This window comes from Protomyctophum parallelum, assembly GCF_964188405.1.
Source record: "Protomyctophum parallelum genome assembly, chromosome: 14".
NCBI classification, from domain to species: domain Eukaryota; kingdom Metazoa; phylum Chordata; class Actinopteri; order Myctophiformes; family Myctophidae; genus Protomyctophum; species Protomyctophum parallelum.
Window position 1 is genome coordinate 23,744,117 of NC_139709.1, and position 125,802 is coordinate 23,869,918.

At 42.4% G+C, this 125,802-nt stretch overlaps 5 protein-coding genes across 8 annotated transcripts; 1 reads left to right on the forward strand and 4 right to left on the reverse strand.

Moving 5' to 3' along the window:
* Positions 1 to 19,836: 19,836 nt before the first annotated feature.
* On the reverse strand, positions 19,837 to 37,716 carry LOC310871415 (polypyrimidine tract-binding protein 2-like). The gene is made up of 16 exons (XM_083782913.1): positions 37,623 to 37,716; positions 36,791 to 36,812; positions 36,334 to 36,382; positions 35,797 to 35,960; positions 34,927 to 34,998; positions 34,764 to 34,835; positions 34,354 to 34,512; positions 33,740 to 33,850; positions 33,160 to 33,331; positions 30,764 to 30,876; positions 26,885 to 26,918; positions 26,064 to 26,156; positions 25,653 to 25,769; positions 24,076 to 24,175; positions 23,905 to 23,982; positions 19,837 to 23,019 (listed from the first exon to the last, which is right to left on the reverse strand). Exons 1-16 carry the CDS (start codon positions 37,628 to 37,630, stop codon positions 22,890 to 22,892), a joined length of 1,494 nt encoding a protein of 497 aa, XP_083639039.1. The 5' UTR covers positions 37,631 to 37,716; the 3' UTR covers positions 19,837 to 22,889.
* A 6,037-nt stretch (positions 37,717 to 43,753) lies between these two features.
* On the forward strand, positions 43,754 to 46,579 carry sumf1 (sulfatase modifying factor 1). The gene is made up of 2 exons (XM_083781776.1): positions 43,754 to 43,948; positions 44,131 to 46,579. The coding sequence occupies exons 1-2, from the start codon at positions 43,808 to 43,810 to the stop codon at positions 45,178 to 45,180; spliced, it is 1,191 nt and encodes a 396-aa protein (XP_083637902.1). The 5' UTR covers positions 43,754 to 43,807; the 3' UTR covers positions 45,181 to 46,579.
* Positions 46,580 to 47,672: 1,093 nt separating this feature from the next.
* dpydb (dihydropyrimidine dehydrogenase b) lies at positions 47,673 to 73,290 on the reverse strand (the record flags this gene model as incomplete). Its single annotated transcript, XM_083781685.1, has 25 exons — positions 73,104 to 73,290; positions 67,346 to 67,456; positions 67,037 to 67,119; positions 66,114 to 66,201; positions 65,696 to 65,857; positions 59,389 to 59,585; positions 58,031 to 58,112; positions 57,770 to 57,857; positions 57,528 to 57,635; positions 57,177 to 57,346; positions 56,562 to 56,772; positions 54,832 to 55,016; positions 53,583 to 53,798; positions 53,236 to 53,400; positions 52,822 to 52,890; positions 52,443 to 52,526; positions 52,093 to 52,213; positions 51,902 to 52,021; positions 51,457 to 51,599; positions 50,766 to 50,820; positions 50,104 to 50,228; positions 49,790 to 49,939; positions 49,444 to 49,506; positions 48,897 to 48,974; positions 47,673 to 47,837 (listed from the first exon to the last, which is right to left on the reverse strand). Exons 1-25 carry the CDS (start codon positions 73,131 to 73,133, stop codon positions 47,673 to 47,675), a joined length of 3,069 nt encoding a protein of 1,022 aa, XP_083637811.1. The 5' UTR covers positions 73,134 to 73,290.
* Positions 73,291 to 74,124: 834 nt separating this feature from the next.
* rwdd3 (RWD domain containing 3) lies at positions 74,125 to 86,286 on the reverse strand. Of its 3 annotated transcripts, none has more exons than XM_083782392.1 (5): positions 86,123 to 86,286; positions 80,923 to 81,158; positions 76,630 to 76,848; positions 75,790 to 75,908; positions 74,125 to 75,616 (listed from the first exon to the last, which is right to left on the reverse strand). In XM_083782392.1, exons 1-5 carry the CDS (start codon positions 86,205 to 86,207, stop codon positions 75,478 to 75,480), a joined length of 798 nt encoding a protein of 265 aa, XP_083638518.1. In that variant the 5' UTR covers positions 86,208 to 86,286; the 3' UTR covers positions 74,125 to 75,477. The 3 variants fall into 3 exon arrangements, with proteins under 3 accessions (XP_083638518.1, XP_083638519.1, XP_083638517.1); XM_083782393.1 differs by having other exon boundaries at positions 74,125 to 75,608; positions 76,630 to 76,851; XM_083782391.1 differs by having other exon boundaries at positions 76,630 to 76,851.
* A 25,276-nt stretch (positions 86,287 to 111,562) lies between these two features.
* On the reverse strand, positions 111,563 to 123,796 carry LOC310870798 (holocytochrome c-type synthase-like). 2 transcript variants are annotated; one of them, XM_083782115.1, is made up of 9 exons: positions 123,692 to 123,796; positions 123,372 to 123,446; positions 120,640 to 120,738; positions 119,508 to 119,587; positions 118,882 to 118,992; positions 118,201 to 118,349; positions 116,723 to 116,842; positions 113,810 to 113,896; positions 111,563 to 113,159 (listed from the first exon to the last, which is right to left on the reverse strand). In XM_083782115.1, exons 3-9 carry the CDS (start codon positions 120,731 to 120,733, stop codon positions 112,958 to 112,960), a joined length of 843 nt encoding a protein of 280 aa, XP_083638241.1. In that variant the 5' UTR covers positions 120,734 to 120,738; positions 123,372 to 123,446; positions 123,692 to 123,796; the 3' UTR covers positions 111,563 to 112,957. The 2 variants fall into 2 exon arrangements, with proteins under 2 accessions (XP_083638241.1, XP_083638242.1); XM_083782116.1 differs by lacking the exon at positions 123,692 to 123,796 and having other exon boundaries at positions 120,640 to 120,734; positions 123,372 to 123,523.
* Between the last annotated feature and the right edge of the window lie 2,006 nt (positions 123,797 to 125,802).

Genomic DNA, 125,802 nt, shown 5'->3' on the forward strand with positions numbered 1-125,802 from the left:
TTTTCATTTGAAAAAAATGAAAAAATAAAAAAACGATGGGTTATAGCCCATCGTTTTTTTTTTTTTTTTTTCTTCTTTTTTTTTTTTTTTCAAATCCTCAAAAATGATGAAAAACGGCTTGCTATAGTATGCCGTACAGTATGGGCTATAGCCCATGGTCAAAAATGGGATAAAAAACGTCTAAAAATAGACGTCTAAAACACGTCTATTTTTAGATGTGTTTTAGACGTCTATTTTTAGACATTTTTATCCCATTTTTAGACGCTCGTCTAATAGCCCATACTGTACGGCATACTATAGCACGCCGTTTTTCATCATTTTTGAGGATTTGAAAAAAATGGAAAAAAAAAAAAACGATGGGTTATAGCCCATCGTTTTGTTTTCTTTTTTTTTTTTTTTATCCTCAAAAATGATGAAAAACGGCTTGCTATAGTATGCCGTACAGTATGGGCTATAGCCCATGGTCAAAAATGGGATAAAAAAACGTCTAAAAAGAGACGTCTAAAACACGTCTATTTTTAGACGTGTTTTAGACGTCTATTTTTAGACATTTTTATCCCATTTTTAGACGCTCGTCTAATAGCCCATACTGTACGGCATACTATAGCACGCCGTTTTTCTTTTTTTTTTCATTTGAAAAAAATGAAAAAATAAAAAAACGATGGGTTATAGCCCATCGTTTTTTTTTTTTTTTTTTCTTCTTTTTTTTTTTTTTTCAAATCCTCAAAAATGATGAAAAACGGCTTGCTATAGTATGCCGTACAGTATGGGCTATAGCCCATGGTCAAAAATGGGATAAAAAACGTCTAAAAATAGACGTCTAAAACACGTCTATTTTTAGATGTGTTTTAGACGTCTATTTTTAGACATTTTTATCCCATTTTTAGACGCTCGTCTAATAGCCCATACTGTACGGCATACTATAGCACGCCGTTTTTCATCATTTTTGAGGATTTGAAAAAAATGAAAAAAAAAAAACGATGGGTTATAGCCCATCGTTTTTTTTTTTTTTTTTTTTTTTTAAATCCTCAAAAATGATGAAAAACGGCTTGCTATAGCATGCCGTACAGTATGGGCTATAGCCCATGGTCAAAAATGGGATAAAAAACGTCTAAAAATAGACGTCTAAAACACGTCTATTTTTAGACGTGTTTTAGACGTCTATTTTTAGACATTTTTATCCCATTTTTAGACGCTCGTCTAATAGCCCATACTGTACGGCATACTATAGCACGCCGTTTTTCTTTTTTTTTTCATTTGAAAAAAATGAAAAAATAAAAAAACGATGGGTTATAGCCCATCGTTTTTTTTTTTTTTTTTTCTTCTTTTTTTTTTTTACAAATCCTCAAAAATGATGAAAAACGGCTTGCTATAGTATGCCGTACAGTATGGGCTATAGCCCATGGTCAAAAATGGGATAAAAACGTCTAAAAATAGATGTCTAAAACACGTCTATTTTTAGACGTGTTTTAGACGTCTATTTTTAGACATTTTTATCCCATTTTTAGACGCTCGTCTAATAGCCCATACTGTACGGCATACTATAGCACGCCGTTTTTCATCATTTTTGAGGATTTGAAAAAAATGAAAAAAAAAAAAACGATGGGTTATAGCCCATCGTTTTTTTTTTTTTTTTTTTTTTTTTTAATCCTTAAAAATGATGAAAAACGGCTTGTTATAGCATGCCGTACAGTATGGGCTATAGCCCATGGTCAAAAATGGGATAAAAAACGTCTAAAAATAGACGTCTAAAACACGTCTATTTTTAGACGTGTTTTAGACGTCTATTTTTTGACATTTTTATCCCATTTTTAGACGCTCGTCTAATAGCCCATACTGTACGGCATACTATAGCACGCCGTTTTTCTACATTTTTGAGGATTTGAAAAAAATGAAAAGAAAAAAAAAACGATGGGTTATAGCCCATCGTTTTTTTTTTTTTTTTTTTTTTTTTTAATCCTCAAAAATGATGAAAAACGGCTTGCTATATAGTATGCCGTACAGTATGGGCTATAGCCCATGGTCAAAAATGGGATAAAAAACGTCTAAAAAGAGACGTCTAAAACACGTCTATTTTTAGACGTGTTTTAGACGTCTATTTTTTGACATTTTTATCCCATTTTTAGACGCTCGTCTAATAGCCCATACTGTACGGCATACTATAGCACGCCGTTTTTCTACATTTTTGAGGATTTGAAAAAAATGAAAAGAAAAAAAAAACGATGGGTTATAGCCCATCGTTTTTTTTTTTTTTTTTTTTTTTTTTAATCCTCAAAAATGATGAAAAACGGCTTGCTATATAGTATGCCGTACAGTATGGGCTATAGCCCATGGTCAAAAATGGGATAAAAAACGTCTAAAAAGAGACGTCTAAAACACGTCTATTTTTAGACGTGTTTTAGACGTCTATTTTTAGACATTGTTATCCCATTTTTAGACGCTCGTCTAATAGCCCATACTGTACGGCATACTATAGCATGCCGTTTTTCTTTTTTTTTTCATTTGAAAAAAATGAAAAAATAAAAAAAACGATGGGTTATAGCCCATCGTTTTTTTTTTTTTTTTTTTTTTTTTTAAATCCTCAAACATGATGAAAAACGGCTTGCTATAGCATGCCGTACAGTATGGGCTATAGCCCATGGTCAAAAATGGGATAAAAAACGTCTAAAAATAGACGTCTAAAACACGTCTATTTTTAGACGTGTTTTAGACGTCTATTTTTAGACATTTTTATCCCATTTTTAGACGCTCGTCTAATAGCCCATACTGTACGGCATACTATAGCACGCCGTTTTTCATCATTTTTGAGGATTTGAAAAAAATGAAAAAAAAAAAAAACGATGGGTTATAGCCCATCGTTTTTTTTTTTTTTTTTTTTTTTAATCCTCAAAAATGATGAAAAACGGCTTGCTATAGTATGCCGTACAGTATGGGCTATAGCCCATGGTCAAAAATGGGATAAAAAACGTCTAAAAAGAGACGTCTAAAACACGTCTATTTTTAGACGTGTTTTAGACGTCTATTTTTAGACATTTTTATCCCATTTTTAGACGCTCGTCTAATAGCCCATACTGTACGGCATACTATAGCACGCCGTTTTTCTTTTTTTTTTCATTTGAAAAAAATGAAAAAATAAAAAAACGATGGGTTATAGCCCATCGTTTTTTTCTTTTTTTTTTTTCAAATCCTCAAAAATGATGAAAAACGGCTTGCTATAGTATGCCGTACAGTATGGGCTATAGCCCATGGTCAAAAATGGGATAAAAAACGTCTAAAAATAGACGTCTAAAACACGTCTATTTTTAGACGTGTTTTAGACGTCTATTTTTAGACATTTTTATCCCATTTTTAGACGCTCGTCTAATAGCCCATACTGTACGGCATACTATAGCACGCCGTTTTTCTTTTTTTTTTCATTTGAAAAAAATGAAAAAATAAAAAAACGATGGGTTATAGCCCATCGTTTTTTTCTTTTTTTTTTTTCAAATCCTCAAAAATGATGAAAAACGGCTTGCTATAGTATGCCGTACAGTATGGGCTATAGCCCATGGTCAAAAATGGGATAAAAAACGTCTAAAAATAGACGTCTAAAACACGTCTATTTTTAGACGTGTTTTAGACGTCTATTTTTAGACATTTTTATCCCATTTTTAGACGCTCGTCTAATAGCCCATACTGTACGGCATACTATAGCACGCCGTTTTTCATCATTTTTTTTTCTTCTTTTTTTTTTTTTTTAAATCCTCAAAAATGATGAAAAACGGCTTGCTATAGTATGCCGTACAGTATGGGCTATAGCCCATGGTCAAAAATGGGATAAAAAACGTCTAAAAATAGACGTCTAAAACACGTCTATTTTTAGACGTGTTTTAGACGTCTATTTTTAGACATTTTTATCCCATTTTTAGACGCTCGTCTAATAGCCCATACTGTACGGCATACTATAGCAGGCCGTTTTTCATCATTTTTGAGGATTTGAAAAAAATGAAAAAAAAAAAAAACGATGGGTTATAGCCCATCGTTTTTATTTTTATTTTTTATTTTTTTAATCCTCAAAAATGATGAAAAACGGCTTGTTATAGCATGCCGTACAGTATGGGCTATAGCCCATGGTCAAAAATGGGATAAAAAACGTCTAAAAATAGACGTCTAAAACACGTCTATTTTTAGACGTGTTTTAGACGTCTATTTTTTGACATTTTTATCCCATTTTTAGACGCTCGTCTAATAGCCCATACTGTACGGCATACTATAGCACGCCGTTTTTCTTTTTTTTTTCATTTGAAAAAAATGAAAAAATAAAAAAACGATGGGTTATAGCCCATCGTTTTTTTTTTTTTTTTTTTTTTTTTTTTTTTTCAAATCCTCAAAAATGATGAAAAACGGCTTGCTATAGTATGCCGTACAGTATGGGCTATAGCCCATGGTCAAAAATGGGATAAAAAACGTCTAAAAATAGACGTCTAAAACACGTCTATTTTTAGACGTGTTTTAGACGTCTATTTTTAGACATTTTTATCCCATTTTTAGACGCTCGTCTAATAGCCCATACTGTACGGCATACTATAGCACGCCGTTTTTCTTTTTTTTTTCATTTGAAAAAAATGAAAAAATAAAAAAACGATGGGTTATAGCCCATCGTTTTTTTTTTTTTTTTTCTTCTTTTTTTTTTTTTTCAAATCCTCAAAAATGATGAAAAACGGCTTGCTATAGTATGCCGTACAGTATGGGCTATAGCCCATGGTCAAAAATGGGATAAAAAACGTCTAAAAATAGACGTCTAAAACACGTCTATTTTTAGACGTGTTTTAGACGTCTATTTTTAGACATTTTTATCCCATTTTTAGACGCTCGTCTAATAGCCCATACTGTACGGCATACTATAGCACGCCGTTTTTCATCATTTTTGAGGATTTGAAAAAAAAGAAAAAAAAAAAAACGATGGGTTATAGCCCATCGTTTTTTTTTTTTTTTTTCGTTTTTTTTTAATCCTCAAAAATGATGAAAAACGGCTTGCTATAGCATGCCGTACAGTATGGGCTATAGCCCATGGTCAAAAATGGGATAAAAAACGTCTAAAAATAGACGTCTAAAACACGTCTAAAAATAGACGTGTTTTAGACGTCTATTTTTAGACATTTTTATCCCATTTTTAGACGCTCGTCTAATAGCCCATACTGTACGGCATACTATAGCACGCCGTTTTTCTTTTTTTTTTCATGTGAAAAAAATGAAAAAATAAAAAAACGATGGGTTATAGCCCATCGTTTTTTTTTTTTTTTTTCTTCTTTTATTTTTTTTATAAATCCTCAAAAATGATGAAAAACGGCTTGCTATAGTATGCCGTACAGTATGGGCTATAGCCCATGGTCAAAAATGGGATAAAAAACGTCTAAAAATAGACGTCTAAAACACGTCTATTTTTAGACGTGTTTTAGACATCTATTTTTAGACATTTTTAGACGCTCGTCTAATAGCCCATACTGTACGGCATACTATAGCACGCCGTTTTTCATCATTTTTGAGGATTTGAAAAAAATGGAAAAAAAAAAAAACGATGGGTTATAGCCCATCGTTTTTTTTTCTTTTTTTCTTCTTTTTTTTTTTTTTCAAATCCTCAAAAATGATGAAAAACGGCTTGCTATAGTATGCCGTACAGTATGGGCTATAGCCCATGGTCAAAAATGGGATAAAAAACGTCTAAAAATAGACGTCTAAAACACGTCTATTTTTAGACGTGTTTTAGACGTCTATTTTTAGACATTTTTATCCCATTTTTAGACGCTCGTCTAATAGCCCATACTGTACGGCATACTATAGCACGCCGTTTTTCTTTTTTTTTTCATGAGAAAAAAATGAAAAAATAAAAAAACGATGGGTTATAGCCCATCGTTTTTTTTTTTTTTTTTTTCTTCTTTTATTTTTTTTATAAATCCTCAAAAATGATGAAAAACGGCTTGCTATAGTATGCCGTACAGTATGGGCTATAGCCCATGGTAAAAAATGGGATAAAAAACGTCTAAAAATAGACGTCTAAAACACGTCTATTTTTAGACGTGTTTTAGACATCTATTTTTAGACATTTTTAGACGCTCGTCTAATAGCCCATACTGTACGGCATACTATAGCACGCCGTTTTTCATCATTTTTGAGGATTTGAAAAAAATGGAAAAAAAAAAAAACGATGGGTTATAGCCCATCGTTTTTTTTTTCTTTTTTTTTTTTTAAATCCTCAAAAATGATGAAAAACGGCTTGCTATAGTATGCCGTACAGTATGGGCTATAGCCCATGGTCAAAAATGGGATAAAAAACGTCTAAAAAGAGACGTCTAAAACACGTCTATTTTTAGACGTGTTTTAGACGTCTATTTTTAGACATTTTTATCCCATTTTTAGACGCTCGTCTAATAGCCCATACTGTACGGCATACTATAGCATGCCGTTTTTCTTTTTTTTTTCATTTGAAAAAAATGAAAAAATAAAAAAACGATGGGTTATAGCCCATCGTTTTTTTTTTTTTTTTTTTTCTTCTTTTTTTTTTTTTTTTAAATCCTCAAAAATGATGAAAAACGGCTTGCTATAGTATGCCGTACAGTATGGGCTATAGCCCATGGTCAAAAATGGGATAAAAAACGTCTAAAAATAGACGTGTTTTAGACGTCTATTTTTAGACATTTTTATCCCATTTTTAGACGCTCGTCTAATAGCCCATACTGTACGGCATACTATAGCACGCCGTTTTTCATCATTTTTGAGGATTTGAAAAAAATGAAAAAAAAAAAAACGATGGGTTATAGCCCATCGTTTTTTTTTTTTTTTGTTTTTTTTTTAATCCTCAAAAATGATGAAAAACGGCTTGTTATAGCATGCCGTACAGTATGGGCTATAGCCCATGGTCAAAAATGGGATAAAAAACGTCTAAAAATAGACGTCTAAAACACGTCTATTTTTAGACGTGTTTTAGACGTCTATTTTTTGACATTTTTATCCCATTTTTAGACGCTCGTCTAATAGCCCATACTGTACGGCATACTATAGCATGCCGTTTTTCTTTTTTTTTTCATTTAAAAAAAATGAAAAAATAAAAAAACGATGGGTTATAGCCCATCGTTTTTTTTTTTTGTTTTTTTTTTAAATCCTCAAACATGATGAAAAACGGCTTGCTATAGCATGCCGTACAGTATGGGCTATAGCCCATGGTCAAAAATGGGATAAAAAACGTCTAAAAATAGACGTCTAAAACACGTCTATTTTTAGACGTGTTTTAGACGTCTATTTTTAGACATTTTTATCCCATTTTTAGACGCTCGTCTAATAGCCCATACTGTACGGCATACTATAGCACGCCGTTTTTCATCATTTTTGAGGATTTGAAAATAATAAAAAAAAAAAAAAACGATGGGTTATAGCCCATCGTTTTTTTTTTTTTTTTTTTTTTTTAATCCTCAAAAATGATGAAAAACGGCTTGCTATAGTATGCCGTACAGTATGGGCTATAGCCCATGGTCAAAAATGGGATAAAAAACGTCTAAAAATAGACGTCTAAAACACGTCTATTTTTAGACGTGTTTTAGACGTCTATTTTTAGAAATTTTTATCCCATTTTTAGACGCTCGTCTAATAGCCCATACTGTACGGCATACTATAGCACGCCGTTTTTCATCATTTTTGAGGATTTGAAAAAAATGAAAAAAAAAAAAACGATGGGTTATAGCCCATCGTTTTTTTTTTTTTTTTTTTTTTTTTTAATCCTCAAAAATGATGAAAAACGGCTTGCTATAGTATGCCGTACAGTATGGGCTATAGCCCATGGTCAAAAATGGGATAAAAAACGTCTAAAAAGAGACGTCTAAAACACGTCTATTTTTAGACGTGTTTTAGACGTCTATTTTTAGACATTTTTATCCCATTTTTAGACGCTCGTCTAATAGCCCATACTGTACGGCATACTATAGCATGCCGTTTTTCTTTTTTTTTTCATTTGAAAAAAATGAAAAAATAAAAAAACGATGGGTTATAGCCCATCGTTTTTTTTTTTTTTTTTTTTTTTTAAATCCTCAAACATGATGAAAAACGGCTTGCTATAGCATGCCGTACAGTATGGGCTATAGCCCATGGTCAAAAATGGGATAAAAAACGTCTAAAAATAGACGTCTAAAACACGTCTATTTTTAGACGTGTTTTAGACGTCTATTTTTAGACATTTTTATCCCACGCCGTTTTTCATCATTTTTGAGGATTTGAAAAAAATGGAAAAAAAAAAAAACGATGGGTTATAGCCCATCGTTTTGTTTTCTTGTTTTTTTTTTTTATCCTCAAAAATGATGAAAAACGGCTTGCTATAGTATGCCGTACAGTATGGGCTATAGCCCATGGTCAAAAATGGGATAAAAAACGTCTAAAAAGAGACGTCTAAAACACGTCTATTTTTAGACGTGTTTTAGACGTCTATTTTTAGACATTTGTATCCCATTTTTAGACGCTCGTCTAATAGCCCATACTGTACGGCATACTATAGCACGCCGTTTTTCTTTTTTTTTTCATTTGAAAAAAATTAAAAAATAAAAAAACGATGGGTTATAGCCCATCGTTTTATTTTATTTTTTTTCTTCTTTTTTTTTTTTTTTCAAATCCTCAAAAATGATGAAAAACGGCTTGCTATAGTATGCCGTACAGTATGGGCTATAGCCCATGGTCAAAAATGGGATAAAAAACGTCTAAAAATAGACGTCTAAAACACGTCTATTTTTAGACGTGTTTTAGACGTCTATTTTTAGACATTTTTATCCCATTTTTAGACGCTCGTCTAATAGCCCATACTGTACGGCATACTATAGCACGCCGTTTTTCATCATTTTTGAGGATTTGAAAAAAATGAAAAAAAAAAAAAACGATGGGTTATCGTTTTTTTTTTCTTTTTTTTTTTTTAAATCCTCAAAAATGATGAAAAACGGCTTGCTATAGTATGCCGTACAGTATGGGCTATAGCCCATGGTCAAAAATGGGATAAAAAACGTCTAAAAAGAGACGTCTAAAACACGTCTATTTTTAGACGTGTTTTAGACGTCTATTTTTAGACATTTTTATCCCATTTTTAGACGCTCGTCTAATAGCCCATACTGTACGGCATACTATAGCATGCCGTTTTTCTTTTTTTTTTCATTTGAAAAAAATGAAAAAATAAAAAAACGATGGGTTATAGCCCATCGTTTTCTTTTTTTTTTTTTTCTTCTTTTTTTTTTTTTTTTAAATCCTCAAAAATGATGAAAAACGGCTTGCTATAGTATGCCGTACAGTATGGGCTATAGCCCATGGTCAAAAATGGGATAAAAAACGTCTAAAAATAGACGTGTTTTAGACGTCTATTTTTAGACATTTTTATCCCATTTTTAGACGCTCGTCTAATAGCCCATACTGTACGGCATACTATAGCACGCCGTTTTTCATCATTTTTGAGGATTTGAAAAAAATGAAAAAAAAACAAACGATGGGTTATAGCCCATCGTTTTTTTTTTTTTTTTTTTTTTTTTTAATCCTCAAAAATGATGAAAAACGGCTTGTTATAGCATGCCGTACAGTATGGGCTATAGCCCATGGTCAAAAATGGGATAAAAAACGTCTAAAAAGAGACGTCTAAAACACGTCTATTTTTAGACGTGTTTTAGACGTCTATTTTTAGACATTTTTATCCCATTTTTAGACGCTCGTCTAATAGCCCATACTGTACGGCATACTATAGCATGCCGTTTTTCTTTTTTTTTTCATTTGAAAAAAATGAAAAAATAAAAAAACGATGGGTTATAGCCCATCGTTTTCTTTTTTTTTTTTTTCTTCTTTTTTTTTTTTTTTTAAATCCTCAAAAATGATGAAAAACGGCTTGCTATAGTATGCCGTACAGTATGGGCTATAGCCCATGGTCAAAAATGGGATAAAAAACGTCTAAAAATAGACGTGTTTTAGACGTCTATTTTTAGACATTTTTATCCCATTTTTAGACGCTCGTCTAATAGCCCATACTGTACGGCATACTATAGCACGCCGTTTTTCATCATTTTTGAGGATTTGAAAAAAATGAAAAAAAAACAAACGATGGGTTATAGCCCATCGTTTTTTTTTTTTTTTTTTTTTTTTTTAATCCTCAAAAATGATGAAAAACGGCTTGTTATAGCATGCCGTACAGTATGGGCTATAGCCCATGGTCAAAAATGGGATAAAAAACGTCTAAAAATAGACGTCTAAAACACGTCTATTTTTAGACGTGTTTTAGACGTCTATTTTTAGACATTTTTATCCCATTTTTAGACGCTCGTCTAATAGCCCATACTGTACGGCATACTATAGCACGCCGTTTTTCATCATTTTTGAGGATTTGAAAAAAATGAAAAAAAAAAAAAAACGATGGGTTATAGCCCATCGTTTTTTTTTTCTTTTTTTTTAAAAAAATCCTCAAAAATGATGAAAAACGGCTTGCTATAGTATGCCGTACAGTATGGGCTATAGCCCATGGTCAAAAATGGGATAAAAAACGTCTAAAAAGAGACGTCTAAAACACGTCTATTTTTAGACGTGTTTTAGACGTCTATTTTTAGACATTTTTATCCCATTTTTAGACGCTCGTCTAATAGCCCATACTGTACGGCATACTATAGCATGCCGTTTTTCTTTTTCTTTTCATTTGAAAAAAATGAAAAAATAAAAAAACGATGGGTTATAGCCCATCGTTTTTTTTTTTTTTTTTTCTTCTTTTTTTTTTTTTTTTAAATCCTCAAAAATGATGAAAAACGGCTTGCTATAGTATGCCGTACAGTATGGGCTATAGCCCATGGTCAAAAATGGGATAAAAAACGTCTAAAAATAGACGTGTTTTAGACGTCTATTTTTAGACATTTTTATCCCATTTTTAGACGCTCGTCTAATAGCCCATACTGTACGGCATACTATAGCACGCCGTTTTTCATCATTTTTGAGGATTTGAAAAAAATGAAAAAAAAACAAACGATGGGTTATAGCCCATCGTTTTTTTTTTTTTTTTTTTTTTTTTTAATCCTCAAAAATGATGAAAAACGGCTTGTTATAGCATGCCGTACAGTATGGGCTATAGCCCATGGTCAAAAATGGGATAAAAAACGTCTAAAAATAGACGTCTAAAACACGTCTATTTTTAGACGTGTTTTAGACGTCTATTTTTAGACATTTTTATCCCATTTTTAGACGCTCGTCTAATAGCCCATACTGTACGGCATACTATAGCACGCCGTTTTTCTTTTTTTTTTCATTTGAAAAAAATGAAAAAATAAAAAAACGATGGGTTATAGCCCATCGTTTTTTTTTTTTTTTTTTTCTTCTTTTTTTTTTTTTTTAAATCCTCAAAAATGATGAAAAACGGCTTGCTATAGTATGCCGTACAGTATGGGCTATAGCCCATGGTCAAAAATGGGATAAAAAACGTCTAAAAATAGACGTCTAAAACACGTCTATTTTTAGACGTGTTTTAGACGTCTATTTTTAGACATTTTTATCCCATTTTTAGACGCTCGTCTAATAGCCCATACTGTACGGCATACTATAGCACGCCGTTTTTCATCATTTTTGAGGATTTGAAAAAAATGAAAAAAAAAAAAACGATGGGTTATAGCCCATCGTTTTTTTTTTTTTTTTTTTTTTTTTTAATCCTCAAAAATGATGAAAAACGGCTTGTTATAGCATGCCGTACAGTATGGGCTATAGCCCATGGTCAAAAATGGGATAAAAAACGTCTAAAAATAGACGTCTAAAACACGTCTATTTTTAGACGTGTTTTAGACGTCTATTTTTTGACATTTTTATCCCATTTTTAGACGCTCGTCTAATAGCCCATACTGTACGGCATACTATAGCATGCCGTTTTTCTTTTTTTTTTCATTTGAAAAAAATGAAAAAATAAAAAAACGATGGGTTATAGCCCATCGTTTTTTTTTTTTTTGTTTTTTTTTTAAATCCTCAAACATGATGAAAAACGGCTTGCTATAGCATGCCGTACAGTATGGGCTATAGCCCATGGTCAAAAATGGGATAAAAAACGTCTAAAAATAGACGTCTAAAACACGTCTATTTTTAGACGTGTTTTAGACGTCTATTTTTAGACATTTTTATCCCATTTTTAGACGCTCGTCTAATAGCCCATACTGTACGGCATACTATAGCACGCCGTTTTTCATCATTTTTGAGGATTTGAAAATAATAATAAAAAAAAAAAACGATGGGTTATAGCCCATCGTTTTTTTTTTTTTTTTTTTTTTTTTAATCCTCAAAAATGATGAAAAACGGCTTGCTATAGTATGCCGTACAGTATGGGCTATAGCCCATGGTCAAAAATGGGATAAAAAACGTCTAAAAATAGACGTCTAAAACACGTCTATTTTTAGACGTGTTTTAGACGTCTATTTTTAGACATTTTTATCCCATTTTTAGACGCTCGTCTAATAGCCCATACTGTACGGCATACTATAGCACGCCGTTTTTCATCATTTTTGAGGATTTGAAAAAAATGAAAAAAAAAAAAAACGATGGGTTATCGTTTTTTTTTTCTTTTTTTTTTTTTAAATCCTCAAAAATGATGAAAAACGGCTTGCTATAGTATGCCGTACAGTATGGGCTATAGCCCATGGTCAAAAATGGGATAAAAAACGTCTAAAAAGAGACGTCTAAAACACGTCTATTTTTAGACGTGTTTTAGACGTCTATTTTTAGACATTTTTATCCCATTTTTAGACGCTCGTCTAATAGCCCATACTGTACGGCATACTATAGCATGCCGTTTTTCTTTTTTTTTTCATTTGAAAAAAATGAAAAAATAAAAAAACGATGGGTTATAGCCCATCGTTTTCTTTTTTTTTTTTTTCTTCTTTTTTTTTTTTTTTTAAATCCTCAAAAATGATGAAAAACGGCTTGCTATAGTATGCCGTACAGTATGGGCTATAGCCCATGGTCAAAAATGGGATAAAAAACGTCTAAAAATAGACGTGTTTTAGACGTCTATTTTTAGACATTTTTATCCCATTTTTAGACGCTCGTCTAATAGCCCATACTGTACGGCATACTATAGCACGCCGTTTTTCATCATTTTTGAGGATTTGAAAAAAATGAAAAAAAAACAAACGATGGGTTATAGCCCATCGTTTTTTTTTTTTTTTTTAATCCTCAAAAATGATGAAAAACGGCTTGTTATAGCATGCCGTACAGTATGGGCTATAGCCCATGGTCAAAAATGGGATAAAAAACGTCTAAAAATAGACGTCTAAAACACGTCTATTTTTAGACGTGTTTTAGACGTCTATTTTTAGACATTTTTATCCCATTTTTAGACGCTCGTCTAATAGCCCATACTGTACGGCATACTATAGCACGCCGTTTTTCTTTTTTTTTTCATTTGAAAAAAATGAAAAAATAAAAAAACGATGGGTTATAGCCCATCGTTTTTTTTTTTTTTTTTTTTCTTTTTTTTTTTTTTTAAAATCCTCAAAAATGATGAAAAACGGCTTGCTATAGTATGCCGTACAGTATGGGCTATAGCCCATGGTCAAAAATGGGATAAAAAACGTCTAAAAAGAGACGTCTAAAACACGTCTATTTTTAGACGTGTTTTAGACGTCTATTTTTAGACATTTTTATCCCATTTTTAGACGCTCGTCTAATAGCCCATACTGTACGGCATACTATAGCATGCCGTTTTTCTTTTTTTTTTCATTTGAAAAAAATGAAAAAATAAAAAAACGATGGGTTATAGCCCATCGTTTTTTTTTTTTTTTTTTTTTTTTAATTCTCAAACATGATGAAAAACGGCTTGCTATAGCATGCCGTACAGTATGGGCTATAGCCCATGGTCAAAAATGGGATAAAAAACGTCTAAAAATAGACGTCTAAAAATAGACGTCTAAAACACGTCTATTTTTAGACGTGTTTTAGACGTCTATTTTTAGACATTTTTATCCCACGCCGTTTTTCATCATTTTTGAGGATTTGAAAAAAATGGAAAAAAAAAAAAACGATGGGTTATAGCCCATCGTTTTGTTTTCTTTTTTTTTTTTTTTATCCTCAAAAATGATGAAAAACGGCTTGCTATAGTATGCCGTACAGTATGGGCTATAGCCCATGGTCAAAAATGGGATAAAAAACGTCTAAAAAGAGACGTCTAAAACACGTCTATTTTTAGACGTGTTTTAGACGTCTATTTTTAGACATTTTTATCCCATTTTTAGACGCTCGTCTAATAGCCCATACTGTACGGCATACTATAGCACGCCGTTTTTCTTTTTTTTTTCATTTGAAAAAAATGAAAAAATAAAAAAACGATGGGTTATAGCCCATCGTTTTTTTTTTTTTTTTTTTTTTTTTTTTTTTCAAATCCTCAAAAATGATGAAAAACGGCTTGCTATAGTATGCCGTACAGTATGGGCTATAGCCCATGGTCAAAAATGGGATAAAAAACGTCTAAAAATAGACGTCTAAAACACGTCTATTTTTAGACGTGTTTTAGACGTCTATTTTTAGACATTTTTATCCCATTTTTAGACGCTCGTCTAATAGCCCATACTGTACGGCATACTATAGCACGCCGTTTTTCATCATTTTTGAGGATTTGAAAAAAATGAAAAAAAAAAAAAACGATGGGTTATAGCCCATCGTTTTTTTTTTTTTTTTTTTTTTTTTTTAATCCTCAAAAATGATGAAAAACGGCTTGCTATAGCATGCCGTACAGTATGGGCTATAGCCCATGGTCAAAAATGGGATAAAAAACGTCTAAAAATAGACGTCTAAAACACGTCTATTTTTAGACGTGTTTTAGACGTCTATTTTTAGACATTTTTATCCCATTTTTAGACGCTCGTCTAATAGCCCATACTGTACGGCATACTATAGCACGCCGTTTTTTTTTTTTTTTTCATTTGAAAAAAATGAAAAAATAAAAAAACGATGGGTTATAGCCCATCGTTTTTTTTTTTTTCTTTTTTTTTTTTAAATCCTCAAAAATGATGAAAAACGGCTTGCTATAGCATGCCGTACAGTATGGGCTATAGCCCATGGTCAAAAATGGGATAAAAAACGTCTAAAAATAGACGTCTAAAACACGTCTATTTTTAGACGTGTTTTAGACGTCTATTTTTAGACATTTTTATCCATTTTTAGACGCTCGTCTAATAGCCCATACTGTACGGCATACTATAGCACGCCGTTTTTCATCATTTTTGAGGATTTGAAAAAAATGAAAAAAAAAAAAACGATGGGTTATAGCCCATCGTTATTTTTTTTTTTTTTCAAATCCTCAAAAAGGATGAAAAACGGCTTGCTATAGCATGCCGTACAGTATGGGCTATAGCCCATGGTTAAAAATGGGATAAAAAACGTATAAAAATAAACGTCTAAAACACGTCTATTTTTAGACATTTGTATCCCATTTTTAGACGCTCGTCTAATAGCCCATACTGTACGGCATACTATAGCACGCCGTTTTTTTTTTTTTTTTCATTTGAAAAAAATGAAAAAATGAAAAAAACGATGGGTTATAGCCCATCGTTTTTTTTTGTTTTTTTTTTTTGTTCAAATCCTCAAAAATGATGAAAAACGGCTTGCTATAGTATGCCGTACAGTATGGGCTATAGCCCATGGTCAAAAATGGGATAAAAAACGTCTAAAAATAGACGTCTAAAACACGTCTATTTTTAGACGTGTTTTAGACGTCTATTTTTAGACATTTTTATCCCATTTTTAGACGCTCGTCTAATAGCCCATACTGTACGGCATACTATAGCACGCCGTTTTTCATCATTTTTGAGGATTTGAAAAAAATGGAAAAAAAAAAACGATGGGTTATAGCCCATCGTTTTTTTTTTTTCTTTTTTTTTTTTTCAAATCCTCAAAAATGATGAAAAACGGCTTTCTATAGTATGCCGTACAGTATGGGCTATAGCCCATGGTCAAAAATGGGATAAAAAACGTCTAAAAATAGACGTCTAAAACACGTCTATTTTTAGACGTGTTTTAGACGTCTATTTTTAGACATTTTTATCCCATTTTTAGACGCTCGTCTAATAGCCCATACTGTACGACATACTATAGCACGCCGTTTTTCATCATTTTTGAGGATTTGAAAAAAATGAAAAAAACAAAAAACGATGGGTTATAGCCCATCGTTATTTTTATTTTTTTTCAAATCCTCAAAAATGATGATAAACGGCTTGCTATAGCATGCCGTACAGTATGGGCTATAGCCCATGGTCAAAAATGGGATAAAAAACGTCTAAAACACGTCTATTTTTAGACGTGTTTTAGACGTCTATTTTTAGACATTTTTATCCCATTTTTAGACCCTCGTCTAATAGCCCATACTGTACGGCATACTATAGCACGCCGTTTTTTTGTTTTTTTTTTCATTTGAAAAAAATGAAAAAACGAAAAAAACTATGGGTTATAGCCCATCGTTTTTTTTTCGTTTTTTTTTTTCAAATCCTCAAAAATGATGAAAAACGGCTTGCTATAGTATGCCGTACAGTATGGGCTATAGCCCATGGTCAAAAATGGGATAAAAAACGTCTAAAAATAGACGTCTAAAACACGTCTATTTTTAGACGTGTTTTAGACGTCTATTTTTAGACATTTTTATCCCATTTTTAGACGCTCGTCTAATAGCTCATACTGTACGGCATACTATAGCACGCCGTTTTTCATCATTTTTGAGGATTTGAAAAAAATGAAAAAAAAAACAAAACGATGGGTTATAGCCCATCGTTATTTTAATTTTTTTTCAAATCCTCAAAAATGATGATAAACGGCTTGCTATAGCATGCCGTACAGTATGGGCTATAGCCCATGGTCAAAAATGGGATAAAAAACGTCTAAAACACGTCTATTTTTAGACGTGTTTTAGACGTCTATTTTTAGAAATTTTTATCCCATTTTTAGACGCTCGTCTAATAGCCCATACTGTACGGCAGGGTTCCCCAATTAATTTTCCTCAAGGGCCATATTTTGACTAGCGTACCAGGCTGGGGGCCGAGTCTGCACGCGCGAGGTCGAGATCTTGCCCTGAAAATTCATTTTCAGGGCAAGACCCCATTTGAAAAGGATGCCCAGTTTGACATGCATAGGCTACTGACCCCCATTTAATGCCATTTATATCTGGGACACTTTAAAAAAAAAAGAAAAAAAAAAAACATTTTTTTTTTTTTTTTGAAATTCTTTCATGGGCCACAAGGGGGCGCTCTGTGGGCCGCAAATGGCCCGCGGGCCGCCTATTGGGGAACCGTGCTGTACGGCATACTATAGCACGCCGTTTTTTTGTTATTTTTTTCATTTGAAAAAAATGAAAAAACGAAAAAAACTATGGGCTATAGCCCATCGTTTTTTTTTTTTTTTTTTTTTTTCAAATCCTCAAAAATGATGAAAAACTGCTTGCTATAGTATGCCGTACAGTATGGGCTATAGCCCATGGTCAAAAATGGGATAAAAAACGTCTAAAACACGTCTATTTTTAGACGTGTAGTTAGTTGTTGTAGTTAGTAGTTAGTTAGTGTATTTAGACGTCTATTTTTAGACGTTTTTTATCCCATTTTTGACCATGGGCTATAGCCCATACTGTACGGCATGCTATAGCAAGCCGTTTTTCATCATTTTTGAGGATTTGAAAAAATATAGCACGCCGTTTTTCATAATCTTTGAAGATTTGAAAAAAAAAACATGGGTTATAGCCCATCGTTTTTTGAATTTTTGAAGAAAAAAAATTACATCATTTTTGATGATCTTCACCAGTATAAATGACCTTGACCAGTATGCGGTCCGTGACGATGGCCTTTTGCTTCTCCTTGATTTTCACCTTATTTTAAAATCCTCAACAATGATGAAGAATGGCGCACTATAGCGCGTCGCTCAAATACAACACATTGAGCAGGGCACTGCAGGGAGTTGAACCCCGTTCCGGTAAACCAGAAGTCCGACACCAGTGCCTTAGTTTTTGTGTTGTTGTTCATTTACAGGTCCAGGTGTGCATACGCATGTGCGCCTGTGCGTGTGTAGGTGTGTGCATGTGTGTGTGCACGCTTCAATGACCACTGTTGGACCTCATGGGGACCAAGGACCTCAGGGAGCCACCCATAATTCACAACGGTCACAGTGAACTCTGTTGCATCACAACTGGTGGCCAACAGTCGTAACCAACACCGCCGCCGACCCACAGGAGAATACCATCGCACAGTGGTATCAGACCAACCACAATCAGCCAGCCCTCAAACCAAACCCTTCGACCCAGAAGAACTCGAAACTGCAATGGGAAAGTTGAAACCCGGAAAAGCAGCAGGGATTTATGACATACTGGCAGAAATGATACAGCACCTGGAACCTAACGCAAAGACCTGGCTCGTGGGGATGCTGAATACATGCATGGCACAGAAAACCATCCCTTCTGTCTGGAGAAAGGCCAAAGTGGTTGCAATCCCCAAACCTGGCAAAGACCCATCATCCGAGATGAAAAAGCGATGAAAAAGCGATGAAAAAGTGATGAAAAAAGCGAGATGAAAAAGCGATGAAAAAGCGAGACGAGAAAGCGAGACGAGAAAGCGAGACGAGAAAGCGAGACGAAAAAGCGAGATGAAAAAGCGATGAAAAAGCGATGAAAAAGCGAGATGAAAAAGCGAGATGAAAAAGCGAGATGAAAAAGCGAGATGAAAAAGCGATGAAAAAGCGATGAAAAAGCGATGAAAAAGCGAGATGAAAAAGCGATGAAAAAGCGATGAAAAAGCGATGAAAAAAGCGTTGAAAAAGCGAGATGAAAAAGCGATGAAAAAGCGATGAAAAAAGCGAGATGAAAAAGCGATGAAAAAGCGATGGAAAAGCGAGATGAAAAAGCGAGACGAAAAAGCGAGACGAAAAAGCGATGAAAAAGCGATGATAAAGCGAGACGAAAAAGCAATGAAACAGGTGGATTTTTGAAAATGACTTAAATCATGAAGATTTTAGGCTTTTTGTTATCAGCAACAGCCAAGAACACAAGTTTAGCATGCATGGACGGACGTAATGGGTCATTTCCCCACAAAACAATTGAAGACATTTGGCTCATGCACTTTACTGAACTATCCGGGTACTTGTCCTTGTTTCTAAGCATGCAGCGCCATCTAGTGGCCATGGTTACAAATACTATGTATACTGCAGCATCCGATGTCCGTCATAATTGTTTTTTACTTTCTGGCTTTTACAACTTTTTTTCCCCTTCAGCATCTTAGTTCTCTCTGGATGATCTGCAGCGCGATCGAGTCACGGGACTAGCACTTTAATTTGCCCCATTTCTGCATAATAACTTTATCCTCCACATCCAACCCAAAAGATGAGACATGACTTTGTTCAAGTGAAGTCCCAACGATGGGACCGTGTTTAGGTGAACCTGGTGAAGGCAGCAAATCTCTTTTCTACCCAGTATTCCAAGTTAGGAAATATAGAGGATCGGTTTCTTTTTGGCATCCTCTAAAATGAGATTGAAGTAGCCCAAGTATGTTTGCAGCTTGTCAATCTGTGAAAGTTCTTATTCCTTACATTATACATTTTTAACATGGGTCCACTCATTTGACAGAATTCATCCACTTTTTTCTTTAGACATTTAAACCTTTGATGCGATCCCCAACTGCCCCAAGACCTGTTGCATAGAAAAAGTGTTCATGTATATACACAAGGACTGAAAGAAAGAGTACAGAATATTAGAGATGCTGAGGGAAAGAAAGGAGCGAGAGCAGAGAAACAGGAGTGAGTAGAGAGATAGGTTTATTGAAAGACAGAGCAGAGCAGGTCTTAACACACATGAACCATCAAACTTGGGACTTGTCGGTAGAAAAGGTTTTAATTTGTGCCATTGTTTTCCTTCACATTGGACTCAGAGACTGAAAACAGGTAGAAAATATACAACGAGAGAACATAAATGTGGAACCACCAGAAGACCACCAAAAATCATTTTTTCAGATTAACAGGAGGATTAGAGTGAAGAGGCACCCCTAATTGAAAACCATTATATCGTCAAAAACCATGAAAGACAACATAGTATGTCATCTAAAACCATAGACCGTATGTCATTGAAAAGCATGATTCGAATCTTTTTTCTTTCCTTAACACAAAAGTTTACCGGTATATGATGTTCAAACACTGTTAACATAGGAAGACACACTTTAACCGCAACAACCATACTACAGACTAAAGGCACATGTACTTGGTCCCAACAGGTCACATTTCAAAGCCAATCAGACAGACACCAAGACCATAACAAGTAAGACGCGCAAACGCGGGAAGCGAACGCAGCTCGTGTGTGTGTGGTTGTGTGTGTGTGTGTGTGTGCTACAGCTGCGCCCTGTGTGTGTGTGTGTGTGTGTGTGTGTGTGTGTGTGTGTGTGCTACAGCTGCGCCCTCTGGTGGCGGGCGGGTGGTGTCACAGCGGGACAGACACACATACACAGACATGAGCAGCAGGGTCTCATAGTAAGTGGCTCACTGCGTTCGCAATCACATGTTCAAAACTTGTCCAATAGGATGACACTAGAATGCAATTCTAAGCGAGGGGGTGTGTGAGAGCGATAGAGATATGGGCTTGTACAGCATTATTCTACCACAATTCCTCCTTGGTAGGGACTCAAAGGCGGGTCAAAAATGTGAGTGACCCCCTTAGGTTATTCAGGAATTAGAATGAATGCCATTTAAAAAATATGTGTCTGCATAATTTCAATACGACAACCGCTCCTCTACAAAGTGATAAATAGGTGGAGAAAATGAGAAGTTGCACAATGTGCAACTGGGTATAATGTGGTTTGGCAAACAAAAAGCTGATCATACTTGGTTACTAGACATTTTCCTTTAGACAAAAATGATGTATTTGTTACGGCTGACCCAATCACTTTGATGCAGGCCAATCTGAGCTTCAAGACTTCCAAATCTTCATTACTGGGATGTTTAAAAAATATATATTTAAACATTAAACAAATTAATTTTGTGCGAGCAATGGCTCTTAAACATGCAGGAAAAGCGTAAGAATTCCTGATTTATACTGAACTGTCTCTTCTAAATTGTAAAGTCAGTCGGTAGAGCACTCGTCTTTCGATGACAAGGTCATGGGTTTGATCGCCGACAACTCGGTGTACGAGTGGCACGGCTAGGGTTGGAGAAGTCGCGAAATAAGTACTGGAAGCTGGTAGGTGTTGCGATCCACCTTAGCAGTTCATCTCCCAGGGGTCTAGTGCATTGAGAAATGAGGATAGACTCTGCCTGATACCGACAATAAGCATCTTACGTACAGTGTAAATACTCTTCTTTCTAGATCTAGAAGGGGAGGTGAAGACCCTGCTCTGCTTCTGAGTTTTCTTGAATGCACTGTTGCTTTAAAGACAACATTTAAGTGAGCTCCAAAGACAACATTTAAGTGAGCTCCAAAGACATTTAAGAGTTAAAACCTAAAAAGTGTATCAACCCAGTGACCACTCAGTGAAAATCTAGACATAGAAAAATGATCGTTGTGTGCCTGTCCAAAGGCTGACAGGAATGACTGTCAACTAGGGAAAGGGGGGGGGGGGGGTTAAATGCTATAGCATTAGTCTCACTAATAATATTCTTCTTCGTACACAATTAACGAAGGATGATGATTACTACCTTTAAACAGAGTTGATGTGCTTCCAAAACATAATGCAGACGTAGAATACGCACATGGACAGGCTGGGTGCTGGACTAAATAAACTTCAGTAGGTATTGGATGAAGCCCGCACACGATCTATTTGATCTTCATCAGGTCATGTCCTGACGAAGATCAAATAGATCGAAACGTTGTCAGTATTTCAATAAAGAACGTCTTTCTTATACCTGTGGTGTGCGGGCTCCACCCAATACCTACTTCCAAAACATAATGCCTTGTAATATCAACGTTTCATAAAACCAAAATAAGTCAATGCTTTCATTGTCATTCTCATTTGGTCTTTGACTAAAAAGATAGCCTTGAGCGCTTATCATTCACAGACTCCGCTATTCCACTGCGAAGTACCAGCCTAAGTCTACTTTGTTTTTGAGTGGTGCTACTTTGTTTTTGAGTGGTGCTATGTGACTGTGTGTGTGTATGTCTGTGTGGTGTGTGTCTGTCTGTGAGCACGAAAGTACCATGGCAATACCGCTGTAGGGCGCGCACACACAGACAGCACCACTCAGTTCAGACGGGTCTGATTCTTCAGTACCTGGTAGCTATGTTGAGGTTCCAAACAAGCCGGGGATACCAAATTATCGACTCCCCATGTAAGTTTGTAAGCCGTTTTTGTATTGTTCTGCATTTAGATTTTATGGTCTGTTTTTTGCAAATATGTCTCCTGTATGTCATTAACTGGTGTTAGAAATCCAGGAGTTTGTTTACTATAGGTAATTTTGCAGTGAGATAACACTGGCAAGTTTTTCTATTAGCCTTATCCACCTGCTACTGATTTTCCACAATGTCTAGTGACTATAATCCATTGCACTTGTAAATATAGTATGTAGCAGTACGGGTGAATTGCTCTGTTTCTTTAGGGAGTTAAGTCTGGCGAATGTTTTCGTTTTCTAGGAGGAATTATTGTGTTTATCAAAGAGGTAGCTTGGATTTTTATCATTTTGGCTTTGGTCAACCCTGATGTCAAGTTTCACTGTTCTTTTTAAAAACAAAACGTCCCAGTGTGTTGCCGGTTCTATGCAATGGAAAAGTGAACGCCTTCACGCAAAAGCCAAAAATTATGTTACAAATATGCTAATTTGGAAAGCCAAGACACTGATTTACAGTTGAGATTATGGAGAATTGAAGATTAATGAATGTAATTTGACAAAAGGTGATGGGATTCTCCAACGTCACAGTTGTGAGGAGTAGGAGTACTGGGACGTTAGATTGTCGACTTGGAAAAGGAAACTTTAAGGTGGTGATTCGCTCCCATGTCGTAGTTGTGAATCTCAAGCAGCCCCTGGATAGCCTCCTCTACCGCAGACATCTGGATCAACGCCATTTTATGGTCCCTGACAGAGGGAAGGAGAGGGAGAGAAACTTTGTTAAGACTCAGTAATAATCAGGGATGAGACGAAGAGACATTTTGGCCGATATGGATATCCGATATAATTAATTGCTGTCATGGCCGATAACCGATGTCGATATGATCTCATTCTGTATTGAAAAATTATAATACTTTTGTCCATTCTGAAAAATCCATGTAACAGGGTGTCTGCACTGCAGGCTTAGGCAAGTCAGATATAACTTTAGATCTGTTTAAGCTGTTACTTTGGGCTTGTTTTAATTAATCGGTCTGATTGATTAATCGAAGCCGATTAATCTAAAAACAACTCAAATCGGCCGATACCGATGTGTTTGCCGATTAATCTCCCATCACTAGTAATAGATAAATGTACTATTCCACAAACATCTTTATTTGTTTCATTGCTTCCCTTAACCAAGGTAATGTTATACATTTTAACAGTAAACATTAATTACAGAATTGTTGAATAAGTTCCGTCTCTTTCAAAAGTGTGTCCTTTGAATTGCGAATTCCATTGGAAGAAATTAAAATGGTAATAAACAATTGTTTAATACTTTCAGTCGTAAATGAACACAAAGTGAATCCATCATGGACTTTTCATAAATGCTTATTTGTCATAATTATTTAGTCTTTACACAGGTTCTCACATGCTGCTCCACACTCGCTGTCTTTACTCATTCAAACATGCACTACATTTGATGAAACATTGAATCTGTGCTTTTCCTTGTCGAATAATTGTTTGTTTTTTAAACTGAGAACATATGAACTATCTATCTAGGACTTGATTAAATAGAGTTTGGTTATGAAACCGGGATATGGTTTCTTGCACAAAACAAATTAGTTGCCTGTCAAACAGATAAATGTTTCTTACTGGAAGAATTTGAAGGCCTTGACTGATGCTCCAGCATTGGAAAACAGCAAGCGCAGGTCATCCTCAGATACACCCTCCCTGAACACAAAATATGCATCTTAAAAATCCTTGTCTTAGAAATCAAACCAGTCCTTATTCAAAGAGGATTTATTTGTGTCCAGTGTGTCTTACGGTATATTGGAGAGATGTAGCGTTGCTGAGGGAGGAAATATGTTCTGAAAGTTCTTGGATCCAGGCTTCTTAAAGCGATGGAGTGGAGAGCCAGAGAAATCTGCACAATATAGAAGAGACAAAGACAAATTAATTGAGGTTGTAGATCAGGGCTCGACAGTGCGAGCAGGTACTCGCATTGGCTAATTAAAAACATAGTACAGTGCGAATTGTGAAATGCAATTTGTAGCACCCGTGTGACTACAGAATTTGACTAGCCACTAGATGCCTGCGGCACCTGGTGCCATGGTTACATTTTTATACTGAGTGAGTGTGAGAGAGAAGTTAGAACGGACAAAAGGATTTATGTAACTCATGTTGGCTGTTAATGTTCCATTTCCACCATGCTATTGCTAATGGAATCATGGGTGAGTAAACATATCTGAATCTGAAGTAGCGGCTCCCTTTCCTCTGAAGTGACGCAGTTATGTTCAATATTGTCCCCGTTCGCAAATTATGTAACGCTTTCATCATTCACCATTGTGCAGAGTTTGACAATTTGGCTATAATCTAGTAGGCTACTGTAAGATTACATAGATCATTGCCAATGACTCTCAAACCCAGATACATACAGTAGCATGCGTAATGTGCGTCACAGACAGTAACCAAAATAACATATTACAAGCCCATTAATGCACTGCTCATGGCCTGTCGACAGCTTACAGACTTGGTTTTTTTGGGCATATAACAAATGAGGCGCGTCGCATGACAGCTACTAAACCAAATAGCCGGTACAGTGGACTGTAACATTGCATGGTCATCATGTGACGTTGATTAGTTATAATTCACGAGACATTTTCAAACCGAGCTATATCGTGCGATGATCTTGTAAAACATTTCCCTGGCCAGCCGGGGCGCCTGATGGAGGGGAAAGGAACTGGTTGGAATAACGTGTTCCTTCCACGCTCTACGTCCAACTGAAGTTATGTAGCTCATTTGGTGCGCCGCAAACAAGAGGCCAGCCAGCGTACGGTAGCAAGTTAGCAACAACAACAACAACCACCACCACCAGAGCATTTTTGCTTATAAATGCCTCCTCATTGACCTTATATCACTTTAAAGAAAAATCACACCCCTGTGAACTGAGTGTTGCAACTCCCCTCTCCCCCTTTTTTCCAAGTAGCATATGTGCTACTTGGAAAAATCCTTAGCGTCGAGCCCTGGCTGTTATCTCATTCACTATTATGTTAACCCTAACCCCTATTATGTCACATGTAACGTACATTTCACCTACCATAATAGGATAATGCAAAAAAAAAAAAGGAAGCTTACAGTTTGGTCCCATTGCTGTATAAGGGGTGTATGATAGTAGTGTGGTGCTGGCGAGTGCATGAAATGTATAGTTTCATGCTTGATGTTAAGAGTTCATAAATTATGTGCTAATGTGTCCCTGACCCTGGTCACATATGAAGAAGTCTCTGAGTGGATGCGATCACACAAGAACACACTGAACACGCAAAATAGCCGCCGTGTGAATATGATTAATGGTGTTGACTGTAGCTAAACAAGATGCTTTGAACAGATCAGTCCCGTCTTACCTTTAGTGAGAAGCTGATCATCCAGTCCCTCTCTGGGCAGAGCAACAGTTTGGTGCTTTGACAGTGTAACTCTCATCACTTTACCAAACATCTTCTGGCCATTCAGATGACTCATAGCTATAGAGGGAGAGGACATGTTGTGATCATCAGGAGGAATTTAGAAGTAGAACTATATAGCATTCATGGTTTTCTGGCTCATGACTGTGGGTAAAGAAAAGTGTTAAATTAAATATACAGAAGAAAAATCAAAGACACATTTTTCAGTGTAAGTGAAAATAAAATAAGTTAATATTCCCCTTTGACCCGTGTTATTCACAAGTCAAGGAAGAATTGTGCCATTAAGGCAGCCTACAGAAAAACATTAAAATGCTTGGGGTGCCTAGCACTGAGTCAGATGAAACTGTCACTCACCTAGTTGAGCCTGGTTGGCATCTGATAACTGGATCAGAGCACTGTCTTTCTTGTTATAGAGGATCTTCACACGCTGCACATCACCGTATACACCTGGAGACAGATGGAGTGAGGGAGAGTACAACAGAGAGAGCAGGGTAGGAGGAGGAGATACAAGGTTGATAGGATAGACAGAGCAGGAGAGATGGAGCCGACGGAGGTTCGAGAAAGAGGAGGACGTGAAGGATGGAAGGAACAAAGTTAGTGTCGGAAGGACAAACTGAAAAGGAGAGGTGGAGCCTTCCCGTGTGATGACAGCTAACTGATTGTGCTCTCCGTGGCCGTCTGTGGGATTGCTAACCAGTTGGTCAATGTGAGGAATACGCTCTCTTCAACAAACTCCTCAAGCTCACTTGACCGCTTTACTGATGACAACACAAAGAGAACTCTAATAAGGTGGCTTTTCGCTGCGTCTCTCTGGCTGATAAACTGACCAATATATTACCTAGTTGACTGACTGAAAAATGTCTGGTTGGTTGACAGGTTGATAAGACATTCTGGCTGGCTGGCTGATCCAAGTGGCGGACTGGAAACTGACCCAAACTGTAGATGCTATATGCCATCTTGAATAATCTTAAATATGAAGATTAATGGGTAAACTACGACTGCACTGAATATCGACAAGACTTGACATGGAGAGACCGAGAGAGCCGATAGAGATTAAACAGTACATAGAGAGAAAGCTAGAGGTGTAGAGGTCGACTGTACCCAAGGGATTGACAGTATAGATGCACAGACAGATAGTAGAGGTGAATAGATTGAATATTAGACGTTAAACATACCGAAGAGGGTAAAGAGACTTTGAGGCGTGACCATCTTTAGAGAGAGAGACCGCAGAGCAGAGGACAGGAGAAGAGGAGCAGAGGAGGAAGAGGAGAGACGGAGGTAGAGAACCATGGACGGACAGAGCAGACCGCCAGCAACGGAGGAGGAGAGAAGAGGTGGTGGTTTCCACGACGATGGAGGGGAGTGGAGCAAAAAGATGGAAGGCATGGGGAGGTCAAATGGCAAAAGCAGTCAGGTTAGACCAGTCAGTATACAGTGGCAGGCAACAGAGGGCAGTGGCAGGCAACACAAAAGGGAGGGTCGAGGGGAGGAGGATAGAGGTGAGGACAGGAGGATGAAAAACAAGAAGAGAACAGAATGCCGACATTACATGATGCCGTAGGGAGAGAAAAAAGGTTGGAGTGGGAGGAATAAAGTAACGGACAGCGAAATAGAGGGAAAAGGGGATAAGTGGTGGTAGGGAAGGAGATAAGTGGTGGTAGGGAAGGGAGGACAAAAATCAAAGCATAGGTCAGTAAACAGCATCAGTGGAACATTAACAGAATCTGAATGATCGCTGGTTTGAATCCCAAACAACTACACCCCCCCCCCCCCCCAACACACACACACACACAGCCAACTCCTATATATTTTTTGTCGTCGTCGTCCCCACCACACACAATTATTAATGATGGGTGAGCTAATTGGGGGGAACTGAGGAGTAAATTGAAGTAAAAAAAAAAACAAGTTGCTAAGTAAGGGAGTAAACAATGAGGAACGGGGGGGGGGGGGGGGGGGGGGGGAGGCATGCGGTGGCTAGCCAGTCATGTCAGATGTAGAGTCAAGCTGATGGCAGTAGCCAATGGGTTAGAGACAGTTTATGGGGGGGGGGGGGGGAGATTGCAGCCAAATGCCACTCAGAGCACTAGAGGAAAGACAACCCTGTTTTTAGTATAAAGGCAGTTGTGTAGAACAAGTAAAGTAGACCGATTATAGCTCATGAGTTACTATGTGCACCTCTGTTGTCAACTTTGAGGAATTGCTTTGACTCACAGAACCTTGCATGAGGATGGGTTGGGTGTGGCATCTTTCAGGACCTTTCACTGCTTCATCTCAACCATTGCTCTATACAGTAGCTCTGGTCTCAGACACCGCTGTGTATTTTTTGACATTCCGTTTCTCTCCAAAGTTGAATGTTGCCACTACTGTTAACTACACAGGTTCATCCCGATGTTCTGGGCATCTTTGTATAGTTAGTGTTAGTAAAAAGCAGGTAAAAGAGTAACGTTTGAGCAGACTAACATCAGTCACTCTACCATTCAATGTAAGAGCTGGCCGTTTACACCGCAGATACGTCGTCTCTGCCTACAGGAAATACGTTTGCTGCGACCATGAGACCCGTTTCTGAATTAGTCTATATGGAGTATACGGGGGTCTATGAACATGTTCGTAGTTGGCACTTGCCGTACCCTAGTCTAGGGGTCTGAATATGTTTGTAGATGGCAGAAAAGGAATTAATATAGCAAATACTTTTTGTATCGGCCAAAAAGAAAAATCACTGTTGTTGGGGATACTACCATTACGGTACTTTCCAGCATAGAGGAATGTTTGGTGCCCCTAAGAGGTTTGAGTGTGTGCCAAAACCAAAATTATAAACAAAAACTTACACGGAAAATTGTTTCACTTGCAAACGTGTTTGTGACAATGACCGTGGACGTTGAAGCCGATAAGATTTGTGAATGAAAATGTTCAGGGGATCACAATAGTACAATAGGAAGACAACAGAAACAAGTCCCCACAACCTTTTTGTTATCCTTTTATTTTAGCCTTAATGTCTTACTGTACTACCTGCCGTTCATATTTCGGACTAATAAATCAATCAATATTCTATGCTATGCGATGCAAGAATGCAGTCTAGCAAACACCAATTCAGGACTCCTGAATCGCTGCCTTCCACACTCTGCTATCCAACGTTGGGGTCTTGAGCTCTACAGTGTCGCTAGCTAAGCTGTCGCGCCGCAGTGGGTCTACGTAGGTGGTGCCGTGCGCTTCTTTCCTTTCCTGGCTTTGCATCACAGAGAGAGGGGAAAGTAAGGCCTACATAGTATGAACGTCAAAGTGCCGTAGAACCATCAATAGCTTCGGAGTCTTTTTGTCATTATGTGGGGGTCAGAGATCAGCTTTAGTAGCATGACAGACGTCAAAACCACCACTAGAATAAACAATGGAAGCCACCTTCAAGAGACCGCTATAGAGAAAGGAAAATAGAGAAAAGGACTACAACAATATAGTAGATAGAGATTTACAGAAACCAAAGTCTTGAACAGAAGTTACAAACTGAGAAATCCTGCACACATTCGATGACGACAAATATGAGTGGACAGAACAAAATACAAGATAATAGACCAGGAAATCTGGATCTGGAAATCTAAATTGTAAAGAAATATTGTAGATTGTAGAGAAAATAACACTCTGTAACCAAAGATTGTCGTTGAAATTGATTCGAAACCTCCACGGTTAATCTGGCTTGGCCCAACAAACTCGATTGACCGTGTTCGAGGGTAGGAAGAGAGGTGAGAGGGTGATCCGTTGCTTCACTAGCGACTCCTACATGTTGGTGAGCGTCTGTTGTGCAGTGGGGTGCTGAACTAGGAAGAACAGAGTGCACCTCTACACACGTTTTGTCCTCCCCATGAAACGCCTCACTGTCCGGTCACAGGTATAAAGAAGTGGACTGGCATGTGTAATGGAAGAGACCCCTGCTGACCTACATCCTTTTTAAGACCAACCAGTAAGGGTCAGCAGTTACAAGAGACTACAGTACAAGGGGACTTGGGAATCGACAGAATGACTAAATCGGGAGAAAGGTGGGGCGGAAGTTCGGAACAAAAGGTATTGGGCAGAACATTTTTAAAGGAGAAAAGATTCTAGATACAACAACAGAGAGAGGGGAAAGTAAGCCTACATAGTCTGTGGAAAGCCTGTTACACACACACCCCCCTCCCAATCAAACATACAATAAAAACATTCACTTACGATATAGCATTCATCATTCTCCCATAATAGTTTCTCCCATTTTTTGAAAAAAAGCCAATGGTACACAGTCTGTGTCTCTCTCTCTGACGTGCACGTACACACACCCATCTCAAATGAGGTACACAGTCTGTTTCTCTCTCTGACGTGCATGTACACACTCCCATCTCAAATGAGGTACACAGTCTGTTTCTCTCTCTGACGTGCACGTACACACATCCATCTCAAATGAGGTACACAGTCTGTGTCTCTGACGTGCACGTACACACATCCATCTCAAATGAGGTACAGTCTGTTTCTCTCTCTGACGTGCACGTACACACATCCATCTCAAATGAGGTACAGTCTGTGTCTCTCTCTCTGACGTGCATGTACACACACCCATCTCAAATGAGGTACAGTCTGTTTCTCTCTCTGACGTGCACGTACACACATCCATCTCAAATGAGGTACACAGTCTGTTTCTCTCTCTGACGTGCACGTACACACTCCCATCTCAAATGAGGTACACAGTCTGTTTCTCTCTCTGACGTGCACGTACACACATCCATCTCAAATGAGGTACACAGTCTGTTTCTCTCTCTGACGTGCACGTACACACTCCCATCTCAAATGAGGTACACAGTCTGTTTCTCTCTCTGACGTGCACGTACACACACCCATCTCAAATGAGGTACACAGTCTGTGTCTCTCTGACGTGCACGTACACACATCCATCTCAAATGAGCTACAGTTTCAACCAATGTATTACAATTCAAAATTAACCTCAGTCTCACCTTTTCACAGACATACTGTACATGACACAGGTATACAGTGCACACAGTACACAGAGCCCACACACACACACGTTTGGTGTAGCGTACCTCGTCATTCAGGTTGGACGCCAACAGCACTCCTGAAACGCCGGACCCAGACAGAGCGACCCGTCCAGCATGCGCTGCCGCAGCGGCAGCGGCACTCAACGGATTGATGGCTCCTACGAGGACAGCAATGACACGACACAATGAACACAACAACACCATAGAGCACAACACTGTTAGTTAGATCACAGCAGCAGCAGCACGCGGCAGGACCTGTGGCTCCTGTAAGGAGAAAGGGTCAACAAATTCAAATGCGTTGATGGTATAAATAACACCATCTTGAATAATCTTAAAGCATCTACGTTTTCCATACATTTCAGTCAGTTACAATTCTACAGCCAGAAAGACAAAAATAATAAAGGCTAATTCAATATCATCCTCTACACATCAAACTTTACGATCAAAGTGCTGATGCAATTGGTGTTGGGTGTGGGGGCCAGGAAGGATGATTTAGGTATGGTCCAATTGCCTCCCCCAAACACTTTTTGGTTATACCTCATCCACAAGCGTTAACTAATAACAGACAGATAACAGACAGAATAAAATGCGACCATTGACACTTTATGGCAATAATCCACCATTAAACACTCGCACAGAGTGGACACTGGTTAGGATTCAATGTAATGTGAGGGGAAGGATTAGAGTCTTTACATGCCATGCCCACACAAACAAAACACTGCAATCTATGCATACATTACATCCCATTACCATTCACTTCACATACAGTGTAGCTCTGCTTTCAGTCCTTCCAGAGGATTTGAGAATTTGCAAAGAACAGAATAAATGCCCTGCTATTGAACTTTGAGAGCAAAACATTTGAAAAGTACACAATGCATTCGTTTTTTTTAACTAGAATATCACCACACAATAAAAGTATCCATTTGCAGAAGCAGCACATTTCAAGTTTAGTTACCGTAACTAAATTTACATAATTTACTGCACTTTCAACAACATTTAAATGTCTTGGGAATTTATTTATTTTTCATTGGTTAACAAAGCAGTGTGCAAAATGTAATAAGAGCAAATTCCCAAGGACAGCTTGGATGGACTGTGTGCTGAGGACACACCAGGGTGAGGAAATATCAAACAAACAAACACTGGGGACATACTTACCAATGGCTTTATCTACAATAAAGGGATAATTAAAGGAATGTAGACACTTCTATTGTGGCCAATGACCCAGTAGAAGTAATTTCCCTGCCCTGGTGTTTCCAGGCAGAAGCTCTAGCACAAGTATTAAAAGACAGAGTATAGCAGCAGGAGGACAGGGAGAGAGACAGAGAAAGAGAGGGGGGGGGAAGAAAAGTAGAAAAAGGAAAGGATAGGTACCTCCACCCTGCGAGAGGGAGAGAGAAGACGAGTAACCTCCTCCACTAGAGTAGGAAGCTAGCGCTCCAGATGGGGTACCTATAAGACAATATGACAACTACGTTTATACCACACAAAGCTAACCCACGCCAATTCACTTTCACATGTAGTGGTGTAATGTTAGCTAGGACTGCTGAACGGTGTACCTACAGTACGCGACCTAGAACAAGTCCACATCTCTAAACTATGCTAAGAGTCTAGACAAGGACAATATCCAACTGCATTACTTGCCGCAATAGCTGAATTAGCGCAGCAACCTTGGAGGTAGATGCTTGAGATAACCTGCATAACTAGCTACAGCCGGACTGAAATCAAACGTCAATATGTTTCCACAGTGATGGAATTTCTATTGACTTTCTGAGCATCGGTTTCGTCCAACTTCTCAAAATAAGATATCCTTATTATGGAATGCAGAGATAAGCATGTCACAACTATGCCCCATCCCCACAAGGGAATTTACAAGAGGGAGCGATAGAAATCACTGAGGGGGAAAAGAGAGGAGAAGGGAGTTGACCCAAAAGGTCTACATTGTCGAAAATGTTGTACAAACTCATAATGCATCTTTCAACTCAAGGCGTTGTAGATCTGCTATTTTAGCCTATGACATGCCCAAATAGGGATGCCACAGTTCAAGTTTATGAGGGTGACCAATCCCTGTTGACCCTGCCTTCCCATCTCCAGCTGACCGCTGTGTGCCTGACAAATCTTTCTTCATCATTGTGGACGATGCAATTCCATTAGAGTGCCCGTATACTACAGTCTACACTACGAACTTAGAGTTTACCTGAATGCTCACTGACCCAGTGGAGGAAGAAGAGAAGAGAGGGGATAGAGAGGAGGGAGAGAAGGAGGGATGAAACAGACAGCATATTTACCCAGAACGACAGCCATCGCCGTGTGTCTCCGTACCCGAGCATGGCTGGACATAATCTCTGCTGCACTTTACTTTTTTAATAACTCTCGGCTGAAATATGTGACCGACTTACTGCTCACTAGCAAAACAAGGGACGGAGCAGCGGGTGTTATCTTACCCAGTAAAGATGAGTGGTCCTTGTTACCGGACCCCTCGTCTCCAGTGGGCAGGTCAGGTCGTGTGTAGTCTCGGCTCTTGTCGTTGTTGTATTTGACGTTGAGGCTCACCAGCTTGCTGAAGTCTATCCTTAGTGTACAGCACGAGTTGTAGATGTTCTGTCCATCCAAAGACTGGAGGGAGGGAGAAAGAGTGTATGGATAAAATAGAGGGAAGATGGGAGTTAAGCACTAAGGCTTGGGAATACCGTTTCATAACAAAACATGCTTATATCTGATAATATTTACATCATCATTACATACACCAAGGGGAGGGATTTATATATACTCTGTGTGTGTGTGTGTGTGTGTGTGTATATATATATATATATATATATATATACACACACACACACACACACACACACACAATTGCTTTTTTTTTAATTCATTTGCATGAATATCAGTCAATAGCGGTGAAATATCTGTCAATACAGGTGGAATATCTGAATTATCGCCATCGGTTTGATGGTGATATTGCATTATTCATGACATATCAATAATATTGTGCATCACTATTTAATTTGTTGGATGTCAACCTACCAGTTTAGCTTGCTGGGCGTTGACTGGATCACTGAACTGCAGCAGAGCTTGAAACTGGTTGTTCTTGGTGAAGGTTATGATTTTCATCACCGTGCCAAACTTACTAAAGATCTGGAGGGAAGAAAAAAACGTTAGTTCACCAACACAAACTTACAATAAACATTTACATTGGCCGGTGGTGGTATAATTAAGTAGCAGGGAAACCAATGGTTCCCGAGGCCGAGCCATATGGTCCATAGGTCAGAAACCTACCTCCTGTTTCTGTAATGTGAGGCGGCTTGATGTACTACATCTCCATGGACATGACGCAAGCATGTCGCAGGGACTTACTATACGCCCAATGCAATACTTGATGTCGAGTGTAAAGCAAGGAGGCATTGGGTACCATTTGTATAGCCTTTGGTATGGCTCGGCCAATGATTGACCAACAAGCCCACTGTGCTGGTAGGTGGCGATAAATAAGGTAGCTTATAAAGATGAATGAAATTCCTAACTCCTAATCGTAACTAATAAACACAGAATTTGAATATTCTTGAATAATCTGAATATTGGAAATAAATAAATACCTGTTGGAATATTCTTGAAAAATCTGAATATTGTCAATGAATAAATACCTGTTGGAGAACATCCAGTGTCACAGGGTAGAACATGTTGTCAATTATGATGCGCAGAACAGGGCTGGGGGGTGGGGCCAAGTCCAGAACTCCAGGCTCAGAGGACGGAGAGCTTCCATCCTGAACAGCTGACACCGCCTGCAGCACCGCCTGAGCTCTCTGAGGTCAAGAAACAAACGCATCATCGACAATATTAAATGTGCCATCTCATATCGCCCTGAATAAAAACAAAACATTGTGGGCCAGCAGCACCACTAGGGAGGACAAAAAACAAACACACCAGCTGGATCAGGGAGAAAGTGCATAAGTCTTGAGAATTAATGGTGCGTTAAGACTTGCTGACTGAAAGTGCATATTCTATGTCTGTAGTGTGTGTATACCACAAATATTACATGTGCCGGTTTGTGTACCTGATTCAGAGCAGAGTCAGTCTTCAGTTCCTTGTGGTTAGAGTACTGGATGAAGACTGGTGTGTTTCTGACCTGTGTGACAAACAATATATTTTCTATCAGACACATATTCAAGTGTAAAACTAGGTAACAGGTCATCTATGAGAACAGGAGTGTTTCAAACCTGGGGGGTGACAGCTGTGTAGTAGTTCACCATAGTGATAGCCGCTTCCTCTGTCCCCAATTCCAGAAATGCCTACAATATAGTGATATTTAAATCAGTATTGCCATATGAGGTTCACATGAGGAAATGTTTAACCGATTTGGTTTTGAGACAACCCGTAGAAAATAATTTGAAGGAAGGATAAACAACATCATAGATAGCTCTTTAATAGGCAAGGCTGCTCTTGAATTACAACAATAAGTATGGCATTGATTATGACATTTATTATACATGCAGCAGTTCACAATATTAATATCACAGTGATTGTCTGAAGGCTGTTAAAGAAAACTGTGAAATAGCTTGGCACATAATTAAGGTCGTTTTTCTGTGGAACAAATTTTCCCTCAAGGGGTCAATACTAGTGTAGATCATTTCAGCTGCAACCAAAAGAAGGCTTCACATCTCAAGTGTCAGTATTTGAATTCACAGACTATGTGATCCTAGACTCTAGGCTCACATAGTGGGTGTATTCCTAGACCTAGAGCAGGGGTTCTCAACCCGTGGTTGCATTTTCAAAAAGAAAATGCAACTGAATGGCTGGAAAATGGAAATGAAGAGTTTACATATAGTACACATAGTGCATGCATGCACCTTCCCTAATGATTATATCTAGTTTCAGTATTTATTTATGGTGTATTGTCTATTATTACGATTATTGTTTGCAGCCAATTTATATTGGGGGTCGGGAGGGGGCGGGGCAGGGGTCCTGAGACATTGCCAAAGCATTTCTGGGGGTCCCCGGCCAAAAACGTTGAGAACCCCTGACCTAGAGGACTTCCTGGTTGTTGCAGTCGATGCAGCGGTCAAAACGTTATTACATTTATTATTTACCTGGTTCTTTCCCTTTAGCATCAGGATGTTGGTGACCTTTCCAAAAGGCAGTCCCAGAGCGATGACTTCAGTCTCTGAGACCTCGTTGGGAAGCTTCCGGATGTGAAGAACTCTGGAGGGAGGAGATTCATCCAGTCGCTGCTTCTTGTTGTCACTCCCGTTGGCTGCAACAAAAAAAAAGAAGTTAAACCTACAATCACAACCTGACTTTCCCATTTATAACACCCTGTCTTTTCAACAGCTCTGAGTTATTTAATATTGATCTTTACATTTTTTTTTCATAAACATATTTTAATCTTAACACCTGGTAAACACGTTATGCTGCGTTCACAATAGCAGCGATTAAAGCGACAAACTACATAAAGCCATTTTTAACAGGGACAGGAACATTTTTCTTCATCTTCACTCCCACACACAGACGCAAGCATGATGATTTAACAGCGATAAGTTGGCCTACCACACTTTTTGCAGCTTTTGTCTCTGCTAGAGTGAACGCAGCATGAGACTATCATTAGGTGTGAACTCAGTCCGACTCACCAGTCATAGGAGGGCTGCTACCGTACATGTTGAGCTCATCTGAGCCTCTCTGAAAGAAGACATTCAAAGTTTAAATAACTGGAAGACTAGACAAACATTTCCACAATGCACATTTTCACAATTTCCCTAGCATTTCAAATTACATCTTCATTCATTAGCAATAATATGAACCACTCCTCCAACCATGTAAAACTCATTTGAGCTGGGGGAAAAAATGTAGTTAATATGAATCAATTAACACCAATATTGTCCATCAGCTGTTGCATATTATATTATATATCTGGGTTATGGTGAGTTTTATTTTAAAATACATATAGGCTACATGCACATTATATGCACAAAATAAAGGATAAGCCTGAGTTTTTCATTTCCATTGTGACGCTGTGTGTGTGTGTGTGTGTGTGTGTGTGTGTGTGTGTGTGTGTGTGTGTGTGTGTGTGTGTGGGGCACTCTTTACCTTCAGTCCAACCGCAACATCACTGGTAGGGATGGAGAAAACCAAAAGGGGGAAAAGTGGAGTAACAGCAGTATTTTAATGGTTTATGACATTTAACGGCATGCATGAGTTTTACATTATGCAGCAATGCAGATGAAATGACCATCTTAGCCTTGGATCAAGACCACCCGAGATGTATGTGATCGATTTTGAAATTTGCATATTTATATCCAAATCAGAATCGATCAAAAACACCGATAGTCTTGATCCAAGGCTATGCATGTCAAACTGTTACTGTAAGGAAATATAGGATGTATAGTACCGCGACCTTACAACAATGACGCGATCACAGTCATGTAATTTTAATTAAAGGCCCTGCACTATAGTCACACAATAATCCACCTGCCAGGACAGTGCAATAAGTGCATCCTGGTTAGCATGTTTAGGCCTCTACAGTTAGCATTAAGCTGCAGACAAAAGAAAAGCCTGCGGTTCATAACAAAGGAGGGACTGACACATTAGCGCTATGCTAGGCTAACCCGGCCAGCTAAAGAAAAGGCCCATTAAATAAATGAATGACATTGATGACATTATATTTCCAATTGCATTTAAAAAATAAAAAGTTGTAAAAAAAAGCACCAAGTGTTGTTTTGTTTTTTTAGGTACCAAAATACAACATTGATTGTGACCGTTTCTATCTACGCTAATAACCAACGACATGTAATTTCGCAAACAACGAGTGCAGAAGTTCAGGTCCGGGGGCCACGTCTGTGCAAGTGTATTATCATTTTATTTTTGCAGCAAATGTATAAATGTCAATTAAATGCTCAGAAATAGAAGGTGTTTTATTTACCCGTCCATTGCAAGGTCCTGCTGGCTCTTATTTCAACAGCTCGAGCTCCTTCTAAATAATACTGCTGTCAGCAGCTGCAAAATGGATACAGCTCTTCTTCTTCTTCTTCTTCTCTGAGTTTTATGGCGGATCGCAACCATCATAAAGGTGCATACCGCCACCTACTGTACAAGAGTATGTAACATCATGTCAATTTCCTATTGCTATTTATATCCTACTACTCAGGTTTGTAGTATATAAAAATGTAAACAGTGCCTTCCTCACCATAGCTACACCCTTTCCCTCTGTTCCAAGGATCCCTGACAAATCCCATTCCCGTCCTGCATCATTTACTTTGTCCTTCAGTTGTGCTCTTTCCTCTATATATCTATCACAGTTCATTAAAACATGCTCAACATTCTCTGTTTCCCCACAACTTCCACATTTATTGCTTTCTGCCTTACCCATGGTAAAAAAGGGTGCTGTTTAACCCTGTGTGGCCCACCCTTAGCCTTGTAATGAATTTCTCTTCAATTCTATTCTTTTCATTATACTCCTTAGTGGTTACTGTTTTTTGTACCTTGTAATACCCTCGTCCTTTCGGGTCTTCGTCCCACCTTCTCTGCCAGATTTCCATCCCTTTCTTTTTGACCATTGCTTTCCTTTCACCCTTTCCTAATAGCACTCGTAGTGCTACCTCCTGCTGGGTTGCCCTTTTGGCAAGCTTGTCCGCCCTCTCGTTCCCTGCCAGCCCCTTATGTGCTGGCACCCAACAAAACTGGATATCCAGGCCACCTCTGTGTAGTCCTAGTAAGTACTGGTTAATCTCAATGACTAGGTCCTCTCTCACTGACTTTTCAGACTGTAGGCTCTTCAGCACTGCTAGTGAGTATGTGCACACCACCACCCGCTCTGGTCTAACCTCCTCCACCCATTGTAACCCAGTGATGATTGCCACCGCCTCTGCGGTGTACACTGATAAGTGGTCTGTCTGGTATCCTTTTTGCTATCTTGACATTAAACTCCGGTATAAACACTCCTATTCCCACCCTGTGCTGCTCGTTCTTAGACCCGTCTGTGTATATATGCAAGTAGTTGCTGTAGGTACATGTTGGATTGTGCTCCTATGTCCTCTGCTTGCCAGTTATTTTTATTTTCAATAATGGTCAGGTCCACTTTAACCTCTGGGAATAACCATGGTGGGATATCACTCACTGGGGAGGTCGTAGTGAATTCTGCCATCTCCAGTTCATATGCCCTAGCTCTCTCTTTCCACATCCATCCAAACCCCCTGCCCTGGAAGCTGGCATACTCCCAGCAATCTGTCAGTGCCCTCTTAGCTGGGTTTCCTTCTCCACTACCTTTGATTCGGATCCAGTATGCCAGTGCAAGCTTCTCTCTCCTCAACTCCAGTGGCATTTCTCCTGCCTCTATTAATACTGCGTTGATTGGGGTTGATCTAATGGCTCCAGTACAGATCCGTAGTGCTTTGTACTGGGCTCTATCTACTCTTTGCAGTGCTGTTTTAGCCGCTGCTCCGTACACTATACATCCATAGTCTATTGTTGACCTCATGATTGCCCTATAAATCCCCATTAATGACTGTTTATCCGCCCCCCCCCAGTCACATCCGGCCACTGCTCGTAGTAAGTTGATTCCTTTCTTGCACTTGCTCATGTGCACTTTCCAGGTATATTTGCTATCTAGCCACAGTCCCAGATACTTAAACTCATTCACTCTCTCCATTGGCTGACCATATAATGTCAACTTCTCCTGAATGTTACGTTTGTTCGTGAACACCATGTAACAGGATTTACTTGCCGACATTTTAAACCCCCACTCATATGACCACTTCTCCACCATCTCAATTGCTTTCCTTATTTTCTTAAACACATGCGGCACATTCTTCCCCCTGATCCAGATTAGATAGCCCCATCATCCGCATACAATGCTGCACTAATGTTGTCATCCAACTTGTTAAAGATGTCATTTATCATGACATTAAATAATATAGGACTGATTGCACTCCCTTGTGGTATACCATTCTCTATACCATAATCTTTAGACACTTCTGCTCCAACCTTAACACCAAACTTCCTGCCCGTCAGGAAATCCATGACGTAGTTGTACATCCTGCCCCCAATCCCCATTTTACTTAGCTTGATTAACAGCCCCTCTCTCCACATAGAGTCATAGGCTTTCTCAATGTCAAAGTACACTATTAACATTATTTCTTTAATTTTTAATGCTTTTTCTATATCATTAGTAACTTCTACTAGAGCATCCATTGTGGATCTTCCTCTCCTGAACCCACTTTGGTAGGAGCTAAACAGGTCTCTCTTCTCGATTACATATGAGAGCCTACGTACCACAACTTTCTCCATCCACTTACGTAGGTGTGACGTCAGTGCGATGGGCCTATAGCTCCCAGGGCTGGCTGGGTCCTTCCCTGGCTTGTTAAATGGCAGAATTATTGCCCGTCTCCATCCAGCTGGCATACAGCCTTCGTTCCAAATTTTATTAAACAGCGTCAGTACTAGTTTAATTGATTCCACTGGTAACTGCCGGAACATGGCATAGCATAGCTGGTCCTGCCCTGGGGCTGTGTACCCAGTGCCCTGCAGGGCTAGCTTTAGCTCTCCCATTGAAAAGTCAGTATCCAGAGCTGACATGTCACTCTCCCTCTTCTCCCGCACATTTCCATTCTCTCGGAGGACCTTTTCCTTCTCCTGTCTACTTATCCTCCAGGTGCTTACCACTGTGGACTGCAGCAAAGGCTCTGCCCAATGAATCAGCTTTATCATTGTCTGCCAGAACCAGTCTCTCTCCTTCTATTAGCGCTGGGATTTAACTGTTGTTCTTTTCCCACTCATTCGCTTAAACATAGACCAAACATCCCCCAACTGTACTCCTCTGCCTATACTGGAGCAGAACTCTCTCCACGCTTTCTTTTTTGTGTACTTAATTGTCCTGCGGGCAACAGCTACTTTCCTTTGGTATTCTAGGATGTTCTCCTGACTTAAGTTTTTCCTCAGAGCTCGGAATGCTTTATTTCTATCCTCTACTGCTCTGCTGCAGTCATCATTCCACCACGGCACAGCTTTCCTCTTACCCTGGGTGGTTGTTCTTGGGATACACATATGCGCTGCATTTAGCACGTGTTGTGTGACTTGACTTGTGCATTGCTCTACATCTCCTTCTAGCGTAACTAGGTGCGCAGCCTCTTCACAACACACTTTAAATTTCCCCCAGTCTGCCTTGCTGAAACACCACCTGACTATGCAACTGCCTTCTTGCATATGCACATTTGTGTTGACTCTAGTAAGGATTGGAAAGTGATCACTGCCTATTGTTGTTTTCCCCTTGATGCTCCACTCACAGGCACTTGCCAATCTGTCTGACACCAAAGTAAGATCCAAGCATGAAGTTGACCCCCTGTTCACATCTACTCTTGTACCTTGTCCATCAGACCAGTGACCTTTCGTCCATTACCTCTTCTATTATACTCCCATTATGATCTGTATGATTACTGCCCCACAGGGAGCTATGAGCATTAAAATCCCCACACCAAATCTCCTTCCTAGATGTATCTCCTGCCATTTCCTTAAACATATCTGCGGTTAGATTCTGACATGGGTTATAGAAGTTAATTACCTTTATGTTACATTCTTCCCCTGAGCTGCACACTTCAGTTATAACACATTCTTTGTCATTAGGGGAAGGGGTCCTCCTGTATGCCAGCCCATCTTTAATAAAGGTAGCACAGCCTCCACCGTTGTTATTTCTGTCTTGTCTGATTGCGCTATACCCTGGGATAACAAAGTCTAATTGGGGCTTTAGCCATGTTTCCTGCACACATACTACATCTGGGACAACTTCCATTTCATGCACATACTTTTTAAATTCCTGTCCATTTGCAATGAGGCTTCGTGCATTCCACTGTAGTATGTGAAGAGTCATAATCAGAGCCTTAATCCCCATCATTTTGTGTCAGTGTCTCAGTGCGTGGTTCTGGCCGTAGGCCTAGGGTTTCATACGACTTCTTCACTATTTCCATTATCTGCTCTACTTTGAGGTCTTTCATGTCAAGCATTAGCGCCGCTGCTGTCACAATAGCCTTAATTCTGTCGCTTTTTGTCTTATGCTGTGGTGTAACATTGATAGTGTAGCAGATAAAAGCCACAAGGTTAACTTTATTCACTATGATTGACTCTTTATTTGCATTACAGTCATGGTTCTGCGACCTTATCGGGCCTTGGCTTTGGGGCTGGCTTTCAGGCAACATCACCCTCTCATTCCTGGGGTGGTTTCCTGACACCCTTACCTCCTTCAGTGCTTCTGCATATGACATTTTCTTAACTATCTTGACTTTCTGGACCTCTCTGACTTCTCTCTGTACCACACAACCTCCATATGCCGCACTGTGGTCCCCTCCACAATTACAGCACTTAACTTCCACACCCTCCTCACATTTCCCATACTCATGCTGCCCTCCACACCTGGCACACCTTAGCTTTCCTTTGCACTGCTGGGCTGTATGTCCCATTCTTTGGCATGCATAGCACCGAAGTGGCTTGGGGATGAATTCCCTCACACTAAAGTTCAGGTAACCTATTTGCACTGCCTTGGGGATTGTCTTTTCAAATTGTAGCACCACCGACAATGTCTCCTTATTTGTTCCATCCCTTTTGCTCATGAGTCTTGTAGCCCCTACAATTTTACCTCCTTTAATCTCACTTTTTACCTCTTCCATAATGTCCATAGGGACTCCTGAGATTACCCCCCTTAGCTTGGCTAGTGCTCCAGGGATGTGCGCCTTCATTGCTTGGCCATCAAGGGTATCCAATTTGAGTATTCTTTCTTGCTGCTGTTTGCCGTTTGCATATATCAACACTCTTTTGTTGTTCAACAATTTAGCGGATTTCACTGCGCCAACAGCTTTAGTTATCGCTGTGCTCAGTCTGACCGGGTGGTAGTGCCCCCCTTCCTGGTTCAACTCAATTATCACTTTCCACTCCGTCTCTTGCTCATCTTGTTCTCTTCTCTCTTTCTGGCTATGTTTCTGCTTTTTGGTCAGTTGATCCTTCTCACTATCCCGCTCAGACCGACTTTCATATAACATTCGTCTCTCTCGCCTTCTCTCTCTGCTTCTTTTCTTTCGCGCCCCATCTACAAAACACCCTGCCTCACTCTGATCCATTACAGTTACACCACTCCCACCTGTGCCATCTGAGGAAACCGACATGATATTACACTCAAAGTACAGCTTATGCTGATCCGCCAAACAAATTGAATTATCTCACTGCTTCCGCCTCTGTGTTCACCGATCGCCGCCGTTCACTCTCCACCCGGAACTCCGTTCCGCTCCTACCGCAGCTGACACGTCCTCTCAGCTGTCGGACCGGATCTGGATACAGCTCACTTTTCTCTCTTTTTTTTTTTTAAATATCCAACATCATGGAGCTTTACCGCCCCCTAGTGGCACTGTTCAGTACAACAAAAAGCTCCAGCCCCAGCTCCTCTTGTGTACTGTAAATTCTTATGGTCCCTTCACACTCTAATTGGTTATAATAATCAATATATTTCTTAATGATATCTCATCTGATTGCTATACTTGTTGTATAACTTGTTTTAAGTGTTATTGATTTCACTTCTTATTCTTATTTGACTGATTGATTGAACATTTTATTCACAGTTTGTAGAATGGGTACATTTCAAACGAAAGCACAAGTCAATACAAAACTGCTACGAGGATAAAACCATAATAAAAAAGGACTAAGCCTTGTTTACATCAGGGTCCTTGGCTTTCATCAATTCATCAGAAAAGGGATGTCTGAAGTGGGATTCGAACCCACGCCTCCAGGGGAGACTGCGACCTGAACGCAGCGCCTTAGACCGCTCGGCCATCCAGACTGATAGACTACTGTTTTGCTGCATCTCTTTTCCTTACTCTGAATCTGTAACTTTTGTAATATTAACTGCTGCTTGTACTGCCTCTGGGCCGTGGTGGTATCTATCTATCTACCTGATTAGATACATAGTTATAAATGGTTACATCACACTTTCCAGCTCAGACCAGCTGATTGGTCACGTGATTTTTGCGGAAGTGTCATTCTGTGTGTGTGTGTGTGTGTGTGTGTGTGTGTGTGAGCAGCGCGTACAGATAGAAGTAGTCGAGCATGTAGTTTTAATAACAGCGTTGTGTTATGATGGTCATAATGCTTTTCCGTTGCATTCTAGTGGTAGTTGTAGTAGTCAACTGTCAGTACTCTGTTGTTGACGAGCTTCAGTCAGATCATAATCATATACCTGTTGTTGCAGCGGAAGCTGAGGGGAGCATGATGCAGGTATGTCTTGAAATGTTTTGATAAATTAAAAATGGAGGACCCTAGTGCTTTTTCTGGTTTTATCCTCTTAGCAGATGTTACAATTGACCTGTACTTTCCTTGAACTGTACCCATTCTGCAAACTGTATTCTGTACTGTTTACATTTCTGACAAAGTATTCAACCAATCAATCAATCAATCAGGAGAATCCTGGCCTGAGCCCTGGATCTGAGGAGAGCCCTACGGAGGGCTGTGGCTGTGGTGGCCACAACCTGAACAGACAGAGAGGCCACCTGCATGATGATGAAGATGATGATGGAAACCCAGCTGTGAAATACTCCAAAACAGCTAACGAGGATCAGATTCCATCTGAGAGTGTGCCGGGTGGACATTATGATGAGACATACATGGTTCTGATCCCTGGAGGACAGGTCCTGATGGGCACCAATGACCCCGGCATCCCCCTAGACGGGGAGGGTCCTCAGAGGAGGGTCCACGTGGACCCCTTCTACATGGACGTCCACGAGGTCACCAACGCACAGTTCGAGAACTTCGTCAACTCCACGATCTACGTCACCGAGGCGGAGAGATTCGGAGACTCGTTCGTGTTCGAGGAGATCCTGAGTGAGGCGGTGAAAAGCCAGATCACCCAGGCGGTGGCCGCTGCCCCTTGGTGGCTGCCGGTGAAAGGTGCCCACTGGAAGCAGCCTGAAGGTCCAGAGTCCTCTGTCATGGACAGATCGGACCATCCGGTGGTCCACGTCTCCTGGACGGACGCGGTAGCCTACTGCTCCTGGCTCAACAAGAGACTCCCCACGGAGGCAGAGTGGGAGCACGCGTGCAGGGCCGGGCTGAAGGACAGGCTGTTCCCCTGGGGAAACAAGCTGACCCCCAAAGGTCGTCACTACGCCAACCTCTGGCAGGGAGAGTTTCCCACGCGCAACACCGGAGAGGACGGATTCGCCACAACGTCGCCCGCGATGTCGTTTCCCGCCAACGGTTTTGGCCTGTACGACATGGTGGGGAACGCATGGGAGTGGACCTCCGATTGGTGGACGGTCCACCACGACACGCACCCACTACACAACCCCACTGGACCTCCATCGGGAACGGATCGGGTGAAGAAGGGAGGCTCCTACATGTGTCACAAATCATACTGCTACCGGTACCGCTGTGCAGCTCGCAGCCAGAACACTCCAGACAGCTCGGCATCCAACTTGGGCTTCCGCTGTGTGTCTGAGGAGCAGCGGTGACCACTGAACTCTGACCCTTCTACACCTGTCGCTTTAGGACAGTGGTTTTCAACCCTTATCAAGGCCCATTCGTTATTGGCCACCACGGACCACCATTTGATGAGATTTAGCCTCTCAGACGCAAGACTTGTCTTAGAATATTTTGTTGTTGAATAAGATCTCCACAACTCCATGCTGTATTGATGTTGGTACCATAGGAGAAATTATAGGCAAAAAATCAAAATAACGTTTTTTCTACATTCTCTGTACAGTAGACTTCATGTAAATGAAGTAATGCAGAATGATGTTTAACGATAATTTCACTTCTGAGAGCGTAAACTGAAACCAAATAGTTTTACGCTCCCAAGAGTTAAAGATCTAGTAAGGGTCCATTTGTTTACCAACTCTCCATCATTTAAGTTTAACTGTGGACCACCTGGAACCCCCCCCCCCCCCCCCCCCCCCCCCAAGGACCACTGGTGGTCCTCGGACCACTGGTTAAAAACCACTGTTTTAGGAGGTCAGGTCAGGTCAGTGCCCTAGGGTTCAGCTCCAGGGCCCTGTGTGTGCCAGCTGTGGAACGTCCCATTATGTACTGTCTGTGCCAGCTGTGGAACGTCCCATCATGTACTGTCTGTGCCAGCTGTGGGTGCTGCTTGAGAAGAACAGTGTCCCACCTTGCCAAGCCCCGCCTGCTTGGACTAAATACATTTTCTATTTTTGGACAATACAAAAAAACAATGTACAGTATCAAGTAAAAGTTATACAAAACAAACAAATATATCGTTTAATTGGATCTTCTGCTGGTTCCTGTTTTTACAATAAGTCTTTTCTACGGGAATATATATATATATAATTTATGTATTTGATATACATGGTAATACCATGTGGTGTTCTTGCTTACTGTAAATCACTCTGGATTAACAGCGTCTGCTAAATGCCTAAATTGTATATTGTTTAAAAATGCTGTAATTGAAACGGGATGTTTATTGTTTATATAGTCCCTGCTCAAAATTTAAGTTTAAGTTAATTGTGGCCACATTATATATCCCACTTGTTTTGACAATAGAATAATCCTTAGATGATAATAGATTGCACGGTGAATGTAGTGAACTCGACACATGATCATTGCACACACACACACACACAGCTTCTCCCTCTGGGCATCCATTTATAGAAAGTCCATTCTTTACCAATTTCAGAATGTGGAATTTAATGACTATCAAGGACATAGGTTTGATAGACATACGAACTGTTGACAACTGTTAGTTTGTTTAGAGCTGAATCATGTATTTCCAGTATGATGTGAACTGATGATCTTTATGGCTCCTATAAATATTCGGTGTCCATTGAGGATATTCACTCACTGCCACGTCTGTACGTTGTAATGAGCCGCTGCAGCGAACTTGTAATAAATGAGCTTTCCCTGAGGGATCCTGGTCTCTGAGCGCTTTGCTTCTAAACCACTCAAAATCCACTTTGACAAATGGCTAAAAATAGTCGTCGGGTTGCAATGTGTTGTGAGCTTGTAGATATTGTAGGTAGCCTGGACCAATAGGCCAGCGGGCGCCCCATGATGTGAACATTTTGTAAACTATGGATAGAGGGAACTAAGTACAGAACCAACTCAGGACATGCATCAGTACAAGACTCATTTATGTCATATATATCATATTTAATAACAGAAGTAGAATCTATAATCAGAATCCCAATCAGGTTCAGATATATGCACCAACACACCTAAGAGAATACAGAATACAATTAGGCCTACTGCAATCTGCATCAGTTTTTCCTGCTGCTTACCCTTGGATAAACTTACGCCTGAACAAACTACTCAGCTTCTTTGGTGAGTGTCTCATTCACCGTAAAATCTAAATTCTAATTAAACACCAAAGGAATGGTCCATGATTGTATTTGTACACACTTGGGAGTTAAATTAACACTAGGGGATTTTACTGTTACCAGTCATTTGTACAATGTTTGCCTTTGATTTGCTGCTAATCATTTACTGGTAATCTGTTTATTTTGCAAAGAAAAGTACATCCATATGATTATTAACATTAGTAACACTAATTGTATAATACAATCAAGAGTGCATAGAAAGTTAAAGCAGAGAGAACCCTGGATCCCAAATGATTATATGAATCTCCTTTAGGTTCATAAAGACCCATTGTTAAATTTCAATTCAGAGTATACATAAATATACAGTATTTATAAGCAGTAACACGTCGTTTCTCTATCTTGTGCCTTGTCTTCCCACCTCCAACATATTACTTCAGATTGATATAAGCATGACAGATAAATCAAATGTATGTGCTCAGTATTGGCAAACAGGAAGAACCAAGCAAGGGACCCTTCACCAAAAATGTCCTCGAAGTGTAAAAAGTGACACAACCGTCATAATACATTTTTCCTACATCTGAGTTTTGACTCAATTATGTTTGAATTAAATGGCTCACAAAAATAATAACATTTTGGAGACAGAAAAACTGTTTTCATCCTCTAAACAGCGTCTAGCATACAGGGCTGACGGGCACGCCCCTCTTGGGTACATAAGGCGTTTTTCTGGTTACCATCTTGATGCAGTCTATGATTGGACAGACGCTGAAGCACAGTGTACAGCCAGTGCAGGTGTCCAACACAAAAGGCAGGTGGGTCTCTGGATCAAATGTTATAGCCTTGAGAGTGAGAGAGACATTTGAGTCACATTAGATGCCTGAGAAGTATCTCTGTGTCCAGAGAGAAACGCATAAAGGAGACACAATAGTTGAAACAGAGACGGCAAAATTACTGTTGTGAGGCAGAAAGACCAGTTTGTTTTCTGAATAACATAAGAAAACGTAGCATAGAGGGGACCCATATAGAGAATTCATCCATTAGAATGTGGGTGCACAAACCTCGTCAGCAATGAAACATTGATCAAGAACATTGATGAATGCTTAACTTGTGACCGCACACAAGTTGAGTGCTGACTACGAAGGCATTAAACAAATAATCAAAAGCTACAGAAAAAGTTTGTGCGCTAAAAAGCTAAAGTGATACTGTAGTTGTTTTTTTGTTTAAATAAGGTCTTCAGCAAAAGTCATGTTTTTATCAAGTTTTTTAAGGTACACCAAAGCCTTCCCTTAAAAGTACATACCAGTAAACAAATGCATGTAACCAGGGCCTGATGTGAGCACAGGCATTCTAGACGTGTGCCTAGGAACCGGGCCCCAGACAGAGGGTGAAAAACCATGAACTGTCTACATTACATAATATTTTATATACCGTATTTGAAATGAGTGTAGTTGTAGAACTAACTTGGATCAATTAGTTCAGTTTTTGTGGAAGAGAGAGACAAAGCTGCAAGATGTGAATACAGCTATTGCCATTCTAATAGCTTCTTCCTTAAAAAAAAATAGCTGTAGCCTACACAATCCTGCCCACAAATTCTAAACTTAATCCCCATCTGATCGGATCAGATCAGATTTTTAAATCCTATATTTGGTGATCCAGGATCAGACAATCCAGACAGATTTTGTCCTGGAAGTTCAAAGAAATTCAGCATATCCAGCTTGAACCAGATTCTAATGGTTCAGGATTCTGAATATCAGTGCTCTAATCCTACCTATTGCCACTTAGTGGATATCAATAGAATAAGGGAGCCAGACCATATCGATGAGTCTCCAGAGAGCGAGAGAGACAGTGAGAGAGAGACACAGACACAGACAGACAGACAGACAGACAGACAGACAGACCTGGTATCCAGAGTCGTTACAGGTCATGTAACATTTCCCACAGTTGATGCACATGTCCTCATCTATCAGAGCTTGGACCTGCAAACACAGAGGGTTACATTAATTTATTCATGGAATTGTATCTTAAAGCTGCAATCTTCTTGGATGAGTGGTTGATGAGTAGTTGTCTGCTTTCCCATTCAGGAGATCTGGGTTAAAATCTCGGCTATTACATTTACAATTATCTCTCTCCATCGGAATAGGACATAAAACTGTCGATATCTATGTATCTATTGTATATTTAATGGTAATGGTATCTTAGATGTACTTCTTGCATCTGTATATATATATTTTTTTAATCTGACATCAAATATCCAATATCAACCCTTTCGCACATTCCATTCATGTGGAAGATAGTCAGCTGGTAAGATTGGACATATGTAGGACTGTGAATTAATATTCATTTGGCAGTACGTAGGATTCAAACCCCTTACTATCATAAGACAGACTCTTCTTGAGGCTGCCCTCCCCCAAGAACAATAACGAAAATAATAAAAAACATTTGTACCTGCTCTGTGTTGTCGAGTTCCTGGTACGCACCAATGTGACGTAGTGCTCTGGCTATCACATCCTATCACACACACGCATACAGCATGTTAAATACAAAATTGTATGGTTTTAAGCATTGAAATAGCAAGATCTGTGTGTAATGCGTGTTTATGTACATGTGTTAGTGTGTACATGTGTAATGCATGTGTTTGCATCCATGTATTAGTGTATACATGTGTAATGCATGTATTGTGTCCATGTATACAGTCTGACAGTATGAGTAAGTGTGTGTGTGTGTGTGTGTGTGTGTGTGTGTGTGTGTGTGTGTGTGTGTGTGTGTGTGTGTGTGTGTGCATGAGGCACACCTTGACTGCAGGAACAGGTTTCTTAGGCAGGTTGACACGGGCCACATTGGTTTCAGTGACTTCATTGTCATTGCTGTCTCTCAGTCGTTTCTTGTACTCAGCGATGGCTTCTGTCTTCTCGTGCAGGTACTGACCGAAGCTAGGTAGGCTCTATGCACATCACATGCAAGTAAACACACACTTATTATTATTATTAGTAGTAGTAGTAGAAATATTAGCACTAGTATTATCATTGGTGGTGGTAACAGCAGTAGTACAGTTTACTGTAAATCAGTATTCAGTAGTAGTAGGCCTGGTAGTAGTATAGACTTTACCTTTCCCACCAGCTCTTCCACTCTGGGGACTGGTTTGCCTTTCTGGTGTGCCCGTGTAGGAGGAGACTGTCCATCCCAGTCTCTCAAATCATCCAGACTCTTCAAATACAACAAGGTCTTCAGACCTGGACGGACGGAACGGACACACACACACACACACACACACACACACACACACACACACACGATTATAATTTATTATCATTTATTACACCATTAGTATTACCCATTTCTATCCACAGCAACACTCCCCTGTGTGTTTTAGACATGGTTCCTTAATCCGTCGGGTAGAAATGTAGGTTGATATATAGGTAGGTAAATATGTAGGCAGGGAAGTAGGTCGTTATGTAGTTGGGTAAGTAAGAAAGGAAGGCAGGAAAGAAACGGTAATAAGTAGGTAGGTAGGAAGTTGGGGTAACAGGCTTCACTTGAATGTTTACTTGAAGTAAACCTAAGTTGTGGTTGAACATGCTTGTTTAGGGGAAAATACTGTTCCCTTGAGGGCCTTGGCTTGCACTGGTGTATCCCAACAGATGTCAGACATGACAAGATACTGGATACTAGGGGTAAAAGCATTAATCAATTGACAGACATATGAATCATAATACTAATCAACAAAGACATGCATATTTGTAGTTATGGTACCACAGGCTGATACACACCCGTACAGTAGTCCTCAATCACTGTGAAGTCCTGGTTCTGAACGGCACTACACACCTGGATGGATGGATGGATGGACAGGAGGAATGGGTGAGTTCGTCAGTCAACGCTGAGTCAAACATAAAAGTTCTTCAAGATTGTGATTTTAATATCCAACTAAATAATTCAAACATAATGGCAGTTTTTATTTTTTTTATTTTTCAGTCCAGTGGCTTGTGTTTGTGTGTTGTGGAGCACAGGACTAGTGAAAGGCATAGTAACTGTAACAGTGGTAAGAAAGTGGTTTAAAGCTGCTAATAATATGCCAAATTTTTAATGACCTTTGTTTTGGTATTCAGACAGCCAGCAATGGGTAGAACACTCCCCCAAAAATGTGTCTCTGTGACACATCTAGAGGCCACAATCTGCATTCAAAGATGTTCCTAGAAGCTTTGTCATCGGTCGATTTGCCTGTCTGCTTCCCGATTGGTTAGTCATTGCGGAAAAAAGGGTCAGTAAAGTTTTGACATATTATTGCTTATAGCAGCTTTAAGTATACCTGTAGTACTGAGGACCTATAGTGTGGCAGTATTAGCAGTACAGTAGTACTAGTATCAGTGGTAATAGTACATGTAGTACTAAGGTTACAGTGAGTATTATGCTGTATTATCAGCATAGTAGTAGTAGTAGTAGTAGTAGTAGTAGTTGTAGTACCTGTAGTACTGAGGCTCCAGCATGAAGGAACTGCAGTCCGGAATCTGCCGAGTCGATGCCTCCAGTGGCCAGAATTGGAAAACCAGGCAGCGCTCTGCCAATGGCGGACACTGCTCTCAGAGCTATAGGTCTGATAGCATTACCTGAATGAATGAATGAATGAATGAATACTCTGCTCTCAAAGCTATGGGTCTGATTGATAGCATGACCTGGATGAGTGAACGAATTAATCACCTTAAAAGTTGCCTGACTGGGCTGTGTGTGTGACTGTGTGTGTGTGTGTGTGTGTGTGTGTGTGTGTGTGTGTGTGTGTGTGTGTGTGTGTGTGTGTGTGTGTGTGTGTGTGTGTGTGTGTGTGTGTGTGTGTGAGTAAGTGAGTGAGTGAGTGATTGAGTGAGCGTGCGTGCGTGCGTGCGTGCGTGCGTGCGTGTGTGTGTGCACTGACCAGACACTCCTCCATACGTGGTGCGTTTTCCCTGTCCAATGCCAGGCCAAGGGGAGCCATCCGCCTTCAATCCCATCATGCCAGAGACCGTGTTGGTGGCTGTGACTCCATCGGCACCACCTACAAAGCGAGACAACAAACATTAAATACGTGGAAAGATGATGGGAGAGACGTCGTTGATGACGGTTTACCTTCATGGGCGGCTTTGGCGATGTCAACAATGTTGGTAACATTGGGTGTCAGTTTGGCAAAGAATGGGATGGGAGAGGCAGCACGTACCCAACGACAGATGTTACGCACCAACTCTGTGTCCTAAATGTACACAAACAAGTGCATGCATGCACGCACACATGCATGCGCAAGCAAGCACGCGAGCAACCACACACACGCACACGCACACACACACACACACCAAGTACATAAATAACAGAAACACTGATCTACTTCTCATCATTATTTTTCGACCACGGTCGAGATCATGGATTTCACAATGCCACGCCAGACTTCCTGGTCCTTCATTGATGCATATGTGTGTGTGTACCTGTCCACAGGCCAGTCCCATTCCTTTCTCTCCCATCCCATGAGGACAAGACAGATTGAGCTCCAAAGCATCTGCACCTGATTCCTGCACGCGTACACACACACACACACACACACACACACACACACACACACACACACACACACACACACACACACACACACACACACACACACACACACACACACACACACACACACACACACACACACACACACACACACACACACACACACACACACACACACACACACACACACACACACACACACACTTATTACTATTATATTCAGGTCTATATTCAGGCCTACTCAGGGAAAATAAATATTCTAATTTAATTTAATTCGACTTTGTTAGGATTACAACAATATATTCTCACCACAGCCATCTTTGTCAGAACAGTCCAATCGGATTTGCTGTAACTACACATTATACTTGCAATCACCACCTGAGAGAGAGCGACAGAGAGAGAGAGAGAGAGAGGAATAGAAGCATTATGTTCACTTTATGTCATGCTGCAAATGATACATATTGCCGAGTTAACATTGTCATAAGTTTTGCGGATTCACCGTTTTGCCTGTTTACACGGAGAAGGGATAAAACGGCGTTCTCAAATATTTCCACTCTGGGAGGTGGTTTCACTTTGTTGCATTTTCACCTCCTGAAAACACAGTTCTCGTCTAAAGGGACCACAGCAAAAGATACTTTATTTTGCCGTTTTCTATGAACACCATTCTCGTGTAAAGACCACCTAACAGAGCACAAACAAAGGCAGAACAGAGGAAGGCGTTACGTTTTTAGGGAAGTCTCTCTTCAGTTCAGTCACCCCCTGGCACCAGTAGGCTGCTGTCTTCTCACTGATGAGCTCAATGTTGAGGAAGGCGCCCTGCCCGGGCCCAAACAAATGGCCTGATGTCGTACCACGCACGATACGAGGAGACACGTTGGTCACCAGGTCCTGGAAAACAGGCAGACAGAAAGGCAGATTATACAGTATTGTCTATATCTATAACATGAATCCCACTGCTCCTAATTCCGACGCCCAATAAACGCCCGACAAACGTTTAGGTTAGTCAGTGTGAGGTTTACGGTGTGTGAGGTGTAGAGGTGAATATTTGTGAATATAGTATGAGGGTCTACCTTGTCCAGTCCAAATGTCTTGGTCAGAGCAAAGCCCCAGCCTTGTTCAAACGCCCTCCGGATCATAGCGGTGCTGGTGGTGGGGGGTGCTGAGGCCAGGCCAAAAGGGTTGGGAAACTTTATCCCACACACGTCCACACTGATGTCCACGTCGTCTATGGCACTGTAGAACAAAGGCAGCCTGGGCACTGGGTCTACCGTATGCCCGTACAGGGACTGGAGGGGAGAAGGAGTACAGTATGGATTTGTAAAAATCATTTTTATATGTGGCTATAACATACATACATATTTAACTGCATGTGAATAGAGGGTATGCGTGTGACATCATCATCATACCCGGACGTTATGCAGGAACGCCTACTGAATGGCAAAAAAACTATTGACCTTGACAGCCCATGCATCCAAACAGAAACATCTGATTGCATTAAATTACGTTAAACAACGTTAAACTCACTTTGCCACTCACTTTAATGCATGTGCATACCGTCTATACAAAATATTTACCTATACAGTGTATTTGTGAAACTACTATCAGTGTTTCCTGCAGGAAAAAGCTTTGGCATGGTGCTGGGCGCGGGGGGCCTTCTGAAAATTTTGATTAATTAATTAATTAATTTGATTAATTAATTAATGAATAAGATTAATAAATTAAGATTAATTTGTATTATTGCTCTTGTATTGCTATTGGAGACACTGGGGGACACTGGGCAGGCACTGGGGAGTCACTGGGGAGGCACTCAGGGGAACACTGGGGAGGCACTGGGGAGTGGGGACACACTGGGGAGGCACTGAGGGGACACTGGGGAGGCACTGGGGGGACACTGGGGAGGCACTGGGGAGACACTGGGGAGGCACTCAGGGAGGCACTGGGGAGACACTCAGGGGGACACTGGGATTCACTGGGGAGGCACTGGGGAGACACTGGGGAGGCACTCGGGGGGACACTAGGGAGACACTGGGGAGACACTAGGGAGACACTGGGGAGACACTGGGGTGGCACTCAGGGGGACACTGGGGAGGCACTGGGGAGCCACTGGGCAGACACTGCCCAGTGGGCAGCTTGGCATGGCGCGATTTATTTCAAGCATGGCGCAGCGCCATGCCAACAACATTGTGCAGGAAACCCTGACTATATTTGCTTAAACATGTCTTTTTCTGCCTTTATTGATAGATTCACAGTAGTAAGTTGAGGGGGAGAGATGGGGGGGGGGGGGGTGACACGCAGCAAAGATCGCCGGGATCTATTTACCTGTAGATATCTGTGAATGTGCCAGGAGGCCTGTTTGCCGTCATTGACCGACTCCACGCTGGTGTTGGCAAGACCAGCAATGTCTCCTCCTGCAAATACCCAGGGTTCACTGCTCTGCATGGTGTCTGGGTTCAACTCCGGGGTTCCCCAACGATTCAGCTTTATGGGAGCCATGGCCTGAGACACTAGGGATTTATACACAGGTAAATATAGGTTCATTTAGAGTAGGATGTAGTTATAATTTACAACATAATGTTGCTCTCGGGCAGAAACCTCTTATTTCCATATTCTAACTTTCTTTTTTTTGTTAACGCCTTAATTGATCATACTACAGCGCCACAGAAAAGTATCAAAAGTAGTGGATCTACAAGCTTGAAATGCAACGCGAAGCGATGCGCTTTGACCGTGTCAATCTGTTTTTTTTTATTCAAATCCTGAAAAGTACGACACATGAGGTTTCCAACCGACAGAGACTAACTCAGACGATATAATGAATTTACAATGATCTGACCTATGTGGGACTTGGGTTCAGCTGAGCCACTGGTTCTAAATACAAAGTTGCTTAGGAATTCACTCACTCACTACACAATATATCTATTCCCCCTACAGTACCTAGACTATACTATTGTTGAGTCTGTTGACATAGGATTCACACCCAGATGCAGCGCCACGCCAAGGTGGTGCAACAGGCATATACATTCTATCTACTGTACGTGTATTACAGCCAGCAGGTGGAGCCAGACTCACATGCTGTTACTCTTATACTTATAGCTATTGCCTTTTTCTACTGCATTCTATTTACTCTTTTACTGATGTAGTGTATTTTTATCTATCTATCTATCTATCTATCTATCTATCTATCTATCTATCTATCTATCTATCTATCTATATCTAGATCAGGGGTCTTCAATGTTTGTTTTTTTATTAGCCCGGCCAAGGACCAGCTAGCTGAGAGAGAGATGATGCAGGGACCCCCACTACATATTATATAAAATTGTGTTGCAGATTAAACTTTTTCATAGACTTATTTGACAGCACTATTATGTTGGATTCATATAATTGTGTATTTTCATTTTCAGACATTAAACAACGTAAATACTTCACTCTGGTTTCACTGTGTACTCTGCTCTTTACACCAAACCTCTTGCGAAGTTCTCAACAGGCCCGAAAATTAAGGCCCGGCTCTACCTGGGCCCTCATCAAACCCTGTACACTCAAGAAAATGTTCCCGCTACCACCCTTAGATCTCCATACTGTATGGTTCTGACATTCCATATGTTGATCTCTCTAGACATGCTCCTTATATGGCCAGTACAGAATTCAATCCATGTGGATCTGACCCCCATGCCAAAGCGCCAGCGCTCGCCCACATTCTGCCGTCAACGAGGCGGATGCGTGCACGCAACCTCGTTCTCGCCCTCAGGCATCTTACTGGTAAATGTATGCCCTATTTTAGACTTGCCCTATTTGAGCTCAGCTTGTAAAAGATTGATATTTGCACAATTTTTGAGATGAAGACATTTTAATTCATAGGGATGCCAGATTGGAAGTGCTAAAGTCTGTCTGCTGAGGGTTATTACAAGCATTTAACTAATGAAAAGTATTAACAAGAGCTTGGACTAAATAATAACTTCATTGAATCCGTTGGAATACATGTTATTGCTTCGACTTACAAAGTTTATGCGTGACAGCTACAAAGTCAATAAACTCAAACTCAGTTCAATAGCTACCTTGCGAGTCACTGAGCATGGAGCCAAAGGCGCTGATGATGTAATCAGCCTTCAGCTTGACGATTTGGTCCTCGTCCTCGATCCACTGTCCATCATCTGTCTGCTCCGTGCGGCAGAACTGGAGCCCAGCGACACAGCCGTTCTTCATAGTGACCTCACGTGGAGACAGGAAGGGCAGGAACTCACACTTTTCCTCCTTGGCTAGCTCCATCTGCATGGGAAAGCAGAGGAGAATCAGAATCAGCTTTATTGTCACATCACAGCTTTACAAGTAAAAAAGTGGGTACATGTTTTGTGCATATAGTTCCCATTGTGTTATTTTTCTAAGAAAACAAATAAAGGGAAGACAAGGGCGGGGGTTAAGGAGATCAAGGCAGGAAAGAAGAAAATTTGAGCGCTTTTACCACAAAAAAGTACAAGTAAAGGGTATCATATATTTAGAAGCTTGTTTCACAGCACACTCGTAGGGTCTCTCTTAGCTTATTTACAGGCTGTACAGCGGTAAAAAAAATTCTACAAAGAAAATTACACATAGTACTTAATATAGTGCATGAAGAAGATCCATCTATCTATCCAACTATCCACCCACCCATCCTTGCCTCGGTCCCTCTTTACCTCCTCGGGTACAGCTCTGATGTTGGTGAATCCCTTTCGGAAGCAGACAAACACTCTCTTGGCTCCACATCGAAGGGCGGAGGTGGCACAGTCAAACGCTGTGTCTCCAGCACCTAACACGATGACCACTCCACGAAGCTCTGGCAGGGATGCACGACAGCTACACATCCCTACACACACACACACACACACACGCACACACATTCAATGGATATGTGCTCGTATACACCCAGTTTAGCTCTTTCTAACTTTGACAGGACAGATGTTGGATTTAACCTTGGTCATCAGGTTGCTCTCTAATTGTACCTGCCACTGTGCGTGCATGCGTATGTGCGTGTGTGCATGCGTTACCTGTTTTGCTGGCTGCAGCCACCATGGGCAGAAAGTCTTTGGAGGTGAAGAAGCCTTGCTCCATGGTGAGACCTTGAAAGATCTTTGCTCTGTTGGCCTGAGGAAGACCTACAACACAAATGAATGTAACACTTTGATTTATGTTATATGCCGGCAACTAAGCAACAGCCCTTTCTGTGCACAATATCTCATTACAGGCTTCTGCTTATTTGTACTTATTTTGTTGATGATGAGGTACTGACCAATTCCAATGAAGACAGCTTTGTATCCTTCCTCTTTCAACGATGTCAGAGTCATCCCGTTTACGCCTAACCCCTTCTCACACACCACCTGGATACAAAAATCATGAGTTTCTAATGCTGTCTGGCTGTGTGTGCATGCTTGCCTACCGTATGTGCCATGCATGCGCGTATGTGTGTGTGTGTGTGTGTGTGTGTGTGTGTGTGTGTGTGTGTGTGTGTGTTTGTGTGTGTTTGTGTGTGCCGTGCGTGCGTGCGTGTTACCTTGACGCCCAGGTCTTTCATGAGGTCAATTTCGAACTGGACAACCTCGTAGGGCAAACGGAACTGAGGGATCTCTGCCGTGCTGCAAGGAAACCAAGGAAAGTGCAGAGTTACAAATAGCACCGGGCCCGGCAGTGATGACTGCAGAAGATCCTCTTAATATATCCTCACACATAAGAAATATCTCCTGAACTACAATGTTTGGGCATCAACAATATATTGCAGATTGTAGCTCTTTACATAAAAAGAATGCAGCATTTTTTATATTTTTTATTATATACTAGCCCTTACCCGTTGTGAGATATTTGCCCCCCCCCCCCTTGTGGCCGTGGGGGGTACTGCGTAATTACCCTAATGTAATTGACTAATCAATTCATTAATAATCATTAATGTGTCAAATCGAAAAAAGGGCTTCGTTACGCCCTCCACATTCATATGGTCAATGCCTGTGTGAAAAGTGGGAGTGATTGGTGCAGGCAGTAAGGAGTTACGGCAGTGTTTCTGACAGACACACACACAGACACACACTCAGACATTGTTAGAATTATAGTATGATGATTATAGTATGATGATATGATATGATGATATGATATATGATATATATATATATTTTTTTTGTTTTTATTATGACTATTTGTTAATTTGGGAGGGACAGTGTATATTAATATAAACAATATGGATGCTAATTTTCCTCTGTAGTCCCCATTTGCCTATAGCCTTAAGTATACTATACTTTCTTAGCCTTTTCATCTCAATAAAGACAATAACATAAGAATTGAATCAAAATGTTTGTGTAATTAAATATTATAGAGAGTGAGCAGGAGTGCTTAAGACACTGGCTTCTGGTTTGAGGTCAGTAATGTCATACTGGGCCGATAACTACACAGTGCAGCGAGTTCTGAAATATCTCTTCAAAGTATTGAAGCGTGTGTGTGTGTGTGTGTGTGTGTGTGTGTGTGTGTGTGTGTGTGTGTGTGTGTGTGTGTGTGTGTGTGTGTCAGCAATATTCCACCGACAATGCACAAGTTTAGTAATCGCCTTTATTTTGAGAACTATGATGACTAGATAGTCTAAGTTCATTAAATAAAACGCCATAAAAGCCAGTGTCATCCCTTTTCATTAGGCCCGCCTTTTTAGTCCATTACCAGACATAGTTGATACAGTAGTATCAACTATCAATAGGCCCCAGAATGTTTGACAGTATTCCTTTCCATTGCTTCTGGGATGTAGCTGTAAATGCTACTGCTCTGAAAGTAGTGAGATTCCTTAACTGGCAGACACAGTTGACAGCATTGTTTGAGCCAGAAACATCAAACCAGTTACCCCTCTACAGAGTACAGACACATGACAGATATTACCTCAAGCCTCCAGTGTACTTCTGCTTCTCAAAGACGGTGATGTTATCATATCCAAGGCGGGCCATGAAAGAACCACAGCTGATTGACGCAGGGCCACAGCCAATCAACGCAATGGGGGCATGGTAAGACTCTGGCATCTCATTGACCGGTGGGAGCTCAGGGTTCCTGATCTGAGGGATACCCATTTGACCGAAAACCTGACACGCACGCACACACACACACACACACACACACACACACACACACACACACACACACACACACACACACACACACACACACACACACACACACACACACACACACACACACACACACACACACACACACACACACACACACACACACACACACACACACACACACACACACACACACAGTTGAGGGATGTTGACGGCTTTGGAGGCATACAGTAAATGTATGCTTAGTAGAGTTAGGATTTTCTACACCATCAGTTACATAGCTAACTAGATAAAGTGCCAATCGGCACAGGTCTCCACCAGGATTCTTCCTCAGCCTAGTGGGAATATGCGTGCACAGTTTCATCGCAATGGGACGCTGCGTTGACTCGTGAGGAGTTGTGGCCATTTGCTACTCCTGAAAACTGTAGGAGCCAATCGTGGCCAATCAGGATGGAATATGAGAAATCAAACAAACCTGTGTTGATCACATGACTATGGAGATCATGTGTACGGATTTGCGTGAAATTTGGATAAAATCTGAAGGAGTAATAATAGAAAATGTGTTTTACATATGTGGGTCTCCTGGTGGCGCTATAAAGAGCAGATGTGAATAATTCCAGACAAAGGTTTTTCCTTGGCCTCTAGGGAGTTGGCATACAAAGTGATCCACAGATTCGTGCAGAGGTAAAAACACTTTTCGGCCAGTTATAGCGCCACCTTGAGGCTGAGTTGAAATTGTTCATGTGGCATTTCGTCCTCGGCCTAGTGGGAATGTGGGTGCACAATTTCAAGGAAATCATGCGATGTGTTCATGATTTGCAGCATTTTGTTTGAAACTGAGCACTCCTGTGAACTTTGGAAGCCAATCTTAACCAATCAGGATGGAGTCTGAGAAATCTGAAAGACCCGTTTCGTTGAATGGCTGTAGAGAGACTGTGTACCAATTTGCGTGATGTTTGGACAAAATCTGTAGGTGTACTGTGCAAAAACTTGTTTTGCACAAAGCGGCCTCCTGGTGGCGCTATAACAGGCCGTTCTGGAAAGTTTGGGGCAGAGGTTCATCGTTGGCATCCAGGGAGTGTGTGTGCAAAATTTGGCATCGACCGGGTTAACGGTGGCCGAGATTAGCTGCTAACGGACGGACGGACACACGGACACACGGACGGACACACGGACGGACGGAGTGCAAAACATACTCTCCCCACATGCCTTCGGCCTGGTGGAGACAAAAAGACAAGATGTTTGCCCTATCCTCGATGACCTTAGGCGTATGCAAAGACTCAATTTATGTAATTTAGATAGCATTTCATGCAGACATAGCACTCTATCTATTCTATTATATATTAGAGAACTTGTACCCAACACATGGCAAGAAACCCAAAGCCACAACAGCTACGTCGCTATTGCAACACCCACAACACCATCTTACACAATACACACTACACCCACACACACTCACACGGCAGTGACGTCACACACTTACCTTGATTGATTGATTGATTGAAATATTTATTAACAGTTTGTAGAATTTACAGTACATTTTAAGCACAAACTCAATACAAAGACTGTCAACTGTGAGTGGACGACCCAATTAAGCATTACACTTGTTTACAACAGGGTCCACATTGTTCAATTCATCAAAACATTTAAAGACATACAAACATTTAGAGACATACAAATAGACATTTCTATGTAGCTAAAGAACAGAACAGGAATTCATCATATGGGAAGCAAAAAAGGGAAAAGATACAATATACAGTGAGGGAAAATGGGGGGGAGATTCAGATTTTACAGAGGCCAGTTTCGAATTGCAGCCATCCGTAGGTGCCCTTTGAGAGCGGTTTTGAAGGAGTCAAGGGATTCACATGTCTTAATGACTGTTGGTAGGGCGTTCCACATTTTGGTGGCATAGGAGCTAAAATAATTTAGTCCCTTGTTTGTGCCGAATCTGGGTTGTACATGGTTTGTTGCACTCCCTCTGGTGTTGTGGGTGTGGACTTCGTTTACATTAAGGAAGTATTTAGACAGGTACATGGGTATCTTGGTGGTGTATCGAATCTTGTGGACCAGACCCATTGCAAGATGCTGTACTCTGTCGTCGACCCTAAGCCATCCCAGCCTGTCAAAGTGGGCAGGGGTGAGGTGGGTTCGGGGGGTGAGGCCAAGTAGGAGCCTGACCAGTTTGTTTTGGGAGGTCTGGAGCCTTGTTTTAAGGGCCTTTGAGGTGCTGTGGTACCAAGAGGTGGATGCATAGTCAAAGAAACCTTGTACGAGGGCTCCTGTTAAGGTCTTCAAGGTGTTTTTGCTGACCAGTGAGGAGATCCTGTAAAGGAATCTTGTTCTTTGATTGACTTTTTTGATTACGTTGGTGGCCATTTTATCACCGGAAAGATTGGCCTCCAGGATGGAACCTAGGTAGGTAATTTGATCTTTTCGTGTGATAATATTGTCACCCACTCTAACCAAGAAGCCATCTGCCTTGCTGAGTTTACTATTTGATCCGAAGAGGATGGATTCAGTTTTTCCCAGGTGTAAGGATAGTTTGTTATCAGCGAGCCAGGTGCAGATTCTACCGAGTTCAGAGCTGAGGGTCTTTTCAACCTGCAGTTTGTTCCTGTCCGAGACCAGCAGTGCTGAGTCATCTGCGAACAGGAACAAGTTGCAGTCACAATTTACAATTACAATTTACAATTTAGGCATTTAGCAGACGCTCTTAATCCAGAGCGACTTACATTTAAGCAAGAACAAAGCATGGGAATACATCACATAAAAAGCATTTATCATGAAACATGCGTAAGCTAAGAAAGTAACAGTGGAATATTTATATAGTGAAACTATACATACACTATACATATAAACTATACATCTTTACTACTATGCTATATATGTGTACTATGGCGTGCTATGACTACATCACAAGCTGAAGTCATGTCGTTAACATAAATTAGGAACAGTAAAGGCCCTAGTATGCTTCCTTGTGGGACGCCACAGCTCACTGGGAGGGGAGGGGACAGTGTTCCGTTCACCTCCACCATCTGTTCTCTCCCCTCCAGGTAGGATTGCATCCAGCTCCAGCATTCGCAGTGTGCAGGACCTATCTCCTCCTATCGCGCCCAACGCCAACACTCGACACCACCCGCCAGAAAATGATCATTGCAGTGCCACCAAAGATGCCTCCCGTCCACACTCACGGCGGCAATGCATTTGTTTACTACAAACATTATCGCCCGAAGCACCCACACCCCCGGAACACTGTTGCCCTTTCACCACGCTAAATTCGCCAGGTCTATGCAAGTGAGCACAAATTACATGTGAGAAAATTCATTCACAAGCCCACAAATGCCATTCAAATGCCATTCAACACACACTACGACTCGCTTACAATTCGCAAACCTGGCAACACTGCCCTGTCTTCTAATAGGCCCACACTAGCTCTCAGAATCTCATTCTGATCTCCCGCAGGAGAAGAGAAACGAGGAAGGGGAGAGGAATTGTAGCCTCACGATTTTGCTTATTCCTTCTAAATCTCTGTATTTAAAATATCGCTCTCTCAGCGAATCTCTTAGTTACATCAACATTGTACTTTGTCAGTAGTTTGTTTGTGCCTACATATTACGATTACACGGAACGCTTTGGCTATTTTCGCCTGCCAGCCAACTGCCGAGTACACACGCCTGGCTTGCACACACACACGTCACACACGCACGCCTGGAAGCCACGATCTCTCTCTCTCTCTCTCTCACCACGCCTCTCTCTCTCGCCACGCCCCACACACACACACACTACACAGGCTATACACGCACGGCGGCAGCGAGACAGGACGTTATAATCTTGAGTTTCATTAAATAACTGTCTTTCTCCGCACGCGCACATGCGCACACAACATTATTCAAGTGAAATGCGTAACGGCAATATTGGGCTAATATAGGCTACCAATACAGGACGTTATAATCTTCACTTTCATTAAATAACTGTCTTTCTCCACACGCGCACGTGCGCACACAACATTATTCAAGTGAAATGCATAACGCCAATATTGGGCTAATAGGCTACCAATATGTGGGTAGCCTACAGGGTTTTACCCACGGAATGAAAAGAAAAAAAAAATATATATATATATTCATCTATACCAGGGCTGCCCACACTTTTTTTAAGTGGTGCAACCACTTCTACATCCAGCTTACAATGTCCGTGTGCCTGTTTGTGTGTGTGTGTGTGTGTGTGTGTGTGTGTGTGTGTGTGTGTGTGTGTACCCCTGTGTGAGCATGGAACGAGAGAAGTATGTGACATGGCTGCCACCTGCTGGACGCAAACGATACAGAGAAGAAATTGAAACGATACAGAGAAGAAATTGGAATGATACAAATTGGAACGATACAGAGAACCAATAGATGGGAGCTGCACCACTTGGTTCACACTGGTGTGATTTTTTTACTTCAGAGCTACTTTCAAAACAACCAGCTCATATACCCACCAAATAAAACTATCATCCCATTGCAGAAAATAGTTACAAAATGTAATTGAGGCTACATACAGTGGTGTCCCCTTCGTCTGTACCAGGCTGACTTCTATAGGTTTTGAAAGGTACCTTTCTTTTTTTTTCTTTTCTTTTTTTTTATTTACCCAGGGAAGTAGCTGAGCACAGGTGCTCATTTTCAGCAACGCCCTGCACATCGAAACACACACACACACACACACACACACACACACACACACACACACACACACACACACACACACACACACACACACACACACACACACACACACACACACACACACACACACAAACACACACAAACACACACACACACACACACACACAAAATGTCATGTCAAAGGTACCTCTGGAGCCCAGGCCGTAGCGTAACGGTCTGGGCACCGGACTGGTGATCCAGTCGCGGTGTGCCGCGGGTTCGACTCCCGGACCCGACACGGCCTTTACCGCATGTCATCCCCCCATCTCTCTCCCGTTTCCTGTCAGCCTACTTTCTATCCCTTAAAAAATCAATAAAGGCGTAAGCCGCAAAAAAATATCTTAAAAAAAAAAAAAAAAAGGTACCTCTGGAAGCCACACCTCTGATTGGTCGGGTTTAGTCTTAAGGGGTGTGTTTTTTTCACCCACTGTGTAATACAATGAATGGACGGTAGGTGGCAGTAGTACAGAGGCCAGAGAAACTATAAGACAAACGCACATGGAATGGGAAATAGAGGGGGGAAAATGGAAATGGTAGGGTTTTTATTTTTGGTATTTGACTTTGCTACTGATGATTGTACGCAACAACAACTATTGCATTGTGTGTTTGAGCTGACAGGCCCTTTTTAACGTCAATCAATCAAGTCATCTCAGGTCATCTCAAGCGGCAGATGCAAAAATAGTTTTTTATATTAAAATTATATATATTTTTAGGGCCATGTCATGTGCTCTACCTGCAAAGTCTTTGTGATCTATAACTTTTGGGCACAGCTTAACGTCAGATCAGGGGTTTTGTCGGCCAGCGCCAAAAATGCTCCCCGACAGCATAATCGGAGGCAAATACCGGGCAGTGTGTATGAGCCATAACGTGTTGACTACACTACACTACACTAATAAGGACACATAATAATAACTAATAACCCATCCGTTACTACATGTGGAGTCAACTCCCGCAATTTCCTTCTTCCCATAGTGCGCGGCAACGTAACTCTGGGATGAGCGGCTGCGAAATTCTAGTAGTGTATACTCATAGTTTCATTGGACAGACATTCTGCTGTTGGACGGATGTTAGGTTCTTAGCTTACTTATGATTCTTGATGACTATTGTTTATGTATTTGATGTATTACCATGTGTTGTTCTTGCTTACTGTAAATCTCTCTGGATTAAACCCATTCTGGACGGGAACCCCTTTTGGTGTTTTAAGCATTATGTTATACTTTAGCTATTGAAAAATAGCAGATCTACGAGTGCCGCACTACGAGCTTGTAGATCTGCTATTTTTGAAAAATCATGAAAATGAGGCGCACATCTTCACATCTGAATATATATTCTTTCAGAGCGAATGTTTTTAACTCAAATCTTTGCTTCTGGGGGGGTCCCTGGAACAACATATTTTCAATTTAACTACAGGCAGATAGACAATTGTACCTCTGTGGCAAACTGCTGTAGCCCCCCTATATTGATGGGTCCTTCCTCTGAGGCGAAGAGGTTGCAGCCTCCCACACACAGCTCCGAAGTCGGACAGACCATTCCACATGTTAGACCCAGGGGGTTGTCAGAGAAGATGGCCTTCGCTGCACCATAGTAGTTCTGATACGTACGTACGTACGTACGTACGTACGCACACACACACACACACACACACACACACACACACACACACACACACACACACACACACACACACACACACACACACACACACACACACACATTACACTACAGACTACACAGTAGTATATACAGTACACATAATCCCTGCATCGCACTTTTACTATCATGTCATGTGTGATATAATGTATCGCTCTGCGCGCATGTCTGCAAAGCTTCATACAGCTCATAGTACCTTATTGGAGATGCTTGAGATAAAGGACTTGACGTCCAGGTTGGTGGGACAGCTCTTCTGACAGGGGGCATCTGCACATTTTAGACACCTGGACACATACATTATATATTACATATTCTCATTTAACACAAATGAGAATTGCATCATGACAAAAAATAGCTGAAAAGAATCAAAAAGTCTAGTTGAGTCAACAACAAAACTCAACGCGATTCATAAAATATACACGTGTGTGTGTGTCGTGTGTGGGGCATGTCTGTCTTTGACTGTCTGTCTGTGTATCAAACGGGCAAAGATATAGATTCTGCTCAGGGTAAAGTGAAGGTCGTTACCTCAGTTCTGTCCACATCCTTGTTTGCAGAAGGGATACTGTGTAGTGTGTGGGGTTTGTGTCACTACTACAATATCACTACAAAACATTCAAGGACCAAGATTAAAGCAACGTTATTGGCTCAACCAATGACAGACTGCTCTGTACATTATCTATTCTACAGGTATACCTCTGTGGGGATGTTGAGGTACAAGGTGTGGAACCCATCGAGGTGATGTGGTAGCAGAAAGGAGAAACCAAGAAATGCACAAGGACAAGCACACCTTTTAGCAGCATTAGCACAAAAGGGAAGAAAGATATAAACCTGACAGTGAACAGATGTTAAAAATGCTTTGTTTAATTTCAGGGAGAGTCTTAGCTGGAAATGCCTCAACCTATTGACCACAAACACACCTGAAGTTCCAACTGCACAATGTGTGTGCGCACATGCGTCTGTGTGTACTGTATTAAAAATAAATTTGGATGAACTTGTCTCACCTTATTGAGAAAACCTATGCCATTAAATAGTGGGAATGCACTGGCTAAAGCTTCAGCGTGGTACACATGCAGGAATGGGTCATAAAATACCCATAATGCATCGTGTATTCTCTCTCACCTCATCGCCTCGCGCAGCGCTCCCCGTTCACTCAGTGTTGTATGTTTGATGTCATCAAAGTTGTTCTCCAACTTCACACAGGCCTAAAGGAGAACATCCAGGAGAAGATAACAGGAAAACAGAGAGGTAAATGAGATTTAAAGAAGTGGATTGAGAGAAAGATGGACCAGTGAAAAGATTGTACCCCTGTAAATATTTAGAGCGTTACGAGCATTAGATTCTCTCAGAGTTACAAATAGGTAAATACACTAAGGAATTTAGTATGTGTGTCACGTGTGTGTGTGTGTGTGTGTGTGTGTGTGGTCTCACATCAGAGCACTTCTCAATATTCCTCTTCCAGTGTTTCTTTTCTCTCTGCTTGGTTGTCGTGGAGAAGGCCTGGGCATGAGTCTTCACACGGGGATTCAGAGCCAGAATGCTCTGTGACAAGTGACAACACATGAGAACCCATCAAAATCACATCAGAGCACACAGTAAAATCTAGTATAAAGTTTGACCCTCACACATTTCAGTTTAATTTACACAGAGAGTATTATTCACATTACGTTCATTTAAAACCAACCCTATAGCTGTTCCTTCTGATTTATAACTGTCTTTAAGACGGCTGATAGAATATGTTTTGTCACACTGATGTACCTCTACTACCTCTATTACAGACAGTCTGTGTTTGAATATTTGAGATATATTTAAGAAAGTGAAATTTCAGTTAGTTTTTTATAAAAGACTGCTGGTTCAAGTCACCTTCCAGAGAACATTCCAGAGTTATGTGAATGAGCTTTGATTTCTCAACACTGAACTTGAGCAAGGCAAACCTCAGTTGCTCCTGTGGAGCTAATCAGTGACTGTGGTCACTCTAGCCAGCTCAAACGTGTGTCTGCAATAATGTCAGAGTAATGTCGAGTTTTAAAAGACATCCTCAAAACATTAAACTCGTGAATTTACAAAGAAATACATATTGCTAGTGATTGAGTAACTTGCCTATCTCTTGCCTTATCTCTCTTGATTACACTTTCACACAAATACAGTATACACAGGCACACATGCAGTTCTGCTGGCAAAAGGTGACATAACATTCTAGGAAAAGTGGTCATGTCTTTGGTTAGAGTGGAGATGATAAGATAATGATTTAGCTGACTGACCCCTGACTGAGCCAGGGGTTTATGATTTATTTACAAAGTATTACTAGAGAATTGAGTAACATCTTCCACTTTATTCATTAAAATTGTCTAACACTTCCAAGAAATGCTACTTACTGTAAGATGTTTTATATTAATTATAGTAGGAGCTAATGTAATGGTATTTGATGATCAAGGTTGGGCTCAGTTCAATTTCAACTCAATCCAAATTAGAAGGTTTAGAAGACAAGTTAATTGCATTTTGCACTGACTATAACAAATGTAATTTAAAGTCCTATGTTTTCATCCAACTACTGTGTATACAGAGTTTGTCAAAATTCCTAATTTCATCATATGCCAAAAAGTTGATATAATATAAAGCAAGACATCCTGTGTAGGCTATAGGCAACAGAAATGCAAGTTATACAATTTAGGCATTTAGCAGGTGGAACATGAGGGCTGACCTAGACCGTCAGTTGAAGTTCCCGCAAGAGATCACCAGGTGTGTCAGGCAGAAATGCCCAGCAAGTCTTCTCACTTGTGCTTACATCCATACATTTAGCCTTTGCATATGCCTGGCTGTAAGGTCGCCGAGGCTAGGGAAAGTGCTACGGCCAATGCTACGGGCTAAGATGAAGAGTCTGAAGAGGTGGGTTTTCAGACGATGGCGGAAGATTGGGAGTGAGTCTGCAGTTCTAATTTCAATGGGAAGTGCATTTTATAGTTTTGGAGCCAAAAGGGAGAAGAGTTTGGGACGTGTGGAGCATTGTCCCGACGTTTTTAGTGAAGTTACTTCCAGCTTCCCTGCGTCATGGCTGATCTGAGCACAACGGTAGGGTCCGATCAACCTTGCAAGATATGGTCGTGCCATACCTTTGGTTGCTTTGAAGGCCAGCATCAGAGTTTTGTACTCTGTGCGGGCAGCGACTGGGAGCCTCTGAAAATAAAACCGAACTGAAGTGAACCATGGAGTGCGTAATAGTGCGTAAACAGCTAAACCAACCTATGTCATATAGATAACATGTTTTGGTCATTTGATCTGCAAACACGGACAGACAGTACAGGACATTGTCCATCACCCTGGCCTCCCTCAAAATACATTACACTTGACTTATTAACAAGGTTGATAACAAGCAAACCAAGACGTGGGCTGTCAGAAAAAGGTCCTGGATGAAAAACTACTGGCTGTTATTCATTGCTTTGGAAACTGTCTTTTTGAGGAAGACAAAATGCAGTATACCACTATACCAATAAAGAAAATGCAAGGTAACCCGTTTTGCACTTGTTTTTGACATATATAACTATGATGTTTCTTTTTCATCCTTTTTTTTAAAGATTTTGTTTTGGGGCTATGAAAGCCCCAAAACAAAATCCTTTTAAAAAAGAAAATAAAGGCATGAAGCCTTTATTTATAGGACCTCGGTAGAAAATGGGGAGAGATGGGGAGTGACACGCAGCAAAGGTCATCGGGATCGGGATTCGAACCCGCGACACTCTGTCAGGCCGGACAGCTACGCCTGCGGTCCGGGCCAAAACTATGGTGTTATGAAAACACCACAATAATTGAAGAAAAAAAGTAAACTTTGGCATTTATCAAATACAGTCCACAAGCATCTTGTATTTTTCTAAATTTCAATATTATATATTAATATTTTCCCACACCTGGGCATCAAAGGATAAACTAGAAATGCACTCTGTCAACGTGCCAATTAACGTGTGCATTGAACACAAGTAGGACATACATGGCCTAGCGCGCAAGTACTGCTTCTAACTAATGTCTATTACAACTGCTGTTCTCAATCCTTTAGACCCGTTATTGACCTTATACCAACCTTAAAACGTACCGTACGTGGTTACGTCACCATCAACAGCCAATAAGGGATAACCATCCTTACCCCGACATACAAACATGCATACAGGTACGGTACATACCCAGCCGATCACCAAACGTACCTTAGTTAGCCATCAAGAATGGTGGTCCCTTATTGGCCGGTGGACAACACTGACATACAGTGGACCGTGGACAACACTGACATACATACCCAACCAGTCGCAGTACTTGCGCTCTCTGCTTGCGCAAGAAAACAAATGCAATTTCATATGCCTTTCAAACGCATGTATGATGTACTGGAAACTACCAACATTATGAATCATTTACATTGCATGTCTACAACCAACCCCCAACAGGTCTCCCCATCGGAACGATCATCAGAGCAGCCATCATGCTGGGTGAAGATGAAACTGAATTTCCGCCATGGGATTAACAAAGATCTCACCCTCCCCTCCACAGGGAGGGGATAGTACAATAAACTAAAAAGTGTTGCTTGCCTTAAAAAACCATAGACCAGGAGTATGAAGTAAGTTTGGCTTTGATTGATTGATTGATTGAAAATGTTATTCACAGTATGTAGAATGGGTACATTTCAATTAAAGTACAGGTCAATACAAAAACTGTTACGAGGATAAAACCAGAAAAAGCACCAAGACTTGTTTACATCAGGGTCCTCCATTTTCAATTCATCAGAACATTTAAAAACGTACAATTTGTACAATGTAACTGTCATTCACTCTCAACAAATACAATAATCATTCCTCAGGGTAGATTGTCTATTTTAGCAGACATTTCTGCCTATATGTGGTACTTACATCACGGGTCAGTCAGATCATGTAAATTATTTACAAAATGAATTGCTCTGCCAAATATTATCACAGGGCCACCTTAGTTTTCACCTGTTGCAGTCTTCAATACTGTGCCATACAGTACGTGAAACCTTCAATAATGATTATTTGGGCCTGGGCCGTGGCTCAGCGGTCCAGGCACCTTGGCCAGCAGCCCGAGTCTGGCAGTGTGCCACAGGTTCGACTCCCGATCAGCCTTTACTACATTTCACTCCCTCATCTCTCTCCCCCATTTCCTGTCAGCCTACTGTTTATCCCTCCATAAAAATATAAAATAAAGGTGAAAATAATTATTTCAGACTACATTTTCTGTTAAGAAGGTTCACCATTTATTGACACCTGGTACTTGGTTTTATTTTATTTATTTTTATTAAGATATATTTGGTGGCTTTGTTATGCCTTTATTGATAGGTACACACTACAAAGTAGTTTGACAGGTAATGGGGAGAGAGATAGGGGGTGACATGGAGCAAAGGTCGTCGGGATCGGGACTCGAACCTGCGACACCCGCGTCAGGCTGGGTGCACAGGCGGCAAAACCTGCCTTTAGAGCAGTGGTTCCCAACATTTTTTTAGCCAAAAAGCAAAGCAAAGTTACTATATTTACCCAGGTTAACTGGACTAAGCTGAAGAACTTGTTCACAGCCAGGCCCTGCTCATAGAACATTTCATGGTAGGGGTTCAATGCCTTGCTCAAGGGCACTTCAGCGGTGGTAATTTTAACGTGCCAGTCTGGGGATACGAACTATAGCGACCTTCCAATATCAAGACCGCTCCGCAAACCGTTCGGCCACCACAGCCCGTGACTCAAAACAGAAATTAGACATTTGCCCGGTGTGCAGATCTACAAGCTCACAACGCTACGCTTCATGCCACGTTGTGAGCTTGTAGATAATTAATTATATTTTTTCTTCATGAAATTACTGAAAAATCATTGAATTTTGTTTTTAATTGATAAAAAATGAATGCTTTTTTGGAAATGTTTTGAAATAATTCAAAACAAAATGTAGGACCCATAAAAATGGGCCCGCGACCCACAAATGGGTCCCAACCCAGTGTTTGGGAAACACTACCCTAGAGAAGTGGCTAATAATTCCACTCCAATGGAGCCAGATTGCTGGTTCTAGCTTACATTTTTGAGCCAAATGTGAACAAAAATAAAAGCCTGTGTACCTAAACTAATTCTAGCTGTGTGTAGACTGGGACAAAATGTTGACCCTGCAACACATCATGAATAGTAATTAACTGGTAGAATAGAGAAGTGGAACTAGTGTAGAAAGAGCAGGGGTACAGGTATTGCACATGGTTTTATTTTGTATTCCATGGAACAGTGCACTAAATTATCTGGTGGCTCATCAATATTGTCAGTAGTGGGAAGTCGGACTCGGAGGTCAAGAAATTCCATAGAAAATATAACTTAAAAAGAAAAAGCTCTGGACCACTAGCATATTTCTGATAATGCTTGGGCTGGGCTTGCTATAATTTCTTGCACATAGTATCATGCAATTAATTAAATCAAGTCCTGAAGCTTTTTCTTCCACACCACGCCTATTCATTCAAATACTTACAATTAACAAAATAATGAAATGCATTTGCATTTTAAAACATTATTTTCCATGGACCACCTGCAGGCCTGTTTGGAAGTGAAATATCCCTTTAACATCTCCATCAACTTAAGCAACATGACATGAACATGTCAGAGTAGGCAGATTAAAGCGATGCTGGGCGTTGGTAGAAACTTGGATTCTCTACTTCGTCAAATTAGGTTTACTCATGCAGTCTACATCAACATACACTGTATATTTATCATCTTTATATGTTGGGTCTGTTTGATTAATTATCACTATGTGGAAAAAAATAGACCTGTCGCAAAAATCAGTTAACTTTTTTCCACCATGTTCAATTTAACACGGACCTAAACCCAATGACGGCACTGAGCATACGCATAGTTTATGATGAATTCCTGTTCTGTTCTTTAACAGTGTCTATTTGTATGTCTCTAAATGATTTGATGAATTGAACAATGTGGACCCTGTTGTAAACAAGTGTAATGCTTAATTGGGTCGTCCACTCAGTTAACAGTCTTTGTATTGAGTTTGTGCTTGAAATGTAGGCCTACTGTAATTCTACAAACTGTTAATAAATATTTCAATCAATCAATAAAAAACGCATGGCACATTTAAATGCGCAACAAAGTGTTTGATGTGCACACTTTATTGAACTATATAGACATTTAGGCCTATCATTGTTATTAGAAAATACACACAATTTTACCTCGATGTCAGCAAGGTCTTTACTCAGCATGGTGGTGGTCGGTTCTGATTAAAGTTCCAAAGAAGAACCGTCAACTTCAGTGGCGCAGAAAATTCTGGATTTATAGAGGTCCGAATCACTGTCCGGGACTACTCTGTTACAGGAAGGGCAAAGGACTGGTCCTTATTAACGATGCAAGACTCGAGGATTAGGAAAACTTTCACATGCATCCAGCCAGAGGTCAGACCGAGCTGATAAGAGTGTTAAGGGGTCGAAGTTCCCTTGGTGGTGTGCACAGTCAGTCAGGCACATTCCACCGTCCACGTGTAGTGGCAGAAAACAAGGCAGTGTGGTAATACTCGTATAGCCTGCTGCCTGACAGGTCACAAGTTTTAATCATGGGAATTACAGACAAATTCAGGGGCGTATAGCTCTGGTCCAGACCGTCCAGTCCATACTCCATAGCCCTAAATTCCCCTAATGCCCTTGCTGCCTATTCGGCCTAGGCATGCATTGCAAAGTATCGGACGGTCAGACCAGAAAAACCACAGTCCCTCCCCCTTTTGTCTATTGAGAAAGCAATAAAATGTCAATGTCAATTTTCGACTATAATGAATGTATGTTTTGTATTAGCCTTCACACTGACAACAGGTAGTAGGCCTATAGCTTTTTTTGTACAACATCAGCTGATAATCACATTACATGAACTAAACAATAGATCAATGCAAATTTTCTTCCTGTTCTGAGGAGCATTTGACATTCCTAAACAAACAAAGTTAGGTATTATTTTGTTTGTGAATATTACTGAGGCAGCATTGCAGGCATGGGTGCATGCAAACATGTCCTCCTGCACAATACACCAAATAGATCCACCCAGGAGAGAACTCTGTCACATTCTGACCGAGTGTGGATAGTGCTTGCCAAAAGGCACTGGTTGAATAGGCAAAAAAATTGAATATTACTGAAAATTGCCAGTCCTTGCTGCAGAGATGACGTACGGTTTAACTTTTTTATTCACCTTGTTACAGAGTGCAGTCACTGCAGTGATCAAAATTAAATAAAAGTATTTACAAGACTAACTGGATTTGACGTTGAGTCTCTCCACCTCAACAGTGTTTCATTTACTGCATGGCAGTGGCAGTCTCTCTACTTTTATAGGCTAAGCCCCTCCAACTGGACCATACCAAACCTGAATTGATTTCACAATTATCAATGTCCAGAGACATCATAATTCATAATACACATTTAAAGTCTCACATTTTTCCCAACGAAAATATCCACATAGTAATATAAACATTTTTACATAATTAGAGTACTCAATTCGACACCATACACAAAACCAATGTTGGTATGTTCCCTAATCCCTACACTGGAGCAAACAATCAGTCAATTAGGGAAACTCACGCCCCCGGTGTCAGGTGATCAATAAGAAGGGGATAATAATTGAAAGAATTAAAACAAATAAAAACAATAACAAACAATATGTCTTATAGTGCATAAAAACAAAAACAATCATAACAGAGTCAGACACATCATGTATAACATCAACTCAAGGTCCAGGACCAAATCATAGAAACAACATTGTGCATGTGATACACATTAGCCTGCCCTATGCACATTCCTTTCCTTGGCGCCAAGCCAAACTACAAAGTAGTAGGCTACAACGTCTAATAGAAAAAGGGGGCACAACTCACTGAATTTACTTCATTAACGTAACAACGTTTTGAGTCTTCTTCGTCACATGATCGAACCTTGTTACACCAGGGGCCAAGGGGTTTTTTGGGCCAAAGGAGTTGAGAGATTAAACAATTTCATAGATAGCGTCATGTTTTTCCATTTGTTTACACATTATCTTTGTTAAAGTGTGTATTTTCAGGCACTTAAGCACTAAACCCCTAGCCTGGTAAAACCACTACCCCTGCTGGACAACATTTGCATTATGCCAGCAGGGATAGTCTGGGAACTCTCAGGCAGAGATGATGTACACCGGTCCAATTCTGGCCGGAGCGATATGCGGCTGTATGAGGCCGCTAGAGGCAGGATCAAAGCGAGACTTATGACATATTGAAGCGCTATTGAAGCGCTGCCACAGCGAAAATGTAAACACAACCTAACAAGACTACAACTCGAAATTATTATAGAGATATCAAATATTTGTCCCGCTGCTTCCATCGTTTCTGCTTGAGAGATCCCAGATGCAGGCAGGAGGAGGGAACTGGTGAACTCAATACTGCCGCAATCTGGCGAAGTCAGGTTACTAAAACCCTGCATACGTAGTAAACTTGACTCTTGGATCTGTACCAGGTCTGCTCGTTTGTCCCTCCACCAAATCTCTTCACCGACAATAGCAGATCTACAAGTTCACATGTCACGCCGAGTGTTGTTAAATTTAACATTAAACAACAGTCATGTCAATGTTGTTGTCAGTTAGTGAAGACAGGATCTGTTGCTGGACATCAGGCATGTTGAGTTCCTGGAAGACTGCTTCCAACTCTGACAATGACTGGTAGTCTTTCACTATGAAACCTGATGGACTGACAGAGAGACAGAAAGAGATACATTAAAAACTCCAGTGTTGTTGTACCGTGATTCTGATGTGGATTATATGGCATTTGGAGGTGGCGATTCTCAGTTCTGATTAAAGTGTTTCAGAATATCTAGTATCACAGCCACAGCAGACAAAAAATATATATATAATAATACACACCCATGTCTATAGGGGGAGAAAGAGGGGCTTTCACAGAGAACCTTCATCATCCTCTCCTTACACTTCTTTCCTGAAGAATCTACATCCACCTTCACTGTCTTCAAGAGGTGGCAAAACTCCTACACAGAGACATAGCAGTGAAATTGGGATTAATTCCCATTAATACTAATTTAAAAGTATCACTGCTGCAGTATAATCAACATTCACAACAGCCATGTTTTTAATAATTCAAATTAAAACAAAAGGAAACACTCAAAATGCCACAATGATAGTTTTTTGTTTGTTTTCCCAGTGCATTCAGGACAAACATGTTTTGACCAAAAACTATGGATTCTTCCAGCAAACTAATAATGTTGTATAATGTTTCGAAAGGCACTCCAAAGTCTGCTCTAAAGAGTAGAACAAAACAAATGCATGCCATGTACCAGTAAACAATCAGTATGACACAAATTACTCAATGCAGTATTTTTTCATTAATTGGGTCATGTAATTGCATTGCCATTCTAAAGTTGCTGTACATGATTCTGCAAACCAATATACATATATCCCGTGAAGTATTTTCGGTTTTTGACCACAGTTTGTGCACTACTGGTCAAAGGCACACTAAGCGCCCTATTTTCGCCAGTGCCTTACCCCGGGCCCTTACCCCTAAACGTCTTTGCCTTTAATTACTATTTAAAAAAACATTTTAAAATTGTTCAACTAGCTGTCATTGTGAGCTTGTAGGTCGGCTATTTGAATGTTTTTCAAAATAGTAAAAAAAAGTTAAAGATAAGGGTGTAAGGCTCTGACTAAAATAGGGCCCTATAAATGCCCACCCGGTCTACAGTACCACTGTACCTTGATGTCAGACCTGGTTCCCTGTAGTATGATAAGTATATGTCGTCCGAGCAGCAACCTCCCAGTCAGCTGCAGCTGTTGACTCCAGCGTTCCAGCAGTTTGACGTAGCGTCCTCTAGAGCGCATGTGGTCCAGGGATAATACTGTTGTCCACTCCTCGCCTCCTCTCTCCTTTACACGCTCCTCCTCCTCTACGCATCCCTCGGTCACCTCCCCAGACTGCTGTAAAAGAGTTTAAATGGTGCATTTATATAGCGCCTTTATCCAAGGCGCATAAATTGTGCATTACATTCACCCATTCACACACACATTCATACACCGATGGCAGCGGAAACCATGCAAGGCACCAACCAGCACATCAGGAGCAATTAGGGGTTCATTGTCTTGCTCAAGGACACTTCGACTCATTCATACTCCTATTTTAGAGCCGAATAAAAGTCGGTTCGGCTCTGTAGAGCCTACAATGTGATGTCATTTGAGGTTCGGGGGGGCGGGTACCGTCCTAAAGTCGGTATGAATCGGCCCTAACTCTGGGGGAGCCTGGGTTCGAACTGGCAACCTTGCGATTACCATCCGGCCACTCTACCCCTGAGCCACCGCCGCCCGTTTACACGCAGACCACCTTGTTTAATTATTATTCTAGGCCTCGACTGCTAATCCAGCTTGACAGCGTGTTGCGGGTTCGACTCTCGATCCCGACAACCTTTGCTCACTCCACATCTCTCTCTCCCCATTTCCTGTCAGCTTATTGTACATATCAAATAAAGGCAGAGAAAGCCCCCAAAAAGATGTATTATCCTCAGAGGCTTTCATGCTTTATTGATGAATAGTACAGTAAAGTGACCAGAAAGAGATGGTAAAGATTTGATGTTATACAGATATACACTTGCGTGCATGTGCATTTACTGGTAGAGCCACCAGGGTGCGATGAAAGACTGTTTTTCAATGTTTGTTTTCCCAAGGAAATATTTGACTTGAGTTGTAGTGTTGTCAACCTAATAATAACTAGAACTGCACTCTGTCGAGTGCATACTTGCTTGTTGCACACTAGTAGGTCATAAATGGCCAACTAGTGCGCAAGCAGAGCGCGCAAGTCCTTTCGACCGCTGTAAACTGTCAAATCTCAGTATCTCTGTGAAGGAACGTTTGAAATGATTAATGTTTAGATGTAACTATTTGCTACCTACCTACTTTATGCATATAAACACCTAGTATTATTAAGTATGGTTCAAGTTTCTATCTATATAAGAAATACTGTTTTATCGTTGTAGATATATTCTGGATCCCTTTTTAGTTTTTCAGAGACAAATAAATCATTGATATGTGTTGATATCCCCCAGCTGTTCCGCCATTTGATGTTTATGCAAGAAAACAGCAAATCTGTGCCTGGTTTGCTGGGACCAAATGACCACAAATGACCATATTTCTTACGTCATCATTAAGAGCTAGTCATACATATACACAACACGTACTCTGGTCCCAGCAGATCAGGCACAATTTGCTATTTTATTTTTACTGATTATGTATATAGTATACGTATGACTAGCTCTAAATGATGACGTAAGAAATATATATAGTGCCCAGGCCGTAGCGTAACGGTCTGGGCACCGGACTGGTAATCCAGTCGCAGTGTGCCGCGGGTTCGACTCCCGGACCCGACACGGCCTTTACTGCATGTCATCCCCCCATCTCTCTCCCGTTTCCTGTCAGCCTACTGTCTGTCCCTTCAAAAATCAATAAAAGGCGTAAGCCGCAAAAAAATATCTTAAAAAATATATATATACATATATATAGTATATATATAGTATATAGGCATATACTATATACGTATACATATATACTGTATAAAGTGTGTAGTTGTAAGTTGATTAGCGGTATACTGTGGTTACTTTGCGCCAAAAACCATGACAGCTGTTCCGCCATTTGATGTTTATGCAAGAAAACAGCAAATCTGTGCCTGGTTTGCTGGGACCAAATGACCACAAATGACCATATTTCTTACGTCATCATTAAGAGCTAGTCATACATATACACACCACGTACTCTGGTCCCAGCAGATCAGGCACAATTTGCTATTTTATTTTTACTGATTATGTATATAGTATACGTATGACTAGCTCTAAATGATGACGTAAGAAATATATATAGTATATATATGGTATATAGGCATATACTATATACGTATACATATATACTCTATACTCTATACTGTATAAAGTGTGTAGTTGTAAGTTGATTAGCGGTATACTGTGGTTACTTTGCGCCAAAAACCGTGACAGCTGTCCCGCCATTTGATGTTTATGCAAGAAAACAGCAAATCTGTGCCTGGTTTGCTGGGACCAAATGACCACAAATGACCATATTTCTTACGTCATCATTAAGAGCTAGTCATACATATACACACCACGTACTCTGGTCCCAGCAGATCAAGCACAATTTGCTATTTTATTTTTACTGATTATGTATATAGTATACGTATGACTAGCTCTAAATGATGACGTAAGAAATATATATAGTATATAGTATATAGGCATATACTATATACGTATACATATATACTCTATACTCTATACTGTATAAAGTGTGTAGTTGTAAATTGATTAGCGGTATACTGTGGTTACTTTGCGCCAAAAAACCGTGACAGCTGTTCCGCCATTTGATGTTTATGCAAGAAAACAGCAAATCTGTGCCTGGTTTGCTGGGACCAAATGACCACAAATGACCATATTTCTTACGTCATCATTAAGAGCTACTCATACATATACACACCACGTACAGTACTCTGGTCCCAGCAGATCAGGCACAATTTGCTATTTTATTTTTACTGATTATGTATATAGTATACATATGACTAGCTCTAAATGATGACGTAAGAAATATATATAGTATATATATAGTATATAGGCATATAATATATACGTATACATATATACTCTATACTCTATACTGTATAAAGTGTGTAGTTGTAAGTTGATTAGCGGTATACTGTGGTTACTTTGCGCCAAAAACCGTGACAGCTGTTCCACCATTTGATGTTTATGCAAGAAAACAGCAAATCTGTGCCTGGTTTGCTGGGACCAAATGACCACAAATGACCATATTTCTTACGTCATCATTAAGAGCTAGTCATACATATACACACACCACGTACTCTGGTCCCAGCAGATCAGGCACAATTTGCTATTTTTATTTTTACTGATTATGTATATAGTATACGTATGACTAGCTCTAAATGATGACGTAAGAGATATGGTCATTTGTGGTCATTTGGTCCCAGCAAAACAGGCACAGATTTGATGTTTTTCTGCATAAACATCGAATGGCGGAACAGCTGTCACGACGGAGGAGACCAGGCGAAAACATTACTTGCGCGCTCTGCTTGCGCAAGTAATAATAACTGCAATAATAATAACATAACATTCAACAACATTCCCAAACACATGTAGGCTCTCTACCTGTGCTCAAATGAGCATGAGGGCACAATCAAAATAAAAAACAAAGATCAGACCGAATCGGCTCCCTCCATTGGCTCCTGGTCGCTGCCCGCACAGAGTACAAAACTCTGATGCTGGTATTCAAAACAACCAAGGTATGGTACCACCATATCTTGCAAGTATGATCGCATGCTACAAATCCTCTTGAGCGCTCAGAATAGCTGGAAGTACCTTCGCTAAAAACGCCTCGACAACGCTCCACACGTCCCAAACTCTTCTCCCTTCTGGCTCCAAAACTATGGAATGCACTTCCCATTACAATCAGAACTGCAGATTCACTCCCAATCTTTCGCTGCAGAAGACGCACCTCTTCAGACTCCATCTTAGCTCACAGCACTTGCCGTAGTACTTGCCCTGGCCGACCTCCTACAGGCGGATGCACAGCCTCAATTTATGTAACTTAAATAGCACTTTATGTAGACATAGCACTCTATACTGTATACACATAGTTTCCTTAGATAGATATTCGACTGTTTTTATGTTTTGATGTATTGCCAAGGTTTATTTTGTTAAATCGCTCTGGATTAAGAGCGTCTGCTAAATGCCTAAATTGGAAATTGGAATTGTCTGACAGAGCAAAGTTGACAGTGGCTCACGCACGCATTGCACGCACGCATGCACGCACAGCTTGTAGATCTGTTCTTTTGGGCACATAGAGACACGACGGAGACACCAGCGCAAAATGAACCAAAATGCAACAACCAGTATGCGTTCAGTTGGCGTAGCATCTGAAAATGTTTTGTGCCAGGAGAGTATAATAAATTGTCACTGTAACATTAATGATAGATAGTCGTTTTACCTGTAACCAGTCAACCAGTTGATGGATCATTGGTTCCTCAGGTAAGGTGGCGGCTTGTTCCAGAAGTTTCTGTCTGACGTGTTGACAGCGCCCCCTGGATAGGAGTGGAGAAGACACTGAGATGTCAGGAGTGCAGGAAGGGTAGTGGGGGGGCATGCGGAACACCAGGCTCAACTCCACTTCTCTCTGTGCTGCTCCAACTGTTGTATTGATCTGTATCACCAGCCCGTCCTCAGCTAGAAGAAACAAAGCACAACAGTCAATAAATCCTATTAAACGTCCATTCAGGCGTGCGCCTCACAAGTCACACCTAGACTTTCAGGCAATTCTGCTAGTTTTTGGTTTGTTTCATGACATCACTTCCAATTTCACTTGTTTGTACTGTATCTTGTATGAGCTCTCTCCTCATTGGACTGGTATCCCGACTTGAAAATATAATATATAATTTCTGTTTTGCTAGAGTGACAGGGAGACCTTATACTACAAACACTACACTATTACTAAGCAATGATTATTATCCCCCTTTAATCAACAAATTAAAGGGCGTTGACGTTGAGCTATGCTGATCCACTGCCTTTACTGAAACAAAAAATAAATGTATTCATTGTGTCCACCATGGGCGGGCACCACCCTACAATTGTGAGCTGCTTCCATCCATCTTTACCGCTTATCCGTAGTCGGGTCGCGGGGGCAACAGCTCCACCAGAGAGCTCCAGACTTTTCTCTCCAGAGCAACATTAGTGATTTCCTCCTGGGGGATCCCGAGACGTTCCAAGGCCAGTGAGTCGATGTAATCCCTCCATCTGCGGCTTGGTCTGCCCCGGGGTCTCCTCCCAGTGGGATGTGCATCGAGGACCTCCCTAGGGAGACGCTCGAGAGGCATTCTAACCAGATGCCCGAACCACCTAAGCTGGCTCCTTTCCAGGCGAAGAAGCAGCGGCTCAACTCCAAGTCTCTCCCGCGTGTCTGAACTTCTCACCCTATCTCTAAGGGAGATGTCAGCCACCCGTTGGAGAAAACTCATTTCGGCCGATTGTATTCGCGACCTTATTCTTTCGGTCATGACCCACACTTCATGAGTCATGACCATATGTGAGAGTAGGAACGAAGATTGCTCGGTAGACAGAGAGTTTTGCTTTCTGGCTCAACTCTCTTTTCGTGCGGTACAGCGACTGCAATACCGCCCCTGCCGCTCCGATTCTCCAGCTGATCTCCTTCTCCGTCCTCCCTCGGCCCTCACTCGTGAATAAGACCCTGAGATACTTAAACTCCTTCACCTGGGGTAATGCCTCATTCCCTACATGGACTGCACAATCCACCGGTTACCTGCTGAGAAGATGATGTGAGCTGCTTCCTCCCCCGGATAAAACTAGGTCACTTAGGTCAACAGATCAGGGGCTCCTCGGTGCCGTGTCATTAGTCAGAAGGTTCATTGTTCCGAAATTACTATCCCTATCTCTAACCCTAACCTAAACCTAACCGCAAGCACGGGAGCAAACCTAAACCTAACCGCAAGCACGGGAGCAGTGCATGTTCGGACTAACGGGACTTCGGATCTATGGTCAGTTTCCGGCTCCTCAAGGTTCAATGCACCAAGCTAAAGTTAAAAGGTGACCAAACCTTTTCGGTCGCCACTCCAAATCTGTAAAACAATTCCTACCCTTAATTATTAGGTCTGCAAGCATCCTCATTGGACACTGTTTAATGTTTACCAGAAGCCTTTATTTTATTGTATTTGATGCCGTTATTTTATTGTATTTCGTTAGCCTCATAGGATAAATGCATAAGTCATTTTTTATGATTTTCGGATAATAAGGAAAAACACATTTTCTCGCAAGTATGTAAGAGTTTTTAATGCAGATTTTTACAATGGTTTCCTGAGGGGTTAACAAAATGTTTTTTACAAAAAGATAAACATGAGAGTCATTCCATAACAAAAAAAAGTGACTTAGGCCATTTTCAAGAAAATAATCTGTGACTTAGGCATTTTTTAATACATGTCTACTAAACACCTGGGGGTCTATTAGAGTGATGTTAACTCCATACTAAACACCTGGGGGTCTATTAGAGTAATGTTAACTCCATACTAAACACCTGGGGGTCTATTAGAGTGATGTTAACTCCATACTAAACACCTGGGGGTCTATTAGAGTGATGTTAACTCCATACTAAACACCTGGGGGTCTATTAGAGTGATGTTACCATACTAAACACCTGGGGGTCTATTAGAGTAATGTTAACTCAATACTAAACACCTGGGGGTCTATTAGAGTAATGTTAACTCCATACTAAACACCTGGGGGTCTATTAGAGTGATGTTAACTCCATACTAAACACCTGGGGGTCTATTAGAGTGATGTTAACTCCATACTAAACACCTGGGGGTCTATTAGAGTGATGTTAACTCCATACTAAACACCTGGGGGTCTATTAGAGTGATGTTAACTCCATACTAAACACCTGGGGGTCTATTAGAGTGATGTTAACTCCATACTAAACACCTGGGGGTCTATTAGAGTGATGTTAACTCCATACTAAACACCTGGGGGTCTATTAGAGTGATGTTAACTCCATACTAAACACCTGGGGGTCTATTAGAGTAATGTTAACTCCATACTAAACACCTGGGGGTCTGTTAGAGTAATGTTAACTCCATACAGAACACCTGGGGGTCTATTAGAGTGATGTTAACTCCATACTAAACACCTGGGGGTCTATTAGAGTAATGTTAACTCCATACTAAACACCTGGGGGTCTGTTAGAGTAATGTTAACTCCATACAGAACACCTGGGGGTCTATTAGAGTGATGTTAACTCCATACTAAACACCTGGGGGTCTATTAGAGTAATGTTAACTCCATACTAAACACCTGGGGGTCTATTAGAGTAATGTTAACTCCATACTAAACACCTGGGGGTCTGTTAGAGTAATGTTAACTCCATACAGAACACCTGGGGGTCTATTAGAGTGATGTTAACTCCATACTAAACACCTGGGGGTCTGTTAGAGTAATGTTAACTCCATACAGAACACCTGGGGGTATATTAGAGTGATGTTAACTCCATACTAAACACCTGGGGGTCTGTTAGAGTAATGTTAACTCCATACAGAACACCTGGGGGTCTATTAGAGTAATGTTAACTCCATACAGAACACCTGGGGGTCTATTAGAGTGATGTTAACTCCATACTAAACACCTGGGGGTCTATTAGAGTAATGTTAACTCCATACTAAACACCTGGGGGTCTGTTAGAGTAATGTTAACTCCATACAGAACACCTGGGGGTCTATTAGAGTGATGTTAACTCCATACTAAACACCTGGGGGTCTATTAGAGTAATGTTAACTCCATACTAAACACCTTGGGGTCTGTTAGAGTAATGTTAACTCCATACAGAACACCTGGGGGTCTATTAGAGTGATGTTAACTCCATACTAAACACCTGGGGGTCTGTTAGAGTAATGTTAACTCCATACTAAACACCTGGGGGTCTGTTAGAGTAATGTTAACTCCATACAGAACACCTGGGGGTCTATTAGAGTGATGTTAACTCCATACTAAACACCTGGGGGTCTATTAGAGTGATGTTAACTCCATACTAAACACCTGGGGGTCTGTTAGAGTAATGTTAACTCCATACAGAACACCTGGGGGTCTATTAGAGTAATGTTAACTCCATACTAAACACCTGGGGGTCTGTTAGAGTAATGTTAACTCCATACTAAACACCTGGGGGTCTGTTAGAGTAATGTTAACTCCATACAGAACACCTGGGGGTCTATTAGAGTGATGTTAACTCCATACTAAACACCTGGGGGTCTATTAGAGTGATGTTAACTCCATACTAAACACCTGGGGGTCTATTAGAGTGATGTTAACTCCATACTAAACACCTGGGGGTCTATTAGAGTAATGTTAACTCCATACTAAACACCTGGGGGTCTATTAGAGTAATGTTAACTCCATACTAAACACCTGGGGGTCTATTAGAGTGATGTTAACTCCATACTAAACACCTGGGGGTCTGTTAGAGTAATGTTAACTCCATACTAAACACCTGGGGGTCTGTTAGAGTAATGTTAACTACATACTAAACACCTGGGGGTCTATTAGAGTGATGTTAACTCCATACTAAACACCTGGGGTCTATTAGAGTAATGTTAACTCCATACAGAACACCTGGGGGTCTATTAGAATAATGTTAACTCCATACTAAACACCTGGGGGTCTATTAGAGTAATGTTAACTCCATACTAAACACCTGGGGGTCTGTTAGAGTAATGTTAACTCCATACTAAACACCTGGGGGTCTATTAGAGTAACTGTTGTTTGCTGTGTATGCAATGTAAAAATGCCCAAGTCACACAAAGTGAGTTAGGCGGCAACGTAAAAATGCTCAAATCACACAAGTGACTTAGGCAGATCATCATTTTTGAAGATTGTGAGCTTTGTGATTGGCTGAGGACATAGGCGATGATCCAGAACGATGCAGCAGCCCCAGGAGATCACCTGTATGCAGAAATCTCAATTTCGCCAAAAAATGACTTAGGCATTTATCCTATGAGGCTAACGATTTGTTGCCCTTGCCTACCTTGATGTGATATGTGATGTTTTTGCATAATGTGTTTATATTTGTGCAATGTGTAGATATTTAGTTTTTTCCATTGTTGAACAGCACTTGGCCGTTGGCTGTTTTTAAATGTGCTTTAAATAAAATTGACTGAAATGTATAAATTGTTATTTTATGAATACATTTGTTTTGGGGTATTTGCTTTTCAGTTTTCATCCTAATTTGTTTAAATTATAGTGAAATGTAGCTCAGCTCATGCATGCATGCAGTTGCAGCATAATGAAGCTGCCAAGATTATTCACATATATATATTCATATATGTGTTGTTTTAGCATTTCTTTGAGCGTAACACTTCACATACCAGAGAGATCTGGGAACAACTAGAAAAATAGAGTTGAAAAATAATAACATTATGCACTTAAGAGAGCGTGTGTGTGTGTGTGTGTGTGTGTGTGTGTGTGTGTGTGTGTGTGTGTGTGAGTGAGTGAGTGAGTGAGTGAGTGAGTGAGTGAGAGAGAGAGAGAGAGAGAGAGAGAGAGAGAGAGAGAGAGCACAAATAATCATGCAAACGTGTTTGTTTACATGAGTGTTTGTGTGAACACTGATGACAATCTGCATAAGTCCTCACCGGACTGTTGTAAGAGCTGGTACTCCCCCTCTCCACAGTAAATGGAGGCTAAAACTGAGGCTTCTTCTAAGGCCGCTTCAGACATTATCAAACTATCCGTTATTATGTAGAATAATTTTAAAAGTTATATTTATTACACACGATACGGCCAAGTAGCTACCATTTTTCCACTCGTGCACCGTCTTTAAATTCCGACAAGGGACGCGAACGGAAATATTTGAGCAGCGTCTAGTGAGCTAATCTAGTGAGCTAATTTAAGACTTCCGGTGGACGATCTCTTCAAAATAAGAGTACCCTCTAGAGTATTGAAAAAAAGTTTAATTTGCACATTAAAACTACAAATTAAGCATTTAAATGATGCTATATGATGCTATAAGACACACATTATGTTTCTGTGTAAGAATAAGTAATTAAATCCTTATAATAATAATAATAAAGTTATCTAAATGGATAAATGCTATTCACTGGAGTGCATGGACTTTATAAAGTGGACACTGGACAAAAGACGGCTCCGCAAGGCAACTATCTGGACATACCCACGCGTTCGGGGAGATGTCCTGTACCACACCCCACTCTCCGCTAAGCGGGAGAGGTGTAAAATTCACAGCAGCAGACCTTCTACTGGGGTCAATGCTGACAAAAAGTACCGTTTCCGGACCCAGAATGGACACTGGACAAAGAGGCCTCCGCGAGGCAACTATCTGGACATACCCACACGTTCGGGGAGATGTCCTCTACCACACCACACTCTCCGCTAAGCGGGAGAGGTGTAAAATTCACAGCAGCAGACCTTCTACTGGGGTCAATGCTGACAAAAAGTACCGTTTCCGGACCCAGAATGGACACTGGACAAAGAGGCCTCCGCGAGGCAACTATCTGGACATACCCACACGTTCGGGGAGATGTCCTCTACCACACCACACTCTCCGCTAAGCGGGAGAGGTGTAAAATTCACAGCAGCAGACCTTCTACTGGGGTCAAGGCTGACAAAAAGTACCGTTTCCGGACCCAGAATGGACACTGGACAAAGAGGCCTCCGCGAGGCAACTATCTGGACATACCCACACGTTCGGGGAGATGTCCTCTACCACACCACACTCTCCGCTAAGCGGGAGAGGTGTAAAATTCACAGCAGCAGACCTTCTACTGGGGTCAAGGCTGACAAAAAGTACCGTTTCAGGACCCAGAATGGACACTGGACAAAAGACGGCTCCGCGAGGCAACTATCTGGACATACCCACGCGTTCGGGGAGATGTCCTGTACCACACCCCACTCTCCGCTAAGCGGGAGAGGTGTAAAATTCACAGCAGCAGACCTTCTACTGTGGTCAACGCTGAAAAAAGTACCGTTTCCGGACCCAGAATGGACACTGGACAAAGAGGCCTCCGCGAGGCAACTATCTGGACATACCCACGCGTTCGGGGAGATGTCCTCTACCACACCACACTCTCCGCTAAGCGGGAGAGGTGTAAAATTCACAGCAGCAGACCTTCTACTGGGGTCAATGCTGACAAAAAGTACCGTTTCCGGACCCAGAATGGACACTGGACAAAGAGGCCTCCGCGAGGCAACTATCTGGACATACCCACGTGTTCGGGGAGATGTCCTCTACCACACCCCACTCTCCGCTAAGCGAGAGAGGTGTAAAATTCACAGCAGCAGACCTTCTACTGGGGTCAACGCTCAAAAAAGTGCTGTGCCTTGGGGCATTGACATGAAATCACTTTCTCTACGCAAGCTAAGTCAGGTCAAGGAGTTACCTCTAGCTTTGGAATGGGTGTCACTTGTGTGCGTTGATTGCATCTGTCTGTGCATTTATGCATTTGTTTGTCCTGACGAAACTTGATTATTTCTCGACTGTTTATTTTCTCGTATGACACGACATAGAAACTACTTGTGACTACTGTCTTTGTGTGCTGTCGAGCGGATGTTCTTTGCATCAGCTCAAAGGTATAGCCTGCTGTGTCATTCGATTAATTTGTCCAGATATGCCATTTATGATCTTTAAGGATGTACAATGACGCATATGGTGGCCTGTCGAAAAATACACACATACTGGTCAAAGCATACTCATTTTGGTGGTACAGACAGGATAAATTGAACGTTTTTGGAATTTTTGTGCCAGCTCTTAACAGGAGAAGTAAGGTCTGTGGGCTGTTAATTACTTCATATGTTGATAAGCTCTTTTCCTGCTGACATGTTTCACATTGTTCAGATTGAGCAGGTAATATTTGTGCAATAGTGTCTAAGATGCCTTTTTGTGACACGTCAAGTGGCTGCACTATGAATTGTGACATGTTCTTTGTAGATGGTAAGGCCTTGTCACCACATTGAGTACAACTATACAGACTAAGACTTTTCAGGCAAAGCAGGTCATCTCCAAGGAAAGGAGACCGAAGTGTGTATTCTACAAATCTATTTAATATGGTGCATACTTCTGTCCTAGAACATTTCTGAGACACTAATGACACTGATGTGTTGGCTAGATTGAATTTCTCAAGTTTCCGTCTAAATGTTGAGTCCTGCGCTGCTGCTTCTTCAAGCCGTGTGTGACATTTTTTGATAGCAGATGTCTGTTGTAGAAATGTTAGAATTGGTAATGGTATAGCTTCACACATATTGTCATTTAGACTTTCATTGCATAAAACCACATCATCATCATCTTCTTCCAAATTGTCCTCCGTTATTGTTCTGTTAATTGCTTTCAACTGTCCAGGCACAGAATGTACAGATGTCTGTATGTTTTGCTTGAACAACTGTGTGGACACCACACATACTCAACCAAACTACTAGTTTGTGTATAAAATCTAATGGGTCATTGTGCATTCCTAAGGCCAAGTAAGATGCTATTCACTAGTTGTTGAGTGACACCACAGATTGTTTTGCAATCAAATGTGTGACCTGGATTTTGAAAAAACGCTTGAATGAGAGCTGCTAAATTCCCCGGCATAGATGACAACTGAACCATCGAAGTAGGTGTCAATGGTTTCAATTTATCTTGTACTACTTGTAGATGCAGTATACCCACGCGTTCGGGGAGATGTCCTGTACCACACCCCACTCTCCGCTAAGTGGGAGAGGTGTAAAATTCACGGCAGCAGACCTTCTACTGAGGTCAACGCTCAAAAAAGTGCTGTGCCTTGGGGCATTGACAATTATTTAATTAACGAATTAAATAACCTTATTTTATTCTGAAGGCAACCGGATGTCTTAAATTAGCTAGCTCTCAGACAGGAAGTTCTAAATTAGCTCATAAGACGGAGCCAAATATCTGTCTGAGAGTGGAGCCTGCCTGGCAAATGACATGGGGGGTCCTTTTTGTGGGCTTGGCCGAAAGTGGGCGTTGCCAAAAGGTGGGCGTGGCCATGGCCGCCAGAAGTCTGTCAGATTTTGACAGCTTCAAATTAGTGTTAAACATAATATAACCCAATTGACTCCAGTCCTCTCTGTTTAATATATCTATAATGAAACTATATAAACTATGCATATACCATGAAGTGCTATGACTACTAGCTCTGGTCCATAGCTCTAATGCGTTTCATTTAGAGCTATGTTACTCTAAACTTCCCCGCTCGCATGAATGCAGACCAGCCTCTACTCTTTGGCGTAAATAAAAAGAACGTTTTTGCTACACATAAAAACAAAGGCGAGTTGTGTCATTAGAAAGCCTACTTTGGTAATTGGTTCTAGTTCTAGTGAACAGAAATAATAAATAAATAGACTTGGTAACCTAACTGTAGGGAGTGCAAACACATTAAAGAACCTGGGGGTTATCATCTATGAAAAGGCAACACAATGAGCAGAAAATAAAAATGAACCATGTAAATACAACAAATTGAGCAGAGCACTGCAGGGAGTTGAACCCCATTCCGGTAAACCAGAAGTACCACAACCAGTGCCTTGGTTTTTGTTTTGTTTTACGAGGTCCATTCGTTGAAATGTAAATTTTGCATTGCAACGGTAAAGTAATTTCACAATTGACATTGTAGGCAATAATTAATAACGGTATGGCACCAGGCCAAAGCCATGGGGATAGAGTATGTTTTGCACTCTGAGTGAGTGTGTGTGTGTGTGTGTGTCCGTCAGTTTGTTAACAGCTAATCTCCAGCACCATTAACCCGGTCGATGCCAAATTTTGCACACACACTCCCTGGATGCCAACGATGAACCTCTGTCCCAAATTTTCCAGAACGGCCTGTATAGCACCACACATTTTTGTATGCCCTCCGAGACTATGGACTTTCGCTTTTCCGCGATTTAACCTTTTTTCAAATCGTGAACAATGATGAAGAATCGCGCACTATAGCATGCCACTTAATGACCTTGGGGTCATCAAGGTCATTGATATTGATCAATAACCTTGAGCAGTATAAATGACCTTCAATAAGACTAGTAAATGACCTTGACCAGTATAAATGACCTTGACAAGTACAAATGACCTTGACCAGTATAAATGACCGTGACCAGTATATGACTGACCAGTATAAATTACCTTCATGAGACTAGTAAATGACCTTGACCAGTATAAATGACCTTTAGAAGACTAGTAAATGATCTTCACCAGTATAAATGACCTTTAGAAGACTAGTAAATGATCTTCACCAGTATAAATGACCTTGACCAGTATGCGGTCCGTGACCATGGACTATAGCCTTTTGCTTTTCCTTGATTTTCACCTTTAAAAAATCCTCAACAATGATGAAGAATCGCACACTATAGCGCGCCGCTCAATGACCTGAGACCATGGACCAATGAATGAAATACAACACATTGAGCAGGGCACTGCAGGGAGTTGAACCCCGTTCCGGTAAACCAGAAGTCCGACACCAGTGCCTTAGTTTTTGTGTTGTTGTTCATTTAAAGGTCCAGGTGTGCATACGCATGTGCCCCTGTGTGTGTAGGTGCATGTGTGCATGTGTGTGCACGCTTCAATGACCACTGTTGGACCCAATGGCGATCAAGGACCTCAGGGAGCCACCCATAATTCACAACGGTCACAGCGAACTCTGTTGCATCACAACTGGTGGCCAACAGTCGTAACCAACACCGCCACGACCCACAGGAGAATACCATCGCACAGTGGTATCAGACCAACCACAATCAGCCAGCCCTCAAACCAAACCCTTCGACCTAGAAGAACTCAAAACTGCAATGGGAAAGTTGAAACCCGGAAAAGCAGCAGGGATTGATGACATACTGGCAGAAATTATACAGCACCTGGAACCTAACGCAAAGACCTGGCTCGTGGGGATGCTGAACACATGCATGGCACAGAAAACCATCCCTTCTGTCTGGAGAAAAGCCAAAGTGGTTGCAATCCCCAAACCTGGCAAAGACCCATCATCCTCAAAGAGCTACCGACCCATTTCCCTCCTCTGCATCACCTACAAGAGAGGCTGCTACTCCAACGCCTCATACCACTCATAGACACCAAGCTGACTAAAGACCAAGCTGGTTTCCGTCCCGTCCTGTGCTGGACAGAGCTCAACCTCACCCAACACATTGAGGATGGGTTTGAGGGAAAACAAATAACTGGAGCAGCAACTGGAGGGCGAAGCAAGCACGCAGGCAGCTTGTGCCTGCCTGCGTGCCTGCCTGCCTTCCTCATGTGGAAGCTGCATGTTGAGTTTGTGTGTGTGTTTCTTTTTCTGTCTTTCTTTCTTAGGACGAAGATCAAGGTAGACGCCGTTGGAAGGCTCAACACAAGCCGATGCCCCTAGAGATCCATCCCAAAGCTTCCCTCAGGGAGTCCAGCAAGCCAGCTAGCCAGCAAGCCCGCCCAGTCAGCCAACGCAGCCAGCCAGCTCCGCCAGTCAGCCAGTGTAGAAAGTCAGGCTGCCAAGCCAGCGCACATCAGCCCTTGCAGTCAACCATTGTAGCCATACCAGCCTTGCTCAGTCAGCTCAGCCAGGCCTCTCTCGAGGCCTGGCTCTCTGTCTGCCTGGCCCGGTCTGCCCCGCCCTGCCTTGCAGCAACAGAACCAGCCTTGCTGGCAAGCCAGCCAGCTCAGAATACGAGCTCAGCAAGCCAGCGCAGCTGGCAAGCACGCAGTTAGTCTAAACCAGTTTCAGACTGGCAGGCCAAGGCAGACAGACAGGAAGACCGAGGCGCCTAGGCAGGCAGACAGGCCAGGAAGGCAACAAAGTGCAGGCAGGGGGACTGTCCGGCCTAAGGCTGCGCTGCAAGGGTTGGAGCCTGGCCAGCTCCTGCTGGTCTAGACTGAGTGGCTGTGGCTGCACAGTAAGGCTGCGGTAACCTAGTCTGGGCTTGCTGCTGCACTGGCTTGCTCAGCTCGCATTCTAAGCTGGCTGGCTTTCCAGAAAGGCTGGTTCTGTTGCTGCAAGGCAGGGCAGGGCAGACCGGGCCAGGCAGACAGAGAGCCAGGCCTCAAGAGAGGCCTGGCTGAGCTGACTGAGCAAGGCTGGTATGGCTGCAATGGCTGACTGCAAGGGCTGATATGCTCTGGCTTGGCAGCCTGACTTTCTACACTGGCTGACTGGCGGAGCTGACTGGCTGCGTTGGCTGACTGGGCAGGCTTGCTGGCTAGCTGGCTTGCTGTGCTCCCTGAGGGAAGCTTTGGGATGGATCTCTAGGGGCATCGGCTAGTGTTGAGCCTTCCTATGGCATCTACCTTGATCTCCGTCCTAAGAAAGAAAGACAGAAAAAGAAAGACACACAAACCCAACTATGCAGCTTCCACCTGAGGAACCGAGACGCGAGAAAAGAACTGAGCGTCACTTGGGATGGTCACAAACTCTCCAACCATACCCACCCCATGTATCTTGGAGTTACACTGGACAGGACACTCTTCTTCAAAAAAACACCTGGAGAACACAAAAGCCACGGTCAACACCCACAATAACATCCTGTGAAAACTAGTGAACTCCCAAGTGGGGCGCAGACCCACAAACAATCCGTGCAACTGCCATGGCCCTGTCTTTCTCTACAGCAGAGTATGCCTGCTCAAGCTGGAGCCGATCACGTCACACCAAATTGGTCGACACAGCCCTAAATGACACCTGTCGCATCATCACGGGATGGGTCAAGACAACACCTGTCCCGTCCGTGCCTTTATGCGCTAGCCGGCACCTCCCCCCGCACATCAGACGACTGTGTAACGCTCAAGATGAATGGAAAACACAGGAGATAGACAGTGAAGTCTGGAATGAAATGATAGAGAACACCTCACACACACAGTTTCCTTTCGTGGCCGTTTACATTCGAGGGTCGCCGGTCCTCTCGAACGGAACAGTTTAACGTCATGCCCAGGACGAAAAGATATAGAGAACACCATAATGACAAATAACAGCAGGAAGGCATGGGCCACAATCCACCGTCTTGGCAAAGACCACACCACCCATAATTCACAACGGTCACAGCAAACTCTGTTGCATCACAACTGGTGTAGGTATTGGATGGAGCCCGCACACCACAGGTATAAGAAAGACGTGATGCAGAGGAGGGAAATGGGTCGGTAGCTCTTCGGGGATAATGGGTCTTTGCCAGGTTTAGGGATTGCAACTACTCCAGCCTTTTTCCAAACAGAAGGGATGGTTTTCTGTGCTATGCATGTGTTCAGCATCCCCACAAGCCAGGTCCTTGCGATAGGTCCCAGGTGCTGTATCATTTCTGCAAGTATGCCATCAATCCCTGCTGCTTTTCCGGGTTTCAACTTTCCCATTGCAGTTTCACGTTCTTCTAAGTCGAAGGGTTTGGTTTGAGGGCTGGCTGATTGTGGTTGGTCTGATACCACTGTGCGATGGTATTCTATGTGGGTCGGTGGCGGTGTTGGTTACAACTGTTGGCCACCAGTTGTGACCAAGACCGCCACCGACCCACAGGAGAATACCATCGCACAGTGGTATCAGACCAACCACAATCAGCCAGCCCTCAAACCAAACCCTTCGACCTAGAAGAACTTGAAACTGCAATGGGAAAGTTGAAACCCGGAAAAGCAGCAGGGATTGATGACCTACTGGCAGAAATGTTACAGCACCTGGGACCCAACGCAAAGACCTGGCTTGTGGGGATGCTGAACACATGCATAGCACAGAAAACCATCCCTTCTGTCTGGGAAAAGGCCAAAGTGGTTGCAATCCCTAAACCTGGCAAAGACCCATTATCCACAAAGAGCTACCGACCCATTTCCCTCCTCTGCATCACCTACAAGCCTATCCCGTCACACCAAATTGGTCGACACAGCCCTAAATGACACCTGTGGCATCATCATAGGATGCATCAAGACAACACCTGACCCTGTCCCAACACCTGTTTACATTCGAGGGTCGCCGGTCCTCTCGAACGGAACAGTTTAACGTCATGCCCAGGACGAAAAGATATAGAGAACACCAACATGACAAATAACAGCAGGAAGGCATGGGCCACAATCCACCGTCTTGGCAAAGACCACACCCCCCATAATTCACAACGGTCACAGCAAACTCTATTGCATCACAACTGGTGTAGTTATTGGATGGAGCCCGCACACCACCAAAAAAAAGAAAAACAACATACTATAGTATGCCCTCCGTGACCATGGACTTTAGCCTTTCGCTTTTCTGCAATTTAACCTTTTTTCAAATCCTCAACAATGATGAAGAATCGCGCACTATAGCGTGCCACTTAATGACCTTGACCAATATCAATGACCTTGAGCAGTATAAATTACCTTCAATAAGACTAGTAAATGACCTTGACCAGTATAAATGACCTTGACAAGTACAAATGACCTTGACCAGTATAAATGACCTTCACCAGTAGAAATGACCGTGACCAGTATATGACTGTGACCAGTATAAATTACCTTCATGAGACTAGTAATTGACCTTGACCAGTATAAATGACCTTTAGAAGACTAGTAAATGATCTTCACCAGTATAAATGACCTTTAGAAGACTAGTAAATGATCTTCACCAGTATAAATGACCTTGACCAGTATGCGGTCCGTGACCATGGACTATAGCCTTTTGCTTTTCCTTGATTTTCACCTTTAAAAAATCCTCAACAATGATGAAGAATCGCACACTATAGCGCGCCGCTCAATGACCTGAGACCATGGACCAATTGAATGAAATACAACACATTGAGCAGGGCACTGCAGGGAGTTGAACCCCGTTCCGGTAAACCAGAAGTCCGACACCAGTGCCTTAGTTTTTGTGTTGTTGTTCATTTAAAGGTCCAGGTGTGCATACGCATGTGCCCCTGTGTGTGTAGGTGCATGTGTGCATGTGTGTGCACGCTTCAATGACCACTGTTGGACCCAATGGCGATCAAGGACCTCAGGGAGCCACCCATAATTCACAACGGTCACAGCGAACTCTGTTGCATCACAACTGGTGGCCAACAGTCGTAACCAACACCGCCACGACCCACAGGAGAATACCATCGCACAGTGGTATCAGACCAACCACAATCAGCCAGCCCTCAAACCAAACCCTTCGACCTAGAAGAACTCAAAACTGCAATGGGAAAGTTGAAACCCGGAAAAGCAGCAGGGATTGATGACATACTGGCAGAAATTATACAGCACCTGGAACCTAACGCAAAGACCTGGCTCGTGGGGATGCTGAACACATGCATGGCACAGAAAACCATCCCTTCTGTCTGGAGAAAAGCCAAAGTGGTTGCAATCCCCAAACCTGGCAAAGACCCATCATCCTCAAAGAGCTACCGACCCATTTCCCTCCTCTGCATCACCTACAAGAGAGGCTGCTACTCCAACGCCTCATACCACTCATAGACACCAAGCTGACTAAAGACCAAGCTGGTTTCCGTCCCGTCCTGTGCTGGACAGAGCTCAACCTCACCCAACACATTGAGGATGGGTTTGAGGGAAAACAAATAACTGGAGCAGCAACTGGAGGGCGAAGCAAGCACGCAGGCAGCTTGTGCCTGCCTGCCTTCCTCATGTGGAAGCTGCATAGTTGAGTTTGTGTGTGTGTTTCTTTTTCTGTCTTTCTTTCTTAGGACGAAGATCAAGGTAGACGCCGTTGGAAGGCTCAACACAAGCCGATGCCCCTAGAGATCCATCCCAAAGCTTCCCTCAGGGAGTCCAGCAAGCCAGCTAGCCAGCAAGCCCGCCCAGTCAGCCAACGCAGCCAGCCAGCTCCGCCAGTCAGCCAGTGTAGAAAGTCAGGCTGCCAAGCCAGCGCACATCAGCCCTTGCAGTCAACCATTGTAGCCATACCAGCCTTGCTCAGTCAGCTCAGCCAGGCCTCTCTCGAGGCCTGGCTCTCTGTCTGCCTGGCCCGGTCTGCCCCGCCCTGCCTTGCAGCAACAGAACCAGCCTTGCTGGCAAGCCAGCCAGCTCAGAATACGAGCTCAGCAAGCCAGCGCAGCTGGCAAGCACGCAGTTAGTCTAAACCAGTTTCAGACTGGCAGGCCAAGGCAGACAGACAGGAAGACCGAGGCGCCTAGGCAGGCAGACAGGCCAGGAAGGCAACAAAGTGCAGGCAGGGGGACTGTCCGGCCTAAGGCTGCGCTGCAAGGGTTGGAGCCTGGCCAGCTCCTGCTGGTCTAGACTGAGTGGCTGTGGCTGCACAGTAAGGCTGCGGTAACCTAGTCTGGGCTTGCTGCTGCACTGGCTTGCTCAGCTCGCATTCTGAGCTGGCTGGCTTTCCAGAAAGGCTGGTTCTGTTGCTGCAAGGCAGGGCAGGGCAGACCGGGCCAGGCAGACAGAGAGCCAGGCCTCAAGAGAGGCCTGGCTGAGCTGACTGAGCAAGGCTGGTATGGCTGCAATGGCTGACTGCAAGGGCTGATATGCTCTGGCTTGGCAGCCTGACTTTCTACACTGGCTGACTGGCGGAGCTGACTGGCTGCGTTGGCTGACTGGGCAGGCTTGCTGGCTAGCTGGCTTGCTGTGCTCCCTGAGGGAAGCTTTGGGATGGATCTCTAGGGGCATCGGCTAGTGTTGAGCCTTCCTATGGCGTCTACCTTGATCTCCGTCCTAAGAAAGAAAGACAGAAAAAGAAAGACACACAAACCCAACTATGCAGCTTCCACCTGAGGAACCGAGACGCGAGAAAAGAACTGAGCGTCACTTGGGATGGTCACAAACTCTCCAACCATACCCACCCCATGTATCTTGGAGTTACACTGGACAGGACACTCTTCTTCAAAAAAACACCTGGAGAACACAAAAGCCACGGTCAACACCCACAATAACATCCTGTGAAAACTAGTGAACTCCCAAGTGGGGCGCAGACCCACAAACAATCCGTGCAACTGCCATGGCCCTGTCTTTCTCTACAGCAGAGTATTCCTGCTCAAGCTGGAGCCGATCACGTCACACCAAATTGGTCGACACAGCCCTAAATGACACCTGTCGCATCATCACGGGATGGGTCAAGAAAACACCTGTCCCGTCCGTGCCTTTATGCGCTAGCCGGCACCTCCCCCCGCACATCAGACGACTGTGTAACGCTCAAGATGAATGGAAAACACAGGAGATAGACAGTGAAGTCTGGAATGAAATGATAGAGAACACCTCACACACACAGTTTCCTTTCGTGGCTGTTTACATTCGAGGGTCGCCGGTCCTCTCAAACGGAACAGTTTAACGTCATGCCCAGGACGAAAAGATATAGAGAACACCATAATGACAAATGACAAATAACAGCAGGAAGGCATGGGCCACAATCCACCGTCTTGGCAAAGACCACACCACCCATAATTCACAACGGTCACAGCAAATTCTGTTGCATCACAACTAGTGTAGGTATTGGATGGAGCCCGCACACCACAGGTATAAGAAAGACGTGATGCAGAGGAGGGAAATGGGTCGGTAGCTCTTCGGGGATAATGGGTCTTTGCCAGGTTTAGGGATTGCAACCACTTTGGCCTTTTTCCAGACAGAAGGGGTGGTTTTCTGTGCTGTGCATGTGTTCAGCATCCCCACAAGCCAGGGCCTTGAGTTAGGTCCCAGGTGCTGTATAATTTCTGCCAGTAGGTCATCAATCCCTGCTGCTTTTCCGGGTTTCAACTTTCCCATTGCAGTTTCAAGTTCTTCTAGGTCGAAGGGTTTGGTTTGAGTGATGGCTGATTATGGTTGGTCTGATACCACTGTGCGATGGTATTCTATGTGGGTCGGTGGCGGTGTTGGTTACAACTGTTGGCCACCAGTTGTGACCAAGACCGCCACCAACCCACAGGAGAATACCATCGCACAGTGGTATCAGACCAACCACAATCAGCCAGCCCTCAAACCAAACCCTTCGACCTAGAAGAACTTGAAACTGCAATGGGAAAGTTGAAACCCGGAAAAGCAGCAGGGATTGATGACCTACTGGCAGAAATGTTACAGCACCTGGGACCCAACGCAAAGACCTGGCTTGTGGGGATGCTGAACACATGCATAGCACAGAAAACCATCCCTTCTGTCTGGGAAAAGGCCAAAGTGGTTGCAATCCCTAAACCTGGCAAAGACCCATTATCCACAAAGAGCTACCGACCCATTTCCCTCTGCATCACCTACAAGGCTATATGAGAAGCTGCTACTCCAACGCCTTGTTGCCACTCATAGATACCAAGCTGACTAAAGACCAAGCTGGTTTCCGTCCCAGCCGCTCCTGTGCTGGACAGAGCTCAACCTCACCCAACACATTGAGGATGGGTTTGAGGGGAAACAAATAACTGGAGCAGCATTCAGAGATCTCTCTGCTGCCTACGACACTGTCCAACACCGCACAATGGTCAGGAAAAGCCTCCTCAACAACAGGCGCTTCTATGTCCAGTTAAATGACCAGAGGAGTAAATGGAAAGCCCAAAAGAACGGACTCCAACAAGGTAGCGTGCTCGCCCCCCTCCTTTTCAATATCTACACAAACGACCAGCCACTACCCAATGCCTAATGCCAGCGTTTCATCTACGCCGACAACCTCTGCATTACGACCCAACAAGCAGACTTCCAGAAGATTGAGTCTGTCCTTGAAAGTGCCCTCCAAGAAATGTCAAGCTACTACAATACAACCACCTGAAACCCAACCTATAGAGAACACCTCACACACACATAATTTCCTTTCGTGGCCGTTTACATTCGAGGGTCGCTGGTCCTCTCGAACGGAACAGTTTAACGTCATGCCCAGGACGAAAAGATATAGAGAACACCAACATGTCAAATAACAGCAGGAAGGCATGGGCCACAATCCACCGTCTTGGCAAAAACCACACCACCCATAATTCACAACGGTCACAGCAAACTCTGTTGCATCACAACTGGTGTAGGTATTGGATGGAGCCCGCACACCACAGGTATAAGAAAGACGTTCTTTGTTGAAATACTGACAGCGTTTCGATCCATTTGATCTTCATCAGGTCATGTGTACACAAAACATACACTTTTATACTAAGGGAGTGCCCCCATTAAACAATCAAAATACCACATTTTGGTGCCCCTCCCATCACTGCAGGTGTGACACGTCAACCCTGAGTGAGTAGGTGGGGACCCAGACATATTGATGTAAATATAGTCTGTTCAGAAATTGTAGTGCCTCTCATAGAGCTTGTAGGTGATGCAGAGGAGGGAAATGGGTCGGTAGCTCTTCGGGGATAATGGGTCTTTGCCAGGTTTAGGGATTGCAACTACTCCAGCCTTTTTCCAAACAGAAGGGATGGTTTTCTGTGCTATGCATGTGTTCAGCATCCCCACAAGCCAGGTCCTTGCGATAGGTCCCAGGTGCTGTATCATTTCTGCCAGTATGCCATCAATCCCTGCTGCTTTTCCGGGTTTCAACTTTCCCATTGCAGTTTCACGTTCTTCTAAGTCGAAGGGTTTGGTTTGAGGGCTGGCTGATTGTGGTTGGTCTGATACCACTGTGCGATGGTATTCTATGTGGGTCGGTGGCGGTGTTGGTTACAACTGTTGGCCACCAGTTGTGACCAAGACCGCCACCGACCCACAGGAGAATACCATCGCACAGTGGTATCAGACCAACCACAATCAGCCAGCCCTCAAACCAAACCCTTCGACCTAGAAGAACTTGAAACTGCAATGGGAAAGTTGAAACCCGGAAAAGCAGCAGGGATTGATGACCTACTGGCAGAAATGTTACAGCACCTGGGACCCAACGCAAAGACCTGGCTTGTGGGGATGCTGAACACATGCATAGCACAGAAAACCATCCCTTCTGTCTGGGAAAAGGCCAAAGTGGTTGCAATCCCTAAACCTGGCAAAGACCCATTATCCACAAAGAGCTACCGACCCATTTCCCTCTGCATCACCTACAAGGCTATATGAGAAGCTGCTACTCCAACGCCTTGTTGCCACTCATAGATACCAAGCTGACTAAAGACCAAGCTGGTTTCCGTCCCAGCCGCTCCTGTGCTGGACAGAGCTCAACCTCACCCAACACATTGAGGATGGGTTTGAGGGGAAACAAATAACTGGAGCAGCATTCAGAGATCTCTCTGCTGCCTACGACACTGTCCAACACCGCACAATGGTCAGGAAAAGCCTCCTCAACAACAGGCGCTTCTATGTCCAGTTAAATGACCAGAGGAGTAAATGGAAAGCCCAAAAGAACGGCCTCCAACAAGGTAGCGTGCTCGCCCCCCTCCTTTTCAATATCTACACAAACGACCAGCCACTACCCAATGCCTAATGCCAGCGTTTCATCTACGCCGACAACCTCTGCATTACGACCCAACAAGCAGACTTCCAGAAGATTGAGTCTGTCCTTGAAAGTGCCCTCCAAGAAATGTCAAGCTACTACAATACAACCACCTGAAACCCAACCTATAGAGAACACCTCACACACACATAATTTCCTTTCGTGGCCGTTTACATTCGAGGGTCGCTGGTCCTCTCGAACGGAACAGTTTAACGTCATGCCCAGGACGAAAAGATATAGAGAACACCAACATGTCAAATAACAGCAGGAAGGCATGGGCCACAATCCACCGTCTTGGCAAAAACCACACCACCCATAATTCACAACGGTCACAGCAAACTCTGTTGCATCACAACTGGTGTAGGTATTGGATGGAGCCCGCACACCACAGGTATAAGAAAGACGTTCTTTGTTGAAATACTGACAGCGTTTCGATCCATTTGATCTTCATCAGGTCATGTGTACACAAAACATACACTTTTATACTAAGGCAGTGCCCCCATTAAACAATCAAAATACCACATTTTGGTGCCCCTCCCATCACTGCAGGTGTGACACGTCAACCCTGAGTGAGTAGGTGGGGACCCAGACATATTGATGTAAATATAGTCTGTTCAGAAATTGTAGTGCCTCTCATAGAGCTTGTAGGTGATGCAGAGGAGGGAAATGGGTCGGTAGCTCTTCTGGGATAATGGGTCTTTGCCAGGTTTAGGGATTGCAACTACTCCAGCCTTTTTCCAAACAGAAGGGAGGGTTTTCTGTGCTATGCATGTGTTCAGCATCCCCACAAGCCAGGTCCTTGCGATAGGTCCCAGGTGCTGTATCATTTCTGCCAGTATGCCATCAATCCCTGCTGCTTTTCCGGGTTCCAACTTTCCCATTGCAGTTTCACGTTCTTCTAAGTCGAAGGGTTTGGTTTGAGGGCTGGCTGATTGTGGTTGGTCTGATACCACTGTGCGATGGTATTCTATGTGGGTCGGTGGCGGTGTTGGTTACAACTGTTGGCCACCAGTTGTGACCAAGACCGCCACCGACCCACAGGAAAAGAACGGCCTCCCACAAGGTAGCGCGCTCGCCCCCCTCCTTTTCAATATCTAAACAAACGACCAGCCACTTGAAACCCAACCCATCAAAAACCCAACTATGCAGCTTCCACCTGAGGAACCGAGACGCAAAAAAAGAACTGAGCATCACAAACTCTCAAACCATACCCACCCCATGTAACTTGGAGTTACACTGGACAGTTTAACGTCATGCCCAGGACGAAAAGTTATAGAGAACACCAACATGACAAACCCTACACTTAAACCCTCTATATTTAATAAAAAACAATTCTGGACAGGAATCCTGTATTGCAGGGGTGCCCAAAAGGTACATCGTGATCTACCAGTAATCACAAAGGCTGTGCAGGTAGACCATATGGCATGCCCCTGTATATAATCTATCACTTGAATTAAGGTGACTTGACACCAGCTCAAATGTTGCACACAAACATCAGTAGCAAAAGTACAAAGTTATTGTGACAGTAATAATTGCTCAGTGTTCAGTAACAGGAATATTCCTGTCTCTCCAACTCTTTAATAAATAGAAAAGGGTTTAATCAGGAGTTGTAGTAGCCACAGGATAATCTAAGCGGTGGATATTGCTCTTTTCTTCATGTCTTTATGTATGTAAATTGTCTTGTTGTTTGTGTTATGTCAAACGCGTGTATATGTGTTCTGCATATACTTGGCTGCTGTGTTGCAAGTTACTGAACACACACTATAGCAATGATTACTGTCACACTATAGAGCTATTTAACACTGTTACTGAACACACACTATAGCAATGATTACTGTCACAATATAGAGCTATTTAACACTGTTACTGAACACACACACTATAGCAATGATTACTGTCACAATATAGAGCTATTTAACACTGTTACTGAACACACACACTATAGCAATGATTACTGTCACAATATAGAGCTATTTAACACTGTTACTGAACACACACTATAGCAATGATTACTGTCACACTATAGAGCTATTTAACACTGTTACTGAACACACACTATAGCAATGATTACTGTCACAATACAGAGAAATTTAATTTAGGTAACCAAATTGACCCCAATAGTAGATCTTTACACTCTCAATAGTTCAATTGTTGTTAAGCATCTGCTTAATTTCCAAAAAAACTACACAATTAGAGAATGTAGAAGATTGCTACTTTTGATCCTTTGATTATATAATGCTGATTGTAGCATAGTGGTTAGTGACTGAGCTTTGTTAACATGAGTGCCCGGGATCGTTTCCCACCAATTTCAAAGAATGTTTGTTGCTTCGTGACAATTTTCACAGAACGTTTGTCCTTTTACCTACCAAACAATACTATTTTCACCTCTAGTCGATTATTTATTCAGCGTTTGAGCCACGGACCACCATTTGAGGCCATCTAGTCTCTCAGACCCATTTGAGCCACTGACCACCATTGTGAGAGTCTATTAATGTGAAATGGTGGTCCGTGGCTCAAACATGTTATCACTTTTGAAGTTACTTGTTGTGTTTAGATGTGTAAATACTACTCTTTAAAGCCGTGTTTCGGTAGTCGAGTCGACGGTTAGTAAACATTGAGGCCGGGCATAGTTGTTTATAAACCTTCGACACTAACCATTCGGCTACTGAAACACTGTTTTACAGTTTCGTACAAACATCATATATAAACATCATAACAAGTAACTTCAAGTGATAGACGTTTGAACACACAAACAACAACAGCGTTAAGTATTAAATAACATTTAATCACTTACTTGCTCCGAAGACGGACCCGCGATGGTGACGTGGCACGTTCCAAACAAACACTGACCAAACCTACCTCCACGCATCTCTTCCGTATTTGAGGGCGGCGGCACTTCCTTCCGGTGTGAGGCCACGCCCGCGAGATTTAACCGCGAATCTATTGTAGTCCTCTTACGTTACATCCGGGTCCCTTGGTCCCATCCGCTTCTAATGCAAAATAGCTACATATGAACGCGTGAATCTTTTTTTTTTTTTTACAATAACGTTATTTGTCAGAAAGGAAGCCATTGAGGGTTAAAATGGGTCTTAATGCTTCCAACTCATATAACTGTCACCAACAACACTTTTAATGATATTACATGAAGCAGACAGCCCTGTGATGAAACCTTTAGCATTACACTGTGGTTAATAGGTTTTTATTCACAATGGAATGTTATTGTACTCTTAATATATCATGGTGTAGCACAGCACAGTAGATTCATATTTCAATCGATCTGGGATGTTAAAATTGTGCAAAACTCTGTTCAATGAATGGCCTCTTCTGCTACATTAAACGTTACTTATACCTGTTATTGAGACTCCTATAGAGCATGTTGACATGGATAGCTTGGTTAGTAGTATCTCTGTTAGTTAATGCAGTTTGATTGATTAAATTAATAGCCTATTTTATTAGACAAAAATGTAGAACAGTAGTGTCATAGAGTGGAAAATGCCATTTGGTTTAATGTCACAGAATGCAGTGCCACGTAGAGCAGCATGATAAATGGTTAACTTTATAGTGTGTTCAAAAATGGCAGATCTGCAAGTTCAGTGTCTTGAATGAGATGTGCTGTGAGTTTGCATATCTGCTATTGTCCAGCATAGGACCGTTGCACAGTGAAGTATAAACAAGGCTTTAGGATTTATAAGTCGTTTTTAGAATACAATAGAATATTCACTCCAGTGAATAGCATTTATCCATTTAGATAACTTTTTGATGTTATTTAATTACTTATTTTTACACAGAAACATAATGTGTGTCTTTACAATAACTGTAATGTAATAATAATACTAATAATGTAATGTAATAATTATTAATTAAATAACCTTATTTTATTCTGAAGGCAACCGGATGTCTTAAATTAGCTAGCTCTCAGACAGGAAGTTCTAAATTAGCTCAAAAGACGGAGCCAATATTTGTTCCGCTGTCCCACCACTTCCTCTTTTACCAAGTCACGCCCAAAGTCTTGTCTCGCGAGACTTCCGGGTTGACGGGTTCTCTTTTTGTCTCACAAAAACAAGCCAGTAGCTGTATCAGCAGCGCGTGTTGTCGACTTCTCGTTCTACTAACTCTAACTCTTTGTTTGTATCAACTTTTATTCTGGATCCTGTTATTATTCTCCCATTCCTATGTATACTATTTTGAGCGTTTATTGATTATTCAGCTGAATCAGCTCATACCAACCTTTGCTTTTGGACAATTCATTGTAACAACAATGGCCGAACATAATATTGATGAAGAATTTGATTTTGAAGAGTTTGAATATGGTGGCGCGCCGTATATGTTCGAACCAGAGTATACAGATGAGGAATTACGTGAAATGGATGAACGCCGGGCACTACAACAAGAAGCTGATGGCGACACAGTTGACGAAACACCCCAGAGAATTCATGATGAAAATCTCGACTGGTGTCGTTGTGGTAAAAGATGCGCTAGAATGCTACTAAACGAGGAATGCGTCTGCTGCACAGAGTTTTATTTATGGCGCCCAGAGCAAGATTCAGACTCGGAGGTAGACGAAGATGACCAAATATCACCCTGTATTACAAACGCTGAGGCTTTTGCACCTATGATAAACAGAGGTGTCCTAGAAACTTTTTTTCACTCAAAAAACCATTGTGATGCACAAGAGCCTGCTGGACCGGATGGGCATTTATCGAACGAGTAAGTATAGACCGATTCACAGAGGGTTTCCTGGGTGCGGCCATTACTGAGGTGTACCATTGAGTGCAGCAGCACTGATTAGCTACACCTGGCCTACGGAGCACCTGCTCCATGGATTACACCTCAGTAATGGCCGCGCCCAGGGCACTGTTATGTCTCACTGACAGCTGTTCGATGGTGCTGCGCTCATTGCATGTTCCTGCATGCTTGTGATGATTGGGGGGATTTCTGGGATCTAGTACTTCAGTCTGATATACAAGATGAGTGTATGATGTTGCTGCTTCTCCGTTTGTATGTTTACTCTGAGTTTGAAAGTAAAGAAGAGTTGTGTTAACCTGTGTCATGGTCCACTGATTCACAAACACAATATTGGCGACGAGGATGGCTGCTTTTTCTCTCCCACCACCTAACCCCTTCCTGGAATTGCCGGGCGAGTCTCCAGTGCCCTGGACTCGCTGGAAACAGTCCTTTGAAACATGGCTAGTTGCTATGGGGCTAACCGGTGTCGGCGCGCCGCGCAAAAAGGCGCTGTTGCAACACTGTCTGGGAACGGAGGGTCAACGGGTGCTCGGGACGCTGGAAACTGAGCCCGATACGGACTATGACGCCGCCGTGGTGCTTCTACAAGGACATTTCGCGGCCCCGCAAAGCGCTCTTCTCCGACGCTTTTTGTTCAGACAACGACGCCAGCTGCCCGGTGAGTCTGTCCACCAGTATGTGGCTAACCTGCGGGGGCTGGCTGGATCATGCAAGTTCGGCGTGCTGCAGGATGAAATGATCCGTGACCAATTGATTGAACACACAAGCAACGTGAAAGTACGTGAGAGACTGTTAATGGAGAAGGATGAACTGTTGCTGTCCGAGGCTGTTGCTATTGCCTTTAATGTTGAGAGTGCAACTGAGTGTGCAGCCATGTTAACAACACAACAGGTGGCCACATTCAGCCGTACATCCGACCACTCTCTGCTCCCGCCACCGCCACGCAGCGATGCAACGGACCCTGACTCCACAGCTGTGATGCAACTGGAACGACGTCAGCGGCCCCGCCCACAACCACAACAACAGCCCTGCGGTAACTGTGGGTCTAAGACACATGCATCAAGAGCCCAGGACTGCCCTGCCCGTGGCCAGTCATGCCGTAACTGCGGTAAGCTAAATCATTTTGCTGCTGTCTGTCGCTCTGCCCCGGTCCAGGACTCCCAGTCTGGTCCCACTGTTATCCACAATGTCACCTCGGGTGCAGTGCCATTCAAGTCATGTTCAGTCTACCTCAATGATGTGTGCTGCCGTCTGCTGGTGGATACTGGTGCGGGCTGGTCTCTCCTAAACATGGATACCTACAATAACTTTTTCAGTTCGCTGCCCCTGTCCGCGCCCTCTACTGCCCTGTATGGTTATGGGGGGTCAGGCATCGACCTGGTGGGGTCTCTCCAGGTGACTGCCCGCTATGGGACTAAGACTGTGCCCGGTTGTGTCTTCCAAGTGGCTCGCCGGGGGGCTAACCTGATGGGTTTAGATGTGTTCACCGCTCTGGGGTTCTCTGTCCTGGATACGGGGGGGTCAGCCATTATGACTGTCACCACGCCATGGCAGCAGAAGTGGCCGTCTCTGTTTCATGGTCTGGGTTGCCTCTCTGCTTTCGCCCACCAACCCCTCATCGACCCCTCAGTTAGGTCTGTCATCCAGCCACTGCGCCGCATCCCGCTGGCCCTACGTGACGGGGTCTCAGCGGAGCTACAGCAGCTACTGGAAGCTGGTATCATTGAACCAGTGGATGCTTCGCCCTGGGTTTCGAACCTGGTGGTGGCCAAAAAGAAGTCGGGGGGCCTGCGTGTCTGCGTGGACCTGCGTGCAGTCAATAAGGCAGTGGTCCCAGACCAGTACCCCCTCCCCACGTCAGAGGAGCTCACGGCTCAGTTCTACGGCTCTACAGTGTTCACTAAGCTCGACCTCAGACAGGGGTACCTCCAGGTGCCTCTTCACCCCAGCAGCAGGAACCTCACAGCCTTTGTCACACATGCCGGGGTGTTCCGCTACACTCGGATGCCGTTCGGCCTATGCTCCGCCCCTAGCTGCTTCCAGAAAGTCATGGTGTCTGTGCTGGCTGGTATACCGGGCGTGGCCGTTTTTCTCGATGATATGGTGGTGCACGGGGCCACGACTGACGTTCATGACCAGCGACTCGACATGGTGTTTGCTGCCCTGGCCAAGCACAACCTTACTCTCAATACTGACAAGTGTGTCCTCTCTGTTCCAGAAATTGAGTTTGTAGGGTTCCGGCTGTCTGCAGGTGGCATAACTCCACTTAATTCCAACTTGGACGCAATTCAGGCCATCCCAGACCCCAGCTCAGCTTCCCAGGTTGCCTCATTCCTGGGCATGACCGGCTATTATTTGAAGTTTCTCCCACAGTACTCTGACACCACAGCCCCTCTGCGTCGGCTGCTGCGCAAGGACGAGCCTTGGGTGTGGTCTCGGGAGTGCAGTGATGCTGTGCGTGCCCTCAAGACGCAACTTACTTCTTCCCCAGTGTTGGCCCACTTTGACATAGCCAGCCCCACCCTCGTGACTTGTGACGCATCGTCTATAGCTATAGGAGCTGTGCTGTCGCAGATCCAGAACGGGGTCGAGAAACCCATCGCCTTCGCCTCCCGGGCCCTCAACCCGACTGAGCAGCGGTACTCCGTGGGCGAGCGAGAGGCGTTGGCCTGCATCTGGGCCTGTGAGAGGTGGCATCTCTATCTCTATGGCCGCTCTTTCACTCTCAGAACTGACCACCAGGCTCTTACGGCGCTGCTGTCCACGTCCGGGACAGGCCACAGACCACTCAGACTACACCGCTGGTATGACCGCCTCCGTCAGTACAATTTTGATCTGAAATTCACCCCGGGCAGAGACAATGTTGTTGCTGACCTGCTGTCCCGATCTGTCCCCGCCCCGGCCCCGGCCCTGCACGTCGACACTGACTGTATTGAACGGGACATTATTAACATGTTGCATGCGCCCCTTCAGGCCACTGTCTCTCTGCAGGAGCTCAAGGACGCTTCTGAACAGGACCCCATCCTATCTGCCCTCCGCACATACGTTCACGAGGGCTGGCCTCATGTGGTCCCGGGGGAGCTTGCTGCGTTCTCCCGTGTGCGTCAGGAGCTCTCCTGTTGGAATGACACCTGTGTGGCACGTGGGCTGTGCACAGTGATCCCTGGTGCCCTGCGTGCACGCGTCTTGTCCATGGCGCACGAGGGCCACCTGGGCATCGTGAAGCTGAAACAGCGCTGCAGGGACCTGGTGTGGTGGCCAGGGATAGATCGAGACATCGAGGCTTTGGTCAAGGACTGCGCTGCCTGCCTCGTGAGTGGCAAGACAGGCCACCAGCCACCCCCTCCCCTGCAGCCTCTCGCCTGGCCCTCTCAGCCCTGGGATCACCTGCAGCTGGACGTCTGTGGTGAGATCCACGGGGTCCCACACCATCAGCGCTTCCTGATGGTTGTCTACGACCTGCACTCAAAATGGCCGGAAGTTACCCCTACTGGTTCTGTGACCTCTCGGGTCCTCACCGACTTCCTGGACTCTCTCTTCTCCCGCTGGGGCCTTCCCCGGACCATCACAACGGATAATGGCCCCCAGATGGTGTCCGCTGAGTTCACTAACTACCTCCAGAGCAAGGGTATCCGACACGTGCGCACTGCATACTACCACCCCCAGGCCAACGGTGGTGTTGAACGTTTCAACCAGTCACTGAAAAACGGCATCAGGGCGCACAGGGCCCAAGGATGCTCGTTTTCCCAGGCCCTCCGTCATACTCTGCTGCACTATAGAGCCACCAAGCACTCGACCACAAGCGTCTCCCCGGCCTCCCTCATGCTGGGCCGGGAGCTCGCTTTGCCCCTTGACAGGCTCCGTTCCACTACGCCCGTTTCCCCGCCCCCTTCCCCTGTGGTTAGAGCCTCGGTCTCCCGTCAGCAGGCTCAGATGAAGCGCCGCTACGATCAGTCTAAACGGGCCAAGGAGCCGCTCATCGCCGCCTCCGACTGGGTCAGGGTCCGTCGGCCTCACCGGGACAATAAAATGGCTTCGTTCTGGTCCTCCCCCCTTCAAGTTGCTCGCCAGCTGGGCCCCGCCACCTACCTCCTCAACGATGGCTCTCGTTGGCACTCCAGCCGTCTTCGACAGGTCCCTGCTCCTCCACGCACGGCTGTTGACACGCCTCGCTCTGTGGATTACGCCGTGACTGCGCCTCTCTCTGTGGATTATCCCGTGGCTTTGCCTATTCCTGCACAGGTCTTGGACATTCCTGGGCCTGCTCGGCCTCAGGCCTGTGCCACTCCACGTCCTGCTCGCGTGCGTTCTCGCCCTGCCCGCTTACAGGACTTTGTGTCGGGACTGTATGCTTGAGTTTTTGCCAGGGGGGGGAAAATGTTATGTCTCACTGACAGCTGTTCGATGGTGCTGCGCTCATTGCATGTTCCTGCATGCTTGTGATGATTGGGGGGATTTCTGGGATCTAGTACTTCAGTCTGATATACAAGATGAGTGTATGATGTTGCTGCTTCTCCGTTTGTATGTTTACTCTGAGTTTGAAAGTAAAGAAGAGTTGTGTTAACCTGTGTCATGGTCCACTGATTCACAAACACAATAGGCACCCCTCTGTGAATCGGTCTATATATAATCATAGCCATGATCATGGCAGTCATGTTCCAGGGCTAATATAATCAATGACTGAATATAATCGAGTATTACAATTGGCTCAAATGTGCTATGCAAACTTCAAATATGTACACGTCGTGACGTCGGCGACGTCGCATCTAGTTATATTCCATAAGTAGCAAATACATATATATTTTTAATAACTATAATACACAGTTTGTAGTATTACTGTTAGTAACAGTAATAAGAATACATTCGATTTCATACAGTTTATTTTATAGGCCTAATATATGGTCTGTATTTCATTAGCTATATAAATGAATCTTCTAAAACGCTAGTTTGTTGTCCTTTTCTTTTCTCTACAGCCAATGTCGACTCACGTCCTACGAGTTCTGCTTGGAGTGGCTTTTGCGTGGTGAAAGCGTAGCGAAAGGAACAATCCTCCCCTCATGCTTGGTTGCTGCAATCAGGAGAGCCTATCCCTCAGAAGACGGACAATAGCGTGGATTTTTAGACGAAACTGGGGATCTTTCCGATGATGCACCCCTGATATTCGTTTGCATAATAAAAAACTACTATTTGTATCCTTTACTAATTCCAACGAAAGTACTTGGGAAGTTGGGACCTTGTCTGATTATTTGACTGAAGGCTTAATTGTCTCTGACTATCCTGTGAGCTGACATTTCAACATCAACCTTGTGTATATTTTCGCAAAATAAAAATGCAATACTAAACACTAATTTCATCGTAAGTAAACATTATTCCACTTTGATGTTACTTCTTAATACATAACACTGCCCAATAAGTCAATATACACAAACTAAGTATCAAACAATGTCATTCAATTTCAGCAAATCTGATTTCAGAAATCCAATTCCAGTCTAAGAAATGCATCAATTATGGGTTTTTTTTGCCAAAAGATGTACTAGACTAACTAGAGAAACAAATAAACAGTTTGAACTACATTTATTATCTTTCATTTATATAGATTTGCACTAAGGCACACGCATGAAATATATCGGATTTAGCAGATTTTTTAAATTACCGGTATGTTGAAACAAAGCCGTTTTGGCTGCAAATCACATCTGTTTTCTGGGGATGGGGAAGCTTTCGAAAGTTAATAGTTGGAACATTGGAAAAAATATATACTACATTCAAGCTGTTTGTTGGGATATGAGCCAACATTTCAATGTTTTAATGCAGAATGAGATATCGACATCGCTTATCGGCCATAATAGCAATTCATTATATTGGATATCAATATCGGCCAAATAGTCTCATCGGTACATCCCTAAAATAAACAAATCATACATTACTAAATGCATGGTCAGGGACCACCTGTTGAGGCTGAGCTCAGCAGTGAACCTAGGTTTGACATGGATGTATTTAATATGGTGGGGAATCTGGGGATACTATTGTTAAGTACAACACTGCAGTCAGTGCAGGCAAAGCAGGCTTGAAGTTCATCCTTGACCTCTCTGGTCAATTTCTAGACTTTAGTTACTGAGCATTAGTTTGGGAAAATATACCACTCCACCAGAGGCATGAAAATAAATATGTTTTAATAGCAGAAATATCACAACACTAACATTTGCATAATAGCAGCAATGGAAAATTTGTACAGTAATGAACATTCTGAATCTACAAGGTCATCTCTCAACCCCATAAACTAAAAAACCTCCTACATTGAGCGATCTGGAACTATTTGAATCCTTCAGTTCGATTTCTTGGATATACTTGTTTTGTTTTCATGTTAATACATGAGCATTACTTGTGCAAGTAATACTCATGTATTACCATGGAAACAAACAACCTGTCATATTCAAACTATACCGAACAATACTAAGAATGAACAAACAGATGAATCACAGATTCTGTTTACATGTGGATTCAATTCATCATGAATGCACTTTAGGCCTGGTTAAAGGCTGGGTAGGATTACGACTCAAATGAGAACGGGTCCATGTAGCAGTTTCTATTTACATTTTGTAATTGAAAGAGAACTGACCGTGTGACAGTGTTGAGATACAAATCCTCAAGCTGCTTCACTAATGACATGCTTCACTTGTAGACAATAGAGCAGAAAATAAATTATGGGTTAAGAAATGATGCATACCTTTTATGAAATGCAACCGTTCCACCTAAACCGTGCCAACCCTGTGTCTAAGCCAGTGGTTCTCAACCTTTTCAAGCCGCAACCTCCTAAAATAATCATATTTGAACTGGGGACCCGGTTAAGTTAGGTTCCACAGTGGCCTGGGCCACCTAGGCCGGTAATCCAACCTGATGGTGTGCTGCGGGTTCGAGTCCTGAGCCTGTCGCATGTCTTCCCCCCATCTCTCCCCCTTTCCTGTCACATTACTGTACCGTAATCAAATGAAGGCAAAAAAGCCATACAAATATCGTTTAAAAAAAAGTTAGGTTACACATAAATATTATGAAAATAGACAATCTACAAGCTTCTAAAACTGGAGCTTGTAGATCTGCAATTTTCACAATATTATCAATCAATGTTTGCCTTTCTTATAATTTGGCCAATGTTTGAATTTTTTTTATAGATCGTTTGATGATCTTACTTTTGATGCAGTAAGGCATTAAAACAGTCAGTCTTTATATTGTCACTTCACTGTCATCCGACAGGTTGAGAACCACTGGACTAAGCAAGGGATGAGGGGGACCAAGGCGATAAAGGATTTATTTTTTATTCTCTTTTTTCTCTCAAGCCTATTTTTGTAGTTGCTTCCATCTTGCCAATCAATTATGATAAAAAATGTGTCACTTCTTTGAGCGTAAAGCTTCACATACCAGAGAGATCTGGGAACAACTAGAAAAATAGTGTTGAGAAAAAAGCCAGACTTCGTTTAAAGTTAAGCATCAATGTGTCCACCTCCACCATGTCACCCTCATACGGTCCCAGACGGCATTGAGGGAGTCCAGAGCAGGCCTGACGTCCAGAATGGTTTTCGACTGCTGCTTTTGGTCTATGGAGCCGGCATCATAATAGTCAATGACGTACCGCACCTCTGTACCGCAGCGATCCACAACCCAGTCATGCCTGTCAAACGGTAGGTCATAGCTACTCACATTGTGACACACACACACACACACACACACACACACAGAGTACAAAAGATTGAAACACAGCTAACTCTCCCCTCCATGTTTTTGTGACATTAAAGTTCAAGGGTAGATACAACTATACTGTACATGGCAGAAGGCACAATTTATGTTTACGGTACTCACTCCGTTTCAGATGAGGCATATGGACCGTTCAGAAATCTGGCCACTAATGACATCATGCAGGTTTGGTAATTTTGTACAGATTTTTAACTTTTTACCAGCATGCTAACCTTCCAATGCTGCACTTTAGCTTTGCAAGTTTTAGCTACTTTAGCTTTAGCTTAGAATCCACATCAAATTCATTGTAGGCAGGATTCTGAACTGTCTATAGCCCTCCATGCAGAGCAATTAGACTTATAGACCGATTCACAGAGGGGTGCCCTGGGCGCGGCCATTACTGAGGTGGAATACATGGAGCAGGTGCTCTGTAGACCAGGTGTAGCTAATCAGTGCTGCTGCACTTAATGGTACACCTCAGTAATGGCCGCACCCAGGAAACCCTCTGTGAATCGGTCTATAATGAGCATCAGTGAGGCCCAATTAAAGACATTTTTGATAAAATGTTTGCGATTAATCATGACACACACACACACGCACAATACTGACCCCATAAAATTTCTGATCCTGGCTCTGGGAGTAAGGTCTTTAGCTTTACCTCCAAAACGCACCAGAGATGGACCACATGGACATTCCCTGCACATGAACACAGAGGGGGGAAAAAAGGCTAAATACAGACGCATTATGGCCCTCATTGTCTCTACACCAGCCAAAGGCATGTGTATGACAATGAGTATGTTTTGCACCCTGTCTGTCTGTGTGTGTGTGTCTGTCCGTCCGTCCGTCCGTGTACACTGTACAGCTAATCTCCAGCACCGTTAACCTGGTCGATGCCAAATTTTGCACACTCTCCCTGGATGCCAACGATGAACCTCTGCCCCAAATTTTCCAGAACGGCCTGTTATAGCGCCACCATGAGGCAGCTTTTCAATTTATTTTCACCTATAACTGCACTAATCTGCATGAAACATCGCAGGCACACTCCCTAGAGGCCAAGGACAAACCTTTGACCTGCATTTTTGACATCTGCCTTTTATAGCGTCACCAGGAGGCCGACTTTTGTAAAACATATTTTTTAATATTACTCCTCCTATTTGATTGGCTGAGCACCCCATAGCTGTGATTTGATTAGCTGAGCAATGTACGCATTAAAGATAAAAAGTGTGGACAGAAAAGTGACGACGCCAAAAGTGATTGGCCGTTATGTGATGATGTACGATGATGATAAGAGCGCACCTCACTTCACACAGGTGTGATTTTTTTTACAACTGAATGGGTGAATTATACACCTTTACTTGGAAAATAAAATTGGAAAACACCCTGGAATCTTAAACAGCATAATGTTAACACTGGATGCTGACAATGTAACATGCCACACATTCTGATTGCAGAACGCAGGCAGATTAAAGCACATACAAAGACGGCTTTGTATGGTTCTGTGTAAAAAGCCGTAACGCTGGCTTTAAAATGTATGTCCTCTTTGTTATTCCAATATTTCAGGATATCTGTATAAAATTGGCTACTTTATCACCATATCAGCTTCTGTGAAGACAATATCCCCAGCAGGGCCCAAATTAAATACAAAACAGTCACTGTAGTTCACCGCCAAGGAGGAGGCCCACAGAAGCACCAGAGGGAGTGCAACAAACCATGTACAACCCAGATTCGGCACAAACAAGGGACTAAATTATTTGCACTCCTATGCCACCAAATGTGGAACGCCCTACCAACAGTCATTAAGACACCTACGGACGGCTGCAAATCGAAACTGGCCCCCGTAAAATCTGAATCCCCCCCCACCCCCCCTTTCCCCCTCACTGTATATGTTTCTTTTCCCTTCATGATGAATTCCTGTTCTGTTCTTTTACTATGTAGAAGTGTCTATTTGTACGTCTCTAAATGTTTTGATGAATTGAACATGGTGGACCCTCTTGTAAACAAGTGTAATGCTTAATTGGGTCGTCCACTCACAGTTAACAGTCTTTGTATTGAGTTTGTGCTTGAAATGTACTGTAATTCTGCAAACTGTTAATAAATATTTCAATCAATCAATCAAAGTGGACCAGGAAAAGAACACAATGATCAATTTAAAGCAGCCAAAGCTCTGAAAAGCTGAAATTCAAGTTATTCTAAGGCTAAGCCAAGGACAAAGAACACTGACTCTTTGTCCGTGCAGGACATCACTAACTACTACTAGTAACTACAGGAGGACATCCCCCATACAACGGAGGCCTATTTGCTGATTTACATTCTAATTCAGGTTTGAGAAGACCAGGGCCACACCCTTTGTTTGCCCCAATCCACACCCTGCATAAATAACAAAGGTCATGGGCCTGTATCTGGGTAAACCGGAATGTCCCCCCCAGTCCCGATACTAGGGTTCTGGTGGCCAGAAATACCTATGGCGTCTGCCCGTTCCGAGGTCACCAGATTTGTGGGTCTGACTGTTACGAGATTTGACTGGGGCGAGTCGACTTTGGTGGCCAGACCGTTCCGACGTTCCACGGTTGTGGAGCGACCGTTCTTGTATTCTGGTAAACCATACAAAGCCATGCTGATGGATGTATGTAAATAATAGATATGCATAATACCTACATTCGAGAGAGGGCTCAAAATATCAGTTGGCCTTTCAACTTAACCAAACTAAACAACCTTTGTTTCTTTTGTTGGCCTATTTCTTAAAATGCTTTAACACACCAAGTAGACTTGTTAGAACTATTGCTAACTATAACTAGTACAGCGACAGATCAAATAGGTTTGCGTCCGGTCATGTCTCCAGTGTTATTTTACATATGCTGGTCCACTGACGGCACTGTTCTACGTCTTAATGCATCTACAGGCCAAGCGGTCTTATCTTGCTGGAGTGCTGCTATTGGGTGACGTCACGTTTAAAAGTAGCTCCAAACACACCACAGAGACTACAGCTGACGATCAGGTGGTGCAGCTGTTCTTTGCCTGCCTGAGAGGAAATAACGCGAGAGATGGGATCGTTCATTTCTATAGAAATCAATCAATCCCCTTATCGATACTGCTTATTGATTAGATGTGTTATCGATCCTTCTATTGATCCTTTTTTATTATTAGTAGTTGTTAGCTAGTAGTTGTTAGTTGTGGTGCTAATCTGGGGCACTCAATATCACTTTCATTCAATTCCCGCAAACAAAGGTATTAGCATGTTAGCTTCAACTGATGCGCAACATTGAAGCCCTATGGGCATGCAGCATGTTAGCTTCAACTGATGCGCAACATTGAAGCCCTATGGGCATGCAAGCCGAATTCAGTTTTTACAGGTAAGTTGGTATTGGTAATATCCGACTAGCTAACGGTATGGGACACACCACACAAACTAAGGCCGACTGTCGGATACAGACACTCCTCGATGGCCCGATTTCCCAACAACTATGTGTGTACTTTGTGTTTGCAATTGTTTGTGTGTAATGCGACTGTGAGTGTGTTATGTACTTTTTGTGCAGAGCTTCCCATCTCAATATTTCCTGCCAGGCAGCATCATTGTTGTGGTTGTGGATTTGGATGATGTTGTTCATGTCTTTCTGATTCAGGTCTCCCTCATTCCACCGCCACCTAGATACATGCATGCACACATGAGAGCATGAGAGCGCGCGCGCGCGCACGCACGCACGCACGCACGCACGCACGCACGCACGCACGCACGCACACACACACACACACACACACACACACACACACACACACACACACACACACACACACACACACACACACACACACACACACACACACACACACACACACACACACACACACACACACACACACACACACACACACACACACACACACACACACACACACACACACACACACACACACACACACACACACACACACACACACACACACACACACACACACACACACACACACACACACACACACACACACACACACACACACACACACACACACACACACACACACACACACACACACACACACACACACACACACACACACACACACACACACACACACACACACACACACACACACACACACACACACACACACACACACACACACACACACACACACACACACACACACACACACACACACACACACACACACACACACACACAGTTATGACAGATGTTCATTTGACAATGACATCTGGGCTGATACCAAAGATAGGAGAAAAGACAAGATTATGTATGGTGGCTCAGGGGTAGTGTGGCTGATTGGTAACCGCAAGGTTGCTAGTTCGAACCCGGGCTCCCCCAGAGTTAGTGTCGAAGTAGCCTGGGGTCCACCTATGCTTTCTATGGCATAGGGCATAGGCAGCTCCCGGCAGGATCCGCCGGGAGAATCTAGACGCAGCTGCGCAACATGAGACTAATTGATTAGAGCGACAGAGAGAGAGAGAGGATTGTGTGTGTGTACATACATGTGTGCGTCAATTTAACAAAGGTGCAGACGATCAGAAATCAGCAGAGAGTGATCAACGTTTGCGCTACTGTATGCTGTATTGAAGTAGACTCGGACCCAGACTTTTTTTCTCCCTGGAAATAAAAACGTCTGGGTTTCCGAGGCTAGTGTCGAAGGCTAGTGTATGAAGGTGTGTGTGAATGGGTGAATGTAATGCACAATCTATGTAAATCGCCTTGGATAAAGGCGCTATATAAATGCACCATTTACCATTTGTATACCAACAGCTGTCCATGGAATGTGTAGCCTATGTATGCATTGTCTTGCTTTCCTCAACTGCCTTTGGCTGATGCCCAATCCTTTAATCTGCACAAAGTACTGCAACAGACCCATGTCAATAGACAGACAGATACATACGTGCCTGCATACATAGTGTAGGTAGACAGAGACAGTTCGTTTTTCCTTCAGCAACACATATAAGCCGTGGTCTATGAGTAAAACAGTCACACAGACAGTTATGTTGTCTTCCTCACCCTTTCCTCAACATGGCATTCCAGAACATCTGTTCAGAGGGATACACCCATTTCTGTTCGGAGCCAGCTCTTGGTATGGCAGACTCCTGTCTGTCCCGTGACAGGGAGAAGGGCTGGCCTGGAGACGGAAGCTGATTGGGAGGAGGCATCTGGAGGGACAGAACAATAACAATTAGCCAATGGCTGTGTGTGTTACTTTAGCATTTATTAACTCTGAGGAAGTAACCTCGCCTCACCAGGCTTTCCACCACCTTGGAGGAAAGCCTGGTCTCTGTTTCAAAAGTCCGTATGATCCGGAGGGGAGCGGGTGATATGGTTTTGTCATGTTGTAGTATTGTTTTGTAGTCGACAGACAGGAACAACAGGCGGCGGCAACTTCCTTTTCCCTCTCAATAAAAGCTCTCGTAGCCTGTAGCTTTTATTGAGAGGGAAAAGGAAGTTGCCGCCGCCTGTTGTTCCTGTCTGTCAACTTCTTGGGACTACAAAACAATACTACAACATGATGTAACCATATCATCCGCTCCCGCCCGGATCATATACCGAAATGAAATGGTGCCCAGGCTACTGAGGAAGAGGAAAGTCAAAACGTCAGTCACCCCTGCAAAACAATAAAAACGTGCTCCAATCCAGTGTACCATTATATTTCATTTGGGTAGTGTGTGGGTGTGTAAGAAAAAGTACCATATTGTCTGGGTTGATGTCTGTTGGGATGTACTTGTCTCTGTTGGCAGCCTTCATGGGACATTCAACAAATTCATAAGCTCTCTCCTGGTGGGCAGGGACTGATGGAGTCTAGAATCAAGGCAAAATATTATAGTAAAAGACGACTATTCTAGTACATCAATTTCCAATTAAAAAAGAGACATGGTCATAATAAATATGTGAAATAACTAGGCAGGCAAGAGACTGAAATAAATACAGTATGACTGTACGTAGACTTAAACAGTGCTATGAAGCAAATGCCTAGAGAGTCATCTCAAGTGAAAATTAAAGATTCATTCATGGTCTATCTATGACATAGACACTATGGAACCAGAATATGGTTTGTTAACTGTTGTCCTTTAAACAGGAAGGAACTACAACAGTCAGTTACAGTTATCTTATCACTCAGTTTAATCACGGCCGTCGATCTGTGTCCTGAGAAGACCCAAAAGTTGAGAAACACTAAATATGTTGTGAAATGTTACCACCAACGCAAACAATTTCATATAAACTAATTGGCTAGAGAAAGTACTGTTCAAGTGCTTTGGTCACACATCTGAGAAACTTGTCTCAACCTTCTATCTACAACATAAAGAGCTACTTACAGTGGGGGAGATGTTTGACTGGTGCATGGGGCATTCTGTTGCTTTTGATTGATGCATAGGGCATTCAGAAGGAGAAGTGCCTGGCAGGTCAGAAATAAAAAACAGGTCAGTTCAGTAGAACTTTCTTAAGCCTGATCTATAATATAAAAGGTACAGTATGCGTTTTTCACTTGCAGTTGTTTTCATTGTTCAGCAAGTTAGAAACACATGAATTTGCCTTTACACAAGGCAGATCTTTACACTGACTGAGGAAGCAACTTAGGCCAGTTCTTTGTGCTTGCAGCCATCAAGCTCAACTACCATTAACAGAAATGAATCTGGAGAGCATCTGCTATTTGTATTCTTTCCAGTTTTTCATGTGCTTATGGGGTGAAAGTACTTCATTAGATTAGACCCCTTGGTCTGGTTGTTATGTACAATGATGTCTTCCCTTTGTAGGGTTTCTTTCTGGAGGCTGAAACCTTGACAGTCAAACGTGACAATGAAAAAAAACAGTGATATACTTACTGACATCACAATATCATCCCCTCCCCCTTTATCTGTGGGTGCGGTTCAGGTGGATCCAATGGTGTTTTTTTTTCCCTGTACCACGAGTACGAATGAGTGTGAGCTTCAGTTCCTGGGGGATTCTCACTGCCCTCTACCATATTGCTGAATTTCGTAAAGCTTAGAACGGCCAAAACTGCTAAAATGGCAGAATGTTTACGGAAACAATAAGGGGTCTATTCTATTGTTGTCTATTTGGGCTTGACCCCTAAATAGGTGTCAAGAATGGTTACAAAAATGAGTGCTAGGGGGTGTGGTGGAAATCTACAAGACCTCAGGTGGAGTCAGAAAACAATACAGATATTTAGTGGCAGAATCAAAACTCAATCTTGGTTTGTTTTTGACCCTTGGCCTTACAATCACCTGTGTGCCTCGCCTGTGTTTCTATCTTGCTGCCGTTTCTGTTATGACACCTGAATCTTCCTTCAGTTATCAACGATTGTTTATCTCTAATCTTCTTATCTTATTGGAGAAGTGACAGGAAATCATTAAAAAAAAAATTAAATGACTTTGAAATCTTTATACTTTTGCCTAATTACTTGGTTAGTTGGCTGGTAATATTATGAAAGAGAGAGATTAGCCATACTTGTGTGTTTGGACTCCTGGTGCGTGATTGGACATCCCTGAGTTGGAGTCATGAGGCTATCCGCTGCTACGGTGGGGTGGACTGAGGCTGCCATGCTGCCTGCGGAAAATACATTATTAGAAGAAAGCTGTGGTCATTCAGATATACAGCACGACACGATTATGTTTTACTTGACGATTAATTGTGATTAGTGATTTAAAAAAAATTGCACAGGGCAATGCACACATGAAACATAACTTAAAACATACAAGGAAATGACATGTTTTTTGGGGTCCCCAGATGATTACATTGTTTTCTCACTCAACAATAAACAAACCAAAATACAGTATAAGTGTATACAGAGTATCTTCTGCACTTTTCTAAAGTTACAATTGAATGCCGTTTTAATAACAAATTGGCCAAATTGTCAAATATTATGTAAGAAAGAGGCAAACATTGTCTGGAAAAATATATATATTTATCTTTTGAATCGAGTCAAACTAAATGTAGTCTCTCAGACTGGTTCTCAGATTGAACTAATTAATGTAATACCTTTTTCAGTTGAAACGCTCTGAACTGGTTCAATATTAGGCGGGAAAAAATAACTGATCCGGCTCAACCCCGGTGGAAAAGGTGCCTGTATGTTCCCTCACTAATCCGCTACAGCAGTGGTTCCCAAAGCGGGGTCTGGGGACCCCCAGGGGTCCTTGAGGGAGTTCCAGGCGGTCCCCAGCTAAATGATAGTTTGGAACCAAATGGACCCTTATGTGTCTGTAACTCTGAGTGTACAAATGAAACCAAATAATGGACCCTAACATGCAGTGATGTAAATAGGTTTTCAATGTAATGGGTCCCGAGACCCAGGGGTTGTCTTTGGTCCCAGGGACATTTTATGAGTCCTAGTTCAGGATAAAGTACAATACTGAGCACAGTATTGCATCCCAGGACCCCCGGAAGGTGCCATGATTGCGTCCTTTCTCAATTTCGTAAGTCTAAGGATGCAGGATGCAGGCTATTTGCATCACTGAACAGGTACATTCGGTTCCATTTGTACACTCTCAGAGTTAAACTAACAGTGATTTCACAATATAAATTGGGGGTCCCAGAGATAGAAATGCCATTCAATGGGGGGTCCGTAGAGGCGTAGACTAATGCATGTCGAACTGGGGGTCCAATTAAACGGGTTGAGAATCACTGCTAGAGCCGTAAAACAAATTATCTTATGGGGGTCCCTGTCATATCTTTTCAAATGGGGGTCTGCAGGCTAATAAGTGTCAATTTGGGGGTCCTTGACATGAAAAAGTTTGGGAACCACTGCGCTACAGTCACACTCGCACCTACATGTGATGTGCCCTTGAGCACCGACTGTGAATCAGGGTATGTGTTGTTGAAAAAATGTGCATAGTGCAGTTTTAGGCAATGAGCTGAGAGACAATTGACTTAATGACTGCTCAACAAGAACCTGAACCTTTGACTGTAATACTTTATAAAGATTAAGAGGTCAAATATTATAACTGTCTACAACAGCAGATGACATGATATTCTGTATGAACTTATCATTATAGTCAGGCAGACAGGAAAAAAATAGGTCATTTCACTTGAGCATATATAGCCCTAGAATGTCTGATCTTATACATTCTAGGGATAGAGCATATTGAGGCATAGCCCTAGAACGGCTCTTGTTGTTACATACAGTATGTACAGTATTTCACATACAAGAGCCATAGAACACAGCCATATATTTGTGGTAGACCGTTACCATGTGCGGCATGAATGTGATAAATGCTCCGTTTGTACTCACCCATTAAATTATTCCAAAGACGTGGAGTGAAAAATGGTCCTCTAGTTTTATATCCATGTGAAAGTTCTGGCACAAAACGCGTATTTAGTGAATTATCTCCACTTTTTCAAGAGATGCACACGGACGCCTTTCTCTCCAGCGAGGGGACGATTTTAGATACTTCCTGTTGTCATCACAAATTGACCGGAGAAACACAAAAGTTTGCGGTCACACAATTGGCAGGTGGTGTGATTAATTACCCAGCACCTATCGCAAAGCACCTGCCAATTGTGTGACCCAAACTTTTGTGTTTCTCCGGTGAATTTGTGATGACAACAGGAAGTATCTAAAATCGGTTCATCGATATTCCAGTGCCCCCCCTCGCGCGGAGAGAAAGATGTCCGTGTGCATCTCTTGAAAAAGTGGAGATAATTCACTAAATACGCGTTTTGTGCCAGAACTTTCACATGGATATAAAACTAGAGGACCATTTTTCACTCCACGTCTTTGGAATAATTTAATGGGTGAGTACAAACGGAGCATTTATCACATTTATGCCGCACATGCAACGGTCTACCACAAATATATGGCTGTGTTCTATGGCTCTTGTATGTGAAATACTGTACATACTGTATGTAACAACAAGAGCCGTTCTAGGGCTAATTGAGGCAGAAAGCTAATAATACGTGCTCCAATTAAGTCTGCATTAAATAGCAATTTAATGAGTAAGCAAATATTAACCTGAGTTAATTCTGAGTGTATGTATTTCTGTCCATTATTTAGCTGGGAGTCATTTCGGGTCGAGATTGGGATTGGGGGGCATCTGCCATTGACATTCATAGCACACTGACCAATGCTGCTTTATTATAGATCATCATCTATTCTATTGGCTATTCTGACATTAGATTCTAGTATTTGATATGTTGACAACATGTATTGTAAGTATTACTTTCAGTAATTTCGCCAGTCTTACCAGCTGTATCGGCAGTCAGTCCGGACTCCAATCTTCAATGTCGTGCTGTTAGAAACACCGCTTACCCACAATTCACTGCGAACGGTGACGTCAGTCACGTCAGTGAAGAAAAAAGGGAGAAATCAGTATCTTACGAATAAATAAAAGAAATAAGAAAGAAATATATACACCGATCATGTCTGTGGGTGTAAAAAATAATAATCACACAGTTGTTTTACCTCTCCTAGATAGGAGAGGTAAAACAGAAAGGAAAGAAATGCATCAACGGCTTTGTTTTAATAACAGTCTCCAGTAGGGGTCAGTAAACGGAGCATAAATACCGGTAGTGTGGGTTTTTCTCGTTTTTCTGCACTGGTTCTCTTTGACTTGTTCCCATATGAATGAATACTCTTCCGGTTGAAGTAGTGCTCTGTGCTCCACCCACACTAGAGAGTAGAGAGAGACTCGAGAGTGAGACTCTTCGAGAGTTATAAAACAAAGCGAGAGAGAAGAAACTGAAAGCTGACGATTCTTCGAAGAGTTTTAAAACAAAGCGAGAGAGAAGAAGAAAGCTGACGACGATTGAACGCGTGAGTCAGGAAGAAAAATCGCATCCAACTTCACACACCCGCCATATTTATCGACTAAACAATAATAATAATACGGAACTTATTGCGAGTCGTCGAATATGGCTCTCACGGCGGAAATGCTGGGCATAACGCGTCCGACCGAGGAGGAGACCGACAAAGACGATGTGGCGTGCGGCGACGAGGAGTCCGCGTCGCGGCTGAAGAAGAAAGCCAAGATCAAAGTGACCCTGGAGGCGAAGTGCGGCTGCACCATCACCGTCAATCTCATCGTGGACTCGGGCTCAGGGGCCTCCATTCTCCCCGTGGCCATGTACAAGAGACATTTCAGTCACGTGAGACTCGACGCGCCCAGCGCGACTCTGTACACCTACACCAGGATCCCCATAGCCGTCCTGGGCTGCTTGGAACTGAAGGTGATTTTTAACTCAACCTCTATCACCAAGCCCGTCCACGTTGTGCCAGTGGGACCACCCATCCTAGGTTTGGATATCCTCAAAGCCCTGCGTCTGGATGTCGACGGTGATGGTGAACTCGTTACCCCTAAACCCTCTATTGTGATGAGTCTATTTAAGTCGCTCATGGTGGAGAGACCCATGGCCATGCCAAAGCAGACTATACACGGGTGTTTTGTCCACAGGTGCGAATTAAAAGAAGGTGAAATTCCGTTACGGCAAGGTTTGTGCCGTTTCCAGGCAAGTCTCCGTTCTGCGGTCTCCCGGGAACTACGGAAACTAGAGGAGGAGGGCATTATTGAACGCATCGATTCGTCACCATGGGTTTCGCCCCTGTTTGCCGTGCGACACAAGTCAGGCAGGGTTAGGCTGCGTGCAGACCTGAGAGAAACCAACAGGTCTTTGGTACTAAGCCCCGCCCCGATGCCAAGTCTTGAGGAAGTTTTCCAGGAGCTCAAAGGAGCAGGGTGGTTCTCTACTATAGACCTCCAGAACCTCTACCTCCAGATACCGTTGCATCCAGACAGCAGAAACCTCACTGCATTCATCACCCACGATGGTCTCTTCCAGTACACCAAGGTCCCCTATGGTCTCGCTTCTGCACCAGCTGCATTCCAGACAATAGTGGCACAGGCGATGTGCACTCTGGACGGTGTTCTGTGTTACCTGAATTACATCATCGTGCATTCAGACAACTTTGATCTCCACCTGACGCGCCTTGATTCCGTGCTCCGCCGCCTGGGCGACTGTGGTCTTAAGTTGAGCACAGGAACGTGCCAGTTAGTGAGGAAGCAGCTCAACCTCCTGGGCCATGTGTTTTCGGCGTCGGGCGTCCGCCCGGATCCTGAAGCCACCGCTGCCCTCTCAGAAGCTCCTCCCCCCCGCAATGCTGCGGCTCTGCAATCATTCTTGAGTGCCTCGGGGATGTACAAAAAATACTTCCCCAACTACGCTTCTCACATTGAACCACTCTCTGCTCTGCTGAAGAAAAACCAGCCTTTTCAGTGGAATGACACTGTGCAAGAGGCCTATAGTTGGGTTAAAGAGCTGATGGCTGGATGCCCAGATCTGTCCATTTTTGACCCTACTCTCAAGACCTTTGTCACTACAGACACTTCTGATTATGGCATAGGCGCAGTACTGACACAGGTGCATCGTGGCAAAGAGAAGCCTGTCGCATTTGCGTCCTGCAGCCTGAGTGCATATGAGAAAAAGTTCACAGTGACAGAAAGGAGTGTCTACGCTTGTGTGTTGGCGACTGAGAAATGGTACGATAATCTGTGGGGTATACATTTCACCTTGCGCACAAACCACATGCCACTCATAACCATGCTCTCCTCTACCGAGGGTCTTGCCAGAGGAGGCATCCTTGCAATGTGGTCTACATGTCTCATGAGCCATCACTATACT

Coding starts and splice junctions, on each gene's coding strand:
- sumf1 (XM_083781776.1), top strand. CDS start 43,808: ATGATGGTCATAATGCTTTTCCGTTGCATTCTAGTGGTAGTTGTAGTA. Junction 43,949..44,130: donor CTGAGGGGAGCATGATGCAG/GTATGTCTTGAA, acceptor TCAATCAATCAG/GAGAATCCTGGCCTGAGCCC.
- LOC310871415 (XM_083782913.1), bottom strand. Junction 24,176..25,652: donor TGATCAGCTTCTCACTAAAG/GTAAGACGGGAC, acceptor TATATTGTGCAG/ATTTCTCTGGCTCTCCACTC. Junction 23,020..23,904: donor AAGGCCTTCAAATTCTTCCA/GTAAGAAACATT, acceptor TCCCTCTGTCAG/GGACCATAAAATGGCGTTGA.
- LOC310870798 (XM_083782115.1), bottom strand. CDS start 120,733: ATGGCAGCCTCAGTCCACCCCACCGTAGCAGCGGATAGCCTCATGACT. Junction 116,843..118,200: donor AATGCCATGTTGAGGAAAGG/GTGAGGAAGACA, acceptor GCATGTATCTAG/GTGGCGGTGGAATGAGGGAG. Junction 113,897..116,722: donor TGGGAAGCTCTGCACAAAAA/GTACATAACACA, acceptor GTTCATGTGCAG/GGAATGTCCATGTGGTCCAT.
- rwdd3 (XM_083782391.1), bottom strand. CDS start 86,207: ATGTCTGAAGCGGCCTTAGAAGAAGCCTCAGTTTTAGCCTCCATTTAC. Junction 81,159..86,122: donor CCAGCTCTTACAACAGTCCG/GTGAGGACTTAT, acceptor TGTTTCTTCTAG/CTGAGGACGGGCTGGTGATA. Junction 76,852..80,922: donor AACTGGTTGACTGGTTACAG/GTAAAACGACTA, acceptor ACTCTTTTACAG/CAGTCTGGGGAGGTGACCGA.